At 40.1% G+C, this 144179-nt stretch overlaps 1 protein-coding gene and 1 long non-coding RNA gene across 33 annotated transcripts; one reads left to right on the forward strand and one right to left on the reverse strand.

The window, feature by feature from the left end:
- Positions 1-15782: 15782 nt before the first annotated feature.
- Positions 15783-106827, reverse strand: Tle1 (transducin-like enhancer of split 1). 32 transcript variants are annotated; one of them, XM_017320107.2, is made up of 21 exons: positions 105820-106827; positions 105135-105235; positions 103756-103819; positions 103611-103655; positions 76546-76608; positions 74960-75034; positions 64051-64255; positions 63301-63317; positions 51148-51258; positions 47665-47718; positions 46999-47151; positions 45527-45671; positions 44800-44901; positions 44330-44526; positions 42920-42996; positions 32026-32275; positions 30610-30857; positions 28182-28329; positions 25978-26128; positions 24329-24405; positions 22436-24229 (listed from the first exon to the last, which is right to left on the reverse strand). In XM_017320107.2, exons 1-21 carry the CDS (start codon positions 105841-105843, stop codon positions 24122-24124), a joined length of 2415 nt encoding a protein of 804 aa, XP_017175596.1. In that variant the 5' UTR covers positions 105844-106827; the 3' UTR covers positions 22436-24121. The 32 variants fall into 32 exon arrangements, with proteins under 32 accessions (NP_001272458.1, NP_035729.3, NP_001272459.1 ...); XM_011249979.3 differs by having other exon boundaries at positions 64051-64252; positions 74930-75034; positions 105135-105259; positions 105820-106784; XM_017320104.2 differs by having other exon boundaries at positions 74930-75034; positions 105135-105259; positions 105820-106784.
- Positions 106828-107081: 254 nt separating this feature from the next.
- Positions 107082-109768, forward strand: C630043F03Rik (RIKEN cDNA C630043F03 gene). Its single transcript, NR_027923.1, has one exon. It is a non-coding gene; the product is annotated as an RIKEN cDNA C630043F03 gene (long non-coding RNA).
- The last annotated feature ends 34411 nt before the right edge of the window (positions 109769-144179 follow it).

Raw genomic sequence — 144179 nt, forward strand, 5'->3', positions numbered from 1 at the left:
GCCCATTGGACTTGCAAACTTTATATGCCCCAGTACAAGGGAACGCCAGGGCCAAAAAGGGGGAGTGGGTGGGTAGGGGATTGGGGTGGTGGGTATGGGGGACCTTTGGGATAGCATTGAAAATGTAAATGAGGAAAATACCTAATAAAAAATATATATGAAAAGTTATGTAAAATTTACATAATTGGAATTAAAAAAATCAGAACAGCCATTAACCATAATAGCTTAATGTACGGCATCTGATGAGAGCTAGAAGTAAGTGAACAACCTAAAATCTCAGCAACTGTAAGGGTGAGGCAATAGTACCATGAATTTCAGGCCAGTCTGGGTTATGTGACACTGTGTCTAAAACCAAACAAAGTTAGAAATGTTAAAAACATTGATGATGTGAGTGAATTGGATGAGATGCCTCATGACTGCACAAAGACAGTGCGGGCTGAAGGACACTGAGTCCTCTGATCTTTGTGTAGAGCACAATTCCCAGGACCACAAACAACAACAACAACAAACAACAAAAATAACACATAGCAACAAAACAGCAGTTTCTAATTATTATATACAGATTGTCAGTGTTTTCTGGTAGTCACTATATCCGCAAAGGAATAATCTGACAGTGTGGTCAATCTAGGGCATAAATTAAAAAACACCACTGCCGCTAATATTAATTTACATCCTTTATACAGATGGTAGAGGATATTGATATTTTCCCAACCTGATTTACAATGCAGAGTAGATTGTCATTGTGTGGCTAAGTATGAGAAATAAGAAAGGCAAATATGACAGTGAGATCTGCATATTGTCAAAGGAGATTTGGGGGAAAAAGACAAACCACTTGGGCCATGTTCTAAAATGGGAAATTGCTTGATAATAGCTTATTAGAAGGATAGACACCTTGGCTGGGTGTATTTCATTTTATTCACTCTTCAAATAACTGAGCCTTCCCAGCCAAACAATATATCATAGGATTGTAGAAACTGGCATTTGCAGATATCAAAAAGAATGCCAGCTATTTAGAGAGATGTGGACTTGGTGTCAGTTTCTGCCTGTCCTCAGTCTTTCTCATGCTGTTTCCATGGAAACTGATGTTAGATGGGTAAGGGTAGTAGAATTAGGGGTTTTATTTCATTATTTCAGATGAAATCTTGGACCCCTTCTTCTTGGCACCCATCTGAAATTATTCTCCTTATCAGCTTAATTGGTAATGCTGGCCTCTATGCTAGGAGTTGAGAACAAGAACTCATACTTTCTTGGTCCAGAAGACAGAAACTGTAGATGTTCAATGGACATAAGAAAGACCAGGAGTGTATCGTCCCATCCCAAATATCCACATCAGAAGCAGTCTTTCCCCTTCAAATAAATGAATTAAGAAATAAAATCTGTAACAGGTGCCATTTGGTTTTTAATTAATTCCAGATGTAGTCAAACTAACAACCAAGAATAGCTTTCTTAAGTCCACATCTTGTCCACTTAACACTCAATCATATCTCCTTCTGCTATGCTTAATTTCAAAATGAAAACAATAACTAGGTTATAAAAATGTCTGACCATATTATAACTACCCCCACACAATCAGAAACATTACATTTTTTATGCAGGTCATAATTATCATGCCTAACATGATCTAGCTATCCCTTGTAAAACAACAAACACATAAATTTTGAATAGGTGGCAATGTCCTGTGAGGGACATCCTTTTGTTATGTCAAACATCAATATAATAACAACTGATAATCTCTTAGTTGATGTTATATTGCACATTACATGATAAAGTGTTAAGGCAGAAAACTCAAATATCTTTACAAACATACTCTTAACAAAAACTACAGAAAAGCTCATGCCTATTATAATTCTCATTTCTGCCACTGGCCCCATCAGTTGCTGGGTGGAGTCTCTCTGGTCTCTTTGAAGATGATTATGGCAGGCTCCAGTTGCAAAACACTCTGTAAGCAGGATAAACTGTAGGTCAAAGATTTGGTGAATGGCTTAATGTTAATCCATCCACTTGAGCCCTTACCTGGTTACAGAAGATCAATTCAGGTTCAGTGTTCCCCATTACTAGGAGTCTTTGCTAGGGTTACTTTAATAAATTCCCTCAAAATTCCAATGCACTGGGTTTCTACATTGGTGCCTAAAAGCCCCCCAAATCCAACCATTTCTCCCAGTGTTTTCTCTCCACTCCCACACCACCTGATCACAATCCCATCTGGCCCCAGTCCACCTTCAATCTATTCTATTTCCCCTTCCCAGGAAAATCCTTGCATTACCCTACTAACAGCTCCTTGTTACTTAGCTTCTCTAAGTATGTGGGTTGTAGCAAGATTATCTTAGACATTAAAGCTAAAATCCTGATATAAGTGAATATAAACCATGTTTGTCTTTTTTGGATATGGGCTACCTCAGGCAGGATAATTGCTTGCCTGTAATTTTCATGAAGTCATGGTTTTGAACAGTTGAGTTATTCTTTAGTTGAGGGACATTTAGATTGTTTCCAGTTTCTGGTTATTATAAATGAAGCTGTTAGGAACATAGTTGAGTAAGTGGTCTTGTGGTAGGATAAAGTAGCCTTTGGGTCTATGCCCAAAAGAGGTATAGCTGGGCCCTGAGGCAAATCAATTCCCAGTTTTCTGGGAAACCACCATATTGATTTCCAAATTACTGTACAAGTTTGTATTAGTACCAGCAGTGGAGAAGTGTTCCTCTTGCTTCACATCCTTGCCAGCAAGAGCTGTCCCTTAAGTTTTTGGTCTTAGCCATTCTGACATTGATGGAATTGCAGAATCATTTTGATTTGCATTTCTCTGATGACTAAGGATGCTGAACATTTCTTTAAGTATTTCTGGACCATGTGAGATTCCACTATTGAGAATTATGTTTAGGTATGTACCCTAAATTGGATTATTTAGATTATTGATATGAAATGTGTGTATGTGTATGTATATATACATATATATTAGTCCTCAGATGTGGAGTTGACAAAAACCTTTTCTCATTTTATGGGCTGCTGTTTTGTCCATTTTAGTATGTCCTTTGTCTTATAGTAGCTTTTTACCTTTATGAGGTATCAATTATTATTGATTGATCTTAGTGCCTGAGCTATTGTTGTTTTGTTGAGAAAGTTGTCTCCTGTGCCATTGTGTTCAAGACTATTCTCCATATGCTCTTCTATCAAGTTCAGTGTATCTGAATTTATGTTGAGGTCTTTGATCTGTTGGACTTGAATTTGTGCACCGTGATAGATATGAATCTATTTGCATTCTACATGCTGATACCCAGATAGACCTGCACCATTAGTTGAAGATGCTTTCTTTCTTTTTCCCCTTTTATATTTCTGGTGTCTTTATTAAAGTCAGGTGTCCATATGTGTGCAGATTTATGTCTGCATCTTTGATGTTTCCATCAGTCAATCTGTCTGTTTGCCAATGCCATGTGGTTTTTATTACTCTGTAGTACAGCTTAAAATCAGGGAGAGTGATACCTCTGGAAGTTCTTTCATTATATAGGGTTGTTTTAGCTAACCAGGGTTTTGTTTGTTTTTCATACAAAGTTGACTATTGTTCTTTCAAGGTGCATAAAGAATTGTTAGAATTTTGATGGGGATTGCATTAAATCTATATATTACTTTTGGTAGGATGGACAGTTTTACATGTTAATCCTATTGATCAATGAACATGAGAGTTCTTCCAATCTTTGGATAAATTCTTTAACTTCTTTTCTTCAAAGGCTTAAAAGTTTTTATTAAATAAAGCTTTCACTTGCTTAGAGTTACCCCAAGATATGTTACATTATTTGTGGCTACTGTGAAGGATTGTTATCCACATTTCTTTTTCAGCCTGTTTGTCATTTGTATATAGGAGGGCTACTGATTTTCTTCTAGTTAATCTTGTATCCAGCCACATTGCTGGAAGTGTTCATCAGCTGTAAAAGTTCCCTGGCATAATTTTTTTAGGTCACTTATGAATACTATCATAGTATCTGTTATTAGCAACACATTGAATTCTTCCTAATTTGTATCACCTTGATCTTCTTTAGTTCTTAGCTTTAGTTGCCCTAGCTCCACTTTGTTGAATAGATATGGAGAGGGCAGCCTTGTCTTGTTTCTGATTTCAGAGGAATTGCTTTGAGTTTCTCTCTATTTAATTTGATGTTGGCTCTAGGCATGCTTTAAACTGCCTTTATTTAGGAATATCCTTTGTATCCCCAATCTCTCTAAGACTTTTATCATGAAGGGGTACTGGATTTTGTCAAAGGGGTTTTCACCATCTAATGAAGTATTAGTTGTTTCCTTTCATGTAGTTGTTTTCTTTCAATGTATTTATATGGTGGAGAACATTGACAGTTTTTTCTCTGTTGAGCCATCCCTGCATCTCTGGGATGAAGCCATTTGATTATGGTGGATGATGTTTATGATGTGTTCTTGGATTCAGTTTGTGAATATTTTATTTTTGCATTAATGTTCATTAGTGAAATTCATCTGTATTTCTCTTTGTTGACCCTTGTGTGGTTTGGATATCAGGTGAGTTTGGGGATTAACTTTTCTTTGAAAGACTGGTAGAATTCTGCACTAAAACCATCTTGACCTTGGCGTCTTTTGGTTGGGAGAGTTTCAATGACTGTTTCTACTTCCTTCTGTGTTATAGTTATGCTTAAATTGTTTATCCAATCTTAACTTTGGTAATATATATAACAAGAAAATTGTCTACTTCTTTTAGATTTTCCAATTTTATGAAGTACAGGTTTGTATAATCTAATGATACTTCAGATTTCCTTGTTGTCTGTTGGTATGTTTCTGATTTTGTTAATTTAAATAGTCTGTCTTTTAGTTAGTTTGGATGAGGTTTTGTGTCATGGTTTGTATATTCTTGGACCAGGGAGTGGCACTGTTTGGAGGTTTGGCCTTGTTGGAATAGGTGTGACCTGGTTGGAGTAGGTGTGTCACTGTGGGTGTAGGCTTAATACTCTCACCCTAGGTGTCTGGATGTCAGTCTTCCACTAGCAGCCTTTGGATGAAGATGTAGAACGCTCAGCTCTGCCTGTGCCATGTCTGCCTGGATACTGCCATGTTCCCACCTTAATGATAATGGACTGAACCTCTGAACCTGTAATCCAGCCCCAATTAAATGTTGTTTTTTATAAGACTTGCTGTGGTCATGGTGTCTATTCACAGCAGTAAAACCCTAGCTAAGGCAGTTTGTTTATCTTATTTCCTCAAATGACCAACTTTGTGTTTCATTGATTCTTTGTTCTGTTTCTATTTTTGATTGCAGCCCCCATTTTGATTATTTTCTGCCATTTATTCCTTTTGGATATGTTTGCTTCTTTTTGTTCTAGAGCTTTCATGTGTGATGTTACTAATAAGATATCCCTCTAATTTCTTTATGAGGGCAGTTAATGCTATGAATATTTCTCTTAGCACAGCTTTGTGTTCCATAAGTTTGGGTATGTTGTGCCTTCATTTTCATTAATTTTTAGGAAGCCTTTAACTTATTCATTCTGCCTTGGCTGAGTAGTAATTAAGTAGAGAGTTGTTCGGTTTCCATGTATTTGTAGGCTTTCTGTTGTTGAATTTCAGGTTTAATTCATGGAGATCTCATAGGATACAAGGGGTCATTTCAATTTTTTTGTATCTGTTCACACCAGTTTTATTACCAAATATGTGGGCATTTTGGGAGACTGTTCCACGACATGCTGAGAAGAAGGTATACTCTTTTGTGTTTGGGTGAACCATTTTCTATATGACTATAAGGTCCACTTGATTGATAATACCTGTTAGATCCATTATGTCTCTTTTTAGTTTTTGTCTGGATGACCTGCCCATTGGTTAGTGGTGTATTGAAATCTCCCACTATTAATATGAGGTTCAATGTGTGATTTAAGCTTTAGTAGTGTTTCTTTTTATAAATGTGGGTGCCCTTGTGTTTTGGGCAAACTCTTAAGAATTTAAATGTCATCTTGGTAAATTTTTACTTTCATGAGAATGAGATAACCTTCTCCAGCTTTTAATACTTTTGACTTGAAGACTATTTTCTTATATATTAGAATTGCTACACTAGCTTTCTTCTCTTGTCCATTTGCTTAAAATATCTTTTTCAACATTTTATTCTGAAGCATTATCTTTGATTATATGTGTTTCTTTCATGCAGTGAGAGGATAGATTCTGTTTTCACATTCATTCTGTTAGCCTGTGTCTTTTTTATTGGAAAACTGAGTATTAGTATTGAGAGATATTAATGACAAAAGACTTGTGCCTTTTTATTGGAAAATTGAGTACATTGGTATTGAGAGATATTAATGACAAAAGATTATTAATTTCTGTTATTTTATATTTGTTGTTAATGTGTTTGTGTGTATGTGTGTGTTCGTGTGTATGCACGTTTACATTCTTTGGGATTTTCTGTCATTAAATTACTTATTGCCTATATTTTCAATTGATGTATTTAACCTCTCTGGGTTGGAGTTTCCCTTCTAGTACCTTCTTTAGGGCTAGATTTATGGATAGTAATGGTTTAAATTGGACTTTGTCCTGAAAGGTCTTGTTTTCTCCATCTATGGTTATTGACGGTTTTGCTGGGTATAGTAGTCTGGGTTGGTATCAAAGTTGATCAGAAAGTCATATTCTTATGAACCAGCTGTGTTGGGATATTCAGTTCTTGCTGTGGTAGGATAGCTGTGCTCCAGGGGTACAATATCACCCTGGCTGTTGTTGTGTTCTTACACTGGCATTTAGACATCTGGATTTGGGATTATCATAGTCTGGATGCTGATTTCTGAATTTGTCCTTGCTGGGTAGCTGTTTTGTTCCTTGGTTTTTGTTTCCTCTTTGGTTTTCTGGTCTTTTCAGCATGGAAACATGACTTCTGACCTCTGTCTTCTGGCAGCTATCTTGATCTTTGGGGATGGAGTCATGGACCACATAACTGTTTCTGTAGGCCTATGTGGTCTCTGGTGCAGCAGGTAGTTTTTTTGCCAGAATTTACCTGTCTGTTTTTCTGGCTTGCTTGGCCTGGACCTGTTCTTTAAACTGTTGTGGCCTCCACCAGGACAGCTGTTCTACTAACTGATGTGGCCTGCAGTTGGGTAGCACAAGACAGCTGAAGTTGGGAGTAAGAGCATGGCAGTGGGGCAGAAGGTGGGGGTACTGGAATAGGTCTTTGGGAATGGAGTCTAGGATCTAGGACGTGGGGAGTTTGCAGGCAGATGGGTCATTCACCTGTTCTTCTGACTGATGTGGCCTGCACCTGATTGCTATGGGCTGTCCTTGGTGCACTGAACCCCTCTGTGGCTCCAGGTTTGTGCAAGCAGTACCACATTGCCAGGTTTGCCTGTACTTCTGACTTCCAACATAACCTTTCTTACCACCATTATGGAGAAGCAATCCAACTTTTCCTTGGTAATCTAGATCAATCACGTCTAACACTGTTATTCCTTTGTCTGTTGGCTTAATGGCATCAGAAGCCCAAAGTGGACAGGGGGAAGTCTGAGCCTCAATTTCAGTGGAATGTTTATTATGACTCCAGGTACAAGTACTCCCAGCTCTGGAACCAAAATTTCTAGGCCAGCAACATGTAAGGTCTTGGAACAGGGAACCAAAATTTTCTTGGAGGATGACTAGGAAAAACAATAAACAATTCCCTTTTCAAACCTTTGATTTCTGGACTCCTGGAATCCAGCTACAGTAAAACTATTAAACAATAGAAGCTGAGTCAATCTAGCCCCAGCCCTCCAAGCTGCTTCTACCTAATTAGCACTGTAACTGTGTATTCAAAAAGCCATTTGGTCTACTAGGCCCTCTGTTTGAGCATGGTGGGGACATAAGACCAGTGAATTCCATGACCATAGGCCCATTGTCGCTTATCTATGACTGTGATGTGAGTTTCTAGGTTAGGAGTAGTACTGTGTGGAGGAATACCATGAGAGTGAATAAGATTTTAATTAAGTCCACTGATGGTGGTTTTGGTAGAAGCATTATATACAGGAAAGTACATCCATAGCCATAGTAAGTATCTGCTCTAATAAAGACAAAGTGTTAACCTTTCCATGAAAGGAAGTGGTCCAATATAGTCAACCTACAACCTGAGTATTGGTGTCATATCTGGAACTTGTTGTTGATCTCTGCTGTTGGCAGATCTGGCACTCAGCAGCACCTATTGCCAGGTTAGTCTTGATATTTGGTAGGATATATTGTTGAACCCATGAATGACACCATCTGTGACCTTGGCCACGTTTTTCATGGAACCATTGTTCAAAGATAGGGATGACTAGGAAAAGAGGCTGTCCACAGACAAGTCTTATGTACTTGTTTCCTGAAGTCTTCCTCAGCTGAAGTCACCTTTTGATTAGCATTTACATGGGACACAGGTATCTTAACATCCTTCACCCATCTCAAAAGATCTATCCACAAACTTCCTTCCCAGATGTCTTTCTCATCATTTATCCAACCATGCTATTTCAAAATCCCTGAACATCCAGTCAATTCATTGGTCACAGCCATGAATTAATCAACAACCCAATATCTGGCCTTTTCTCTTTCCAAACAAAACGACTATTTGTACTCCCTAAAGTTTTGTGCACTGTGAAGACTTCCTTTTGCAAGTTTCTTTCAGGGTTGTCCCAGAAAGGGTAATTCTTCAGCTTTCTACTTCTGAGTGGTGCCTACATGATGTAAAGAATGATCAGTAAACTAGGCCTAGTCTTCCCTTCTCAGTTAATCAATCATAGGACACACACCATGAAGCTGTAGGTGCATGCTTGGCAGCAGATGGTATTGTAATGGTAGTAGAAATCAGGCATTTGGGTAACTTCATGTAACTTGCTTGTGCCTTCATAATCTCTTCAGGTCCAATCATGTATATAACACTTCCATGGATAATGAATTGCTGTTGTACACATGCTCTGTGACTTGGTGGATCAGATAACATCTAGCATCTGCTAGGATGATAAGATTGCATGATAACTTTGTGGCCAATTATCAAATGTTCAATTTTGACTAAGGTCCAATAGTGGCTAGGAGCTTTGTCTCAAAGGAAGAACAGTTATCTGCAGATGATGATAGAGTCTTGCTTGAAAATCCCAAAGGTCTCTTCTGTGATGCGCCTATAGGGGCCTGCCAAAGGCTCCAAACAACATCCATCTCTGCCACTGACACCCCAAGTACCACTGGATCTGCTGGGTCATATGGTTTCAAGAGTAGCATGCATAGCAGCCTGGACTTGTTGAAGAGCCTTCTCCTGTCCAGGATTTACTCAAAACTAGGAGTTTTCCGAGTCAATTGATATATGGGCTGGAGAAACACATCCAGGTAAGGAATCTTGCTTGAATCTAAATAGACTCACTAAACAAATGTGTTTCTTCCTTGGTTGTGTGAAGGTTGGGTGTATTAACTCCTCCTTTACCTTAGAAGGAATTTCTCGGCATGCACCACATTACTGGACTCCTAAGAATTTCACTGAGATGGCCCTTGAATTTTGGTTGAGTTTATTTCCTATCTTCTGACTCTTTGCTTCTTCTGATAGTCCTTATAAACAGATAACAAGAAACCGGTATTTGCTAGATCAAAACTTCATGCTCTGTTCCAGGATATGTTAATTTGCTGAAATAAGAATACCATATCTGGTACAGCAGTTGCAATTTGTCACTTTCATTCTCCACACTCAGTCTTCTGCACTGGCCAGAAAGGAAAATTAAAGGGAGATGTGGGAGCTACCTCTCCTGCATCTTCCAAGTCCTTGATAGTGGCAATAATTACTCTAGGGATATGATACTGGTTTTGATTCACCATTTTTTCCTAGCAGAGGCAGCTCTAAAGGCTTGCCAACTATAATAACCCTCATTCTACAGATCATAGAACGATTATAAAAAATTTCCCATCTGACTGCATCTATCCCAATTTTACAGTCCAGGACTGGGGAAAAAAAAAAAACAAAAAAACAAAAAAACAAAAAACTACCGGATGAGCTTAGGGACCCAGAGGACCTTGGGTGCATTGGATTTTGGACAAAACTCCTTGAATCACCTGCCTTTCATACACCCTTACTTTAACTGGAGGGCCAATGTTTCTTGGGGTCTCATGGAGTCAGCACAATTTAGAACAAGTATCTAATAGCTCCTGAAAAGTTTGATTATTTTCTCTCTCACAATGTAGTTACCTTTGTAAAAGGCCACAGGTCCCTCTGGGCAAGAACTGAAGAAAGGCTTCATCCTTAGGACAGGAACTCAAAAAATGTCAGGAATGTGGAGGCAGGAGCTGCCAAGGACAATGGAGGACTGCTGCTCCCATATCAATTTGCAGTTAATAGTTGTCTCCTGTGAGGCTATGCCAGTGACTGACTGGCAAATACAGAAGTGGATGCTCACAGTCATCTATTGGATGGAACATAGGGCCCCCAATGGAGGAGCTAGAGAAAGTACCCAAGGAGCTGAAGGGGGTCTGCAACCCTATAGGTGGAACAATATAAACTAACCAGTACCCCCAGAGCTCGTGTCTCTAGCTGCATATGTGGCAGAAGATGGCCTAGTTGGCCATCATTGGGAAGAGAGGCCCCTTGGTCTTGCAAACTTTATATGCCCCAGTACAGGGGAACACCAAGGCCAAGAAGTGGGAGTGGGTGGGTAGGGGAGCAGGGCGGGGGGAGGGTACAGGGGACTTTTGGGATAGCATTGGAAATGTAAATGAAAAAAATATCTAATAAAAAAATTGAAAAAAAAAAGAAAGAAAAAGCTATTCATGTTTGCCTATAGCCCAATCTTAGGAGGCATTTTCTCTCTTGAAGTTCCCTCCTCTCAGATGACTCTATCCTTAGTCATTTTGACATAAATTTAGCCAGCACAAGGTATATCTACCTACCTCAAAGATCCAGATTAGAAGTTGGTCTTCCCTACACCTTTAATCCTGGCACTCAGGAGGCAAAGGCAGGCGAGTTTCTGAGCCAGGGGTCAGCATGGTATATAGAGTAAGTTCCAGAGACAACCAGGATTACAAAGAGAAACCCTGTCTTGAAAGCAAAAAATAACCACTACAATTCTCCTCCCCCAATCAAACAAAAAGAAGTAGGCCTTCCCACTTTAAATGATTTAATTAAGAAACAAAAAGTCCCTCACATGTGCACCCAGCTTCTTGGCTTTTAGTTAATTCTAGATGTAGTCAAGTTGACACTAAAGGATAGGCATCTCAGAAGGTTTTCAAAAAATACAACAAAGTTTCCTTTATTCAAGTTAAACACCCAACTAGAGAGTAAGGCCTGACAGAGACCTTAGAAACTGTGACCTGGTAACAACTGTCTCATCTCTCATACTCAGGCCACGCAGCTCTCACCATGGCTCTGACCAACCTGCTCACACACTTTTTTTCTTTGTAAATTCCTCATGTCCACTTTTCTTATATGGGAAAAGGGGGGAAACTGCAACCAAGTCTCACTGCAGCCAAGTCTCACTAGATCACGTTCGCACATGAGTCAGTGTGTCTTCACACAGACAGATTTTTTCCAAAGGACTACAGTTGGTTTTTTGTTTTTTTGTATTTTTTTAAAGGCTTTCACTGCACACTACATTAAATAGAGGACACAGTAGCATGAAAATGGCTGTCTGATTTACATGGGGAGAGGGGACTGAGAGAGCTGCTTTGAGCTAAACTGTTAAGAATGGCCTCACTTCACACTCCAGAAGTGGGGTTATGTATCAGGCTTTCACTACTGAAGAATACTGCACTTGGACCCAGTAGAATGGTGAAAGTTGAAGAGCAAGCTCTGAAAACCACAAAAGGAATCTGCTCCCCTGTGGGAAAACTCTAGGCAGTTAGCCACTTACCCACTCACCCAGAGAATAAGAGCTTTGTCTTTCTCATTAATGCTCTTTTACACAGAGTAGTACATGGACCATTTCACATACTTCCAAAAAAAAAAAAAAAAAAACTTCTGAGTGTACAGGCTCTAGCATTGTCCTTGCTTGAGTGCTTACAGTTCATATTATAGAAAAAAAATGATTTGTTCTTTCCTTCAATTCTTCCATATAAAAGATTCTTTGTGAAAGGTGTTATTCTTAAAGTGCTTGGTAAAAATAAAGCCTCATTGAGACACTTGTTTTGGTCAGAGGCAGCTGCTTTTACCTACATGCTTCACTGAAAAAAAAGTCAACCATCAAAACCAAATGTGGCTGCATGAAGACACGGTGATTTGCTCATGTAATCCTAGCAATCAGAAAGCTGGTGCAGGAGGATTGCTGTGCTCAAAGCCAACCTGGCTCAAAAATGAAAGGGAAACAGTATGGAGGCAAACCATGAGGCAAGGAGGGAGGGGTAAAAACACACTTAGACTATATTTACACTCTATGATTGAATATGCCATGTCTTGAGATCACTCCAAAGCAACAGCTCAAAGGAGGAGGAGGAAGAAAAGAAGGAATAAGGAGGAGGAAACAAAGAGGTCCTTCATGGAAATGTTTGGTACAGCATTATTATTGACTGTAAAACGTATATTACTTTAGTGATTCAACAATGGTCTTTCATCTGCCCGAGTCAGAAATAATTTGTCAACTATGAAGACATAGAAAGCATAAGAACTTGCAATCACTAATGAGCAGAATATAGAATGCTTACATATATATGTACATAAAGGCAAACTCAAGGGAAACAAAACAAAAAATATAGAAATATGAGGATGGTGATGTTTGGCTTCTACTTAATGCTTGTAGTCAGCCTCTTCCTTTAGTGACATTACAAGGTTTGAGAACAGGCTGCCAAATATTTTGCAAATGGTTTTGGATGTTGTATGCACCTAACCTAATCACACTAGTTTCATAGCATACAGTAAAGATGAATCATTTCGCTGCACAAATTTTTATCTAGACATACAACAAGGGAAAAATGACATAGCATGCCCTACTCACAGCAAGAGATATGATCATTTACAGCAAAAGTGACTGGACTTCAAGTAATAAATCTGCATTATTCAGGGTTTTCTAATGGAACAAAACTTACAAAATGAGTATCTATGTACACACACACACACACACACACACACACACAGGACTTATTAGAATTGCTTACAATCCTGCGGTCCTGATAATTCAACAACCACTGCCTATCAATGGAAGGTCCAAGAATCTAGTAGTTAATCAGTCCAAAAGGCTGGATGTCTCAGCTGGTCTTCAGTATATGCTGGAATCCTGAAGAAGTAGGTTCTAATGCCAGTGAAGGAATAGACTTACTAGCAAGAGTGAGAGCAAGCAGGCAAGAAGAGAGAGCTTCCTTCTTCCAAGTAGAAGCTGTGGTCCAGACTTAAGGTGGATCTTTCCACCTTAAAAGATCTGGAATAAAGGTATATTTTACCACTTCAAAGACCCAGTGGAAAAGTTTGTTTTCCCACCTCAAATGATTCAATTATGAAGAAAAAAAATCTTTCATTAGTGTGTACAGCCATTTGGATCTTAGTTAATTCCAGAAGTTTTCAAGTTGACAACCAAGAATAGCCATGATATCATTTAAGGGACATGGAGTCACAAGTGTGCTGGTTACATTGCATAAAAACTTCTGTTACTCTTTACATTGACTACCTAAGTCAACTGTAGGTAACTACCATTTGGTTGGGTTCAATAGTCGAACTGGGCCCAATTAGAAACATCTCAAGAAATGCATATTTATTTCTACAAAGATTTTAACTTCTTTAATCCTGCCAATAGCCCTGTAAGGGTGTCTCAGGGTTTCAGTTGAAGAAAGACCTGAGAAGAACTAAGAGGTTCCCTAGGCTACAGATCAGTGATAAATGTGTACACTTAGTCAGGACTTCATTCATTCCAAAGCATTCCTCCAAAACATGCTACCCACTGGGCAGTTCCTTGATGTTCATTACAACTGGGCTGTTTCTTGATTTCTATTTCAACTGTAGTGTTACTTATACAACTACAGAGCTGTTAAAACAGTAGCTCAGGGTAGGCTACACATCTCTGTTCTTAAGATGATTTGTTTACTATTTAAATTTCTGTAGATAATTTGGATCTGTAACATCTCATAAGAGGTCCCATGTTAAAGGCTTAGTCTTCAGCTTGTAAAGGTAGTTGTCCTTAAAGAGGATAGTGAGCCTATGGTGGCCTGAATGAAAATGGACCCCACAGACTCATAGAGTGGCACTATTAGGAGGTGTGACCTTGTTGGAGGAAGTGTGTCACTGGGTAAGCTTTGAAGTTTCAGGAGCTCAAACCAGGCCCACTGTCACTCTCTTTTGCCTGAGAATATAGATGTACAACTCTAAGTTACTTCTCCAGCACCATGCCTGCCTATGTGTAGCCATGTTTCCTGTAATAATGAGAACGGACAAAAGCCCTGAACTGTAAGCCAACCCTAATTAAATGTTTTCTTTTATAAGTGTTGCCATGTTCATGGTGTTCTTTACAGCAACAAGAAACCGCAGAGAGACTGAGTGGAGCTTCAAACTTTTACTTTTCAAATTGAGTCCATCAGGTATTTTGTTAAAGTAATGAAAAGGACATTCATACACTCAATTACTCCACTGAGGTAATCAAAGGATCATTAGCACACCTAATTTCCACAAATTATGGATTCTTAATAATACTTAGAATACAAGTCTATAGAAAATAAACAGGAGAGGGTGGGCGGGAGAGAGAGACAGGGACAGAGACAGAGACAGACTGACTGATTATAAAAGTAGCTCTGGAAGCCAAACTTAAGAATTCTTTGAAAGAATTAATGTCAAAAAATAAGAATAATTAATATTGGCTGTATACTTCTAAGTGCAAACATAGAGGAACGTATAGGTTATTTCCCAGGATGGTACTGAGTGCTGATAAAAACTCAAAGTGAACCTCAGTAAGTGCCTGATGAGGGAGTATGTTAACCTGAAAGCTCTCAAGCTTCACAAGACCACCAGTCCCCATTTTCTGCCAACAGTTCAAAGAGTCTTAGGAAGAAAGTTCTCGGGCCCTTCCCCCAAGGTAACCAGCTAGACTTCAAGGAGCTGGAACAGTGTAGGAGCTGACTTCAACTTAGAAGAACTTACCAAAAAAATGGTTCCCGGGCCCATGAGCCGAAGGGACCCTAATGGGAAGTTGCACTGCTCATGCTTCTACGACAGAAACAACGGCTGCAAACCCATAGAGGAGCAAAACAAGGAAAAGTCCAGACTTACAGGCACAGACTAAGAAAAAGGCAGTGTGGTAAAGAAGTCTGCAAGGCGGATCCTCAGCATCCTGTGCCTGGGAAGTAGGGTGGGGCCCAGGAGGTGGTGGGAGAAGGGGATGCTTGATGGTGCCCAGATTAGGGCAAACACACAGGTGGGCTCTACCCAACCAGAGAGAATCACTGACTGGGAAATCCATGACTGTTTTAGTCTACTGTTCATTTAGTTTTATATATCTTTAGATTCTAAATTTTATTAAATATATAGAAAAATACATAATGTCATACTCATTAAAATTAACTTTTTTCTTTCTTTTTGTCTTAATAACCACAGTTTTGTATTTTTAATGTTCAATTGATGCATTGTTATTTGTGTCCTTCTTGTTTTCAAATGTAACACATAGTGCTGTCTTGGCTTTTCATTCTTCTAGCTTACTTTCCCCTTACTCACACTTTATCCCTACTCAGCCCATGCTCAACTCTGCGTAAGAATATTTCATTTTCCCCAACTCTAGTATTCTAGTTTACAAAGTTTATAGGGGACAGAGGTAAAATTTGTAGCATCTTCCATGGTAGTTAATTGGGACTGCTGTAAAGCCGTCATAGTTGTGAGTGCGGTCAGCTTTATGCAAATGAAGACGTATCAAATAAAACAAACATAATGTTGCTCAAAAGACACACTGAGGCTTTATTGGGTCCACATATTTTCTGAGTCCTGACATTAAACGGTACACATCACTGCAGAGGCCTGGAGATAGGACCTCACTTTCACACTAGGTAGATGTGTCCTCCAAATCAAATTCAGCAAAGACCATCCGTGGTGGTACACACCTTTAGTTCCCAGCACTCAGGAGGTAGAGGCAGCTAGATCTCTGGGAGTTTGAGATCTACCCTACTCTACAGTGAGTTCCAGGACAGCCAAAGTTAAACAGAGAAAACCAGTCTCAAGAAAACAAAAAACCCCAAATACCCACCAAAAACAACAGTCAAAAAAAATTCAACAAAGAAACCTTAGGGTTAAGTCATACCACAGGTGAACTAAACTTACTTGGTAGAGCTACAAACATTGCACCTAACAGATAAATAATGCAGTTTCATCAGTGGCACATGACACTTTTTTGAACACATTGTAGAACACAAAGCAAAAGGAAGGATGCAAGGAAGAGGAAAGGAAAAGCAAACGATTCCTGCATCTGTCAGACCCCAGTACAATCAAACTAGAAATCAAAAACAATGATAACCTCAGAAAACATACTTGGAGACTGAACAGCACACTTTTAAACTGAAGAAACCTTGGAGGTCTTAACAAATGGAAACATAATGAAAATGAAAACAACACTTTTCAGAACCTCTGGGACATACCTAAGCAATCCTTAGAGGAAAGGTTATGGCTGAAAGTGTTCACACTAATAAATAACCTAATAATGTATCCCAAAGCTCTACAATGTAAAAAGCCAAAATAAAATTGAGCACATGGCAAAAACCAGTATAGACCAAGGCCAAAAGTGATGAAACACATACCAAAAGAATACAGAGAGTCAACCAAAACTATCAGAAGGCCAAAATTCTATAAACTGGGGATAAAAGGAAAAAAAAAAAAAGAAAGAAAGAAACCAACAAAAACCAAACCTCAACTTCCTGAATTAAAGGCATAAAAAGAAATACAGAATGCTACAGCAAATGCATAGAATATCTTCAGTAAATCCATACAAGACTATTTCCCAAACCTAAAATTATGCTCATCTAGGTACAAAACAGGCGTACAGAATACCAAATAGACAAGTCCAGAGAAGAAAGTAATTCATATTTTATGGTTCAAATATTAAGAACACAGACTAAAGAGCTCTCATAGAGCACTGAAAGCTCTATGAGAGAGATAAAGGCACATACATTAGAATAGAACATATTAAAGCCAGAAGAGCCTGCATGTATTCCAAGTCCTGAACAATCCCATGTTTCAAACAAGATTACTAGACCTAACAAAACTATGCATTAAATACAGAGGTATCTTTGTGCTTACACATATGTACTCTGGGAACCCAGAATATCAAGCACACAGGGATGTTCTTTCAGAGAAAGAATGCAAAGCCCCCTTTCTACTGAGAAGGCTGGACTGGAGGTGCTCTCTAGCCTGGTGACCTTTGTTTCAATATGTGTAGCTCACGGACATTTCTACCAATCTACAAAATTTATCTTTATGGAGAGTGTCATATATACTTTATAAAGTGTTTTGATGTAATCACACATAATCTGTATCAAAGAGATTCAGGTATGCTTTGTTTTACATGCGATTTTAAGCTAATTATCACAAGAATAATTTCTCAGGAGCCAGTGAAACATTCTCCAAAATCAACTACTTATTATGATACAAAAAAAGGTCTAAAATATGCAGCAAACTTCAAATTACACCCCATTTCCTATCTTGCCACAATGGTATAAAGCTATGTATCAATCACAGAAACCACAGACAGTTCACAAGCTTGTAGACAATAAATAAAATCTCACTGAGTGTTAACTGAATGAAGAAAGAAAGAAATTAAGAATTTTATTAATTCCTAAAACTACTGAATGAAAACATAACATCCCAAAATCTATGGGACACAATGAAGACAGTAAGTCCTAAGAAAAAATTCCATAACACTACAGCTAAAAGGAAGGAAGGAAGGAAGGAAGGAAGGAAGGAAGGAAGGAAGAAAAAGAAAGAGAAAGAGGAAGAGGGTGGGGGGAGAAAGAAGAAAGAAAGGAAGCAAGTAACCAAGCAAGCAAGCAAGCAAGCAAGGCATCTCAAATTAATAATACACACAAAGTCCTTGGGAAAAAAAAAAACAAAGTAGATGGGCAGAGACAATCAAATCAGCTCTGAAAATGAATGAAATAGAAAACAAAACAAAACAAAGAATCAATTTAATAAGGTGTTGGTTCTTTGAAAAGATTGACAAACCTTTAGACAAATCAATGAAAAGAAGGATTCAAATTAATAGTCATTATAATATACAGAAAGTTATATAAAAAGGAAATTCAGAGAATCATGACAATATTTTTAAAAATATCTATATTCTAACATAATAGAAAATCTGAAAGACATAAATTAATTTCTAGATACATATCACCTATAAAAGCTAAATCTATATCAAGATGAAATAAATAATTTAAATAGAACTATAACATCCAACGAGAAAGATCCAGTAATTAAAATCCTCCAATTCAAAACAGCATAGTACCAGATGGATGGATTCGCCACAGATTTCTAACACCTTCAAAAGAACTCATACAAATACGCCTCAAATTATTCCACAAAATAGGAAATTAAAGGACATTTCATCATTTTTACAATGCCAGTATCACCCTTATACCAAAATCAGAGAAAGACCTCCTTATACACAAAAGAGAATCATAGTTCAATCTCTTTGATAAATATGAATGAATGGAAAAACTCTCAATAAAACCCCTTAGAATAATGTTAATTTTTTTCAGGGCCTACTTTTAATGTTGGTTCTTAAACCCTTTAACTTTCTTTGTAGTCCTCCACCTCCACCCACCAGAGGTCGAGGAAAAGAAAGGATACAGAGGGTTGGATGGAGGTGGGGAGGGGGTGCACCTGTTTAGAAATGGTTCTTTGGAGCAAATCCCATCTGCATTGTCAGGAGATCAGCAGTTCAGTTCAGCTCAGCAATGGCAGCTCAATCCACTTGCAAATCCTTCATGAATATACCAACAAACCAGCTAGTTCAATAGAGTCAGAATAGCAAACTTGAATCATCAGTGGTAGCATGACCTAGCAGAGACAGCCAGGCCTCAGCCTAATCGCCACGATTCCGCAGGAAGAATCAAGGCCAAGGGGAATGCCAGAAGTTCTTGGCTGTGCCTCTCTCAGTGAAGATGTGAAGATGATTTGTACAGCTAGCTCTACTAGCAAGCAAGCCAAGCCTACCCAAGCCTCTCTCACAGCCTGTTGAGTCCTACTTACATTCCCTCCAAGTATTACATGTCCTTCATGGGTCTTGCTTGCCTCACCACATCTTGCCTGAGCATGTGAATCTGACTTAGCAAAACTTCACTTGAATCTGTATCAGCTGACATCACTTTGCCAATCAGCCTAAAGTTTTTTTTTTTGTTTTGTTTTGTTTAGTTTTTTTGATGCAATTCTATGAAGTCACAACAAACAGAGCTCAGCTGTGCAGTGTAAGTCAGATCAATATAGGCATCTCATTAGTGATGAATCCTTCACATGTCCCACATGCTTGATTTAGCAAAACATCCTTTCATCTGTGTCTGCTTCAGTAAAATACTCCTTCAAGTGTTTGCTCCAAGAAAATACCATCCAACACAACTGACTTTCCAAAAAACCCTTAAGTTTACATTTCAATTTGCAAACTGAATTCAAGAACACATCATAAAGATTACCCATTATAATGAAGTCAGTTTCACCCCAGGGATACAGAGATTGTTCAATATACATACATAAATAAATGTAATCTACCTCATACATAGAAATAAGTATAATCTACTACACAGATAGACTGAGTAATGAAAATCTAATGATTATCTCTTTAGACAGAGAAAAACCTTTGATAAAATCCAACATACTTTCATGAGAAAAGTCCCAAAGAATCTAGGAATACAGGGGACATAGCTTAACCTAAAAAAAAAGGCAATATACAGCAAGCTCACAGCCAACATCATCCCAAATGGGGAAAAAAAGAAAAATCATTTCCATGCCCACTCTCCTCCAACCTATTCAGGCTAATTAAGCAAGTGAAGGAGATAAAGGCCCTGTAAATATGAAAAGAATAGACAAAGTATCCTTATTTGTAGATGATATACATCTACCCAGAAAAGACCCTAAGGACTCAAACAGAAATTTCCTACAGCTGATAAACATACTTGACAAAGTAAGAGGACACAAAATTAACACAAAAAACTAGTAGCCTTCCTAAGTACAAGTAAGCAACACACTGAGAAAGAAATCAGGCAAACAATTCCATTCACAACAGCTTCAGAAACAAGCAAACAAACCTTGGAATAAATCTAAGGAAGTGAAAGACTTACACAATAAAAAACTTTAAGACAGTGAAAAACAAAATTGAAGAAAATATGAAAGATGTGAAAACAGAAAGTCACCCCCTACCCCCACATGTTTATTGGTTGGTAGAGTAGTGTGAAAATGGCCATCCTATCAAAAGTAATCTACCAATACAGTGCAGATTCCATCAAAACTCCAACACAATTCTTCACAGAAATTAAAAAAAAAAAATCTTAAATCCTATATGGAAATTCCAAATACCCAGGAAAACTGAAACAGTTTTGAACAACAAAATGCTAGTAGTTGTCAACACCTCAGATTTTAAGGTGTAAAAAAGCTATCACAATACAAACAACATGGCACTGGCATAAAGCAGACATATTGATCAATGTAATAGAACTAAAGTCCAGCATATAAGTTCACAATCCTTATAGCTACCAAACTTTGGACAAAGAGGCCAACAACATACTGGACAAATGACATCCTCAACAAATGCTGCTGGTCAAACTGGACAGTGATATGTAAAGGAAGCTCGCTCCTTCTATCTTCCCTTATAAAAGTCAATGGCGACAAGATCACGGATCTCAACATTAGACCTGATACCTTAAATCTGAGAAAGGAGTAAGAAGGGAAGGTGCTTGTGCTCACAGGCATCGGAGAGGTCTTTCCCAATAGGATTCTGGTAGTACCTTAACACTAATAAATAAGTACAACCTCACTAATCTAAAAGGGCTGTACAACAAAGCACACCATCACCTGAGGGAAGACAGCCTAGAGAATAAGGGGAAAAAACTCTATCAGCTATACATCTGACAGAGGTTTGTATCTAGAATACACAAAGAACCCAAAACAGTAAACATCAAGAAAACTAATGACATATATAGCACAGGCATCAACAGAATGTTCTGAAGATAGGAACTACAAATGGCTGAAACACATTTTGGTTTTTTAATGTTCAACATTCTTAGCCATCAGAGAAATGCAAATTAACATTACTTTAAGATTTCACCTTACAGTGGAGACAGATGGCTAAAATAAAAAAGAGCAAGCAACAACAAATGTTGATTTAGATATGGAGAAAGAAGAATGCTAATCACTGCTGATGGGAGTACAAACAGGTATAACCACTAGGAAAATCAGATAATTCTTAAAATACTAGAAATAGATATCCACAGGATACAGCTATTCACTCTTGGACACAGACCCAAAGGACTCTATAGGCTACTATAGAGAGACCTGCTTATCAATATTCATAGCTGCTCTTCTCACAATAGTCAGGATATGGAAACAACCTAAATATCCATCAACTGATGAATGGATATTGAAAAGGAAATATGGTTACACACTGCAATTTTATTTAGTTGTTACAAAAGAAAAAAAGACAAACTTTTGAAATGTATAGGTAAATTAACAAAAGCTAGAAATAATCATTTTGAGTAAGGTAACTCCAGACTCACAAACACTTAATGTTTTCTTTTATTTGTAGGTATTGACTTTGAATCTTCAGATGTGTATATCTGGAATACCCACAGATGTTAGGAAACTAGTGTATATGTGGTGGGGGAGGCTTTCAAGGGAGACAACATAGCACATGGTTGCATAAAGGGTTGAACTGGAATAATGAAACATGAAGGATTAAGTTTGGGTTGGGATTAGGAGGAGAGGGCAGAGGAAGGAAAACAGAAAGATTAATAACATTAAAGACCTTCCAACCAGTCACATAGAAACCTACAAACGAAAAAGCTCCTATGTGTATGTAGACACACACATACAAACACACACACAACTAATGTGGAGTTATACTATAAAGGAAAAGACAATGACTCCATTCATGCTGCATTTATGAGACACGTGTCACTATATCATGCTGAGTATCAACTTATGGTTCGCAATACCTTGAGCAATAGGCACAGGATTTTTAACATTCACATTCTACAAGTGAGAAATGATGACCTGAACAGTTTCCCAAATTCCAACTTTCCATTCTCAGCTCCTAAAGCTGCTACCCTTTAGGCTGGACTCACCTTGTTTGTTCTGGCTAACGTACTGGTGAATGAAAGGGATTTAATAGATTCTATTCACAGGTTTATCTCCCTGGACTTCCATCCTTCTCTACTTGTAGTTGGAAGTCAATCTGTAGACCTATAGCAATACTGCTGGCCTGTGCCCGAGCCTAAGGCAGGAGAGAAACAAATATTCCATCACTATGTAGCTGGTTGTCTTGCTGCAAGTCAAGGAGAAACCCACTCCACAATGTAGAGAAGGGAGAGAGAAATCAGCTTTGGCCATTAGTATTTGCTATTTGTTTAATGAAAAATATTTAATAAACCTTGAAAAAACGTTTTTGGGTGAAAACTAGTATTTTTAAACATATAAAAAGGTCTTGATGACAAATGAAAAGCATAAAGAACAACTACAAATTCACTGAATCGTAAATAAACAAGGGCACAGGAAATTCCTTAGCTACTTACTAACCATGTGTTTTCCTAATACATAGAAGTCAACAGCAAATATAAAAAGCATAAGTTGTATAGCCTTTTCAAAAGAAAACATGCTTGGTAGCTTATTAAGAGCCCAGGGTTACAGATATCACCTAATCAAATTAGTAAAAATGTGTCTATAAAAATAAGGACAAAAGATTAATTCCAGACTGCAATATCCAGAGCTGCAGGGACAGTCTTAATGAGATGAACGGGGCAAAGCTTGCTGGATTAAGCAAATCAGTATAATAGATCAAGTAAGTACTAATGAGACATAACCAGCTGACTTTCCACTTCAGTTTTCCAGGGACGTGAACTCCAGAGCTTTCTGAACAGCACACATCAGAAAACAAAACATAAATCATCAATATATTCCTTGAAATACAAGAGAAAGAATGTAGATAAGACTGGGCCTTCCTACAATAATGGTTTGGTTTGTCAGTAGGATACTAGGAAAAGGCACAACTTTAATTTGTGACCACACACTCTTAGATTTAACCGCATACATCAGATGAGGTTTCTCAGGGGTAAGGATGAGGGAGAAAGAAGACAGGAGGGATGAAAATGTGTGAAAACAGGATCATTGTTTGATACATTATCTAAGTTAAAAAACTCACAAGGGTGGCACACACTAGTACTCCAGGCTAAGACAAGAGGATAGCTACCAGCTTAAGGTGAGCATAAAATATAGTGTAAGAGCCTGTAAAAACAAAATAAAAGTCATAGTAATAGTTTTAAATCTTAATCACAAGAGCCTCAAAGAATGAGTATTAAAGGTAATTCCAATTTCGCCTATTAAAGCTGTCATGAACTGACAATTCCACTTCTGATCCTGAGTCTCTGTTGATCCCCAAGGACTTGATGGGATCAGTCCCAATACAGCAGATGTTCATAGCTGAATATATTTCTGCAAAAACAAGTGTACAAAGGACTTACCTATGTGTGTATGGACTTTAATTGCAAAACCCACATCTAGGACTCGAATGTATTGATTAAAAAGAGTCAAGGAGGAAGACCACTTACTGGTACTAAAGGTTTTACTGTAATAAACCAAATATATTTACAATTTATACAAATGTTGAAACAACAAAAAAATTACAAAAAGAAAAAAAAAATCACAAGATGCAAAACCAAGAAACAAGTTCATTGTAGACACCACTGCTCTACAAAGGACTCAAGGTGAACCGAATTGCAAGGAACAGAAATGTAAGCTCACAGTTGGCTAAGGCAGGACTGACAGGCAGCAGGTAGCTCCTCTATCCCACACCTGGCTTCTGTGTGATTGTGGTGCCCAAAGTTAGACAGGCGACTGTCTACTGATAAGACTTGTTGCCTTCTCTTTGTAGACTCAAAGCAGTTCTGTGTCAAGATTTGGAAACAGGTTTCTTCAGGTTTCTTGATGTTGTTTCTGTTTTTTTTTTTTTAAATTATAACTTCTATTTCTACAAATTCCAAACATTTGGCCCAATCCAACTGTAAATATGAAGCCGTGGTATTCTCAGTAGATGACCTCATAAACGGTAGCCTTTTTGTCCCCTGAGCCAGTGACTATGTATTTATCATCCACAGAGATGTCACAGCTAAGCACTGATGAAGATTCTTTGGACTGTAAGAAAAAACAGCAGGCAGAGAATATTTAATGTGTCCCATTGAAGAGACAGCCTCACTAGTTATTTCAAAGGCCAGGGGGTAAGCATGTCCATACCTGGAAGATGCTGGCTCCATATGGTGTCCGCCAGGCATTTAGGAGGTTGTCTTTTCCAGTACTCACAAACCATTTGCCTAGAATTAACAAAGGCACAGGTGATTTCAGCAATATTAAAATCCCCCCTGTTGGAATTAGTTAAATAGCACTGGTTTTAGTGTGTGGTGTATGTGCATGTGTGCTTGTGCCTGAGTGTAAATGCACAGGCCAGAGTGCATGTGTGAACGTGGGAGAACAGCTCTGTAAAGGTGTTCCTTTCCTGCGCCGTTGCTGAGACAAGATTTTTTTTCCAGATGTTCAAACATTTTATTTTAACTTTTTAAAATATTCTTTTATATATATATATATATATTAGTTATTTTCTTCATTTACGTTTCCAATGCTATCCCAAAAGTTCCCTATACCCTCCCCCCTTCACTCCCCTACCCACCCACTCCCACTTCTTGGCCCCGGTTCCCCTGTACTGAGACAAGATGTTTATTACTGTTTATATTGCTGACCTACAAGCTTCTGGGGCCATTCTCCTGTCTCCTGCTCTCATCACACTGTAGGAATGCTGGGTTCACAGATGTGAACTACCTCATCTAGTTCTTAACATGGGTTTCAAAGACTGAACTCATGTCACTGTGCTTGAGTAATGACAACTGTTTTTATCCAGGAAATGATCTAGCTATCCCCCAAAGAGAACATTTTTATCATACTAATGTCCATGTCCAAAGGGTTGGTCTATGATCCAGGCAAGTTTTACATCTAGGCTCCTTGGTGTGATCCTGTTCATAATCAAAGAAGGCTGGAGATTACTGAGTGGATAAACATGTACAAGCATGTCCACACATTCAGATTTCCAGCATGTGGCTTTGTGTACTTGGAATCCAAGCCTCATGGACAGTGTGGGAAGGTCAAAGAACAGGTAAGCCTTGGGCATTGTTGGCCATCTAGTGTAGCCAAAAGACAAGCTCCAAGTTTAGTGAGAAATCTTGCCTCAAAACCAAGAAACTGAGTGGCAGGAGGATAGCGGGCTTTGACACCCACCTGAGCGTGTTTGTAAGAGTGTGTGTGTGTACACAGGTGTACACATTCAGTACATGACACAGTTTCATAGCCATTTTCATTCTTATGGAAACAATGAGAGCAAAATAATTCAATATTGATCTAATCAGAAATGCTCATTTATCAGATGCATACAGAATGTGCAACTAGTATCAGTCACCCATCTATCCTCATAGCCAGAGTGAATAAATATGTGACCACACAAAGTACAACACAGTCTCCACATGGACTTTCCCTTCTCTGTTCTCATTCAGGAAAAGAGAATCTAAGTGCAGCTAACATCCTTCTGACCCTGGATTCTCGTTATAGAGTCAGCACATAGTGATTTCACTATGGTCCTATTCTAATCATCATTGCCCTCCAAACTTCAGAGCACCAACAATTACGTCCCACCCCTACCATATATTTCAGTGCCTGCTGACTTTTCTCAAATTAACAAAGCAGGCCGAGACACACATTACTCTTCTCTGAGGGGCAATGGAATTATTGCACCCAGCTGCATGGAGCAACACATTTTTTCCCCCCAGATACCATCTCTAAGCATATTTTAAAAAGTATTTCCCCATTTAGGCCCTTGAAACTCTTGTAGCTGAACTCACCACAATAAGCAAACTTTAGGGACAGCACGCAGCTCTCGTGGAGGTGCAGCTGGTACTTGTCAGGCTTGTTCACATGCAGAACTTCCACGTTGCTGCTTTCCATGCCCACAGCAAGCCACTCCCCAGTTGGGCAATATCCCAAAGAGAAGATCTGTTATAGGTAAGACAGGATCACTGATGAGTTTACTCAAGAAATTAAGGAAGTGAGACGTCAGCAAGTGGAGTAAGCATGGGGTCGAAAAGTGGGTTTAATCTGCCAAATCCAGACTGGGAAGGGGCAGGGGATGCAGCCCAGCCCAGAATCCGCTACTGAACAAATGGAAGATTAAAAGTTCCATCCATGCTGTGAAATAAGATATTATCTTTAATAATACCATTGGAAGTTGTCATTAAGAGACACTGACTGAAATACATGGACATGTAATTCAGAGTTTGGAATGAGGATGATATAACAAAACTAGCCAGGTACCAATGGCTTAGGATAGGGAATATAATTGTCTGTGTTTGATATAGGCCTGTATATGTTTGACATTTATAGACATTTGAAATTTTCTTAAGTTTAAAACTGGTGACCAAAAGTAATATTGTGCATATTCTACAGAATCAAAAGTAATATTGTGCATATTCTACAGAATCAAAAGTAATATTGTGCATATTCTACAGAATGGTAGAATAGGAAAAGTTCTGAAACTAAAATCAACAGTCACCTAAATTAGTATATGTGAGAGCTGACAAAACCTAGAGTTGTGTGGGAAGAATTTCAATGAAGAGTTACCTGGATTGGTCAGCCTGTAGGCAAGCCTGTGAAATGTTTTCTTAGTTGGGTTATTTGAAATGGGAAGACCCACCACGTTTGTGTTACCCCTTCACAGGCTAAGCCTTGGAATGAATGAAAAGAACACAGATATTGTACCAGCATGTGTGAGTACTTCCTTCCTCTTTGCCCCTTGACTATGGAGGCAATGTGATTTTCTGACAACAATGGATTGTGATCTGGAATAGCTAACTAAATAAACTATTTTTCTTCTAAGTTGCTTTCTGTCATATCTTATCAGAGGAACAGAAGGAAATTAAAACAATATATGTAGTTATTTTCCATTTTTACCCGATTTTTAAGTTTTTATTACCTTTAAAGAAAAAACCATATCATGAGCAAGTGGGGGCGGGGGGTGAGTAATACACAGAAGGACAACTTTACTGAGAGGAAGACACCAGTAAAGGGCGAGAACTGCTTCTGCCAAATAAGTCTACATTCTCCAAAAGTTGTATGGTTTTATATTATTTTAAAACTCTACTCAGTCATAGTGGTGTACACCTTTAATCCTAGTATTGTGGAGGCTGAAGTAGTAGGACTGCCTTGCGTTAGAGTCAAGCCTCAAAAGCCTTCTATAGATCTAGTTGATCATGATTATATATCTTAATCATGTCCCCTCCCCCACCTTCTTACCCAACCACCTTTATATTCTCTCTCCTGCCCTTCTATCACAAACATACAAACAAGAAAAACATCAGTAAGTCAAAAAAAAAAAAAAAACAAATCAAAACAAACCAAAAACAAAAACAAAACAAAAACCCCAAAGCAAACAAAAGAACATAAAAAAGCCCCCTATCTCCCAATGCCCCATGGAGTTTATGTTGGTCAATTATTCTGAGGTATGGGGCCTGCCCAGAGGGTAGTAGAGGTACCTAATGACCCTCCACTGGAGAAAACTGATTTTCCATTACCAGTGGGTATCAACTGCAAATAGCTTCTTGGTTAGGAGTCCACTTGCCCCCTCAGTGTTGGGACTTCAACATGGTTGTTTTTTAAGGTTAAGAAAGGAGATGGGTATCCACATGTTCTTAGACTCCTTGAAACAAATTAACATTCATTTCACTCTCCTTCTGCATTTGATGGTGATAATATACACAACACTGCATCCTGCTGAAGAAAACCTGTATATTCTCTACTGTATAAATTCCTTTCACCAAAACCACGTGTACATAAAGCATCTCAACATGGTTTGACTCACAGGATTCTTTGTAACCATCCCCTGTGTGTGTGCGTGTGTGTGTTTGTGTGTGTGTGTGTGTGTGTGTGTGTGTGTTGTATGTCTATGGTTTTAAACACATTTGCTTATCATGGTACCCTGCATGATGCTGAGGTGGGAGACCGATCCACAGACCCCTTCTGACTCCACAGCAGGCCAGAGCCAAGCACTCACCTGTGAAGTGAAGTCATGCTGCTGCAGCTGCCTCCCTTCTCTCAGGTCCCAGGACCTCACAGTGTTGTCTAAACCGCCTGTCCAGAGCTTGGTGCCATCATTAGAAATGTCAATACAGCTGGCTCCGTCTGTGTGGCCCTGGAATTGCCTGATAAAACAAACCAGACTGAATAATGATTTCCTGCCAGAGCTCAAGGTAAACACTGTTGTGTTGTTGGTTTTGGACTCACTGTGTCATGTCAGTGTTTGTTGGTGTGCAGTATCAAAGTAACCTTCCCCTGAGGAGCACAGGAAACAGCCCCTGCAGGTTCTGTTTCCTTTTTCAAGATCCAAGGCCTAAAGAAATGGACTGGCTTGCAGGATGCTGCCAGAAGCCAGGTATCCTATGGCCTCTTGATAAACAGACCCAGTGAAACTCTTCCCTGGTCTGGAAAAGAATTTAAGTACTAAGAGACAATAAAGATAAACACACAAAACCCAATTTCCTTAAGGAAAGATAAAGACCAGTCCTTCAGTGGCCAAGGCTTGAACCCACAGAAAGTCAAAGGCTTATTCCAAGAACACATTCATTTAGAAGATAATCTTCCAGTAGGGCCCTTCCTGCTAGCACAGTGTGAACTCAGCCCTTCTGAATCATCAAGGGCCTTGCATGAGAAAATGTGGACTCCCAGAGACCAAGGGTCAAGCAGGCCTCTTGACCTCAGAGGAGTTAGGTAGAGACAAAGAAAAGTACTGAGGAGGACAGACACTTGCCAGCTCCCAGCCCCAGTACAAGGCTTTCTTTACACGGGACCTTCACACCATGTTCAAAGGGCATCCCTAATCAATTGGGTGGCAAGGATTTCTGACCCCTGGAAGGGCATGAGGCAACAAAGTCAGTTCAGTGGAGAGAACATGAGCACAGTGGGGTCTGGGGTTGGCAGATGGTGTGTGTGTGTGTGTGTGTGTGTGTGTGTGTGTGTGTGTGTGTGTGATGCAGTGACTCTCAGAAACTTGACTCTACATGCTGAGCAGATGTGTGTGTGTGTGTATGTGTGTGTGTGTGATGCAGTGACTCTCAGAAACTTGACTCTACATGCTGAGCACGCTTTCGCCAGGGCAGATCAGAGAGGTAAGGACCCACCTTCAGAACCAGGAAAGACCCAGAATAGAACTGTTTAGAAACGTCAATGTCAAGAAGGTCCCCCATCCCCTATTACCACAGAGCACCAAGCTTAGAATTTGAAAGTGAAAGGGAAAAAAAAAATTACCATCGCTGCCCTGAATTCTTAGCCAAGATATGAGCCAGAAACCTTTCCCTCCCAAGCACAACCCCTACATTAGTTCCTGTCCCTACCAGTCCCCTTCTCCCGCATGGCCAGAATTCCCTGCTGATGCCCAGCAAGTGGACCTCAAGAGTGCTACCTGGCCTCTCCATGATCACCTGGAATGAAGGAGTCTTTGTTGTACCTTTCTTCCTTTTGTCTATTCAAACAACTGTTACAACTTTTATCTTTCATCCTGACTTATCACCTCCTTCAACTCAAAGAGTTATTAGTTCTTTATTCCAAACATCTCTCCCTGTGAACAATCAGCACTCCTCCAGCCTCGCCCTCCATGCATGTCCTAGTGACTGTCAAGCTGTTGACTGTTGAGAATACGCTGTGTCCTAGAAGATACAGGACTCTCACAGAGCAGCCACTGGCCACACATGGCCAGTCCAGGCTAAAACACGGCCCCCCACCCCACCCCCACACACATACACACACACATGACTCCAGAGAGCCAGCACCAGCAGAATGGCAGGCCTGACTAAAGGACTAGAGACAAGGAACTTCTCTGCCTCGGCTCTCATCTATAAAGTAGAGAGGACAGAGGTACAGACAGCCTTATCTTAAAATCCGAATTTCTACCTCCCAAAAGTTGGCTACATTTGACTTAAGTGCTTACTCTTAGAAATAGTTTCTGGAATGACTCTAGTATGTGCATTAAATGGAAGCAGACTAGCTGCTGAGGGAAGAGCAAGGATCTAGAAGCCAATCAGAGGCCCATGTGCTTCCAAGTGGAATGACCCTCTTAGTTAGCTATGAGAAATACAGATATTTTAAAGCTATTTTGTGGTTTCAATGCAATGAAAGCTTATTTTTAATGTTTTTTGTTTTCTTGTGTCAGTAGATTTCCATCTGCACAAACAAGAAATTGGCCAAGCTCAAACCATTTGGACTGGAGACTCTTGTATTATCATTTAAGTCCACATTATGTTGTCCCTCGACACAGCCGCATCTGCCATCTCAGTGTGGACGAAAGAATGGGATATAAGGTCTTGGTGACCCTCTGGCATATGCCATGTGCACTCGTCACCCACAGGTGGCCAGATAGCCTCTGTATCAACACTCAACAAACAGCAGCCCCTTAACTGAGGCTTCCCTAGGAGAGGCCCTGTACTCACCTCACCAGGGTCTGGTTGTGCAGGTCCCACACTGCGATGTTGCCGTCACTGCAGCATGAGAAGCAGACCTTGGAGTCGGGGCTGATGGCCAGAGCATAACAGGCAGGGGCTGAGGATGTCAGCTCTGCCTTTATGCGGGGAGTTGGAGCTGCCAAGTCCCAGATGGATAGAGTACTGGCTTCCCCTCCCACTATGAGAGTACAGCCATCAGGTAGCAATTTACAGGAACGGATGTAGTTATCTCTATTCTGTGGAATAGCAAAATGTAATCACTGTGGAGCATTGCCAACTGATAATACTGTGTATTCCTAAATGCTGTTCTGTTTTTTAACTTCAAGAGAGATTTTATGAACACTCTGTTCTACAGGAAAGACCAGGGTTCAACTGCCATTGTCTTCTTCCAAAGAGTAAATAAACTCACAGGGCTGCTAAGCTGAATTCCTGATTTGCAACTGTACAGGCAGACTTGAAAGCATCTAGGTGCAAGGCAGGTGTGAGTGCACTTTCCTGTGGAGAACACTGCCCGCCCCATCATTTACTGTTGGACAGTGCAGACCCACCAAATATGCTTCTGTTTTCATTTTTCCGACACTGCCAAATGAGTTCTGAGTACTTATTTAAGAATTTAATGGATTGACTTCCTCAATATTACCATAGCTATTGTCCTATGGAACTTTCTTAATCAAAAGGCTAAAAGATGACTCTCCATCTAAGGCAACCCAGATAGAGGGACAAAGGGTGCTTTCAGTCTAAGTATGCACTACCACAACAAAAGCATCACCCCAAACACACCCACACCAACCCTTCCCCCACCACCACTTGCTTGTTAGCTCTCTATCTACCCTTCTTGTTTGAGAATGACATTATTTAGATATCTAGTTAGGACAGCCCAGTTCACAGTCTGCTGAAGAACAACATTACAGGTCTGGCAATCATAAGGCTAATAAGTGCTTCTAAGTTCTTGATGGAGTAGCTTAGTGTTTTGGGAGACAATTCTTTCTGTTCCAGTCTTACTACAGCTATGGCAGAAAGGAAAAGCTACCTTCCCACCCTCTTGACAATACCAAACCAGTTTGGAAGGGTTTACATGCCATATTAGCAAATGTTGATGTTTGATATAAAGTTTACAGGGAAATTTTGAGTAGATAGCTGGGATCAAGAGTCCACATTAACTACTTTTTCTCTACTGCATAGGATACGATCTTAGAAATCGTGTGTTCAAAGTGAGCTCCAAACCACTGCAAACATCTCCAAAAATCAGCCGATCAACACCGGGATTTAACCAGTGTAGTGGCAGTAACTGAATCCTGCTCAATGAACGAATAGGGCAGAAGCTTGACCACCTAACATAGGAAACAGAGGGGCTTCTACTCTCTGCTTATGAAAATAGCTCAGGTGAACCTGATGCTTGCTCACCAGACAATCCAGCTGAGAGACGGGGCTCTTGTTGCCGGGGTGGCTGATGTCCCACACCTTAACGCAGCCCTTGCCACCTGTGTACACGTGCCTTGTGGGGTTGCTGATGGTCACTGCACACACCACCTCCCCGTGGTTGAGGGTGTTGATCTGCCGAGCATGTCGGGGAATCCCAGGTCCAATGAGGGCATCAGGGGGAAAAGGAACAGGCTGCATTTGGCCATCAGCAGTAACGTGGAAGGAGTATGCTCTAAATGGAAGAAAACCACTTATCACAAAGGGAGCTATAGCCTGGAGATGGGGAAAGATGGGGACTTTCTTGTCATGGTTTCTCCTTCTGAATTCAAAAGTCTTAACATTTAAAGTCTGTATTCAAGCTACTATTTTACAATGCTCTAAAGTATACAAAACTCTATTTTAAATGTTTTTAAATTGTTTCTTACAAATTCTGAAAAGTATTCTTTCAAATCTCACTATAAAAATGTGCTTCTAAACTGATGTAGCCTTCCACATCCCTCATACATGATTTCTTATAATTTAAAGCACTTAAGATGATGTCTTTAAGAACTCTTAATCATGGGGCTGGAGAGATGGTTCAGAGGTTAAGAGCACTGTCTACTCTTCCAGAGGTCCTGAGTTCAATTCCTGGGTGCCTCCCAACCATCTGTAATATTACCTGATGCCGCCTTCTGCCACACAGGTGTACATGCAGATAGAGTACTCATATACATAAAATAAACAAATCTTAAAAATAATGTATCTTAGAATGAAAATACAAACATATAAACATGCAAACAAAAACAGCTTCTGGAAAAGATATCAGTGGTTCTGTGCACTGGCTGCTCCTGCAGAGGACATGGGGTCTACTCACAAACATTGGTTAATCTACTTCTAGGGACTCTGAAACCTTGTTATTTCCCCCACGAACAGACACACATGGTATATTAACATATATGTATAAAATATACATATAAACATAAAATAATTTTAAAAAATTTTAAAAACTGCTTTTAAAACATATTATTTTACACTTTTGTCTCAAACTCCTTTACATAACCAAGAAAAAGAAAGAAAGAAATTCTGATATCAAATGACAGATTTCCTATTGAACAATTTCTCATATTTACCTCAAAACGACAATTTTATCTGATGGAGGCAAAGCAACCAGCTAAAAGAGCATCTTCCCAGTTCCACATTAGCCAGGGCAGCAAATGCTGTACAATGGGAAGCAGGTGGAGCTTGCAGAGAGTACTTTCAATTTAGTTCTTTACTTGAAAGGGGGCTAGGAAAGGGGAACACTTGAGTACTTTCTGTACATTTTTCTATTAACCTGAAACTTACCTAAAAATTAAAGTTTCTAACATTTCCAAAAGTAAAGCAAAGGAACTGGGGACAGCTCAGGGTTGAGCCCTACATAGGGTGTGCAAGGCCAAGGTTTGATGAAAACAATAAAGAAAGAACGAGTGATGCCTTTCCTTCCCAATGCCTAAGTAAGCAAGCTGACTGGACTCAGGAAGTCCTTCAGACTGCAAGCTGACTTTGAAGATGAGAAGTCACTTCAGAGGGTGGTAGAAGATCCTGCTGGGCTGACACCTGCCCTGGGTTGCTGACTTTCATAAGCAAGTGAAACTTTCATGTAGTCTGCCTGCAGTTCTCTTCCCTGTTCAGCACAAATGAGCCTAATCCTCGTCATGTACTTTCATCTCTGGCAACAAAATTCAGGACTTATTTTTTTTTTCTTCCACTGTATTAAATTGCTACTTGACTCCCTAGAGCTAGCACACAATGGGCATCATAAACCACACAACAAAGCCACTTTCGAGTGGAAGATGTGCAGGGCTTCTCCTCTCATCCTAGCCTGGAGAGCCCTGTTCGTCTCTAGCTCAGACATCATAGATCTAGGAGTTCTAGTCACCAAGCATAAACAAAGCCTGAAGGATTTTTCTGTTCCTGCTACCTCCTTGGGTAAGGATGAGTCCTTTCTGAAACACCATAAATACTAACAGAGCTCTTGAACTTTTTGTTCTGCTAATAACTCAAACTGTACAAAATAACTTGGCAGAAAACTGATACTCAATATCAACTCTCAATGAGGCTGTACTTAAAATGCACATTCGCTGGCCTGGAAATAAAGATTGGTTACTATTTCCCTCCATAGAAGCAACATATCAAATAAATGAAGACTTTAAATGTTCCTCCCTTCATCCACAGGAAAGATCTTAAATGTCCATTATCTCTTGGAAAACTGGCTTTAATGACCACTGGAAAGAGGCTATATGTCACCAGCTGTTAACAATGCTGTTTTATCATGACTCCCATAGTGATGGAGACAGAATAATGAAGGTTACTCTGGTGGTTTGGTTCTGGTTCTTTTCCCTTGCGTTGTGGAGGTTTGAATTCAGGGCCTTATGCATGCTAAGCAAGGTCTCTACTACAGAACTCTATCTCTAGCTCCCCTTTGTGGGGACAGAGTACTACTAAGTCATACAGGATGGCATTGAACTTTCCATCTTCCTGTTGAACCTCCCCAATTAGCTAGGATAGCTGGCTTGTGTCATCAGGCCTATCAATCAGCTAGTATAACTCAGTTTGAATAACTGAGCTATAGAACAGGAGCCACAAAGAATTTTCTGGGAGATTATATATCTCACTGCCTCAGCCCTTAATTCTTCACTCCTCTAAATCATGCACTGACTTTTTTCAATTCAGAAAGACTCTCTGTATTCTTTCCAATACCGAAATATATATGCATAATACAGATATTTGAATAGGGACTGACAATACTTATTATGGGATGTCAGTAGTTTCAATCAAATAGTACTTTGTTCCCTAGGAGACAAAACTACCAAAGCTTAGAGGTTTGAGTCTATTATTTCTGCCCTTCAAGAATTCTGGACTTCAATTAACTGGTAGGACAAAATCTACCAGCAAAGTTATGTAATGGTTCTGTTCCATTTCTGTTGCTCTGGTTAAAACAATAACAAACCTCTGACAACAAGCAACTTCGACAAAGAAGTGTTTACCTGGCTTGCAATCCCATGTGAGAGCCCCCAACTAAGGTGAAGTCAAGCAAGGAGCCTAAAGTATCAAATCCAGTCAAGAGCAGAGAGAATAAACACATGGATCCAACCTCACTTGCTCACTCTCACCTAGCTTTCTCCTCTTAGCATTGTTGAGGCTCTCTTGCCTAGGGAATGGTGCTCCTCATAACAGGCTTGGTCTTCATACATCAAGATGGGGCCCCAACAAGGAAACAAATTTGCATCAGGTGCCCTTCCAGCAATCCCAGGTTTTCAGTGGGAGGCTATTTTATCTTCAATTAGAATCCCACTGGTTACAGTGTTAAATGTTTCAGATTAACAAAGTATCTGTACCAAGTACAGATGGGAGAGCTGTCTACTAGTCTTTGAGAGATCTATCTCCCAGGTGTGCTCTTCTTCCAACAACACAGGAGCTTGTAAGCATCATATTGAGGCAATTTAAAATGGATTTACACTGCAATGAGAGCTTTAAACACCCATCTGTCCCATGGGAAGCCCATATGGATGCTAATAAATCAGTCTTGGGGACTAAGAAGAAGCTATAGAGCCTCAACAAATGAACAAACCAGAACAATACTCAGGCTGTGAGCTGTCCTCCAGGGATTCATAGAGAGAAAAACAAGAGGGGATCAGAGATGGCTGGAACTAGTTATTCACCCACAAAAATAAAAGGAACCTTCAATACATGGTATCATGTCAATGTCAATGGTAGAGACCCCAGAAGACACTACCTTCTCTATAGGCTGAGGAATTAGGAATAACAGAATGGAGAATTTGCAAACCAACTGTTAGCACAACTGCCTTTCCTTATCCTCATGGTATACATTACTGGGTCCCAGGTGGACACCTAAAACAAAAGACCACATTATAGCTAGCTTTCCAAGGTACAATCTATGGAATCTATGTAAAAATTATGCTTGTTTTATTTACAAATCAAGAAGAATAAGATAGTAATAACGAAACAGAACAAGTATCACGCATTCTAATCAAATCAATACCCTTACACTTTGAGGTCATTATTATTAAAGACACAAGCACCACAATGCACAAACTACAATGTATGAGGTTGATTGGGGTAGCACTCTTCGGGGGCAGAGGCAGGGGAACCCTGAATTTGAGGCTAGACTATGCTATATTGTGAGACTATGGGATCACGTGTATATATTTAGTGTATTCAGATAGAGCAAAGCCAATAGATAAGACAGCAACTGACTTTCCATGTGACATGAAGCAAATCTACTCCTCAGAATCCTAGAATCTCATTGTTACATACCACAATATACATACATATACACATACACATACACTTATACATATCCTCCCTCTGTCTCCCTCTCTAAACACATAAATAAAATCTGTTTATTTATGGTGTTAATACTTTCAGACTGCACTTGATCTGAAACTGTCAATCAGTGAGGACCATTCTTCTAGACCTGATTACAGATAAGGTCAGACAAAAGAATGGCCTGATTATGTTTGTACAAGCTCATAAAGAGGCAAAAAACAGTATCGGTTTTCCCTGTAGCTGAAGTGATAAGCAGACATTCTAAGAGAAAGGGTTGTATTCCTCCTCCATGTAATTGCTGTTGGAAGAGGTAGGTACTGCCAATAAAAAGCAATTGAGCAGTATACACATCCTAGATGCACTGCTCTGTACCTATATTACATCTTTTAAATGGCCCACTTATTTATTCAAAAAAAAGTATAGGGATGCTCTCCTAACCAACTCACCCACTACATTAAGTCCAAGACCAGGTTGAAAAACCTAAACTTTTATGTGAAATGGACTTGACCCGGGCACAAGCTCGATAGCTACACCAAACGTGTATGCTCTTACTGACTAGCTATTCTCCAGCCTATGATATATCTGTTCCCTGATCCACAGGGCTCAAAAAACAAACAAACAAACAAAACAAACAACAACACCTTAAAACCAAAAATAATACAATAGGAGCAGTGTTGTTAACCCACCACAGATGTAACAGCCAATGAGGCTCTGCTGAAAATACTTCCGGTGGGCAAGTGCAAGTATCCTGGGATCCAGGAAAAGAGAAACACACAGGTGGGAACAATCAGGCAAGCAAGAGATGTCTAATGAGGTAAGTGGGTCACAAGATCAAGCTCAGTGACAAGTCCATAGGTAAAGATGTGAACAAATGTCCAGAGGGAAGAGGAGAGTAGTAGCAAACTATGAGCCAGAAACCGAAGGATCTGGGACCACTCTACACTACGTCCATACCTCACCAGGAGGCCCCTGTTTCCATAGCCTTTTGGCTAAACTCCTCCTGATTCATTCACTTCTCATTCTGACATCAGGAGGTGGAACTAGAGAGGTGAAAGGAAAGCCCAGTGGACTTACCACTTTGAAAGGAAATGAGATCAGCACCTATTGAGAGCAAAGGGCTTTTCAGTTATTGGGCACATGGTATCGAGGAAGTGCTAAAAGGAAAGGGTCCTGTCCTGAGGTTCTTCCCAGAACAGTTAGCTGAATAGCAAGAATGCATTCTGAGCAAGCAGTCTGTCTGCTGTTAACAAAGCTATGCTGTGTTCTGCAACCAAAGGAAAACCGGTGTTTAAAGACTTGCCGGTGACCTGGAAATAGATCAAACCGCACTGGCAGAATCCAGTAAACAGTAATGAAGCAGAGACTCTGGAGACGAAGGGTAAGTCCCTGTTGCCCAAGGACATGGCACTGCTGATGTGAAAGTCCTTACTATATTAACAGGTACAAAAAGCCTGAACAGTTCAAAACTAGCTCTCTAGCCTCTTTACAGATTCTGAGGTCCTTCAAGATTTTAAAGAAAACTAGTCCTGTTTCATAGGACACTAACACTCTTTGCCACTTAGGAGCACAAGCCAGCCCCCAAAACATCACCTGCTGCCAATCTTCAAGGTGTCCCACATTACTTGGAACGTTCCCTTTTGCCTAGAAGAGCATCCCCTCTCTCTCAGGTACACATCACCTGGGTCCCATCCACCACTCCCTGCAGGTAGCTTGTTCCTCTGAATCTTTACTACAGCATCTATCACATAGGACATTTCTGCCTTTACTGTCCCACAGCTCTTTAAAGTCGAATGAAATGTCTCCATCAACCCATAGACGAACTAGTGCTTAACCACTGAGTCTGAACAAGTCATCTACTGTTGCCTGATCACTAGCAGAAAAAAAAAAAAACAAAAAACATAGAAGATGTTGATACAAAGGGATGTTACTCAGGAGAGTCAACATGAGATGCCCAAGAACCAACGTGGTAAACATTTCCAACAGAGCAAGGTTGCCAAATACTACAAAACCTAAGGTTTTGCCCTAAGGTTTCTGGAGGAAACATGGTATGTTAGACAATTTAAAAATACTAGCAAAAGAAACCACCTGTTATAAACAAATGTGAAGAAGAAGTACACAGGCTCTATTCCTATCTCATAAACGCAGTCATTTCTGAAAAGGGGGTTCGTGGAGGGACAACTATAACTACACATCAAAGACAAGCCCTAATTCAAGGTAACTAAAGAAACCAGACGACCCAGCAGTTGAAAACAAATTAAACTAATACCCACACAGCAAAAGCAAAGCACAGAATAGACACTATTTTTAGCAGGCAACAGCCTTCAAAAGCCAAATATCACTGTGGTGTTTAATTTTATGTGTCAATCTGCCCAGACTAGGGAATGCCCAGATGGCTGAAAACATCCTAGCTGTGTCTGGGAGGTGTTTCTAAAGACATTAGCATCTCATTGGTAGACAGAATAAAATGACCCACCCTCACCAATATAGGCAGGCAACACTGGGCATTGTCCAAAACAATGGCAAAAACAGCACATACAAAACAAAAGAGAAAATACATAACAAAACAAAAACCCCAGCCAAAACAGCAAAAAGGTTGAGAAAGGTTTATTGTTTCTTTCACTCTCTGCTTAGCCAGGTCTGCCATTGTGACACCAGTACCCTTGTCTCTCAGGCCATCAGACTTGGACTCAAACTCCAGCTGAAACTGCTCTATCTTCCCATCCATCCCACTCCCCTGCCTTCAGACTCCCATTCCCCAGGATTCTAGCTTACTGATGGCAGACCATGGGACTTCTCAGTTTTCATAATCATGTGGGTGAATTCTTCATATAAAGTTCCCTTCCCCTCTATTATATATTAGTTCTGTTTCTCTGAAGAACCCTAACACATCATCTAAGTTTGAAGACAACTAAGTTTTCAAATCTACTAAGCTAGCTATCTATGGTACCCATGTTAATCATCAGAAAAGGCAGAGGGAGATGGGATGGAAGATGAGCCCCTATTGGCTAGAAGTTACCTACTATAAAACAGTTTCTTCCTAAGAGGGAATTTCTCTCTAATGGCATGATTTTCTTTTCCCTTTAGGCTCTATACAACCAAAAGAACTTTAAAAGCCTGATTTAAGTTCTAAACAAGTAAGTAGAAGACTTCAGAATTATGTGCCTGATGTTCAAGCACAGGGTGAAAGAACTTGAACTACCTGTCTTAGTCAGGGTTTCTGTTCCTGCACAAACATCATGACCAAGAAGCAGTTGGGGAGGAAAGGGTTTATTTATTAAGCTTACACTTCCATACTGCTGTTCATTACCAAGGGAAATCGGGACTGGAACTCAAGCAGGTCAGAAAGCAGGAGCTGATGCAGAGGCCATGGAGGGATGTTCTTTACTGGCTTGCTTCCCCTGGCTTGCTCAGCCTGTTCTCTTATAGAACCAAGACTACCAGCTCAGGGATGGCACCACCCACAAGGGGCCTTGCCCCCCTTGATCACTAATTGAGAAAATGCCCCACAGCTGGATTTCATGGAGGCATTTCCCCAACTGAAGCTCCTTTCTCTGTGATAACTCCAGCCTGTGTCAAGTTGACACAAAACTAGCCAGTACACCATCTATCTTGTGAGGAATCTCAACAATACATAAAAACTTAATATAATTTATGTGTATTCTGTCAATCTGTCTCCTTAGTTTAGTCCCCATGACAGTGGTTTTCAACATGTGGCTTGCATGTTCTTTGGGGGTTCAATGACCTTTTCACAGGGGTCATCTAAGTTCATCAGAAAACATAGATATTTACATTGTAATTTGTCACAGCAGCAAAATTAGTTATAAAGTAGGAACAAAAATAATTTTATGGTTGGGGGTCACCACTGCATGAGGATCTGTATTAAGGAGTCACAGCATTAGGAAAATGAGAAACCACTGCCCCAAGACCATGTTGAGACTCTGAAAGAGTAGAGGACAAATGCTTCTTTTGCACCACATATTTCCTGGGCTGTGAGCTCCCATTCGGGTGCAGTAGGTCCCAATACAAGAGGCACAGGGAAGAAGTAACAGTGCCTGGAAACTTGATGAGCAGATGTGGTGGCCTCAAACTGTACCCTATAAGGAAAGACTAAAGCAATGGGTAAAATGCTGTGTTTTGCAACTGAGCCTACAAATATTAAGAGGATGTCCATTTGGCAGCACAGTGTGGCCTCTGGGGGTAGGGCCTGAAGATTTTCACATTTGCAAGTTGCCTGTCCTTGGGCATATCTGTTCAGAGGTATGCTGTTGCATGAAGAGGTTACCATAACCAACTTGATACAGACATAAACATTTATACCACAGATGTAAATGTCTCTCCAGCCCAGCTGAATGCAGAGGTCGTTGTCTGGAGGCACTCATCCATGTGTACACGAGTCCTTTACTCCTTTCCCTCTGAATGATCTGGCTGTCCCTTTGATGGATCCTGGCTGACATGAGCTTCAGCACTGTGTATGCTCCTTTCTAAGGGCATTTCCCATCCCAATTTTGTTCATGTGTGTGTTTACATGTCATTTACTGCTCTGCCTATACATAACTTAACACAAGTGGAATTGTAATTGATAGTTGTTCTTTTAGTGGCCACACTACCAGGCCCTCAATGTAGGAAACACAGGGAGAAGCCTCTTCCTGAAGAGTCCTTTGTTCTCAAATACAGGGTATTATTTTGAAACCATGAATACCTACCCCACCTCGAGCAGGCCTAACCAAATATTCCTTCAGCTGCTCTTTCTCACTTATTTGCATAATTGTTATTCTTTGTTCTTCCTACCCAGGACATGTTGATTTGTCTCTATTTCTCTTAAGTGCCTCCAATCAGTTCTATCAAAGGATGGTCTGTAAACACTTGCCACTGTCTGTCACAAATGAGCCCAGTCACTAACAGCTTTTAGACAGATGACAGTCACTTCAAAACTACTGACTCTTATAACAAATAGTACTTAGAATTTGTGTTTTTTCTCCAAATAATTATCCTGTTTCAGAAATATCACTCTATGTATCACTATAAGTCTCTGGGAAGCACCGAGGAAATAAATGGTAGGTATTCACTCAGGCAAACTAATCAGTTAATCGTAGCAATAAGACGCCATAACCAGAACCTAGGAATGAGGAATTTCACTGATTCCAAACTATCAATTAATTCTGTATTCTTCACATACTGCAGCTCACTTCATCTCCGCATACATGTTAGCAGTGGCAGTTCAGATCCAGATATCAATGGACACCTTAAGTTTTAACAATCTGCTACTATAGCCTTTGTCTCTAAGCACACTATAAAGTTAAATTATAGTTGTAGGGCTTTTTGTTGTTGGTGCTGTTGAAACAGCATTGTGGTGTATAGTCTAAGAATCCAAAGTTGCAATCACCCTGACTCTGCCTCCTGAGTGCAGGGCCTTCAGTATCACTAAGACTAGTGTTAGCACAGCTTCAAACACAAAGAAATACAAGATACCCACAATCCAAGGAAAGACTTAGAATATCCCCATGTTTTGCTTCAAATCATGCCTGTGTGCATGCTTAGGTGCACAGAACATCTATAACCATGTGCACACAAACACATGCATATACAAACTTTAAGAAATATGGTCTACATTACACATGTCCTGAACACCAACCATATATTCCAGTATTGTAACTCGGTATCTCTTCCTACTAGACAGCTACTTGTCCTTCATATTCCCTCAAGACACAAATAAAGGTAAAGACAATCCTTGAGTGTAAGGGGTAAGATAAAGACAAATGGAGGCCCGAGGCATACCCTTTAGAATCTCTCATTTGTAAAGTTAATACTTCATAATAACCCTTGCCACACACATAGAGATTGACTTTGCTTTTACATTTTAATTCTGATTTGTATAAAACTTGAGAAAAATCAGTAACTCTTTGAAAGAATGCTTCTAATAACTTACACTAAAAGGGAGTGATTTTTTATTTGTTTCTTTAATAAGTCAGAATAAAACAACAGAGTGTTTTCATACTCTGGATGCTTTTATATCCTTTAACTTAACGTCCCTTGTTTCCCCATAAGGAAGCTGTGCCTCTTAATAAGCGTTATGTGGCAAAGTAAAGTACCCAGCAAAACTGGGACATGGGTGTTCCACAAGACAAACCAACCAAATAACTTATTCTACCAAAACACAGAAACTGTTGCATTGTTCTGGGTAAAGAGATTAGCAGTTTAAGTCTCTATGCTTTTAAGAGTTTCTGACAATTTACCTGTGTACAATTTACATGAGCGAAAATGTAGCAGCTGTCTCTCAACCACACATCAAGATAGCAGCTTCCTGCAAAAGCATCTCCAGCTCTTTCCTCCTACCTGTCATCATCTTCTATTGCTTCTCTTCAAAAATAACTAAACGCATGAGCTCAGGAGCTCACACTCATGGAGAAGATAGAGGCATGACACCTACAAGTTACCTATTTATAGAAAAGTGGTAGCACTCCTTAGAAGTCTCCTTGGAAACATCCAAACCTATCTTCCCTTGGGGATTCCACACTGCTGACACTATCACCTCTGAAACAGACCAAAACCAAGGAATAAAGGTACTCACGGTTTCCCTCCAGGTATTCCTGCCAGGTTGGGGGGGATAGAAGGTACTCTCATGTGAGGAGGAGGATCAAAACCAACCTGGAAATGAAAGTACAGCACGGCAGACTCAGTTCATGCAAGGTGGACACTCTGTGGACATTTAGTTCATATAACAAATCCATATATCCCCTAAGCAATGTTCAGTGGGCACAGAAATAAGGGCTGGTATTTTTCCAAAGAAAAGGTACAATGTGGTAACCTCATCTAAAACACTACAAACACACTTCCTTTTTGTGATGTGGAGATGAAGTGTGATCAATTTGTACACTCCCGGTACCAGCTTTCCAGGATAAACATTTTCCATAGACATTAGCTGTCCTGCCTCACCCAGCAAGCACAGGAAGGATACTAACCAGTCTAGCACTAATACCATGGGCTATTTCATTCTTTTCTTCCTTGGGGACAGGTTAGAGAACTTTGGAATGCTGAAGTATAACAGGCTATTATCCTCAAATGACAAGAGCACCCCCTCCCCCCACCATAGTAAGCAAAACTGATGCATCATGGTCAGTATTTATAGACTCTATGCTATCCCTATTTGTGCACCATAAAAACAATTAGACACTTTAACACTTGATTACAAGGGGCAATCTACTCAAGGAGGTAAAGGGAAAAAAAAAAAACAACAAAACACCTGACCATAATATATTTCCAATGGCTTACAGGAGAGATTTGCTGTGAGTTGTATTTTACTCCTTTTCCTTGTGTAATTTTACCTTTCAAATGAAACTCTGTATCTTTTAGCTAAAAAAACTAGTCCATTTGAATGGCAAAAGATAGGGCAACATGGAAAGACTGGCCTAATGGTTTTAAAATCTGTCCAAGGCATGCAAAAATGGCTTCTTTTACCTAAGCCAGAGTAAGAGACAAATAGGCATGGAAAGAAAAGGCTAAGGCTTCTCAAATTTTTTTTAAGATGGAAAAAAAAAGGAAAACAGGTCAAAAATACATGACTATAATCACTTCAATATTTTCAGATTAAAAAAAAACATTACGTTTGGTGACCTATTCTGGAACCATCCATCCAAGGACCTCTAAACACTGCTGTTTTCATCTACACATACAATGAAACAAAAGAAATTTTCTCTAGCTATTTAATAGCCCAGTATACTGACCAAAGCTGACAAGAAGGTAGATATGAGGCTTGAACAGTGAGAATCATCTTTGATGTCGGTTTTCAAGCATGTCGTTGGGTGTATCCCATTCAAAGCAGTAAGGGTGTATATCTTAGACCCAATCACCCAGGATGCAACTCTATGCCTTTCATCCAAGTATGTATACCCAGAACCTCACTGCCTGAGTACTACACACCTTGGGCCCTGAACCCTTTGGGTTGCCTAGTCCCTGGGGCACACCCAAGCACATGACCTACCATTGGGGAGCGCCCATAGGCCACCACAGCAGCAGCAGCTGCAGCAGCTGCAGCGCTCATCTGTGGAGACATGCTGTGTAGACCTGCATAGGCAGCACCAGGGCTGGTCAGCTCTCCGTTCATGCCCGCATGGGGCACCATGCCAAAGGGGGCAGGGTATGGGCCAGGCACCGCCAGGGGCGTCCTCAGGCCAGCTGCTGCAAGGAAACATGCCATGTATGATGAGACTGACTATCATGCCAAACCTGACCAATGATTCTAGTCATTAGTTATGATGATGGGCAGGGCTTCAGGGGATAGCAATCATGATCCCCAATCTAGACACAAGGTCCATTCCTCAAGGACAGAAAGCACAACCCCCAAATTTCCTCATTGGCAAAGCAGCCGCACCAGGAAGCCAGGAGGATTAATCAACATCTTTGCACTCAATTCATAAAGGGCAAGCCAAGGTACAGAGTCTGCGTGTTTACCTGACTTAATCTCAAAAGAAGACTTTCTGGATAAAATCCAAGATTTCTCCTTGAGTCCGAACTTTCCACTCCCTGGTACCAATTCCAAATGAAAACCAAATCCTGGATTTATGCAAACCAGAGCAAGGCTTTAGGAAGGGGATTCTGGTGCCTAATTCCCCTGGACTCAGGCTGCTACTTTTTAGCTTGTCCAATGAGGAAGATCAAATTCAAAGTTATGAGTGACCTCATGGGCTAGAGTATTAGCAAAACCTCCCAACTTCCTGACTCCTGAAGATGTAGCAAAAAACAAAACAAAACAAAACAAGACAAACAAACAAAACCCAGTCATCTATAGGCGGCAAAATGTATACACTGGCTACAAAATCAGCCACTTTGGTTGGCTGGTTGGTTGGTTGGTTGGTTGACAAGGGGCTTAATATTAGCAACATCAGTCAGACATACAATGACAGACTTGTAAGATTATGTTTGGAATAATATGAGGAACTTTACTGTAACCATTGGATTTGGACTATTTTTAAATAAAAGAGAAGCTGAATGTAAACTTCTGGAGAGTAACTGGTGCAGCTGCTGGGATCCAGGACAAATGTGCTTGCTCCCATGCCTTTCCAGACAGGAGAATAGTGCCAAGTGCTTCACATTCAGGGGCAAACTGTCAGGAGATTAGCAGACAGCACATCAAGCTGGGACAGAAGAAACAAAGCACAGTAGGGGAAGGGGTGCTGACCTGCTTGGTTGACAAGGGGTTCCATGGCTGGAGGCTTGCCAAGACCTGGACGGAGGCCTGGAGTAGCGCTGGTGCCTGGGGTTGGCATGTCGCTCCGAGGCGTCGGTGTGCTGGATTTCAGAACAGGAGTGTTGGCTTTTTCATGCTGGTATCATTAAACAAATTAAATGAGTATTATTTTTAATCCAAGCCATATTACACAATTTATCACAACAGCAGCTGGGGCACTGGGCACCTTCTAGCAACACCCTAGCCAATTTTCATAAATCCACACAATGTCGACAGCATTAACTTGTGAGTGAGAAATGTTGACCTTTCATCTTCCTGCCAGATTAAAACTCGAGCCGGAGACACACAGAGCATGATCCTCCACAAATTTTATTTTACAACAAGTTTTCCATGAAGCTTGTGAACTTCGGGTCTTCGCTGGGTGAGAAAGATGACCACAGGGAGATTCTTTCCAAGTCACTGGGAAGGGCCTACCTGGCTACAATCTCCAAAGTGGAAACCTTTTCTCAGCCTCACCTTTTGGGGACTCAGACTGATGGTGACAGACAGTGGAACTACCAATTACTTTAGAAGCAAACCAGCACTTCAGAAATAAAGTTCCTGAAGTACCCTTCCCACACTGCTCTTCTCTATGGCTACCTAGCTAATGAAGACCCATCCGTGCACACAGGAGACTTATCACCTGTTGGCAACCTTTATAACTTGAGACAGTAATTCCATAAAAAGGGTATCTTCTTTTATCTCTCAACTCCTGTGTCCCTAGAACACTGCTCAAGAAGGACCAGGGTGTAGAAAACAGAGTGAGCCAAAACTCCCAGCTCTGGCTTAGGATTTGATAGAATGTTCTCAACAAGTTACTCAGGTTTTGCTTTACTCTATTTGCATAAAGCGATAACCCTGAGGTCACCAAAGTAAAGACTTGCTTTGAGGTAGTCTCACAATGTAAGACAGACTTGACCTCTATCCCAAGAGCTTCCTTCCTGCCAGATCCTCCAAAATATAGGCACTACAGGCAAGCACTACCATCCGAAGTTATAAAAGATTCAGTGGTTTAAGGACCACATGAATGGGCTATGATGAATGGGCTCTGAAGATCCCATGTCTCCTGTGTACATGCCAACGAGGATGGGATATGCACAATGGCTTAGTTTACCCCATAAACAGGAGCTTAGCAAAATCAAGATTCCTTGTGAGTTATTCACTACCACTTATTGAGTGTCACAGAGCTGAGTCATGACCATGTATAAGGAGAAAAACGATGCACACAGAAACTTCCACACCCACTCTAATTGTGCTCTGAGAGACAAATGAGATAAAGGGGAACAGTAAATAGGACAGCAAGTGTTTTAACACTTGAACACAAAAGCTTTAAGCAGCAAAATCCCCACTTCACACACTTCAGGATCCCATGTTCCACAAAGGAAATGGCAGTGTCACCCAGAAAAAAAGCAGCTCCTACCTACCAGGCTCACTTCTTTGGATTTCAGGGAAGAGGAACTTCCAGAGGAGGCTGTGGATGCCGGGCTACCTGAAGCATCTTTCTTCAGCAGACGGTTTTTGTCAATTCCGTTTTCCCGGGGTGAGTGTGTGGGGCTTGCATGTGGAGAAGAAGGGTCCTCAACACACAATAACAAGTTGACATGTTTTAGCTCAGAATGAACATACTTTTTCATACTCTCAACTAAAGGATAATACTGAAAATCTTTTAGATTTGAGGAGTGTAATGCTCACTAAATGAACAAAATGGTATTTATAAAACACCCAGAACCATATCATAAGAAAAACAATCATCTTTCTACCAATACCCAGGAACATCCTCTAGCCAGACATCAACCACAGAAATTAAAATGACTTAGGAAGCAGATTTTTCTTTCTGGGGGGCTGGGGATCAAACAGAGTTGGCGCCAATGGTAGACAAACACTCATGAACTGAGGTCCATTCCCAAACCTCATGTTTTGAAAGGGAAATTACAGCTTTAGTTAGGTTATGAGTACCCATTTTTAAGCATCCATTACATTCTTGATACATGAAGGTATAAGACTCAGCTAACGTGACTCAACTCCACTCACTTACAACTGGACTTTTCTCAACACTAGTCAAGAAAATCCTTCACGAAAAACACTGTTACCTCGTTAGACACATCCACAACTAAGTTGTCATCACTCTTGTCCCCATCACTGTCCTAGAAAAAAATTAATTTTGATTAGAAAAGGCTAAGAATACGTTTTGAACTGTTAATTTCTTTCAGTAGTTCTTGGTAGCAGATAAACTAAACACGCTTGCTTCCTTCCAGTCTATAAGCATTTACCACCACCTTCCCCCTCCTCCTATAGCCTGGGGTACACTGAGCTCCTGCTGAATGCTGCTGTAGTACAAGGCAGCTGCCTAGTCTCAATTTGCTCATAAAACATACATACATTGCAGGCTTGATGTCTCAATTGACAGTATCTTTCTTAGAATAACAATTTGTATACTTTTTTTTTATCAGAATTCAGTTCACTTGATTTCAAAGTAAAGAATAATACACCATTGCTTTTATACTTGAAGATATACATCTAGTCAGTATGGGGTTCACAGGCAATTCATAACTAAAAAAGATAAATTAACTTACACCAGCTTCCCATGAGGTCACTAATTATAGCAGAAAATAAAAGATCTATCACATGTAAAGAATGAACTTTTGGAAGCTGGTGACACAGCTCAGTTCAGAGTGTCTACTATGGACAAGCCCTGGATTTGACCCCTAGAACTGTACAAAATCAGATGTAGTGCTGCATAGTACTCAAGTGATCAAAGTTCAAGTCAAGGTCATACTTGGTTACAAAGTGAGTTGAAGCCTGCCTGTCTACTATATAAGATGTTCTGTTTCAGGAGTAGGGGAGCAGGTGGCTTAAGATTTAATGGCTAAAGTACTCGCTGGGTATGAGGACTGGAGTTCAGATCCCCAGAATTCACAGGAATGTTATACAGGCTCAGAGGGTACCTGTAACTCCAGTACTCAGGAGACAGAGACAGAGGATCTCTGGGCATTCTAGATGGACTATGGAAAATTGGCAAGACTCTTGCCTCTATAAAACAAAAAGTTGGGACCGGGCAGTGGTGGCCCACGCCTTTCATCCCAGCACTTGGGAGGCAGAAGCAGGTAGATTTCTGAGTTTGAGGCCAGCCTGGTCTACAGAGTGAGTTCCAGGTCAGCCAGGGCTATACAGAGAAACCCTGACTCGAACCCCCCCTCCAAAATAATAATGATAATGATAATAATAATAATAATTGGAGGTCTATCAAAGACACAATGTCATCTTCATGCATCCACAAGTACATTCAGGCACCATACATATGGGAGTAAAAAAAAAGATAAGGCTTTTTAGCCTAAGGTATTGAGAGATGGAAAGAAAACAGACAGAGGTAGCTGGAGGGCACTACCACTCAGCATAAGGGTCTTTACTGTCTTTTCCCTTAGATATAAAGGTGGCTAGTCACAGGAAATCCCAGGGTTACATTGCATTCAGAAAAACTGCTCAGTTAAAGTTGAGTTCACTCCCATATCAAAGTTTGAGAAATTCTATTTTCTTAGTGTGGTATAAATAAGTATCCTCTACAGGCTCAGGTGTCTGAACACTTGGCCCCTAGTTGGTGGCTATGTTTGATAAGTTTGGCTTTACTGGACAAGGTATGTCACGGGCACTGGGGCGGGGATGGGGGGTAGTCTTAGCTTTCAGAGCCAGGCAGCACTTCTAGTCCAATACGAAAGTATATGGAGTTTATCAGCAACATAGACTGACAGCCAATGATGAGGTCAGAACATCCAAATTAAAAATTTACTGAAATATTTTCATTGAAAAGAAAGTAATAAAGAAAATGTATCCTCCTAGTGTCAAAGAAAGGCACGAATGTTCCCAGCTGTCAAGAGTAGCAATGGTGAGCAACCATAAGCTAGAAGGGCTTCTCTTGTAGAAAAAGAATTATTAAAACGTTCACAGTACAAAAGGTGAAATGGATTAACTATAGCAAAGAATTTATTACCATTGCACTCCTTTTTAATTTAGAAAAAAAAAACTTCCCTTTCAATGAAAAATATGACATATACAGTATTATGATGACCCAAGTAGGATAATTAATGTTCCTACATTTTATTATTTCTGTTTGGGATCTCAAACTCCTGCCTTATACTTCTTCATAAACATGTAGCAGGATGTGGTAAACAGAATTCATCGTACTCTGCTGGAGAAAGCTCTCTTCATCCTGTTTTCAGAGTTTTGTGCTGTTTTCTAGCTTCTCATTTCCAGCACCCTCTAACCCTCCCAGGGCATTCTGAAGTGAATCATTCTTACTTTTGATAACTAAAATGAAGCTTTGTATTGGGCCTTCTGCAAATATAAACCAGCATAATACAGTATACTTCTGTCAAAAAGTTCTGGTCTTAGGTTTTGCCTCTCACATGTTCTAATATAATCTCATTATATCACCCCAATCCCATTTTTGTAAGGAGACAAGACATTAGTGCCAGAACACCATTACGCCAGGCCAAGCAAGATATTGATTCTAAGTTCCATGTTGCTAAATTAAATATCCAAGCCTTGTAGAGAACCTAATAACACAGAACCAGGCATCAGCACATGATCCACCTTCTGAACATCACAGACCTCTTGATTGCTGGCATTGAATGCTCCAAATGAAAAGGCAAACACATGCAGCTTGGAGCAACAGATAGAGGCAGAAGGATATTTAAGGGGCTTGGGTTAAACTGGAGAGCCAATGACCTTGGTTTTTGAGATGTTTCTTAAATCATGATATAAACTGTGAACTGATCTAGGACCTCTAGAAAAAGGCCAATTCTAAAAATAGTTTCAGGGCTGTAATACAGCATGGCTTTAGAATAAGGTGCTTCCAGAGTGCTACTAACCCATGACCTCTGCTGAAACACAAGCTCTGGGCAAGTTCCGTTAGCTCTGAAATGAAGATGATACCCAAGCTGGCAAGTTTTAGTAAGAACCAAATGAAATAATCTGTGTCAGAGCACAGGGTTCCTGGCACTAATCCCAGCACACAAACTGTTATTATTAGCTAAAGGCTTAGGCAAGCCAGCAAGAAACAGAAGCCTTGTGTCTAAATTTCCCAGCAGCTCCAAAGTAGATCCTTCCTTCAAGGCCAACAGGCAAGTGGCTCAAGTCAGTCTGATGTTAGTTTTGCTTGTTTTTTGTTTATTTTGTTGTATTATGTGTTTTACCATGCGGGGGATCAAATCCAAGGCCTGGCATATGTTAAAAGTACTCTACCACAGAGCTATCTCTGCAAATTCTGACTAAAGACAAGTTCTCTCTAAATAGCCCAATTTGGCTTTATTGTAATCCCCCTGTTTCAGCCTCCAGGTACAACTAACTTGATTTTCTCAAGTTCCCTTTGTGACTAACTAATTTAGAAAAACCTAAGCCCAAATGAAGTGCAATATAATAGATAGCGCTGACAGGAAACAACATCGTCCAGTGTAGAAACTTCCCTGCTTTACAATATGAAGTGAGAATTATTTCACTCTAGCATTTCACCTGGATACTTGCTCATAGGGAAAGCAGTAAGTAAATGATTATTATGGGAAAGTCCTTTATTCACTTACATAGTTATCCTTATCATCCACCTTCCTTTTTTTGATGTCACTGGAAAACTCTGGACCATTTCTGCGCTTATCTGTGCCTCTTAGGCTGTCTGGGACCAAGAGGGAATTACTCTGCAAGACAAAAAAGTACTAATAAAGGTTTCTTCCTAGGCCTCTTTGTAATGCAAGGAAAGCCAACCTGGAAAAGTGTTTTAGAGACTGGACACGCCAATAATCATGCAACCCTGTTACCTTCCGAGTCTTAAGGCCCTGTGGCAAACATTTAGACAGAGCTTCTAAAGAAACCTGACTTTACACTTACCTGTTTAAACCCTGGCAGATCCTTGAGGCCCTATTTACTCAGACTGTGCTTCTGTCTAGTGTCAGGAAAATAGGCACGTGCTGATTGGTTGTAGATGTGTCTTTACTCATTTCCCCGCGACTTTGGTGAGGAATATGAACAGCCTTTGAATAATTCCTGATAGCACTTTATGTTTAGGCACATATTATGACCAGAAAAGGCACCAAAGATGCAGGTAGGAGTAACAGTAGTTCCTAGATGGCAAATCACATTTCCCACACAACAATGAAGGATTTTTAAGTTCTTTTAATTTACTGTTGGAAATATGATTGTTAGTCAATACCACTGAAATGTAATATCCAAAGAAGAAACCTTAGCTAGTTGTGAACCTTGAACAGCAAATGCAGCTCTTACACAAAAGCAAAACCTTTGACTAAGCTATGTCACAAACCATACAGGACACTTTCATCAGCACATGCTGAGCATGAACTGTTGACCCAAAGAAAACAGGCATTTTTAGATATTTTGAGGTCACATGACATGACCTGCCCATCCCTTCAATTCCCATCTCCCCTCAGGCTAAAGCAGAACTGTTACAAAGAGCTCTTTTAAGAACTGGATTAGCATATGCAAGGAGCCAATTTGTTCAGTGATGTGTTACTGCCTTGAACAATACTGAATGAGCAGTGCAAAAACTGCCTTTCACAAAGCCCAGATAACCCCAATTTCTGCCAAGCTGCTTGAGAACTAAGGGGCAGAGGGTCAGCGATTATGCTACCTTTCCCGGCCCAAAGAGGACCACAGTACACAGTATGTACCAGAAGTAAATGCTTTATGTAATAATTTTTAAGGCTGTGGTTTCATTCCTTACCAGAAACAATCAGCAAGGTGGTTGGCTGTCCAAGCTTACAGGGATAAGCCCCATACCCCACTTAAACAATTTCACCACATACAGAAACAAAAAGAAAAAAAAAAACCTAGGGACTAGAAGGCAGTTTGAAACCTCTTGTCCCACTTTAGAGTTGATTCAAAAAGCTGAGCTTTTTTTATTCATGGTTGTTCAAACAAAACAAATGGCCAGGAGGATTAGATAAAAGGTAGAATGACCCACACAATTCAGTATGGAGCAGCTCCAAGGCCCACAGAGCCTGGGGCTGAAAGGTGAGATGACTAGATCCATGAACTGATGATTTAAAAATCACCTCCTTAAACCACACAGACTCCAACCAGGGCCCATGCTGGCAAAGGATGGGAATTAATAAAACCCCTGCAAAGCAGTTCCTAGTATATTTGAGACGTTCTGGCCCTGAGGTTATATCCAGGCTCTGAACAGAGCAAATGAATCCTGAGTAGGGTTGTATCTCACTCAACTTTACATCTGATCTTCAACAGCACCTTCCTTACAAAGGACTCAAAAGGGAGAGGAAGCGCCTAGCCTCTCAGAGACTTCAAATGCCAGGATAGGGGGATGTCCAAGGGGTCCTACCCTCTCACAAGAGAAGTGGGGGGAAGGATTGTGGGAAGGGATGACTGGGAGGGGGGAAAGTGAGCAGGATGTAAAGTGAATAAGTAAAATATATATTAAAAAAAAACAAAGAAGTTACAGAGTCCAAGTCTGAAGCAACTTTAAAGTCTCTCCTGCAAGATCAGCAGTGACTGCCCACACTACTCAGTCTAAATCCCAAAGCATTCTACACTTCTACAACATCAGTTTCTGCTGAGACACTAATATTTCTGGGGCAGACCTGTGAGGTTACCATGACCTCTGCTTCTGTAAGTTCAGTACTTACTACTCTAATTTCCATTTCTGTAGCTTATAAGAGACCTATACCTGAAAAGATTTTGAAAAGCTCTGCAAATTCCCCTAAATTGGTCTGGACTAGCAGTTAACATCCCTTTTTATCAGAAAATTGGCCCCATTCAACTAGTAGGCTACAGTTAAACAAACAAACAAAGCATCTCTTAATGCTTTTGATGCTATTAATTTAATTAAAAAAAGCAGCAAAGAAGGTGGGCAAGGGAGGCCTGGAGCATCAGTCAGAGCCAGGAAACCTGACTCATGCCACAGTCAAATATCTACTAAGCTTTAAGTCCACTCTCCAAGAAAGACACAATGTATCCTATACCTTTGCTTCCATTACCAGTTTTTCTGAGTGTAATGCTCTAGCCTACTGCACTATTCAGAAAGCAACAGCAATGTTCCTGTCCTGCCTTCCAACTACTGCCCAAGATATGTGCGCGCACATGTGTGTGTGTGTATGTGTGTGTGTGTGTGTGTGTGTGTGTGTGTGTGTGTGTGTGTGTGTGTTTGATGTATCGTCTTTGCTCTCCTGGAACTCTAAGTAACTTCTAGGTACTGCTGAATTTCTTGTGATAGTAAAAGTACTGCTGCTTGTTCCTATGGATGAAGGACAGGACAGTTATCTTGACTGTCATTATGAGTCACTGATAGATACATGTATTAAGAGCTGAAAGATAAAACTGAAATACTGACTGAATGGCCACTTTGTTCCTTCAAAATTTATGACTCTATAAAGTCTACGTCTTCTTAAAAGCATTTAAAAGAAGGCTGCAAAGCAATGTAATTGAAATGGCTTCAACTTCCTAAACCACTTGCAGTTGAGCTGGCCAAGCACTTGCCTAGCATGTAAAAGGCCTTGAGTAGAATGTATACCACTACATACTGGGAAAGAGCAATGACACATCAGACAGAAAGGATAGCAGATTCCTATGTAGACAGAGGCAAAGGCAACCTTTAAAAGATATTCCTTTTCATTTTGTATACTACTTGGACACCAAATAATGTCCAGAGAGCAGACATGACTGGCCCACGACTACAACCACTCCACTTTCAGTGGTAGGATGTGTAAGTGCTCCCTCTCCCAAGAAAGCAAATCCTAAACTCAGTTTCAGAAAATACTTGTATTCAAATATCCAAGCAATCTACTGTGACATACCAATGCCGGACATATGGTCTCTGACCCACCTTCCTTACCAGTCAGACGCGCAACCTCTTGATTTATTTGGTTTACAAACTTTCCATACCAAGTGTAAACATACAATTAAAAAAACCAAATAGTCCACTTCAAAGTGAGCAGACTTTATTGGGAAATAAAATGAGATTCCCTGTCTCTTAAATAAGATGGGGGTGAGAGACATGAGGAGCTAAGAAAGAATGTTCCGTAGCTAAGAGCATTTACTGTTCTTGCAAAGGACCTGGGTTCAGTTCTCAGTACCCAACCCACATGAGGAAGTTCACAACTTCCTGTGATTTTGTTCCATGGAATCTAACACCTTGGGCCTCCTGGGGCACCTGCACACATATTGATCTCATAAACTCAGGCAACCTACACACAGACACATAGAATAAATATAAACAAAATGCAGAACAACAAATAACAACAGAGAAAAGGGGCTGAGGGAATGACTGGTGAATAAAATGCTTACTGTGTGATCATGAAAACAGTGCATTTAGATCACTAGCACCCATGTAAAAGCAGCTGTGTCTTGCACCCCAGCACTGACAGGCAGGCCAGAGATAAGTGAATCCAAGGGCTCACTGGTCCACCAGTCTCACTAAAATGACCAGCACGAGGTTCAGTGAGAAATCTTGTCTGAAAGACTAAGTTGGTGAGTGACCTAACAACATAGCCAAAGTTGACCTCAAGCCTCTATACATTTCTGCACCAATAAGCACACCTTCACATATATACTACCATAAAGATAGACTGTCTGCATTTCCATTCATAAATCCTACTACTAATGAGCCAAGACATGTGCTTGCAAAGTCCTCAGTAAAGCCATAAGCAATACATCTATTCCTGGGTGCTGCTCCATACAGATCAGAGTTTTATAGACCTTATAGACCTGTGTGCCATGGCAAAGGGCTTGCAAGATTCTATTTTCCTGCACAGAACTCATCAAATAGATGCCTGCTGAGTCAAGACTTAAAAGAGCACCAGGTTTTCACCAACATTAGAACCAGAACCACAACAAGATTTTTATCTTGGCCAAAACACAAGGCTGTCAGTTCACCTTGCTACTGATAAATATAAACAATCTACAGGGCTTCTCAAGCCCTGTCAACACTGGGCAGGATTCTATCACAAACATCAAGGCCTGGGATTTTTCAGGCTGCATTTTAAGTTTTTGTTTTAAAAATCTGTTAAATAAACAAAATTACCTTACTTATCTTGTGTTTTCTATAAGAACTCAAACTAGGATTTACAAAGCCCACGAGAATATGACAAACATGAACAAATTAGGGTCTAAAACCAATGTTTATTAAACAAACTTAAAATCCTGTACTATACGAGCCTTATGTGCTGTACATGTTTATGCTCTAAAGGGAGAGGCTTATCTGATATATCTCAGAAAGAAAATACAGGTCACTCTCACTTGCTTAGTTTCTCCTGTTTGTATGTAGAAACTACACAGGAAATGACTGGACAAAGTGAAGAGCCCAGCATAAAGGGGCTTCTTCCCTTAGGACAACCTGCAATTATTTGAGCAGAAGAAATCTTGGAGCATCTACACCAACAGCAAACAAATAACTATTAAAGCTTCCTAGAGTCACATCTACCCATGCTACCCAGAGGACAGCTGTGGAGTTCTTCAGGGGAAAAGCTCTCAGTAAAACAACCTGGAATGCTAGCAGAGTGGTAATAGCCTGGAATTGCAACAAGCAGGAAGCTCAGGCAGGCGTTCAAGGGCAGCCTAGGCTACATGAATACCTATTTCAGAGAAAAAAAAAAAGTCTCCAAAGAAAACCACCTCTGTGCATTCCCTTGAGGTAAGAGTGAAGACACTGTTGTAACAGGTAACATCCTTCATAAAATACACCAGGGCGTTGTCTAGACTGAGCAAGACAGCAAAGTATTCAACCTAGTGGTAAGAGAGGCCAATAGTTACTTAAAATATCCAACATTAAATATCCAAATGCAATTTTACAACCATACTTTTCTGTAAGAATTTACAGGATAAGCACTGGCTAAACCTCAAGCCAGCTTGATATTAGTTTATCTTGATCTATCACTGCACTCTGGGAACCCACTAAATACAGCAGCAAAGACCCAGGTACTTTGATAAGGATAAAAGCAGTCTTTATGATCTTGTTCCAAGAACTTTATTCTTCTTTAGCAACTTATCAGTAGTGATTGCACAAATCTGACTCAGAGAATCCTGTATTTTACAAAATGCCTTGTGAACGCTATATTTCTCAAACACTCAGAAACCTCCATGCACTTGAGAAACTCCTCTGACAAGTTTAAACCTTGAAACCACCAATAGCAAACAAGAGAGCCACTTACTGACACAGCAAATGTTAGACAGGCTTTTCTCATGTCACGAGAGAGCACAATTCAAATGGATCTCCAGCTGCTATGCCGACTCCCTTGGGAACATTCTCTTCCCCACAGGACAAGTGGTTGTGTCAGAGGCACAGATTGGAGACTTGAGACACCTCATTTATCCTCAGTTACACTAAGACGGTGGGAACCTAATTTGATAGTACATTCCACACTGACAATTAACTTCTTGGGGAACATTAAAACAATTAGGTAAAGATGCACCCCATCACATCTGTCTGTTGTCTCATCTACACACGACGGCAATTAAGCCATCACCCTACACTCTACTTTTGCAGCAGTACAAATCAGTCATTCACATTTTCTACTGCCCACTTCAAAAAAGAAAATGTACTTTTACTCATAACCATAGGGATCACCACTTGTCAACATGAAAAGTAGAAAATGTATCCACAGGGCACACACAGAACCTCTCCAAACTCTGCAGCAAGCCTGAAGAGGGCTCATCTGTCTCACAGCTACATGCAGAACGTGGGTAAATTGTACCAGGACCACAGAGATCTATCCTGCCAAATGCAGGTGGGCCTTGCAGGAGATGAGACTGAGCCTGTGATATTATACTTGAATGTCTGTGTAACTCCGTCACCACCTCCCAGCCCCCTAAATTTCCCTTCCCACTCTTTTTCTAAAAGAGCAAAACAAATTCAACTCTGGAACAGAACAAATACTTAAACACAACTTAAGTGGATTTAACACAATTATGTCTCCAACTCCTAACACAGAGACAGCAAAGTCAGTGTGCCAAGCCTGCTTACTGGGGTACTCTGGTGCCTCTCCATTCTCTACAGCCCAGATATGGCTCAGTATCTCTAAGCTAAAAGGCAAAATTACAAAACTCCTAAACCTGAACTTTTTAAACAATAGCTTTAGACTTCAGAGCATTTTAATTTACAACCAGTATGTCTACAATATTCCCAAAATCTAAAACTCAGGTCTGAAACATTCTTTAGACCCAAGCACTTCTGATAAGACACTCAAACTGCATTTTCTAACGTAAGAAATGGCCCCACATTGACAAAACATTAGGTCAGGACCTGAGTCATTTGGGTTTCTGATAGCAGTTATGTCTACAGCTCACCTCAAACATACAGATGCTGTACTGGCTGGCTGCTGATATGAATTTCCAGTGGGAAAATAGCAATCATCACAAGGTCAAAAGAAAAAAGGAAAAGAACCACATGCCTGCTCTCTAAAACTGGCGATGAGGGCTGGACTGGACAGATGGCTCAGTGGTTAAGAGCACTGGCTCATCTCACAGGACTTTGGTTCATTTCCTAGCACCTACACAGCAGCTTACAAACATCTGCAATACAGGATCCATTCCCATCTAGTCTCTGAGAATACGAGGCACACATGAGATACATATACTTACATACAGGCAAAACACCCGTACACATTAAAAAAAAAACAAAAAACAAAAAACTTGATAGCAGTAAAAGACACCCGTGTTTGCAATGATGAGGACGGACCTAAATGTCTTTCCAGGTGGCACAGGCCTTAGCACTCATCTGAGGAAAGAAATTCCACCCCCACCATCACAGGTACATACAAACCCCAACCCCAACCACCTAAGATCCCTAGGTGACCTTGTCTCCTTCAGGAGTTAATTCACAGCAGGAATTTCAGGTTTTTCAGGCAGTGATAATACTGCCAAAACAGGACTGTGTAGAGAGGCAACTGCCTAGGTACAGTACCTGAAAGTTAACAATCAACAGGAGTCGTCATCGCAATTTTTGCCTGAATTTCCAAGCCATCTTTTCTCAAAATGTAATCTGTATATAGTCAGACAGAAGACTGTTTACTACCCTTATTTACCTTCAACAAAGCTGAGGTGTGCTGTACTGAGCAGGTCTGCTCGGTTGGATCAGCTCCATGGCGGACACACAGCCACCCAGGCAGATGGACCCTCACATCCATAAATGCACTGTACCACCTCTCTTTTACATTTTAAAAATATTTTTGTTTTCTGAGTATATGTATGTACCCAAAGGGGTAGGGATAGATACCAGGCACAGCAAGCATGTACAGGTTAGAAGACAATTTGCAGATGTCAATTCTCTCCTTCTACCATGTGAGCCCAAGGGATTGAGCTCAGGTCATGAAGCACCTTTCCCAGCTGAGCCATCTTGCCTGCTCTCCTAATTGCATTTTAAAGGGAAGAACCCGGGCTGGAGAGATGGCTCAGCGCTTAAGAGCACTGACTGCTCTTCCGAAGGTCCTGAGTTCAAATCCCAGCAACCACATGGTGGTTCACAACCATCTGTAATGAGATCTGGTGCCTTCTTCTGGTGTGTCTGAAGACAGCTACAGTGTACTTACATATTATAAATAAATAAATCTTTAAAAAAAAGAAGTTTGACAAATTAAAAAAAATGGAAGAACCCACACTTACTGGGATTATAGGTGTGCACTTACCACATCTAGCCTGTTTTGCCTTTTCTTTTTAAAGAAATCTAATTATTTGCTGGTCCTCTAATGCTAAGAACTTCAAGCAGATGTGTTTAAGTGACACTCCTTTTAGACAAAATTTAATGCAAGTCACCTTTAAACCAAACAGTATCTGTACATTGTTTCTTTTATTATTAATAGCTCAGCAGTGAAGAACACTCTTGCTCTTGCAGAGGATCCAGGTTAACTTCCTAGGGCCCACATGGTGTTTGTCGCAACCTAAGCCTTCTTCTGGCCTTGGCAAGCAAGAGGAGCACATGTGGTGCATATACACATAGGCAAACACTCATTCACTGAATATTGCCTTTCTTTACTATTTATTTGTTCAACAGCCATACTAACATGCAAAGGCTTATAAATTAAAAGCAAAAAAACCCAAACAAACAAACAACAAACAGACATGGTAGGCTCTTGCCTGAAATCCCAACACTCAGCAAGTGGAGACAAGAAAATTGCCACAAGTCTGAGGTCAGCCTGGACTAAGAGTATAATCCTTGTCTCTAGTAAAAGGAAGAGGTTGGCAAGTTGGCTCAGCAGACAGATTGAGTACCCACAAGTAGTCCTCAGACCTCTCCATGCGTATCATGGGAAACACCTGTTCCCAAAGATATCTGCACACAAAATAATTAAGAAACAACAACCAACTAACAGGCAGGCAGGGAATGGATTTTGAGAATTATAGGTCAAAACTAAACAAACAAGAAGGAAAGTCCAGCACAAGCCCTTTGTGGTATTCTGGCTCATCAGCCTTTACATTAAAACACACTGCCTATGTGAAGTTTCATTTGTTTTCTATGTTTTTAGGTTAGAGTAGTACTATCATTAGGAGATAAAGATGAAGCACCTCCCATACAGCCCTTCTTCTCTGGATCTGCACGTTTTTCATTTGATTTAAGCAGTATGTTTAATATAAAAGCAGCAAAAAATAGCATTAAAGAGTAAGTATTCTCATGGCTCAAGTTGTGTGATTTTGAACCAAGAACCCCCATCCCCAAATAATGACCCAGAGATTTTCACAAATCTCTTGAGACACATTTTCTTCAAGAATGACATGAAAACAACTGTATCACAGACTGAATATACCGGCTGGTCAAGACGTAGTCAAGTTTCTTTTAAGCCAGCATTAAAGATATTTGAAAATATGAAGAAGCAATTCACTCATTAAAAGCCTGTTTTAAAGAAAACATTGCTTTTTCATTACTATTAAAATGATTAACACAACTGAATAGCTCTGTATCTAAATGGTTTTTAAAGTTTTATTCTAATCTTGTAAATGTCAAAATGTATCACCAAAAGAAACAAGTCCTTAGGGGTCTTCAGTAATTTTATTTTAAAAAGAGAAACATTGAATCAGATTGGTTTGAAACTATCATTTTCATCTCTCTAGTGAAGGAAGATAGCAGCAAAGAGTTAAGTAAAATCAGATTCACAACTCCACGTGCTTTATCAAATAGTACAATATTTTAGGCACTAAGAATGTACACACTTCATTACCCACTGGTTCTCATATTCAATTTTACACCAAGTTGAGAAGCTAATTTTATGTAACTGCATTGAAACCCGCGTTAGGTAAAGAGAACAATTCAACTCCTCTACAAACTATATTAATGTTTGGCTTTTCCCATTTTCACCACTGAAGATTTAATTACTAGACAGAAAAACAGTATACACACATACACACAGACACACACTTGTCAAGATTTTCACATGTAAAAGGACACAAGCCACCATCACTTCTTTTATGTTATTGGAATCCTCCATGTTTCTATGAAGTTCAGAAATAATCTATAGCTCCCTACAATTCAGGAACTGTCATATACTCTTGAGGATGCAACTAGAGGGAGGAGACATTTGGAGGAGGGAGACCAGTAGTAACAAAGAAAAGTGAAAGACAAGGGTAAGGAGTGAGTGAATATAAGCAAACAAACTCATGTTAGTCTGAAAAGCCATAATAAGACCTTTTATTTTATATGCTAACTAAAAGACTAATTTAAAAATGAATATCCAACAGATATCTCACAATTTTAGCCAAAATTATGAGTGACCACTGGAAAGATTACATATGGGCAAGGCCTCTAGCAACTTCAGTTTGTACCCAAGGCATTTCTCAGTCCCTTGCCAGTGGAAACACTTGAGCTGTCATGTGTCTTTTAGCATTTCTGTCACTTGTCCTGTCCTTGACTGACAAAATGCCTTTGCTGTGTACCTACTCCTAACTGTAGCATCCACACATGTAAGGAGCACTCAATGAATACATTCATTTAAGGCTAAAGAGTAATAAGAGAGGCAAGAAATATTAAATTAGAAAAGCCCTCTCACAAATAAAATTAATTCAGATGAAAACATGCAACACAGTTCTTTACTACATCGTCTGCTGATTTTACAGGTCCAAAGCTGGGGTTTTAAAATGTTGTACTGTACTGAATGAACATGGAAGAAAAGATGACAGTCCATAATGAAACCAAAATAGCAAAATATAAAGGTTTCTTCAAAAAACAAAGCCAATTTACTAAAACCTATATACTCTGCCTGTTAGCTATTTTATTTTCTATTTAAAGCTTTGGTCTGTTTTCTTCCCTTCCTTCTAAAACTAACTTAAAAACCCTATACTGCAATCATTAAAAATCTAACTACTTTTCCCTTTACTTACTCATACCCCTAGATAAATCCCAATACAAGAGCATAGCAGTACTTATCTCAAAGAGAACTTTTAAAGCAGTGCCTATTCTACACAGAAAGGTGGTACGGGATCCTGAACTTGTCAAAATGCAATCTTCTTCCTAAACACCTACAACAAAACTTTAAGATGTTGGCACATACCTCTGACTCAGCACCCAGGGCTGTGCAGTGAGATCCATCTGACAGGGGTGTGTGTGTGTGTGTGTGTGTGTGTGTGTGTGTGTGTGTCTATGAAGGACACTTGCCACCAAGTCTAATAACCTGAGCTCATTTCCTGGGACCTACATTGTAGAAATAATAGAATCACTCTACACCACACACACACACACACACACACACACACACACACACACACAGAGAGAAGGGGGGAATGCGCAGAGGGAGAGGGAGGGACAGAGAGGAAGGAAGGAAGGAAGGGAGGGAGGGAGGGAGGGAGGGAGGAAGGAAGGAAGGAAGGAAGGAAGGAAGGAAGGAAGGAAGGAAGGAAGGACCGATGGACAGCACAGCACTGGGAGCTAGCTCCATGATACAGAACTTTCCTTCCAGGCAAGAGGCCCTGGGTTCAGTTCTCAAGACAGAAGGAAAGAAAAAAGACAGGGAAGAAATGATTTAAAATTCATTGTCTTATTTCTTTCTTTCTTTTTTAAAATCATGCTTTAAAGATGGCCAAAATATTACTGTGTTCAGAAATGAGGATAAATAGGAAGAATCTGGGGGCCACCCTCATTAAGCAGAGTAGATTCTCATTCTGCACCTTTAAAATGTGTATCCCCGACATTGCCAGATGCAGTGTAAGCATTCAGCACATAAAAGGGTATGCGTGACTCGGGCTTGTGAAAACATGAAGTCTATAAACACACAGCCCTGACTATGAAGCTCCGAGTCTTTAAGAATTTACTACTAGATGCAGTCTTAGGTCTAAATTAAATTTAATATTAAGGCTACACTACAATAAAATATGCAAAGAAAACATATGGAAAGCTAGAAACTAAGGTGCATTCACAAGGACAACAAACCATTTAGATTGAAATAAGAGTTGTTATGGCAAAAAATGAATATTCTTTTTAAACTATATGCAACCTAGACTCCACATATAGCACAAATGTTTAAGCAGGTCTGGGCTGTACATTGAGCAGTAAGGAATTGCAGCAGACAGCTTTACTTTCAAAGCAGGTGCCTCTCCTCAAAGGCCAGGTTTATACAACAGAAGAGAGGGCAAGTACTCACAAAAATAAAATGATTTTTAAAAAGAAAAACTGAGAAACCCAGGTCACTACACGCGGGGTGTCTGTGTGTCTGCTTGGTGCTTGTGTTCGAAGAAGGCAGCTTGGGAAAGCAAGTGGGTCTGTGTTCATGTGCAACAGGCGCTGGGGTACTTACCGTGCCAGGCTCTCTGTCTGCTCCCGAGGTTACCAAGAAATGCACAGACACGCCCGTTCAGACACAGAGGCAAGAACAGAAATAAAAAAGGGGGGAATAATTAGAACACAGGCCCCAGGCAGTTTCAAAAAATGGCTTTATTTATATAAGTCATTGCACATTCCTAATACAGTGATTTCCTGAAGATTACAGTATTTTTGTAAACATAAGATTTACAGTTTAACCATACACAAAGCCTATTTTTAATTTCTTGACAGAATAAATTACTTTTCTTCAAAAATTAGTCAAGTGCAATTTGCCCAATATTTAACGCACACTAGGATTAAAGCCTACAAAACTAGTAACAGATGCAATTGTCAAGCCTTTCATTTGAACACATTCACTTTCAAATTTAACTTCTTATTTCGCCCCATTTAACAAACATCACTTTCTTTGAAAATTACCCAATTAAGCAGTTAACAGTTCTCCATAATATGGTACAGGCCACTGGGATTAAAAAGGCAGTTACTAAGATGTCAAGATGCCTGCGGGCTAGCAAGATCGGAAAAACCCCACAGCTGCCCAAGGCAAACCTTGCAGAGTGGCAGGGTGAACTGAGTGTCAGTGGAAAGCAAGCTTTGCGACAGACAGCTCCTGTTATCTCACTGTTTGCTCTCTGTGTGGGGCTGGGGCTTTCCACAGCGAGGCACAGCTCTGCAGCACTGTCTGAGTATGGGAGCAAAGCCTAATCTGGCTTGCCCGGCCTCTCACCTCTGTGGCGCTCTGCATCATGGTGCTTCTTGTCATCTTTTATTGCCAAGTGAGACTGCCCACTCAGAGCACTAGACAGCGCGAGAAGGCTGGCACTGCCCCCAAGGGGCGGGATGCCAGGAGGCTGAAGTCCTGAAGGGTGAGGCGTGAGAGGTACTGGGGGTCCATGGCCATGGGAGAGATGCTGAGCTTGCAACTGCTGCTGCTGTTGGCAGTGGTTGGAGGAGGAGGAGGAAGAGAAGGGGTAGAGAAGTAAAAGGAAGAAGAGGAGGAGGAAAAGGAGAAACAGGAGAAAGAAGAGGAGTAAGAGGAGGAGGAGGTGGCAGTAGTGGTGATAGAGAAACCATCCAGAGGAAAAGTAGAAATAACAGAACATGTAGGAAGGAACCACAAGTTGGACACAGAGAAGGAAACAGAGACAGAGGTAGGAAAGAGGAAATGAGGTTAGTGCTTTCAACTCATCAAAAGTTTTTGTCCCTCAGTAATCACCCCGGCCAATCCCCAAATCTAACCTAGAGTTTTCACCTGCCACTTTTTGCTGCAAGCCACCTGAACAAACCTCATTATTGGGCATGCCTAGCTACTTTAAAAGATTTATGTATGTACCTCATCTAGATTTAAGTGCCTCTGAGGCGAAACTTCAATGTGTCACCGACTCTAAGCTGGACACCTGTCCTGAGCTAACTGAAGTTAACCAAGGTATATGGTAAATACCCCTCAATGAAGTAACCCCACTATTTATGGGGTAAAAACATTTCATCCAACATTAACTATCACAAAACTCAGAGAGCAAGAAATGCCAGCATCTGGATGACACCTTGTACTGTATCCCTAACTCACAGAGCCCTCTGAGACTGTAAGGAAGCAGTGACTTTCTCATTTCTCTGAAGCAACCAAGCTCCATGGCATTTGTTGAGGTTCACTAAGGTGAAGGAAGTGTCAGTGAGCCCTACAGCTGCCCCATACTACCCTAGGCAGGAGATGGGCCTAGGAAGCAGGCTGACCACTGGAAGAAACCTTCAAGTCAAGGTTTCAGTTACTCTTTTCACCCAAACTTCATTCCTGAAACCCAGCCCCACACACCTTGGCTATGTTACAGAACAAAGTGTTGAGACCGAGAGGTTGAGACCTGGAGAGGAGAAGCACTGTCTACCGTCTGCAGAGATGTAGAGGGCCCCACTCTGTTCTGCCATCTATGCTGACTCTATCACCTAATACATTGCAAAAATTACAAACCTGTCCTTAAGAAACCACACTACTGCTCTCATGCATTACACTTAAAATAAGCAAATATTTAAGAAGCGGCCCAGGACCATCTATCTAGATGTATTTCAGCAGTCCAATATAGAATTTATTTTTGATGAGACAGTATAAACAGTTAAATATTAAAACCAGTTAAATATTTCTAAGGTGTAATATTTGAAAATTCTTAAGGTTCTAATTCGTGTTCATTTCTCAGGGGTAAATGGCTTGTTTATTGCCCACTCCTGACTGGAACACACAGAATACTTCACAGCTGAGTTCAGTAGCTTCCACCCACACCAGAAATTCATTTTTAATTCCAATTCAGATAAGCTCCCTACCCTCAGGAGTAAACAAAAAAGCAACATCTTAAGCAATGAAAATCAGCGATTTTTTACAGTTAATTTTTTCACTCCCAGAACCTTTAAAAAGCTTTAGTAGTCCACCTTCATCTCAAACTTCAACTCCTAAGAGAATTAGTTTTAATTAGAGGGGTAAATGGAAAACAGGGGTGAGGCCCAAACAGACAGCATTAATAACGTTCTTGGAAAGTATTTATAAATTACTCATTCTGCACTCGAGATCACAATCAGTTTCTTTACATGTACAATCACCTTCCTGTCATCCAGAAGACACTAATTCTTGCTCTGTCACCTTTTAAGAGCTCAGCACCAGTGGGACGTAAACCTGAAGAAGCAGCAGCAGCATCCGGTCCGCTAGGCACGCTCATTAGCACTTAGTTAGGAACGAGACACCTGCCATAAGAAATGTGCTTGGAGGAGGATGAAGAGCAGGCCTGCCCTGCTAGCAATTACTATCATTACATCGCGAGCACGAGCCACGTCCAGCTTCGGAGAAGCAGTGAAGCGAACACAAGCCCGCCTCGGGTCATTAGGCACAGCTCTGATTAGAGAAGAAGAGACTGCACAGAGCAGAACAGACAAGCACAGCATGACACCCCTCTTAGCCCTCCACAAGCTTGCATGACTGAACCACTGGCTGAGCACCTCAGAGACGGGATTTTAGTTGGCAGCCAGTCTGTGCTAGGGAGCATAGGGTATCCACGCAGATAAGACTTACACCCTATCCCCCCTATTCCAAGGTAACTTCCGGAAAGAAAAAAACAAAAAACAAAAACAAAACTAGAAAGCTGATCAAAATACACTACTAAAAAGAGGGCTGAGCTTACATAGCCCTAAATAAACTTTGTCAGTTGTGAAGGATGTGTGTGTTTAAACCAAAGAGTTGGGGTAATGACTATCAATGGGAATATTCAACAGACTAACTGCCCAGAGAACTTCTACTCCTACCCTGTCCTGTTCTCCAGGCCCTGCAAAAACAGATGTCTGTCACTTAGAGGTAACTGGGATCAATCATCTTTGGCTCAGGAAACTTAAAACATTTTTATTTCCTTTAACAAAAATATTTTTATAAATTCTATAATTTTAAGAGCACAACAGCAAATATGTCATAAAAAAGTAGTAAAACTGAGGAACAAAGAGATGGGTCACAACCATCTAGATGTTCTAGGGTACTGGAAAATTGAGTGTGCGCCTCCCATTCTCCAAGGAAACACACTCATGTTTAATATCCCAGCTGAAGCCACAACTCACCTAAGGTAGGGTGCAAAGATTCAAATATGACACAGGGCTCAGAGCCTCGAGCACTAAAATCCTCTCTGCTTCCTAAAAAAAAGGTCAAGTTCACGTTCATAGCACAAGGGAGGAGGAAGTCAACCTCCTCCAAAGACAGCTTTGTTTTTCTCCCAGGGCAGCCAGGACAAATGCTGTAGAGATCACCCAACTCCGTGTACTCAGTCACAAATCCACCTTTACCATGGAGCCTAAGGGCAGTGACAAATACAAGCTTGTTCTTAGACTTCCTGAGCATAGCTTCTCTCAATGATACTTCTCAATGCTTGTTCCCATATCCCTGCTCTCTTTCAAGGAGACTTGTAAAGGAGAATCAAGTTCCCAGACACAGCATTGGCCTTCCTTCCAAAAGCAGATAATATGGGAAAAGCAGAAATCTTAAAATAAATAAAACATGTATTTTAAATAGAAGGTTCTCATCAGACTCAGTTAACTCTAGAGGGGCAGCCGACACCTCATTCCATCTGTTACTAAAGGAACACTCTCTCTCCAAGGTTCCTAAGACAGTCTGGTACATATCACTCTTTCCCAGAGTACGAAGCAGCAACACCAGTTAAAAATGTGTCTTAGGTCAAATACAATGCTGGCATTGCTAGACAGCCAGACAACAGTTCTGTCATTTAGAAAACTTTTATGCACCTGCCCTCCACAGACCCAAATGTCATCTGTCACTTGTTTTTAACATGACAGCAAGGATGGGTTAATTCACACGCCTATACAGGCATTAGAATTGTTTTTTTTTAAAATTAGGACTTCTCAGTAGTTTAACACTACATAGAGACACAAGAAAAACAGTGTGTACAGCTGTTTTTGACAAGACAGGCGGCTTCGGTTCTTATCTCGGGGTCTGGAGAACATAAAGAAAGCGGCTCCCTGAATGACCAAGTGGGAAGTTTGGCTGGCAGCATGGCCCTCAAGGCCACTACAAGAACTGTCTGAAATCTCCTATTACATGAAAGGCCTCTTTCTCCAAGAGGGGCAACAGTGACAACCAGAAAGCAGCTGCTCACTGGGACCGACAATTCTCCAGCCACTTGAAAGAAGTAAAGATAAAGTAGCCATGCACTAAAAGTGCCCAGAAAACAACTCATGGATGATCCAAGAAATAGGACAAAACGTCTGCACATTATAATTGAATTCGGCAACAGGAAATAGCAAATTAACAGACAAAATGAATTCTCAAAAAATGGGTCATATCAAGGAAATATCAAAATGCATCCATCACTGGTCATCAGCGGTCATTCAGAAACACTGAGATGCCCTTCAGGAAGATAATATCAAAGGAAACCAGACAAGTTTTAGTAAAAGGTATAGCAAAAAGTGAATCTACAGATAGTGTTTCTGGGAACCTAAACTACTAACATTATTATAGAAAACACTAGACAGCTTCTAAAAAATAAAAATAAAAAATTCAAAACAAGTGATACAGCAATCCTATTGTAGATATATACCTGAAGGAAATAAAATTGTCTCAAACAGACATCTGCACTCACATGCTCACTGCAGTATCATCCCAACAGCCAATGTATGTGCTTTGCTGCTATCACTGTTAATCCAGGCCCTTGAGTAGCTGGGGGTGGGGGTGGCATCCTCCAACTCATTATGTAGCTAAGATAACCCTGACTTTTAAAATTTGAGATATTTTCCACTATACACAATTTGTGGAAGTATTGGGGATCGAATTCAGAGCTTCATGTGTCATAGACAAGCACTCTTAATTAATCGACATCCTCAGGCCCAACCTGGGTCTGGATTCTAAGAGAAGAACAGAGTAGAATGAGAAGTCGTTACCCGGAGTTGGGAAAATAGGAGATGATGACCAAATGATTCAAAGTTTCAATTTATATAGGGTAACTTCTGGAAATCTAAGATAAGGCATGGTGGCCATGGGCTGTGTTGTGTGTATACCATGTTGTGTGTTTGACATTGCTAAGAGATCTTAAGTGCCTACACAGATATTAGACTATGGGATGATTAACATGTTCATCTGCTTGATTGTGATAATATAATCAAAACACTAAGTTATACTTCTTAAATAGAATTTCTATTTGTCTATAGTGCTCCAATAAAGCTGAAAAAGCAACAAGAAAGTGACAGAAACCCAGAAAGGGATTAGTAAGAAACAGCCACACCTCTCAATACTTGCCATCTTTACTCTTTCTGAATTTTGCTGAGGCCAACTCATTTGTCTAGCCACTACACTATCTATCCCACCTTCACTGCCTGACTTATGTCTGATCTCTAGTACTTAAAGGGTCTGAACAAGAACACACTTTAAAAAAACCATGTTACGTAGATCCATTTCAAAAACCAGAGAGGAGTTGTAAATGAAAACACAGGAAGCTACCTCTTTACGCCAGAGTGGCTAGACTCTACAAAGTAGACAAGGTAGGAAAATGTATGGGACAGAAACTGGAATCCACACACTATGGGAGATATAAAATGGTGCAGGCACTTGGAAAATAGAATGGATGTTGGGAATTAAAGATAAATCTACCTAATGACCTATAAATCCCACTCCTAGGTTTACTCCCAACAGAAGAGAAAAATCTGCATTAAAAACTTACAAATCGACCAGAGATAGTCCCCTGCTGCCAAGCCTGAAGAACTGAGTCCTATCCTGGGGACACATATGGTGAAAGGATAGAAATCAACTCCTGGAAATAATTCATAGCAGGATTATCCAAAACAGCCACCAAGTAGACACAACCTGATCATTTATTGAACTTACAAAAGGAAAAATAAAAGGGATAAATGCATGCCATGTTATTGTTCCTTAATAAAATTGACTAAAAATAATCAAGTCTAATTTACTTGGTAGAGCATTTCCCTAATGTACATTTAGCCCTGGAGCTGATGCCCAGTACTGCATAAGGGCCACAGTACAGCAGGTCTACAATCCTAGCACTCAGAAGACTATGATCAAATTCTCAGAAGTTCAAGGTCATTCTCAGCTCCACAGACCCTGTCTCAAAACATAAATGATCTGAGTACCAAAGCTTATTCTTTAATTCCAACACTCCAGAGGCATAATAAGCAGGGAAATTCCTGTGAGTTTGTAGCCAGCCTGGTCTACATAGCAATTCCCAGGCCACTTAGGGATACTTAGCTAGAAGGCAGGAACACCTTCAAGACAGTGTGCTATGAATACGAATGGCTATATATTAAATGAATTTATTTATATATTCAAGCTAGTGTTAGAAAAGAGGACATGGGACGTCAATGATAATAGACACAGGGTTTCTTTCAGTAGTGACAAATACATTTCAGAATGAGACAGTGATGGTTAAATACACTAACTAATTAACTGTATGACTTAAAGAGTCAATTTAACATGAACTGTCTCTCAATATTAAAAAAGCTCATATACCATGCTTAACCTATAAAATGTGATATCCTATATTCTATGAAGCAGTTTCTCCCTCTTAAAAACATATATGTGTTTAAGCATGAAACGCTCATACCAAGGAATCAACTAAAATTTCACATCTTAGCACCTGGAAGAGAAATTACAACATTTCCAGTTACTACAATGCACATTAACTGTGGGAAAATCAAGACATTTATGAAAATATCCTGACATCAAGTCCAAGCTCCATATCTATGTGAGATACTAGGCTGTATTCTATTTAAAAACTAACATCGAAAATCAAACTGACTTAACCAGAAGAAACAGAATATACAGAAAAACTGATTTTCTAGCTGGGTGTAGTGGTATGTACATCTATAATCGTTGTATGAGGAAAGCTCAAACAGTTGTATTTGAGTTTCAGTTCAGCCTGGGCTAGCTATACAAGTGAGACCATTTTATGAAAGAAGAAATGGGGGGGCAGAACATGTAGGACTTCCTAGACTACTGGAATTTAAGGTTTAAGTCTTTGAAACAAGATCCATGTTTACTGTACCTTCGTGGTCTCCAAGTAGCAGGATGGCCACTCTTCTAGAAAGGCATGTAAGGCTGGGTTAAAGACAGGCTTCCCTGCTATTAGCTGCATAGACCTAAGACTTCGAAGCTCATCGTCTTTAAAGTTCCAACACTACAGTCTCACCGAGAACCAACACCTATAGCTGAAGGAAAATAATCCAAGTTTGCTAACCCCTGACCCAATCATCTCAGGCAACAGTGCAGTGGTTTTTACGTCCGTAAGTGATTATCTTCGGCAATTGTAGCCCCCTCCCTGGGCAGACACACAGGTATCCCCCCCCCCCACACACATTCCACAGCTATCAAATGCACAAAAATCTAAGCTTTTCTTTGTTTGTTTGTTTCATACAAAGTCGATTTAAAGTATACAGAGGTGTGAGTTTGCCTATGAAGCAGGAATGTAGAAATCTAACCAGTAAATGAAACCATCCTTGTCTTCATAGAAGATCTATGCATGAAAAATAAGTCCTACTATGTTCTTTGTAATCAAGTAGATTACAAAGAAAAATAAGGTTCCCCAGATTCCCTTCTAATTTCTTGAGTTCCAGAGTTCACATAGTGGTATAGAAAACTGTTCAAATTTTCTTATATAGTCAACAATGAGGCCACTACCAAAAGATCTAGCATTTTGTAGACAGGAAAGATAATTTCTACTGTACCTCTTAAAATCACAAAGGCAGGGTACTAGGGTACTCTCCTACTGAGTATGAAAACCAACATCGTCTAGCCATACCTCCATCTGTCCTCCCATTGAACTTCAGAGTACGTAACCCTAAACAGAAGGCTGGAGTGCTAGCTCAGCAGTAAAATGCATGTGTAGCAGCACATCCAAGATCCTAAGTTTGCAGAAATGAAACCTATCTATGTAAACAGCAAAAGGATCAACACGCATGCGCACGCGCGGGCACACACACTCGCACACACAAAAGAAAAGAAGTGTTGTAGTTAATATTCTGCCAGTCAACCAGTTTGCTATCAAAGCTGCTTTGAGCAGGTCAACAAAAGACCAGGTGCGTTGGCCAAGTACCTTTAATCCTAGCACTCAGAGAGCAGAGGCACTCGGAGGCATCTCTGTGAGGTTGTTCAACATGGTCTACACAGCTAGTTGCAAATCAGCTAGAGCTATACAGTAAAATCCTATCTCTAAAAAAAGGAACAAAAATATTTGAGTAATTTAGTTGAAAAGGAACTACGTAAAAAAAAAAAAATCTCCCTTAAATATGAGTATGCTAGATAAAGGCTGAAGGCCAGTAGAAAAGAACTAAAATCTCATACATTGGAGAACATTAACAGGCTGGTAAGAAACTGGCATTACTCACTCAACAAGGACACAAGAAAAGAACTTTCCTACTCCCCCAGTCAGGAGCAGTCGGGCCAAGAACAGAAGCTGAGTTCACCAAGAGTTTTGCGTCCTTGACAAGTTCGGGTTACTTGCTAAAATATCTTTAGCTAAGTCCAGCAACCCATAAGAGATAGTACCTTGAAAGGAAGGGAAGGGTTTCATCCCACTTGCATGTTAAAGGGTACTCTTTCATGATCTTTCACACTTAAAATAGATGTCTAACTAAACCTTTTCTTTTCTTAGCCTGAAAGTCAATGAAGATGAAGAGCTTGGCCTCTCCCATTGTCCCTTACCCTAACCCATCCTAGAACAATCTGACAGCTGCTATCAAACAGGCTGCATTTTCTCTGCACAGCTGCTGAATGAACAGTCTCCCAGTGCTTCCTCCCCTCTGGCCAGACAGGCTGGCACACTGCATGTGCAATGAAGGGGTGCAAAGGTCCACTGAATTGTCAGTCCGATTTTATGCTACTTCGATTTTCTAGGATAGATGCAATTCTTTTCAAGCAAAAATCAAGCATATGCCATAGCATGAAAGTAAAGTGAGGGGCTATTTCTGATCAGTGCAAGCTTTCAAAGCTCCTGTCATAAATTAATATACAGACCCTACCATCTGAGTGACTAAAAACTGTATATGCTAAAATGCTGAACACACCGTGAAACATTAACTCTTGGCCCAATTCTCCAACTTGAGTTATTACTATCAAGCTAATCTTACTTTATAATCTCAACACGTTTTCCTCAACTAAAGCCATTAATAAAATTTGCAATTCATCCACCCTTCTGAAATAACCTATTTTTATTTTCTGATTCTATTTAAAATGAATATTAACTATAAATATCTGTCTGGCTAATAAATTTCCTCCTTTCGCAAAGTAGGTACAAAGACTTTCCAGGTCTGAGCAGTGTCTCTGAGAACTTACAGACCGGTATTGATTCTATTACTGAAAAATGACACATAGCTGGCCATGTGGCTCACTTGTAGAGGGTGCTTTCTTAGTATGTGTGAGGCCGAAGGTCCAATCCCCAGTACTGCCAAACAAAGACCAGAAAAATTACATGTAAAAATTTAGATCCTATCAGAAAACAAACATGTCCCACAAAGTTGAACAGGGCCCTTGAGATCTGCTTTGCATATGTTTTCTTTTAATCAAAACAGGCTTTTCCATCCTCATTCATTTGGTTAAAAAAAAAATTTCTTGCTCCAGCTCCAGCTCCAAGTATAATCGCGATTAGTCTCTTCTAATCAAACACGGTATGTGCAAAAATGCCAGTGAATATTTGATTTGATCTCTGAAATAAAGCAATTCATTACACAAGAAAAGGGTAGAGAAGGCAGCAGACAAATGCAGGCATAATTGTGTTCTTTGTTGAATGTGATTAGAGAGCCCACTAAGTAACAGTCAAAAATGTGATACAGGAGGGGAAGAAAGACAGAGCCCAGACCTGGGGGGAAGGAGGGAGAACTGTTTATGCAGAGCTAAGCTGTCAAGTGCAATAAAGCGGCTTGAATAAAATCTAAGCTGAAAATCCACTGAAGCTCCCTGGTTCACGGAGGAAAAAGCTATTAAAAGGAAATGAAGGTCACCCTCCCAGTTTATTTCACCTAATTGACTGCCAACAGCTTACCACAGGCACCCCAACTGCAGATCTGCAATTGAGAAACTGATGAAAGGAGGGTTTTCAAGCTGGGGCTCATTCTTTAATCCTCCTTGGCTCTTGTGTTTTTCCCATCTCCAGTGGGGATGTAATTTTAAACCTTGATAGATTAACTGGTTCCATTGTCTGTCACAGCACTGGACTATGGCACTCTTAATCCCTACAGCAGCATGTCTAATTATCATTACAAAGTGTCTGAGGGAACTATAAAGACCAGCAGGGCATCTTCTCACAAGCAATTAACATAAATTGATAAATGAATGATTTTGAATTCATTCGAGGAACTTGCCTATGAATAAAATAAAGGACCCCACCTCCATTTCAGCTCCTTCTTTCCTTTAATAATCTAAAGGAGCAGAGCATGTGAGAACCACCTTAGGTCCTACAGTGGGTGGAGCTAAACTCCAGCAAAGGAAGAGACAGAATGCCCAGCTCACTAGATCCCTTAATGCAGAACAAATAACTTGTGATTGACAAGAGAAACCAACTTCACCAGCAAGAAGAGATAGCTGAACTCAAGAGACATGAACCCTGAAAGGCCACAAAGCACTAGGGCAGACAATTAACACTCCTTCCCTGGTGAGGGAGTTTTTCATTGGCATGCCACTTTAAAATTCATGAAAGGGGAACAAGAAAGAAAGGAATCAAACAACCACACAGGTTTCAGTGCCTAGAAAGCACAAGGCAAGAACTACTTGGGAATAAGTCAGAGTCCTATGTTGACCTCACTGTGGTAGAACGGCACTCGACAGAAGAAAGCAAGGAAAGTGTTTAGAAAGTGATCTAAAGCTTCTACCCCACTAGCAGCAAACAAGGGTGGTTCCAAGGATCTCTGGATAAACGTCTCTACTTCTCCATTTAGGAGAGTTACTTCCATCCTCTTCTAGTGTTCTCCTCTCATCGATCTTGTGCTATTTCTTACTCTTCCCTATACATCTCCACACAACCCGAACCCCCTTTCACCCTCTGATTAATCAAATCAGTCATCTCTAAGTTACACAAACTTAGTTGTGTACTATGCCATCAAACCATAAAGAAATAAAAGCTGGTGATACACACTGTAGGAGGTAGACCTGGTAGGCCACGTACCCCGATGATGGCATTCAACTCTGCCATGGTCACCTGTTTGGCACGTTCCACAGCCTGGGCCACCTGTTGTTGATGCTTTGAAAACAAGGAGAAAAAAGTGTTAGCATCAGCTAAGCATGTCCCTGTTCACTCTGACAACAAAGACCAAAACTGGGTCATCATGCAAGAGTCACTTTGCAGAACAACAACAAGGACAATGAGCGGTGCTTCCCTTTATTTCTGAAGGGTTCCAGGCATCACTATACTCCTAGTGGGGTAGTAAATATCAGAATGGACATCAATGGTGACCTGTCTTTAGATACTAAAAAAAACAGGACATGGATGACTGTTCTAGGTTATGGTGGTGTGTTTGTGCACATGATATTTATTCAAACACCTCTCTTGAAACTTAAAAATGGAAGCAGTCAGTCTGTATTTTCTCTGATGTAAAAAAAAAAAAAAATCTAGATGCATCAGCAGTATTAAAAAAAAAAAAAAAAAAAAAAAAAAAAAAACAGAAAATTTCCCAATATTTATCTTAGCCTTTTGGTGTTACACTCCAAGGAGAAAGTTCTGTTTTCAATTTAAAGAATGAAAACTCACCTTGTCCACTCCCCAACTCTACACTTAATTAAAATATAGCCACAGTTAATTTGAGGAGACTAGTTGAGACTAGGGTCACTGAAAGCTGGCAACAAATCAGGAGGGAGCTCCGGGTGCTCTACAGCCAACTCCACACTCTAACCTCCCAAAGCTGGGCCTTCCGTGTCACCATAAGTTTATCTTTACATACTGAAAACATTATTCCTCTGTACTGAAAAGAAGATAACACTTTCAAAGCAAAACTGAAATACAATGCTGAGCTAATCTCCAATTACTCCTATGAAGGACTCCCTCTGAACATTTTAACGTAAACTCAAACCACATGGCTTATCTCTGTCTATTACTCTGTGAATCAAGATTGATATGAATACTCATTTTATCCTTTTGATGATTACCACCTACACTCTCCATGGAACGAATCTTGATTATATATTAAGTCCCTGCTTTCATGTAGATCAATCCCAATGCAGTGACTTTTCAAGTCAGCTCAAGAAAACAGAAAAGGGTACCCGAACCATATCAAGCACATATTACTCAAACACAGGCCTAGCCAGCGGTGGTGGCATCGAGAAAGGGGCAGACAGCTCTTTGTGAATTTCAGACCAGCTTATTCTACACAAGGAGTTCAGGCCATAGTCACACACACACACACACACACACACACACACACACACACACACACTTTCTCTTTCTCTCTCTCTCTCTCTCTCTCTCTCTCTCTCTCTCTCTCTCTCTCTCTCTCGCACACACACACAGAGAGAAGGGGGGGGTTCTTTATGCTTCATGGTCACTTTTCAAAAAATAATAATTTAGGGTTGAGATACTGTCATCCCTCCAGCAGCCTGCCCTTGGATGCCTTAGACAGAATGACAGGGTTGACACATTTGAGATGTAACAGATGTTCTTCACACTTGTTCCCAGTGATAAAATTAACATCTTAAAACTGGCTAATTTGCAAACAGAAGCAACATAATTGCACTTTAACAGCTGAACATTTTACTTACTTCCTGAGACAGAAATGGGATGACTTGGGCACAAATGGTGTTCAATCTCTTGGCGATTTCAGTCTACAAAGACAAAGCCACACACATGTTTAGAACACCTCCCAGTCAGATCAGAAGGTGAAACTTGAGTCTTGAAATCTCACTCCTGGAGACAGAAAATTGTTCCTTAAGCCATGTTACCAATAATTACCTGGAAATACACTGTAGATACCAGAACTCCCTACAGAATAGGCATAAGTGCAAATTTTATTGTTCCCTTAAAAGATAATGATAGAGTTAGAGAAATGGCTGCTCTCCCAGAGGACCCAGGTTCCACTCCTGGCACCCACATAATGGCTCACAAGGAGTTGCAACTCCAGCTCCCAAGCCCTCGTTTAGCCTCTGTGGGTACCAGGTATACACATGATGCACAGGCACACGTAGTGGGGAAATATCATACACAATTCTTAATTAAAAAATAAATAAAAATACAGTATTTGAGTCAGAAAAATCTACATGGTTTAGATTATACTGTCACTTTAATCTGGAGTTTGAAAGCCCTAATACCTTCTCATTGAGAACTCTCAATGTTATCACTATGGGGACATTTTACAGTTACAGCAAGTTCATTCAATGTGGTATCAAAAACCATGTCAATGCAATCTGGCTTTCAAAGACATAAAGGACAAAAGTAGAAGAAAAGGGGTACTGACACAGCCTCGCTTGTTTCTGTTCACTATAAACTGCTGGTGCAAATGTAAACTGGCGAAACCATTATAGAAGTGTAGAGATTCTGCAAAAATCTGAAAATAGAACTACTGCATAAGCCAGCGATATTACTCTTGGATAAGTCAATGCATGCACCACATCCAATTTCACCATTCACAACTGTCAGGAAGTAGAATCAGCCTAGGCGTCCATCAGCAAAGGAACAGGCAAAAAGAAAACGTGGTCCATAAACACAATACAATCTTATACAGCCATGATGATAAATGAAATCACAACATCTGCAGGAAAGTGTGTGTGTGTGTGTGTGTGTGTGTGTGTGTGTGTGTGTGTGACAAAAATACAAACAGAATCATGATCCAAAAGGAAAAGATTTTGCAGAGGGTGGAGACGCTAATGGAACCTGTGACAGTAAAGCAGAATTAGGGGCTGGCTATTTTAAGGGGAAAGAGGAGGCAGGGATGACTAAGAGTAGTTAAGGGGATGGATTTACTAAGTATAATAACACATATGCAAGAAAATGCCACACAACCCATTACTTTGTATGTTAACTTATATCCTCCACTCATCAAAGGCCTTTGATAAAATCATACATTCCTGCATAATAAAAGGCCCTAGAGTAACAAGGTATACAAGAGACATATTGAAACATGACAAAGACAAATTACACCAAGCCCTCAGCCAACATTCTAAACAGACAGAAACCCAAAGTCTACTAAAATCACAAACCAGACAAGGAAGTCCATTCTCTCCATACCTGTTCAATACAGTGTGCAAAGTCTTAGTTACAAAGACAACTAAAAGAGATCAAGGGGGTGGGGAGAAGTCCTTACTTATAGACAATAACATTTTATACATAAAAGATTCTAAAGATACCTACAGGAATTTTCTATAGTTTAAAAATATTTTCAGCAAGTAGTGGGGATACAAAATTGCTACATACAAATCAGTAACCTTATATACAAATAACAAACATACTAGGAAAGAAATCAGAGAAATAGTACCTTTCATGATAGCCTCAAAAAATATCTTGTAATACCTCTAACCAAATTAAGTAAAAGACTTATATATTAAAAAGTGTATGATACTGAAGGAGAAAACTAAAGACACTTAAGGTTCATCATAGGATTAACATTGCTTTTCTATAGATTCAATGCAATTCTCAGCAACATTCTTCACAAATATTAAAAAATAACCTTAAATCATATGGACACACAGAGAGAGACACAGACACACAAACACACAGACACACACAGAGAGAGACAGAGACAGCAACAGTGCTAAAAGAGTGCTGTTTAACAAAACTGCCAGAGATATCATTTCAGGTATAACATTGTATTGCAGACCAATAGCAATAGTAAGGAAAAAAAAAAAACCTAAAAAACAAGTTGATCAATGAAATAGAACTTAATACCTCGACCAAAGAACCCAAAAATACATACTGGAGAAAAAAAGAGTATCTTAACAAATGGTGATATTCAAATTGTGTACAGAAGAATGAAAATAGAACCAAAAAGTATCATCCTATAAAAAACTCTAAGGGGATCAAAGTTCTGAACGTAAGGCCAGACCCTCAATCTGATAAAAGAGAAAGTAGGAAGTAGGCTTGAAATTCTTGGCACAGGAAAAGACTTTCTGAACAAGATCCTGACAGTGCAAGCATTAAAAACAACAATTAATAAGACCTCATGAATCTGAAAAGCTTCTAAATAGTTAAAGATACCATTAACTGAACAAGAGACACATCGACTAAAGAATAAAATTCTTGCAAATTATACAATGGCAGAGATATCTAGTATTTACAATATACAAAGAACTCAACAAAGTGAATGTCAAGAAAACAACACAGTTTTAAAATAGGGTCTAGAACTAAACAGAGTTCTCAAACGATGAAACACAAATGGCTGAGAAACACTTATAAAACCATCAATTTCCTTATCCATCGGGAGAATGCAAATAAAACTACTTTGAGATTTCATCATACTCCAGTCTGAATGGCCAAGACTAAAAAATCCAAAATGATAGGAAATAGTAGTGAAAATTTGTAGAAAGGAGAACACTGTTCCTCAGAGTACAAACTTGTAGATCCACTATGGACATCAGTGAGGAGGTTTGTCAGAATACTGCAAACCTCTACCTCAAGATCCACCTATACTACTCTAGGGCATACACCCAAACTATATACTACTACAGAGATAGCTGTTCATGTTTATTACTGCTATATTCTTAGTATCCAGAAGCTGGAAAGAGCCTCAATGCCTATTAAGTGATGAATGGATAATAAAAATTTGCTACTTTTACACAATGGAATACAATTAAGCTCTTGAAAAAGCAGGGAAATTTGCAGGTAATTGGATGTTTCCTGTATGTTTTCTCTTGCATATGAATGTTAACCTTTAAGTTTTAGGTTTGTGAATTTCAATACCCACAGAGGTTAGCTAGAAAGGGACCAGGGAGAAACAGAGGAGGAGATCTTCGAAGGAAGGGAAATTAGAATAGTGCCATAAAGGAATAATGAGGAAACTCGAACAGGATTAAATGGAGAGAAACGGTAAGGAAGGCAGGGTAGAAGATGGAAGACAGGGGTAATAATCAACACTAAAGGCCTTTTTAAAAGGCCTCATAGAGACCTGCTACAGTAGAAGCTTCATAAAATATAGGCATGTATAGATGGAATCTAAATGAAGTTATCATATGGTGGGGGAACATTACCTATTACTAGACATCATATGTTACCAATAAAACTCCCAGTACCAAAAATGGGTTACATCTTTTTTAAGTTCACTAAAGGGGTCCCAGCAGATGTCCTCCAAACATTACACACTGCTGCCAAGACTGCTGGCTATACTACACAACCTGACAGTAATACCCTGTTGCTGAAGATATAATTTAATTATGTCATCAAACATGGAGAAGGGAAATTGATGCCCACGTAAAGCAGTCCTATTGACCAGTATAGTGTTCAAAGTACTATACACACTGGTAGGGTGAAAAGGAATTATCAATCTCATCCAGCTACAAATCTAGCAGCCTACAATAGAGACCTGCCTATAAAACAGACCCACAGGTACAAGAGTGGTGCAAATTCAACAGGAGCAACCATCTTGGATACTTTTGGGTCCACTCTGGAGGTTTGAAGTTCCAAAGTTGATACAATTTGATACCTTTATGTCAACACATTTTGGAAGAGGAAACCTCAACTGGGAAAACTGTCCCAACCAGACTACCTATGGAAAAACCTATGATACATTTTCTTGATTGATGATTGGTGTGGAAAGGCTCAGTTCATTGTGTGCAGTGTTAACCTTGGGGGCTTTTGTTCCTGAGTGCTGTAAGAAGCAGGCTGAACAAGCCACAGTAATCAAGCCAGTAAGCAGCATTTCTCTTTGCTTCAGTTCCTGCCTCCAGGTGTCTACCCAGTTTGAGTTTCTACCCTCACTTCTCTCCATTCTGTACTATGATATAGTGCTGTGAGCTGAAATAAAGCCTTTCTTCTCTAGGTTGCTTTTGGTCCTGGTGTTTTATGAACAGCAATAGAAACCCTAAGAGCATGACCAACAACTCTTGTATTATATTGTATTGTATTGCCTGTTCCTTGAGATAGAACCCAAGCCTGACACTGTTAATGAGCCAAGTACTTCATATTCCACTAAATGAACATAGGAATAACACAACTCTTAATGACATACTGCTAAATCCATGGATCAGAGCGTACGAAGCTTCATGCAGTGGATGGGAATTAACACAGGGACCCACAACTGGACAAACTGCAAAAAGTGAGAGACCTTGGAGCACTCAGCCTTACATGGTATATCTTCATTAAATCTCTCCCCTCCAGGCTGAGGGATCAATGCAGAAGAAGTGCAGAGTGGAAAAAGTCGAATAGCCAAAGTTGGAGGACCACTCCAAGGAAACAGTACCTTCTAGACAGGACAAGAATGGTGCACGTGCGAACTCTGACAACATGCACAAGACCTGAACAAGTGCAAGCCAGACAAAAACTCAGAACAAAGAGAAGCAGCAGTGAGCAAAAAAAAGTCCCAACCCTGACAAAGAAGGCCTCAAACTTCTAGACTCCCTGATATATGATCATACCCAGTCATCAAATCTAGGGGTTCAAGTATCCCTGTATCTACTAATTTTTTTTATCAACAACAACAACAAGAAGAAGAAAAGATGCTGGGGAAGGAAAATCAGTTTTCTTCAATGGAATGACACTTTATCAACTATATTCCAGGTTAGGCCCCATATTCAGAAGCAGTTGTTTAACATCAAATGGACATCATGATGGTGCTTCTTTGGTTGGTCTTGTGCTTGTTTTGTTGTTATTTTTTCTTTGAAAGAGAGACCATGAAGTTGGATGGATAGGAGAACAAGGAAGATCTGAGAGAAGCTAGGGGAGGAAAAAAAATACCAAAATAAACTGCATTTTTTAAGAAAATGAAAATTATAGATTAAAAAACCTGCTCAAAAAGTTCATTGTGTTTAAGCCAGTTACAATGGCCTAAAATATTTTTCCTGCTAAGTACAGTCTTCACAGAGAATCGATGTTTAAAATAAAATGGTTTTACTTAATTCCCCAAAGACTTTAACATTCATCATCTCAAAAATGTACATAAACCATGAAACATATTAGTAATTACAGAACTCTGTCTAGGGTGTGACAAGTCATGACATGTTGAGAAAATGCAGTGTCACCAAATGCCAAGCCCTTGCTGAAAAGACCTTGGCTAGGCTAAGCACATAGGAGCCCTGAATAGCTGTATAGTCTCTATGTAAATAAAGCAGGGAAAGTCCCTGCTTAGCTAAAGCAAACTTAAAACCTGGAAACAAAGAAAAAGAAGAGGAGAGCAAAAGTGGAAGGGAGAAAGGCAAATTAGGAGGGAAGGAGGCAATAAAGTCATCTGTAAAGAAGCCTTTATTATTTCATCGTTTTCTGTCTATGCTTAATACTTAATACTTAATGCTGCCTTTATTACTAGATTAGGTAATAGAAAGGATCTAGAGTACAAGAGATGTAGCTCAATTGAGGGAATGGATACAAGAACCTCTAAGGGTTAATGACTAGATATGACCATATATAAGGGAGTTGGAGAAATTCAAGGTCTTCTACTACATAATGATTTCAAGGCCAATCAAAGGTATTTAATACTAAGAAGAATGAAGATAGAAGTTGGGGAAAGGATCAAGAGCAGAAAATTATAAGATGAACAGGTCATGCCCATGAGAAAGCAAGAACTCCAAGAACTTTACAGTAAGGTATATGCAGGAGTTGTCTTTTGTCTTCCAACTGGATTCTGGTTCCATGAGCAGACCAGCTCTTTGGTTTCATAGGATTAAATTTATATAAACCCAATTCTCCTGACAACCAATGGAATAGCATTACAGAGCACATTATAAAGGGCATGTACAGGCAGAGGGTATGATTCGTGTAGGGAACACACTAGCAAATGCACACAGGAGTAGAGACATGCCAGGTGTAGTACTCATAACCCAACTTCCAAACATCCTAGCATCATTCTGTTCATTCTCTTTCAAATGCACTTGAAGTTTCCAGTTGTAGACATGATATACATGAGACTAAAGAGATGTTTCAGTGGTGAAAAAGCACTGGTTGCTTACAGAAGTCTGGTGTTCAGTTTCTAACATCTACATGGTGGAATTTCTTGTAACTCCTGTTCCATGGGACCCTATAGAGACTGTGAACAGGATACCAGGCGCAGATGTTCGCTGAGAATGATACCATATGCCTGTAATCCAGTACTTGTGATCCTTCTTTTTCTTTTTGTCCAGACGAGTCTGTTAAGACCAGGCTAGCCTCAAACTCAGAAAAATCTGACTACCTCTGCCTCCCAATGAATTCAGTAAGTAGGAATTTGGGACAGAGTTTTACAGGCAAATAGATGGAACTAGAAAATATTCTGAGTGAGGTAACTCAGACCCCAAAAGGACATGACATGCATGGTATGTAGTCACTTATAAGAGGACATTAGCAAAAAGAGTACAGAATACACAGGATATAATCCACAGAACTCAAGAAGGTTAACAAGCCAATTCACATTCTTCTACATAACAGCCAGTTGTGGCAGCACCATTTGTTAAAAATGCTGTCTTTTTTCCACTGGACGGTTTGAGTGCCTTTACCAAAGATCAAGTAACCATAGATGTGTGGATTCATTTCTGGGTCTTCAATTCTATTAAATTGATTTACTTGTCTAACACTGTACCAGTACCATGCAGTTTTTATCACAATTGCTCTGTAGTACAGCTTGAGGTCAGGGATGGTGATTCCACCAGATGTTCTTTTATTTTTGAGAATAATTTTTGCTAACCTAGGTTATTCAAGATGAATTTGAAAATTGCCCTTTTTAACTCCGTGAAAAACTGAGTTAGAATTTTGATGAGGATTACACTGAATCTGTAGACTCAAGGTAGCCATTTTTACTATACTAATCCTGTCAATCCATGAGTATGGGAGATCTTTCCATCTTCTGAGATCCTCTTATAAAGCTCAAGTCTAGGAGGATCAAGGAACTCCACATAAAACCAGAGACAGTGAAACTTATATAGGAGAAAGTGGGGAAGAGCCTTGAACACTTAGGCACAGGGGAAATATTCCTGAACAGAACACAAATGACTTGTGCTGTAAGATCAAGAATTAACAAATGGGACCTCATATAACTGCAAAGCTTCTGTGAGGCAAAGGACACTGTCAATAAGACAAAAAGGCAAGCAACAGATTGGAAAAAGATCTTTACCAATCCTAAATCTGATACAGGGCTAATATCCAATTTATACAAAGAACTCAAAAACTTAAAACTCCAGAAAACCAAATAACCCTATTAAAGAATGGGGTACAGAGCTAAACAAAGAATTTTCAACTGAGGAGTACTGAAGGGCTGAGAGACATCTAAAAAAATGTTCAACATCCTTAATCATCAGGGAAATGCAAATCAAAACAGCCCTGAGTTTCGATATCATACCAGTCAGAATGGCTAAAATAAAAAACTCAGGTGACAGCAGATGCTGGTAAGGATGTGGAGAAAGAGGAACACTCTTCCATTACTGGTGGGATTGCAAACTTGTACAACCACTCTGGAAATCAGTTTGGCGGTTCCTTTGAAAATTGGACATAGTACTGCCGGAAGATCCAGCAATACCACTCCTGGGCATATACTCAGAAGATGCTCCAACATGTCATAAGGACACATGCTCCACTATGTTCATAGCAGCCTTATTTATAATAGCCAGAAGCTGGAAAGAACCCAGATGTCCTTCAACAGAGGAATGGATACAGAAAATGTGGTACATTTACACAATGGAGTACTACGTTTCTATTAAAAACAATGAATTTATGAATTTCTTAGACAAATGAATAGATCTGGAGGTTATCATCCTAAGTGAGGTAATCACAAATGAACACACATGATATACACTCACTGATAAGTGGATATTAGCCCAGAAGCTCAGAGTACCCAAGATACAATTTGCAAAACAGATGAAACTCAAGAAGAAGGAAGACCAAAATTGTGGATACTTCGATCCTTCTTAGAAGGGGGAACAAAATACCTATTGAAGGAGTTACAGAGACAAAGTATGGAGCAGAAACTGAAGGAATGACCAAACAGAGACTGTCCCACCTGGGGAAACATCCCATAAACAACCACCAAACCCAGACACTATTGTGGATGCCAACAAGAGCTTGCTGACAGGAGCCTGATATAGCTGTCTTCTGAGAGCCTCTGCCAGTGTCTAACAAATACAGAAGTGGATGCTCACAGCCATCCACTGGACTGAGCACAGGGTCCCTAATGAAGGAGCTAGAGAAAGAACCCAAGGAGCTGGAGGGGTTTGCAGCCCTATAGGAGGAACAACAATATAACCTAACCAGTACCCCCAAAGCTCCCAGAGACTAAATGACCAATCAAAGAAAACACATGGTGGGACTGAAGGCTCTAGCTGCATATGTAGCAGAGAATGGCCTAGTAGGCCATCAATGGGAGGAGAGGCCCTTGGTCCTGTGAAGATTCTATGCCCCAGTATAGGGGTCTGCAGGACCAGGAAGCAGGAGTGGGTGGGTTGGTGAGCAGGGGGAGGGGAGAGAGGATAGGGGATTTTCAGAGGGGTAACTAGGAAAGGGGATATTTGAAATGTAAATAAAGAATTAAAAATGCAGAAAAAAAGAGTATGTACAGTCTTTCTTGTAGCTGGTGATAGACAAAGAAATTTGGGGAAATTTTCAAGGATTAATACTTAATCAGATGATAGTTATATAAAAATAAAGGTGAATGTATGATTGATACACACACACACACACACACACACACACACACAAACTAAACAACAAAACCACAAGCCAAAGGGTCCAAGTGAGGATGTTTCAATCCCACTTGGGAGGGAGAAGAAAGCAATCACAGTGTGGGGGAGGGTGGCAAAGGGAGAGAAGGGACAGGGATGGAAAAGGGGAACATGATCAGTATTGAGGGTAGGGAAACAGGAGTAAAGCCCTGAAGTCCAGCAGAAAGAATAGAAACAGAAAATCTGGGAGGGGGGCACATAGGAGGTCGGGGGAGCCTCTAGATGTACCAGAGACCTGGGTAGTGAGAGATGCTCAGGACTCAAAGGGAGAGACCATAGATGAAATACCCAAGAGTGAGGAGATGGAGTTCACCTCTAGTAGAAGACTGGGCATCAAGTGGAGGGATGGGGCTGCCATCCCAGTCAAAAACGCTGACCCAGAATTGTTTCTGTCTAAAAGAACTGCAGGAACAAAATTGAGAGAAAAACTGAGGAAAGGAGGTTCAGTGACCGGCCCAAATTGGGATCTAGCTCAACGGGAGGCTGCAAGGTCTGACACTATTACTTGATGTGCTTACAGATAGGAGCCTAGCATGGCTGCCCTCTGAGAGGCCCAACAAGCAGCAGAAAGAGTCAGGTGCAGATATTTACAACCAACCAATGGACAAAAGTTGGGGACCCCTGTGGTTGAATTAGGGAAAAGCTGTAAGAAGCTGAGGAGGAGTGCGACCCTATAGGAAGGTCAGCAGTCACAATTAACCTGGACCTGAGTCCTCTCAGACACTTAGCCATCAATCAGGCAGCATACACCAGCTGATATAAGGCCCTCAACACATATACAGCAGAGGACTGCCTGTGAGAGAAGATGTACCTAATCCTTGAGAGACTTGAGATCTCAGGGAGTGGAGAGGTCTGGTAGGGTGAGGGTGGGGACATCTTCTTGGAGACTGGAGCAGAGCAGGAATGGATGAGGAACAGTGAGAGAGCAGACTGAGAGGTTGTAACAACTGGACTGTAAAAAGAGATTTAACAACAACAACAGAAGAAAAGCGAGACATACTCTCCATGCACAAAGCCCTAGGTTTAATTCCTAAGTCTACCAAAATAACAATGATGTAGAGGTGCAGGCATACTTTCAAGGAGCTAAAACCAAAAGATACCTTGAAACCCAGCAATGGATGGAAACTAGAAATACTCTACAAGGCTTTTAAACTAAAGTATGTCATTAGGGAATGTGTGTGTGTGTGACAATTTCAGGATTCTATTCCCAAAAGATCAGCATTTTCTTCTCATACTCCTCACACTTTGTTCAATTACAAGGACTAAAGAGCCCACTCCCCGGGGCTCATACACTTCCCCTCTACACCCAAACTTAATGCATAATGAGTGCCATTTGAAGCTCAAAGCAGGGTAAGGACTGTGCAAGAGTAATTGCCCAAGGGTCTCAGTCTTGTAGCACTCTGCCCAGAGTCAGTTTAGGGTGGGGAAACTCCACCAGGATTAAATTACTAAGGGAAGGATCCTAAAAAGTAGTGTTTACACTAAAGGCTGACAAAGCTATTACAGGTTTTTTTTTCCTCCATTTGGTTTGATTTGGTTTTGGTTTCCCTGACCCAATCTTGAGACCTAGAGAAAAACAGTAAATGAAGTGTTTGTAAGATTTTTTTTTTTAAGTAAGGTGGTCCATTTGGAACTCGTTATAACTTAAAATTATACACATATACATGTATACAGTCATATATATATGTATATATAATAATATATGTATATAATCATATATATGTATATATAATAATATATGTATATAATCATATACATGTATATATATAAAATCATGTGTGTGTATATATATATATATATATATATATACACACACACATTATATACATATATATATATAAAATCAGCCTAAGGTCAGAACAACCTGTAGCACATTCAGAATTCTCTCCAAAGCCTTGTTATAACATATGAGCAGCCTTCTTTTTGTTTTGGTTTTTTTTTTTGTCTGTTTGTTTGTTTTGGGGTTTTTTGCTTTTTTTTTTTTTTTTTTTTTTTGAGACAGGGTTTCTCTGTGTAGCCCTGGCTGTCCTGGAACTCACTCTGTAGACCAGCCTCGCCTTGAACTTAGAAATCCGCCTGCCTCTGCCTCCCAAGTGCTGGGATTAAAGGTGTGCATCACCACTGCGTGGCATGAGCAGCCTTCTTTACAGTTCCATGAAACAAGATCAAGACAAGAACACAAACCCAAGGCCCAGGGTCACATCTGTCTCTTGTATAATGTCAGGTACTATTCAAATACTGCCCCTAACTCCCGTGGCAATATAAATGTACCTTCTTAAAACTTTTAACTAAAACCAAACCAACAGAAGCACCGAAGGCTAGAAAGCTTTGGTGGGACAGCCAAGCAGAACTCACCACAGTCACTGTGGATGACAACATTTGCGGTCCCTCTCTCCCTGTCACTTGGTAAACCTGAGCCTTTCCACTGGGCTCAGCAATCGCTTTCCCTGCTCATCTTTATACTCAGCCTCTCTAAAAACAAGGAGGGGTTCACAGAAAGGAAGAAAGGAAGGAGGAAAAAAAAAGGGAAAAAGTGTGAGGGCTGCCTGAGTGGAGATAGCAACACTAATTGCTCCCATTTTCTGGCTCTGGAGGCAGAATGCAGAAAACTCTGCCATCAATTCAGGAGCTCTCAGCAGACCAGCTCAAGTGCCCTTAATTGTTTATGTTCTTAATGCAGAGCCTCTTGAATGCATTCATTTTTAATAACAGGCTTGAGTGTGGGGCTCATCAAAGGATGACAAAGCAACTCTAGTCACTGGGTCTCCTTCCTGCAATGATGGTCTTTTGATTTATTTGCAAATGACAAGCTTGTCAGGCCCCACTTGAGGGCTGCCCTAATTTTCCCCCCAAAGAATTCTTCTAGTTGCATTTTCTAAGATGAGGTCTGAGCCTGTGATGTATTTGTGTAAGTTGCACCCCCTCCCCCCTTTCAGCTCCTTCTAATTAATGATTTAAATGTTTTGACCCAACTGTTGCCAAGCAGAACATTTGGGCTTTAATTTGTCACTTTGGTAAAGCTGCATCTTTCACAAAAGCATCACAGCTGTTTAGGCTTGTAACTGGCTCATTTCTATTATTCAGAAACCCTTGTTACAGAGTTCACAAAGGGCCTGTTCACAAGAAATCATATTGACTTGTTACAGAATGGAAATACAGACAGTTTCTGGTGCCCTCAAAGCAAAATACCTACAGAAAGATTAGTAGAAGGAAAAACCTAATCGACGACATCACCATCACCATCATCATCCCCAGATTAGAATCACAACTGCAAAACCAAAACATGACCTGCCAACTAAAATTCCACACGAGGACACAAAGTGTAACACTGGCTGAAAAACAGAAGGATCTCTTGGACAAGGTGGGGTACACTGCAATGATACAAACAACACTCCCTTTACTTCAGCTATTACTGAGACACAAGTCACTTATATTTGGTTGGTTCTAACCTCCAGACAGCTGTGGCCTCTGTTTTGTACTGTCTACTGTGACACAAGCAAAGGCTCTTTACCCCTGTGGTTTACATCTTGGCCATCAATGGAAAAACAGTTTTGCATGTGTGCTTCCTTAACACACTGAAATCTTGGATGGTGGATGCAACTGTGGGCCAGCGATTCCCTAACTTTATAAGCATGCTCTGTATAACTAAATTACCTGTACAGACATGGTAGCAGCTGCTCTTCCCAAGATGCATCTCAGGAAAAGCTGCTACTCCGACTATGACTCAAGACCCAGACCAAGGACAGTCATGGCCTAGCAGAGTGGTAGTGCATGTGACACGTATATGTTTTACTTAATTTTAGCTGGAAAAACCCACCCCTGAACTCTCTTTCCATTCCCAGGCTGAGCTCCCAGACAGGAATAGTCAGTCCCTCAGGAAGGAGGTCAGTGGTCCTGGTTTCCCAGGTAGGCAGGCTTAAATCTCTTTCCAATCACCATCAGGAAACAGGCAAAGCTCCAGAGTGTCCAGAAGAGAGAACTGTAGGGAGGGAGGGAGCAGGGGACTTATCTCCATGCTGGCATCAGGGTCTACGGACTAGTACCAGCTATACTCAGCCAGTACAAAGGCTGCAAGTTAGAAGCCAATTTGAACAGACAACTGTCCAAGATAAAAAACTCTCCAAAGCATTTTAGAACAAATTTTAAACACTACAAATTTTCAAGGCATAACCCCCAGAATAGCTTCTCTACTTAGAAGACAGTCCGCACAATGGTGTGGGTATATACAGACCTACTGGATACTGATGCAACTTTTCTTAAGGCAAGCAATCGAGAATTATACTTTAACTACAAATTAAATCAGTGTTTTATGCGAGCAGGAGTTACAACACTGAAATATAACCTATAGAGAAAACCAATCTTTAAAAAGCAATTATCAGTCTTCCAAGGTAACAACACCCCACCTGCACTCTTAAGAAAAACTAGATGTTGTATAGAAGAAATGAGATATTTGGCTACACAGATTAACCAAAATATACGTAAGAATAATTATGCCAAAGAAAACAGTCCCCAAATGCACAGTCAGGTCCATTTGTAATTATGAAACATGGTATTATATTTTCACCCTAGGGTTCATAGAAGTACAACAGGAATAACAGCAAGTCAGGTGACAGAAATGAGAGAAATTTACAACAGGGCCAGACCCAAGTCACAAGTTACTTTAAAAGCAGACAAATCAATGCTTGTGGGTGTTTTCAGAAAACATCCCAGATACTCTCTCACTAACCGTGTGGGTTCCAGGACATGCCAGCTCTCATTTCCCAGAGCATCAGAAACCAAATTTAACCCACGTATTCTGTTACACGGGTCTGCACTTGTGTGTTCCCACAGGGCCAGGCTGACTCAATAATGCTGCACTCATTCTACAGAACTGAATAGACTTCCTGTCATTTGGACTGTGAAACACAGTAATCCACCAGGGAATAAAGGTCAATATTGCACTTTGGTCATTACTGAATCATTTGAGATGATCTGTGGTTAGGATGAGAGGAAAATCGAAGGCTGTGAGAATGTGGCAAATGGCTCAACCTCAGACCAGTTTTCATCTCCATCTACCTAACAGGCATGTGGGTGTCCCCTTGCCACCTTGCTTCTGGGCATTTCGCTGGTTTCAAATCCAAGGCACAACCAGGAACCAGTTAAACAATGTAATAATAAGGGGAATAACATCTAGACCTCCAGCCAGTCCTTGCTCCGGTTTTAAGTCATCAGCTCAAGTTTGGAACAGTTCTCCAGTCTGCAAGTGACACCACAAAGTAGGAAACTTAGCAAATACAAATATGTACCTTTAGCACAGTATATGCCAAAATTTCAGTTGTGCATACAGACATATGCATGCTCACACCTCCACCCTCACTGAGAGGCAACCACAGGATTTCTACTGCATTTGCAAACACACATGAGCAGAACAGCCCTGAAACTCATGTGGCTGCTAAAATCAATCTTTTCTTAAAATGTCCAACTAAAGCTACTTTATCTTTAAGGCATTTAAATCCTTAAGTATAAAACATCTTAGGAACCTAAGGCCAATTATCCTTTAAGTCACAGAATAAATGTTCATGCCCCTTGGTTTTATATCAATGTTTTCCTTCCCTGGTTTAGCTAGCTATTTTTTAAAGATAATGTATCAAATATAAGTTTAGGCCCCCACAGTATATCAATGTCAAACAACATCGTGTCAAGCTAAGATTCAATTCAGGTAAGTGCTACTGCCAAATTTTCTTGTTCCCAGACGGGCTTTAAGATTATTTTATTGCTTAAAATTTAATTTGTTCCAACTCATGTCTCCATGACAACGTTGGCTAACCCTGCAAATCATTTGAGTAATTGGATATCTTATCTTTCTATTGCTCTCAAATCGAATGATTCTGCTAGAATTGTAACAGCCAATCAAATTTACAGTCCTCCTGAGTAATAGACTTGGAAAAGGAGCCACATTCATCTCCCCTGTGCAGCCATATTAACTAGTAGGGGACGAACAGCAGAATCTGGTCTTCCAACTGTACTCCAGATTATAAACAGTGTCAATACTAATATTCTCACAATGCAAAGTCTACTCAGAAAGCTCTTCACTGACACTGCCTGAGTCTGAGAAGCAATAATGGCACTCATTCCATAAAAACCAATGAGCAATGTCAATCTCAGCACAAGAAAACTGACAAGAGCAATCCCAGAAGCTGATGAGAAAAACTTACTTTAAATCACTTTTACAGGTTGAGCCCATGATACATATGGCCAAAACAATAGCTAAAAGTATTGTTTAAAAACACTGCCAGGGAACTCAGGGCTTTTAAGGGAACTGAGTCAAGTTCTTTGTAAATCAGTCAACAAATACAAATGAATACAACTGTAACAACCAGCAGGAAAACTCTAGGTGCCCTTAGAGAAAGCAATAGTCAAATTATCCTTCATGTACTTCAACAGTACCCCACACCCAAGGTTGTCTGCCAATAAGGAACAGGTTTCTTACCAGATTCTTACTAGTTAGCATTTCCCCTCTTGAATCTAGCAGTATGATTTTGGCGTTTGGCAAGCTAAAATGTATGGGAAGTGGATAAACTTCAGTGTGGCAATTCCAGTCTTTACAGTTGTGTAGACACTGGCTCCAAGGAAGCTCATGGTCCCAAAACATAAGAGAGTAAGCCTGTTTACAAGTGGAAAGGCTCTGAAACCCCAGCCAACTGGCAGGTCAAAGCAGCTGTCAACAACCAGTTCTTCCTATACAGACAGCTGGGCTACTTACTCTTTAGTCCTTGAGAACAGTCCTATGCTATGCCCTTGTCTCAAAGGTAACACTTTTCTTGTTTTTGCTTCTCCCAGTATTAACAACATTTAGGCCACAGCTCTCAAGTCAACCAACATCTCCAGGCCTGTACTAGATACAGAAAAGCAATTATACAAGTCTTCTACACAGCAACTTACAGATGCCATAGAAAAAACAAAACCACATGCAGACAGTACCCCCTACACAAACACACAATGCCCACACATCCCTGTTTCAAGGTTTGAAACTTTCTCTAACCACACAACTTACTCTAGTAACTATGTAAACAAACCTCTTTATCTTCAGGAGGACAGTTTTTTTCAATTTCAGTTTTGTTACATTAAAACCAATCTAAAACACACTTACACACCTGTTTTACCATTTATCCTGCTGAATCTCACTTCTATAAAAATGAACCAAGTCTTATTTATTGTTTATCCATCTTCATAAATGGGAAGCAAAACAAAACAAAACAAAACAAAAACCTAACCCACTTTATTTCCCCTGGTAGATATACTAAATACTTGAGAGCCACACTGCTGACTGGCCTATATTTGTCAGTTTAATGATTTTATATTTTTTAAAGAGTGGAGGCAGTCAACAATGGCTGTATTTTGGTTTTTAATGCTTATGATCTAAAGAGGAAATCAATAAGACTTTACAATTACAATGAAAAAAAAAATGAAGTGAAATCAGACAGAGAGAAAAGAATGCCAGGATTGAAAAACAGAAACAAGATGGAAATATAAATGGAGCAAGATGTGCAAGGCCAAGAGTGTGAATGGAGTTTATAAGGACTGCTAACAATTTTGATAACATCCCTCCCCCTGCAAATAACTACCTGTGGGGAGCTGCTTTGGTCACCACTAATTTTACTTGTCCGTATTCTTACTTATTGAATTCATAATTGGAAGTGATGCAATTAATAACCACCCACAAAGAAGAGGGAACTGATAGGAAATTTTTGCAAAGTAATTCCCAAGAATCTACCTGGCTAAAAGACTCAACATATACCCTAATGCCAATAAAGCCTACTCCAAGTATTAAGTAATGAAATAAGAACCTTTGATAACCAAAATATTAAGAACAACTATCTGAACTCGGCACAATGGCTTACTCCAGTAAACTGCCTGGGGAGGACGAAGCGATCTCCAGTTAGCTCAGTTACAATGGTACAGCTCATCTCAGAAAAATCATTAAAAATAAATAGATAGTAGATAGATAAGATAAATAGGTAGATAGATAGAAAAGAAAAGAAGAGAAGAAAGAAATAGTTGTGAATGATGCCACATCCCTACAATCCCAATCTTTTAAGGTGGAAACAGGGGATCAGGAGTTAAACTCCAGCCTTCATAGTAAACTGGGGGTACTAGGGCGCCATGTGCCAAACAACAGCAACAACCACAAAAACACCACCACCACCACCACCCTGAGTGGAGCAAGCACCTTAATTGTAGGCTATATGTGGACAGAATACCTTCCATCCATCCCTTTCCATTCTGTACTAAGATGCTTATTAGTGCTAAGACACCCTTTCCTAACCCCTAAAGCAACCTTTTTATTTTCACTCATGAATCTACAGAAGCCTTTCAAATGGCATAAAGGCAGCTACATTTTTGTTCTCCAAATCAATTTCCTCCCCAGACATCACGTAGATGTTCCTGCACAGAGAAAGAACAGCCCTTCCCTTCTAATTCGAAAATCCATACTGCCATTGCCCTCGCAAACTGCTAAACAAGCAGTATCGGCAAGTCACTTGCGTGCTGTAATATATTTACTGAAAATCCCAATGGTTTACCTCCCTGATGCAGTTTCTTCTATAATCGAGCGTGTCAAGACGCCACTGGACACCACACTTCTAAGTAGTCTGACTCAGTATTTGCTCAAAGCATAGGAGGGTGCTGGAATAAACAAAAGCTTGGCTCCTGAAGAGCCAATCTGCTGTCTGGGAACCTAGCCTTGGGGAGACCACTGTGCTCCCCCATACAGGGAGTCTCCTTAGCATTTTATGCTCCTTTCATCCTCTAGAACTGAAATTCTTGACTAGGGCACTTTCCACATACATACAAATTTCAAAATTAGCTTCATTTTGCAAAAGTATGACAGAACACACTTTTACTGACAATTAATAATAAAACAATGTCTCCCTAGCAAACACTGTAGGCAGATTTCCAAGGTTCCTTAAAGAGTCATTAAGGGGCCAAAAGCAGGGGGCTGGAGGTCTAAGATGGCATAGTCTGGCATTTCCTTTGTGTAGGGGTTTGGAGGTGGGGGGTGAAGAAGATGCCCTTTATGCATGTGGGATGGGGAAAGCAGGTTGATGTTGAGTGTTTTCATCAGTCATTCTTCATTTTTTCTTTTTTTTGGATATAAAGTCTTGCACTGAACCCAGAACTCACTGACTAGGCTAAAAAGCTCCCTCCCCGGTTCTCCACCCACACCCTACTAATTGCCTACAGCTTGCCCCACTCCACACACCATTAAGGCTACAGAGGCACAGCATAGAACAGTGGTTACTGCTGGAGATCCAAAATCAGGTTTCTCATGCACTGGACCATCTTCCCAAATGGGCCTTTCTATTTAAGCATCAGTCTATGCTTTGGGGAAGAAAAGTGCCTTAACACTATGTAAGTCAGTAATTTCAACATGCTGAAGCACAAAGATAATTTTAGTTGAAAAAAGGAAGGATCCTTTAAGATAGAACTCCTAATATATAAATGAAGACCCCTTCTTCACATCAAACCTGACTAACATAGGCGGAAAAACAAAGTCCCCGTCATTTACCAAGCCCATACCTATATTCCAGATCCACTCTTTCTTCAATCGGGTAAGCCAAGCTCTTAAGAGATGAAGCAAGTAGGTCAGGAGTTCAAAGACATCCTTGGCAAAATAAGGCCAGCCTTGGGTAGGTAAGACCATTCCACCCCTAACCCCCTGATAGACACCAAAACCAACAACAGACAAGGATCATAAAATGTTTTAATTTACAGACTTCAGACACCATACATATGAGTGACTGTTAATGAGTTTTCACTGTGCGTTTCTCTCTCCTTTTCTCTGCATAGCTGTGAACCTGTCCTTTAACTGCTAAGCCATCTTTCCAAGGCCTTCCTCCCTTTCTGAATATTTACTTTTACATGATAAAGGGTGTAACAATGTATAAACTTGAAAGTTAAAAAATAAAAATAAAACAGTGGCAATAATCATGAAGACTGATTGACCTTAATCACCATTTCTACTAGCAGCTCGCCTGTCCATAAGTGACAATCAATATCCACTCAGTTCACTCTGAATTCCAGGCTTCAGCAACAACAAGATAGTTTGTCCTTTTTAAAATCCAAATGTAAATATATTATTGTGACAAGTCTTCTTACTAAGAAACCCGAGTGGAAAACCAGGAATGATGGCATATACCTATAAATAATTTCAGCAATCAAGGTGGAGGCAAGTACATGGTGAGTTTGTCTCTAGCCTAGGATCCATGAGTCCCTGTCTAAAGAACACAGGGTAGGGGTGAGAGGTAGAGAGATACTCAGCAGCTAAATGTTCTTGAAAGTACTTGACTTCATCAACAATACACACATAAATATAAATAAAAATAAGACACATTTTTTAAAAAGGTTCTATGTAATAGGTCAGACAGCTGTGTGCTCCTGAAGTTTGGAAGCCTTGGGGATTTTCAAACCATAAATTACTTGTGAGAAGAAATGGAGCCAGGCATAACAACGTGTCTTTAATCAAGAAGCAGAGGCCAGAGGATCTGAGTTTGAAGCCAGTCTGGTATGCACAGCAAGTTCTAGGCCAAACAGAGCTAGTCTCGAATTAGAGTTTTAGAAAATAAACATAACATTGTAAGTGCTCAATGTGAACAGATTTCATTTTAAATTTTAGCAAGAGGATGATTGTTGCTACTCTTAAGTCAGGATTTTAACCTGGGTCCCATCGACTTACTGATGGCTCTGCCTTGTTGGGTAGGGCTACTTATTGTATCTGTACATTAAAATGGGCAGAACTGGCTGGCTTTCTTTTGGTGTTCTTGGTAAAGGACTTCTCACCAAATCTCAAAGAATGGCACTCCAAAATATTTTCAACCACCACAGCCACCACAGAATATCGGAGTATACTAACCACATCAAGTTTGTGATGTATAACTCAAGTCCTGGGAATATAGATCAATGAGCTGCCTGCCAGCAGACTGAAGACAAGAGCTGGAATAATAAACAAGGCCTAAGACAAAGCTCAGATTTGAAGTAATACTTGGTGTGACAACCTGCTGTGAGCTAAGTCTCAGAAAGCCCTGAGGTAGAAGGAACTGGAAGGAAGCTGAGGGAGTCATGTTAAGTTTGAGGAAGATGAGTGTTTTGGTTAAGGTTTTAGATTCTATTTCAAAAGGCAAGCAAATTTTACTTTAAACTACTATTTGGGAAGTCAAAAGTGATAAATAAAAAGTAATCTTTTTCATAATGTTAAAAAAAAAGTTTGAGGAAAAGTCCAAAACTATTTATTAACATAAAGCGATCCATTTGTCTGGATTAAGAGAGCTGCAGGACAGAAAACAAAGGCAGAACAGAAAGTAACAATAATTGGGAAAATACTCAGAGCAGCTATAGAAGGAGACGACTGACAGGCAGAATGGCAATTAAACCTTAAAGGAGCCTGAAGCTCCTGAAGCATTCCCTATGTGAAAGGTCTGACATTTCCAAGTGTACTGACAGACCTAGAAATCAGTTCTCTGACAGAGCTAAGGTGTGTTTAACCAGCGATACACTGGGAAAGCCAAAAAGAGAGACTGATATATTAGCACGTATAACTTCATCCCTATATGCAAAATGTCCAGCTCACTCAAGAGGTATACAATACCATAACACAGCAGTATAACACAGGGACTGCAAGTAGGTAGAAAATGACTCCAGTGATTTGTGCTCAAACTTCCTAGTGACCAGGATGCACAAGGCATCGTGTAAATACCCTGGCTGGATCCATATGCTGCTAAAGCGAACCCAGTCAAATACTGCATGCGCTCCCACGAGCTAACAGAATAGCATGGCTGTGTACACATTAGCACGAGCTGCTCTTACCTCCTCTAAAGGATAATCAAACATAGCATCCTCCGATAAGTTATACTGTTCCTGGGTGGGGCTGTTTCCGCAGTTCTTAACAAAGTTTCATTAATAAAAAATTAGGAATTTTCTATATTTTTTCCTATATCAAAAAGGATCAGTACCCAATCTTTGTCAAAAATGCCAAAGTACCACTGACCCTAACCTAAGAAAACCACTATGAAAATATACATGGGAAAGAAGTCAACGCTAATGATCCTGTGGTTGCTTCAAAGTAGGTCAAATTAATAAAACAACTCATATTTTAAACGTTAAAATTTGAAATAATTGTGCTAAAACACAGGTTACTAGGTAATTGTAGCATCATTTTAAAAAGACATCAAAAGTGCATAAGCTGAGAAATTATGAAACTATCACTCTTTGTAGTTTTTTTCTGTTATTACATACAAAACACAATGAAAAGTTCTATAAACAATATTTGAAAATCCTATCAAACCCTGCCCCAGAAAAAACAGAAAACCTTTCTCCTACTTATGCACCCACCTACCCTTAGCCTCCTAACACACATACCCCAGCAATCTTTAAAATAACGAGTTGGGCTGGGTATGTAAAATACTTGCCTAAGAATGTGTGAGGCCTTGGGTTCCATCCCAAGTACTACAAAGTTTCAAGGCATGGATGTGGGGTTGCGGGGAGTGGTTTTCCACAGAAGTATTGTACTATACACTAATAGAGAATTCCTTAACACTATTATAATGGCTACTCTAAAGGTATAAACATTCAATTTTGTCACAGTTCAAGGCCAGCTGGGCTCCAGCTGTAGTACCCTCCCAAACAATATCCACAAGCAATGGAGATGGACGGGTTGGCTGAGTCAAAGTCTCCTGGGCTGCTGCTTCTGTTTCTTCTTATTTAATTCACTTCTAGAAACCACAGTAGGAAAAGAACAAAAACCCAACTGTACAGAAATGTAAAGTGGTCATAACCCAGTAACTAAAGCTATCTTTCAAAACCACTCGAGGTGATTTATTTACTGAAGAAAGGTGTTTCTGTTTGTGGTTCTTGATAAACACTATTTGGTAGAACATCTTAAGTGCTCCAGTAAAGAGCTCCCCTCCGTCTGTACACAGAGTGCTGGATCTGTAAACAAGTGCTGGTGTGGCTCATGCACTGGGTAACAGACTTAAATTCATTCGCACTTTCAGTTTATAAAGACATAAGCTGAGGGCCAGGGAACCTTAGTCCTGAGATGCCCAGCCCCTAAGTATCCGAAGCAAATCCATAGATCTCAAGGTCTGTCTCAGGCAGTATAGTCAGGTGGGAGAGGCGACTATGGCACTGAGAGCTTCCCAGGTCCAATTCTTTGTCTGAGGCCAGCTTGGATATACAGAGCAGAGATCCCATCTACACAACAGCAGCAGCGCTTGCAGAAGACTCTTCCCAGTCCCCTGCACCCATACAGGATGGACCACAAACCCCTGCAACTCCAGCTCCAGGGGTTCCAACTCCTTTTTCTCACCTCCTCATGAACCTGCCACATAACTTGCTGTGCTGTAGAAACCCTCAACATACACATAACTGAATATAAATCTGTTTTTAAAGATAGTAATTATAATAACTTGTTTTCTGATGCCTCCTTAATTTTCAAGCCAGATTCTGCACGTCCCTTGCCTGGGTACATGGGCCCCTAGACGATAGACAAGGGCTGGGAAAAAACTGTTAGGTAGTAGGAAATCAAGCCTGTTTGCTTTAAAAAAAAACAAAAAAACAAAAAAAACCCTGTTAGCTAATCTTGTACTCCAGACTCCAAGCTTTAAATACACCAGCTTTATCTCATTGAACTTATGCTTGCAAAGGACAAGCCTGGCTCATGAAAACCAAGTTAAGGGACACTCCAATCTTGATGACAGCTACCCTCTTTGTACTACAAGGTGATTAAAACCTGGTAGAGCTTAAATCTAAGTGCTGCCCTCTGGCTAGTCACTCCTGGGCCTGTTATTGGGAGGGGAGGGGAGTCTCTCAGAGATGTAGGGTTTTAATAGCTCAGTAGTAGATGAGATATCTGACATGGGTGGTGGTCTTGGGTTCCATCCTTGAAAACATCTTGGAGCCAATTAAGATGCAAATGCACATGGTGTGCACACACAACATATACATATATACACAGGCAAAATAAATAAAATATGATAGATATTTTAAGATTCTCAAAACAAGAAACTGAAAACAAACAACTCACACAGCTAAAAAAGTAGAACCTGGGGGCACTGGGCAGCAGAGGCTCATGAGGAATAAAAGCCATTCCTCAGCAGCAGAATGGAAGGAACAAGGGAAGTTTTATAGGAAAATAGGGAACGCCTCACCTAAGGAATGCATCCCTACCAGTTATTTACAAGCATGCACACACCAAAGAAAAATCTGTTTTCTAGGCAAAGTTTAAAAGCATGTATCTAAATTGTGAATTGTACCTTCACTCCAAAATTCATTCAATGTAAAATACTGTGTTTGTACTGAAATATCATGTGACTTCTTCACCCACCAAAGTCAGACCTGGGAAAAATGATCATCTTTCCTTCCTTGTGTCAGGCTGAAGTCCCAAGAACTCATCCTACCCACTCTAACAGAAAGCAGTTATAAACCTTGACTGCTTGGCTGCCAGTCTCCAACATATTCCTGCCATGTTTATTTTGCTCTTGAATACAATTTAGGATGACAACAGTCCTGCTCGATGGGACACAGCGTTCTACCTTCCACTGGCTGGATCCCCACAAATAGCAAATAAATGAAAACCAGCACTGGTCACTTTCCTAACTTGCAGAACATTCATCTGGCCACCTGCTTTTAATTATAAAATTTAATGTGATCAACACAGAGCGAGTGACCTGGAAAGACACACAGCAGGAGATATAGGTCAGGACACAAGTCCAAAAGTGATTCTGCAACTGGCTTCATATTCCCAAGGCAGCCTGAATGAGATGGGATGCAGCTCTGGTAACTCCTGAATCAAGCAATCTCAGGTCAAGTTTCCATGATGCTGAGCACTCATCTCCAGGTGCTCTGTCAAGGTAGAATAAGGTACCCAGAGACTCTCAATGTGTGAGATAGGAGGCAGACTACCACTAAAAATGATACAGTCAAAGTTGAGGACAACCATTTACAGCTACATCTATCTTTTCTTTGAGGGGTGGTCTCAACCCTGGCTGATCCTCAGATTCGAAATCCTCCTGCTTTACTGCCACACTGGTACAGGTACTTGCTACCGCACAACGCTTATTATATCCTTGGCTCTATCATCATGTAGAAAAGATATAGAGGTGACACAATGCATCTTCTTTCCCAAACTATTATGGGACTTAGGACACAACAAAAAAATTACAGTACATACACTGGGGATCAGCTCTTGAACCCAGACTCACACCAGCTTGTTATTTTCAATGTAATTTTCAACAGTTCAGTGTTCTTAGAATTGCCTTGCTTTCTCACAAATAGGTCCCACCTCTCTGCTGATCAGAAAAAAAAATTTACCACCCACACGGGAAAGAGAAAGGCATCAAAAACCTATTAAAAATCACTAAGGGAAAAAAAAAATGTCTCAATAAACTGCCTTTTCTGTAACCAGCCGCAGAATGGAGGAGAAACAGTCATGGGAAGATTAGATCAGGAAGTGTTGACACAACATAAGCATGGACTGTGGGCACCGCACCAAGGAAGGAAACCACAATTATACCACTCTTGATTTGGATGTACTTCCACTTTAAAACTCCCAGACAGAAAAGTCAGTGGTGAGATCTTGACAAAGCTGTTGAGAGCTAGGAAGGAAAAGCAGGAACTGTACTAGAGACAAATCTTAACAGCATTCAAGTGCTCTCCCTGAAAAATTCCCCATTGCTACCCTTTTCTCAGTGCTACCCTTTCTTCAGTAACAAAGATGTTGTCAGAAATGACAATTTTTTGTGTCCCCTGATGATGCCTTGCTAGCATTTGGTTATAAGCCATAAAGCAGGAATAATTTCAGCCTGTCAGGAGTCTTGCTAATGCCCAGTTTCCCCCTAGAGAGAATTCCTGTCAAATCTAATGAGAGCTCCAAAGGCCCTCTCTACAATATAATGAGCACTTAGACCATGCTGGTGATCAGGCGGCAAAAAGCATCAATTTGAGCCTGGCTACACCCTGGGGGCCAGGCGTCACTAGTTTTAATAAGAATTATGATCACCAACCGCACCAAATGCCTCCTCAAAACTTACTATTAACATGTGACATTCAGAAGGATGTTTTTCAAACGTAAGATCACTTTAAACTAAATTACAGCACGACTTTGCACAGCATTCTAGTGAAGGATCTGTCAGCATTTTCAGTAAGACATTAATTTCAGGGGGCTTAATACTCTTACTATGAAGAATATGGTCTCTCTCAGCTTCCCACTTGTTTCAAATTACTGGCCAAATTACACACAGTGTATTATTAATGTATATTGCCATACAAAGAGACAGTATATAACCATATATGCCCAACACAGAACAGTACAGAAGCCAAGAGAAAACTGTTCACCCCAGAGTTCACCCTCCCCTTCTGGCTCCTTACTCCTTCTCTCTACATAGCAAAAAAGCCACCAGAACCCAGAACTACACACCTTCCTGCTTCCCCATTAAGACCAACCATATCACAGGACTGAGAGTTGCTTGCAGTTCCATTGTAGAGAGGAGTCATTCAATCCTTAAGAAAAAGCTAAGTGCTCAGAATACTTAACAGAAAAAACAAAGTACCCAACAGAGTAACTTAAAAGATACAAATTAAACACCTACACCAAGTTTATTTACATACTTAATTTAAATGCCCAAAGATATTCTAGCTCACTACCATTGACTTAAAACCTCAGCATAGTACTAGCCACAAAAACACAGAAAAACAACCTCCCCATAAAGAATTTGCAAATCAGTAAAACAAACAGTTTTCAAAAGGATCATTACATTACTAAGGAAAGGCTCTGAACTTTGTGCTCTGAAAACATTTATCTGAGAATAAATCTAACATAGAAGACTATGAAATCTACGACGAATTAAAAAAAAAATCAAAGAGTACAGAGTTACAAAAGCAGAATTCAACTCTGAAACAAACTTGCTTAATGAAAATCTTTGAATATAAGGAAGATCTGAAGGCCGAACTAATCAATTTCTCCACCATGCCCCAGCCAGCCAGCCATGCTCTTTAATTTAATGAAACAAGAGTCTGAGATGAAATAGCACATATACATCAAGTAAGAAATGTATTGTTGCACTTTGAAACGTGTCCAACTGTGCAACTTCATCTGATGATAATTTTTTAAGAGTCAATCGATTTCTAAGAGACTTATTGTACCAGCATTTTGATAAAGTGAATGTCAGCATATCTCCAGAACACTTGCACCCTGCCATTAATGCTTTCTTTGGCAGACAATGACTACTCAATTGAGGGTCCTCTGGGCTAAGCAATCATTTAGCTTTTCTTCTCTTACGAGGTCCTTAGTGTCTTGTTCCAGCTCAATACTCTTTTTATACACCATTATAGTAACCATAAGTGTGAATTTTATGGGAACTTGCAAACGCAAGTCATTGCTAAAGCTTTCCAGTCACTAATCTTTTCATGCTTTTAAAACCACTAAGGCTGAAGCACCTTCCAACACGTTCATTGGCAGTAAAAGGACATTTTTTTTTCCACCTCCAAATCTGCATCAACTGAGAAATTTTTCAAAAACATGTTTGCTAATAAGCCACTAATCCTGAGTGTCACTTTATGGAACCCCAAAGCCTAAGAGCACTCTCAAGTCATATGCTTTATTAAATCCAATTAAAGAAACTTCCAAGTACTTTCCACATTTTATACGCAAACATATGAAAACATTAGCTGTTCTAAACTGCAGGAACCACAAGATATCTGAGATCTTTACAGGAGGAATCCATCCATGTGGAAAAGTAAACGGAGCTCAGTTCCTGTCTACCCATAAGCACGTCCAAAGCATCCCCCCTACCTAGTCCTGTAGCCATGAAGAAGCAATCCTTACTGCAGAGCACTGACACCAACTCAAAGAGGGGCAGAAAAATAGCCCACAAGCGCCCACCCCCGTAACATGCAGTGCCCGAGGACAAAGTCGGTATTGTAAAATCCTATAAACTGATCTCACGGCTTAAGACTTAGCTCCAGCTTACCTGTTTGTGCATTTCAATGTTTAATCCATATGACATTTCATAATACTGCAAAGAGAAGAACCAAGCATGTCGTTAACTCCCGTCTGTAGCCAGGGCACACACTATCACACACAGAGAGAGACGTCTCCCTGGCTTTGATACCTACCATCACGTAGTGCCTCTGCATTTCTGTCTTTTCACTTGCCAGTTTCTCACACTCCAATTTAAGACTAGGAAAACAAAACAGGCAGCTTAAGGTAAACATTATGTCACTTGTTTTAACATCTGCCTCACAGATTTGCACTTCAAGCAAAAACAATTTGGAAAAGTTGTAAGCTGGGAAAACATCCTAAAAGCTGTCTTTGTATTCAATGCTGGCAAAGGTGGTGAACAATGGGGACTATCCAGCAACTACTGTTCTTTTTGTTCCTTGGGGCACACCTGTGAGAGGAAAAACCTATCAAAACAGATTCCTCAGCTATCCTCACCAATCTTCTCTTGCCTGCACCAAAATCCATCCTTCCCACAAGCCCCACTCTCCAGCACAGGCAGTCTTCAGGTTTGAAAACTTTCCTGGTAAAGTCACTCCGTACAGTGACTAGTGCCTTTCAAAACCGTTTGAATCGCTGCCAAGCTATGACAAGCAGCTACAGCAATGAAGTGGGTTGAAGTTCTCCTGTCCCTGTTCAGTAAACAGTGTGTCCAAGTATGCCCCAAGTTCTCGAGATATGATATAAAAGTAGATAAAAGGTCAAAAATCAGAAAGCCTCTGACTAACTTAAGAAAACTCAGACCCAAGCCACCAAGCTTTTCTTTGGTCTTTTTCCTCAGGCTTGACAAAAGTAAAAATCGCCTTCGAAGTTATTGCTTAGCAACAATGAGTCAAAACCTCATCGTAGGAAAATAGTTAGCTTTTCTATTATCTATAGATGGGGGCTTTAGCTAGAATTTCCACTAAACGATCCATAGAAGGTATCCTTACATAAGAACCCAGAACAGAGGTGAACGTGACTCTAGTCTCCTGGTCTACTCAAACACGCACATTATCTACACCTTACCACCTAAATAACCCTTGATGGCCCCAGCTAACGGCATCTAGCATCCCCTAATGGACTTTGTCTCAGACAACCCAATTTTCTTGTATGGCAAACAGCTATTGCAACATGGCTTTGCTTTCCTGAACACACACTCCGGGACCGAGCCATTGATTGAACCCATGTTTCAGTTCAGCCTGTTGCAAAATAAATAAACGAAGCGCAAATATTGACGGTTCTCATGCAACTCCAAAATACACGAAAAGGGACTCCCTGGAACAGCCACAAATGCGCAAAGGGGAAACAATGGGAGGAGGAGGAGACAACAGAAGGGACGGCCCAGGAAGAGCGACGAAAGGGGGGTAACGTGAATGACAGGGCTTAACGGTGACTCCACACGCCACCGCCTGGACACAAGCCCTAAGTACAGCAGCCCTAGCAGCCTGGCAGTGTGTGAGAAGGGACACCCCCCGCCCCAGGTGACCACCACCCTGAGTAGGTCGACACGCACCTGTGATACTGCGCCTGCAGGAACTGGAATTCCTCTTTAATCCGGTCCAGAGACTCCGGGATAGTGAACTTAAAGGGCTGGCCTGCAGCTTGGTGCGGCGTCTGCAGGTGACCAGCATGAGGGACCAAGGGAGGAGATATGAGGATGAGGGCATAAAGCAGAAAAGTAAGAGGGAGAAGCGGATGGGACATAAACAAAAAAAATAAATAAATACATAAAGTTAGAAGTGGTGGAAAACAGAGGCCCAAACTAGAACCCTCGGTTCACTTTAGAGAGGGAGAAAGCGGATCTTCCTGGGGCCCTAATTTCTCAGGAGGCTCAGGAATAAGTCTGCCTCCAGTGTGGACAGCGCGTGCCCGGAGCTCTGGGGTCACCCGGCCCGGAGGAGGCTGAAAAGGCCCAAATCAGAGTTTCGATGTCCAGGCCGCCCCTCCCCAACTGGTTCGAGAATGACCCGGGACCTGGAGATGAAATGCCAACTCCCTCTCGGCCCCCAGTCCGGGCCGCACTGACTACGCGTAAACAGGCGAGAAGAGGGCTCACTTCGGCCTCGGGATAAGCGGGCCGTGACTGCGCGACGCCCGTCCGCCCGTCTAGACATCCAGTGGGAGGGGGCCGGGCAAGGGGAAATGGGGCTTCGTGGGCTCCCGCGCGGGGCAAGGTCCCACCCACGCCGGCGACTCACTGGGTGCCGGCTCTGCGGGAACATCGCTCTGGCGGCAGCCGCGGCTCTGTTCCGGGATAGCTCTATCCTCCGCGCCACTTCCAACTTGAATCCCGCCGAGGAACGTGAAGCAGCGCAGCAGGCCGGCGCACGGGGCACTCGGGATGCAAGGCCAGGGCGCGACGGGTGCGGCCCCCGCCCTCAGGGCCACATTGCGGGCGGCTCGGCCGGCCCCGCGCTTGCGAGTCTGCGCAGCGGGGGCGCCCGGACCTCCGGTGGCCCTCCACCCGGTGCCCCCGGCGCGCTCCCTTCTGCGGCTCACAAATGCAGGAAGGCTGTGTGTCTCCTCCCTGCGTCGGCGGTCGTGCAGGTGGCGCCTTGGCTAAAACCCACGTAGACAGCCAGCGGCGAGAGCCGCGTCTCGGGTCGGGAGGTCACCCGCTCCCACGACGGTAAGCTCCGGGTCACCGGCGGCTCTCCACCGGCGTTGCCGAGTCTCCGGCGGGGCGTGGAGCTTCGAAGCCTAGCGGGGTCCTGGCAGGGTCACGCCAGTATGCGTCCTCCCTCCAGTCGATGGCTAGTGATCCCGGTGCAGCTCTTTGGCCGCCCGCCGCGCCTCTACCCCGGGCATCAGGCCGCCGGTCGCTCTCCGCGGCTCGGGCGCTCCCTGCGCCTGCCTTCCCCTCCTCGGCTCTTAGCAAAGGGCTGACCAGCTCCTGCCACCGCAAAGTTCTCACGACCCGGAGGCAAACGTCCACGCGACTGAGAGCGCGCTGCCGCTCTGTCTCCCTCCGCGGCGGGCCACGTCGAAGGCGAGTCCCGGCTTCTGCCCCGGGACGCGGGGTCCCCGCCGCTGCTCCTGCCGCCGCCCGCGCCTCTTGCGCCGCTTACATTAACACGCGGTTTCACACTCGCTAGCAAACCAGCACCCCGCCCGAGCCGTGTGGCGGGGGCTGCAAGCACCCAGGCGGCCACGGACGTGGGCGGAGCCGCAGCCGCTCAGCCAACCGCGTGCGCCGCACCAACGTGGGGCACTGACGCAGGCCGGCCGCAGCCTGTGTTGGCCTTCGCTCCGCCCACCTCGCGCGGCCTCTGTGCCGCGTCTCCCCGCCCACTCGCCTGGGCCCCTCCTCCGCCAGCGCGTCCTGTGCGCTCTGAGTGCCGCGGTGCCCGAGGAGCCGCGGGGCGCCCACGCCAGCCAATGGGGAGCGGCTAGACGCCGAGATTGGCAAGCGGCTTCGGAAGGTCGGTGGGAAGGAGAGCGGCGGGCCGAGCTGTCAATCAAAGTAACGTGGGGCGAGTAAGGGAGCGCGCGAGTGCGCGCGAGCCCGAGCGACCTGCGCGCGGCAGGCAAGTAAAAAGCAGGGGGTTGAAGTTTGCAGAAGCCTGTGGCTCGCTCCGCTTTTCCTTGAAGGAAATCTCAGTGAAAGTAGCAGAGACTAACCACGGGGTTTCTTGTTGGGGGAGGGATGCGTCTTGGTAACAAGAACAGAACTCGGCTTTTCGGTATTGGTTCCCTTTGTGCTACTCTGAAGGTGAGATTTCATTCACAACTTTATCGGAGGCTTATTTTTCCGCGAGCTGCCGTTCCACGGACGCACGAGAAAGAAGTTAACTGTGCCTTTGATGGGAAGTGCGTGAGTATCGCAGCAGCTGGCGTGCACACACATCGTGGCAAGACTGGAACCGCTGCACCGGCTTCGTAGGATTTTGCGCCACTTCTTGAAAGGTCGACCTGTCTCCATTTTAGCATGAAAGATCCCTAAGGTGCCGGTGCCGGCAGTCTTTGATACACGTGTTTCAGGCACAGAGGAGATGCGCCCCGTGAGAAATAATGAGTTCCGGTTTTGGAATGCTTTCACATTTGGATAGGAGGGAAATGGCCAAGCGTTTTTTGGAGACTGCCTGGAAAGCACTAGTCAGTTTCAAATGTCTGGAAATGAAAGGCAATGGGATAAATCAACGTTGAGACCTGAAACCTCCCCCTCCCCCTCCCAAGTTGCTTTGGTTGTCCTCCTGGCAGAAGCGTGGAACTACTGAGAATTGGTAAATGAAGCAGCTTGAGGATCTTGTTTGATGAGGATTGACTTAAGAGGAATTTCGAAGTTTTAAATAAAGGAGACATTCTACTAAGCTAATGCTGACCCGCCGGATTTGTTTATTTGTTTCTGTTTTTTTCTGTTTCTCTAACAGAAAATCTGTAGTATCTTTACCTGTGTGCCTTCTTTAAAGAGCAGTTCATGGAGCTGTTTTTTTATTTGAACCACGAGTGAATGATGCAGTTTTAGCTTCTTGGTGGTAACTTCTCTGGTAAGAAAGGCACTGCTTTGGCAAGCATTTATCTTTTGTTGAAACTTAGTTAACAAGTTTGGGGCGTCAATACATCCGTCCCCATTGTTTTACTTTATAGAGACTTTCTGAAAGGAGCTTTCTGAAATAGATATAAATTTGCTCCTAACAGGTTTTTTTTTTCTTTGAAATACTCGAAAAAATGGGTATTACATTACGGTGTTTGAAATGATCTTTTTAAACATGTATACTACTTACGTGTCTGAAAGTGCATCAATTATAAATGAAAAACAGAAGAAAAGCATCAACCAATCTGTAGACCTCAATGAATGCTTAAACTGATTCAGTGTAATTTGAGGTTGTTGCTCTTTCTTGGAATTGGGAAGAGGTTTATGTTACTAGTTTTCATAGAATGCAAAATGAAAAAGAAGAAAACCAGGGCTCTCTTTCCTTGGTTAGATTTGGTGGTGTGTGGGTTGGCCAAAGGAACAATTCAGCGCTTTTTGAACTCCTGTGATCCTGATGTTCTTGAGAAAGCATCCTCTCTCTAGGGATTTGATCACTTTCTCCAGTCCATGGCCAGTCCATTTGATCAGCTCCCAGGCTAGGTTGGAAACACTTGGGATGCTGCAAGTCTATGCTTGTGCCTACCGTGAAGTTTTCTCCCCGGGGTCCTATCCAAAAGTTTTATCTATCAAGTGTTACTTCACTTACTGGAACACACTGATAATTAAGTTTAAAAGTACTAAGTTTAGGGTCAGAAGCAAAGTGTTATAACTTGCCCACTCCCCAAATCAGTTCTAACTTGCTGTCTTTACTCTCCACTACCTGTTCACAGAACTCAATAGAGTTCCCAATTTGTTGTGAATAAAAACTAAAATGACTCTATTAACTAATGCTTTCTTAGGAACAGCCTTTGAGAACCAACTCTTTGGATTTTTTTTAATGCAGTATTTTAAAATTGGAAGCCTTCTGATTGCATATAAAAGATGTCTAGATTTTGAAGGCATCTTTCCCTTTAGGTTATCTTCCTTGAGAATAGGAGGCATCTGTGTCTTTTTTCATTCTCAAGATCATATTTGTTCTGATTGGCGTGCTATAATAATTATATTGCAAAACTCATCAAACTGTTACGGATGATGGTGTTTAGGACAATCAAGTTGCTTTAATCCTGTGCTTGAAATGAATAATATATGTGCAGTTACTTCCTGCTTGTTTAAAATAATATAGTCTTGCTCATAGATCTATAATTTTGATATTTCACACTTTTGTATATTCCTTTGTTTTTTGAGACAGCAGTCTCAATCTGCATTGCAGCTAACTTAGAACTCACTGTGTATATAGTCTACACTGGCCTCAAACTTGAATATGTAGCTGTCCTCGTCCCACTGCTTCTCAAGTGCTGAGATTTGGTGCAGACATGTACCATCAAGTCTGGCTTTAGTCTTTTGTTTTAAAATCTGTCAATAATGTTAAATATACCACCTCCAAAGGTGTCTTGGAAAAAATAATACCCATTTCATCCTCTGGAGGAGCTTGTTATTGGTTCATTTTATCTTGATGCACATATAGATGTATTTTCATTCATTTCTTTCTAATTACAGTTTTTCAACACAGTATAAATAATCATTTAAAATAAATAAACATGGCTATTTTGTCATCTTTTGTTTTGAGACAGGGTTTCATGTAGTCCCAGCTGGCCTCAAACTGATTCTCCTGCTTCTAGGATTATGAGAGTGCCACCACACAGGGTTTGTGCAGGCAAGGAAAGGATTCCACCAGCTTAGCTACATCCCCAGCCTTTGTTTTGTAATGTTTTTATTTGAGACGGGTATTGCTTATAAACTTAGCTAGCCTGGAGCTGACTATGTAAAACCCAGCTAGCCCAGTCCCCCTGTCTCTGCCTCTAAACTAATAGGATTATAAGCAAGAATCAACATGCTCTGGCTGGGTTGATTTGGGTTTGGTTTGGTTTGGTTTGGTTTGGTTTGAAGTGTTTTCTTAAACCTAGGAGTAGAGTACACAAGAAATTTTTCTCAGTGGTGCTTGTAACATTTCGTTCAAATCCCATTCCCAAAGAGAGGAAGTTGGGGGGAGTAGGCAGAGAAGAAAAAAAAAAAATCAGTAGCAGACCCATGCAGCAGTAAAACCGCAAATAAAAACACATCCAAAGAATCTCTCGTGGTTTCACACAATATGGTAAAATTAGAGATTGCAGGAAACCAACCAAATTAAACTGGGAGCATTTGAAGAGAAACCAGCAGACGTTATGAAAATTACACATTGACTGACCAGTATGCTTTTTATCAACAATTTCTTTGTTAAGATGAAGATCAAAGGGACCTGCATATGTTTTCATTTTGTTCTAACTAGAAAATTACATCCAGATGTTTAATAGTCATTTGGTTGGTTTTCAGCATTGATTAGATACGTTGGTTTTGTTTGCTTACAAGTGTGGCCGGATCATTAGCTAATGCAAAGAAATGTTTGCTGTGAGTTGCTAATTAGGGCTTTTGGAAACTCTCCATGCTCAAGAACAATTTGTACAGTGGCCAGAAGAACTTGAGGGACTTAGGGAAGTTGTTTTTCCTCATCTGGCAGGGTGGGCAAAGGCAGACAGCCCCATTCCCTAATCTCCCTGCCTAGGGGGATTGTGATGGATCCCCTAGGACAGGAGAACAAATAAATTAGGAAGAGACCACACAGGCGATCCTTAATACACAGATGAATGTGCTGTTTCTGAAACCACCACCAAGTTGTAAGGAGGAGGGAAATGGCAACAACATCTAAAAACGCTAAACATTAACATGTGGAAGATGCTTGGTGCTAATGTTATCAAATACACAGCATTTCTAAGTATGCTTTAGAGACAGATGGGAAAGCCCTTTATGATAAATGAGTGTACTTGAATTCATTACTGTAGTACTTATAATTAAAAAGGTCTCTTTTGCAATTTCAATACTTTCGCAGGATAGGAAATCAAACTTGGGAAAGCAGGCGAGTGAAAGGAGAGCAAAGGAATTCTGGAAACCAGGATGAGGGTGGGAGGAAATGCAGTGATTACTTTTGCAGTCCAGCCATTTGTTTACCTTAGTAAAGTCCCCAAACTTATAAGAGACTAGCTATTCACTCAGCACTCAAGTAAACTGTTTGAGAACTCGAGGTGCTCCACTATGAAGCTGGAAGCCAGTCAATCAGGCCATTAGAGTCTTGTGTCTGTGCCCCTAGAACATCACAGTCAGCCAGAGACAAACTTGTTTATTTAAGCCTGTATTCCAAGAGAAGTATCAACCCCAAACGACATGTGTTTATAAGCAGTCATTACAGAGCTGTGGTAGAAATACCCTTATACTACGTGATCTTTCACATGTAGGATTCCTTCTAATCCTGTTTACTTCTAATGTGCTGGGATGGCCCATTCCTTCTAGTTCATGTAGCCCGATTCATTTGGGCAAGGGGGAACACATAGCTTAGTTGATAAGACACTTGGCTAGTTTGCAAGAGGCATTGTGTTAAATGCCCAGTAATACATCAACTGGCATGGTGACAGATGCCTATAATCCTCGCCCTTGGAGACAAGAGGATCAGAAAGTTCAAGGTCACCCTCTAGTCCAGGCTAGTCTAAGATTCCTGTCTGGGAGAGAAAAAAAAAAAAAAAGTGAAGGGTTTTTCACACCAGTAAAACAGATTCAAGGTTGGAGCGTTTGAAGGAGTTGAAGAAGAGGTTCCTGTTAGAGCTTTTCCCTGTACACCCAGCAAGGTGCTTTGGGGAAAGGAGAGGTAGTATTTGGGAACCTGATCAAATTTTGCCTGGAAGTCCTGTCAAAGGATCTCAGTGAACTCAACTTTACCGTTATTTTAATCCACAGTAAAGTTGATCAAAGTTGGACTGTAGCTGAAGGACATTTGATGGTAAAAAGACAGAACTCTTTGATGCTGCTTCCTAAAAATTTGCATAATAGGCAATGTGACCCCTTTAATGACTATAAACCAAGGAATTGCCAGGAAATCAACAGATTGAAACAGACATGTTCCAGATCTTGAAAGCTTTTGTTCTGACAATATTATTTAAATAAAATATCTTTCTGAAATGAACCAGGTCTTTGAAGAGCTTAAGGCTTAACTCAACTAATAGGATATCTCTGGTCGTCTTGTGTGTGTATGTGTGTGTGTTGTTTGTTTTGTTTTGTTGTTTTGGTTTTGGTTTTTTGAAACAGGGTTTCTCTGTGTAGCCTTGGCTATCCTGGAACTTATACTGGGCTGACCTCAGACTCACAGACATCAGCGTGCCTCTACCTCCAGAGTGCTGGCTGGAATTAAAGATATGCACCACCACTGCCTTTAGTAACACTTACACTCTGGTCTTCTTAAGGATAGACAACTTCAGTGGACCACAACCCACAAACAGGCCAGAGCATATTCAAGGTGCCACCATGTTTCTATAATGTAACGTCAAGTCTAGAAGTCAAATGCCATAAACTGTATGTTGCGATATTCCACAAAACAACTACCCTTGGGCTGTTTTGAAAACCGACTGAACCAAGTGGGCACCGTGGGCCACACCTGTTATCATGCCACCTGTTAGGAAGTAGAGACAGGACAATCAAGGCATTCAACACCAGTCTAGGCTACTTACTGAGTCCAAGGCCAGCCAGGGTTATTACAAGATTTAAATAAGTCAGATTCTGCTATGGGATGTATACTAAGTGCTTCATTTGCTTCTCAATATAAAAATGTAAAAGTCAATGTTAAGAGACAGATGGAAACAAAGTAAAAGGAGGATTATTTCCTAAAAACAGCCATCTCCGGAAAATGGGCAGGCAGGAGGGTTCAATGGTAATTGCACTTGGTGAGCAAACCTGGCAGCCTGAATTTGTTTGCTAGAACCCGCATAAAAATGGAAGGTGTAAAATGGCTACAGAAAATTATTCTCTGCCTTGGTGTCTGTGCCCCCCACACACTTCATATGCATATACACAGTAATAAAGATACAGAAACAAGGGGTTTTATTTTTTAATTTAGTATTTAATTTTATGTTATGTGTATGTGTATGGCTCTTTGGTCTGCATGTATATGCTTGTCCTACTTGTGAGTACAGAGAGTTCTGGGTGCCCAAGGTAGACGGAAGAGGGCGTAGGATGACCTGCAAATGGAGTTACAGATGTGCTTGCTTATGAGCCACCATGTGGGTTTTAGGAACAGATCCTAGCTTCTCTGAAAGAACAGTAAGTGGGCTGAGCTGTTTCTTTGGCTCCCAAATAAATTTGTTCTTAAAGTCAATTAAAAGTCAAAGAAAGAAAAGGAAACAAAATACAGACTTGTTATGTAATCTTGCCCAGCATGTTCAAGGCCCTTGATTCGATCTCCAGCACCTAAAGGTAAAACAAAACAAAAATCTAGGGCTGGAGAGATGGCTCAGTGGGTAAGAGAACTGACTGCTCTTCCGAAGGTCCTGAGTTCAAATCCCAGCAACCACATGGTGGCTCACAACCATCCGTGATGAGATCTGATGCCCTTTTCTGGTGTGTCTGAAGACAACTACAGTGTACTTACATATAATAAATAAATAAATCTTTGAAAAAAAAAAAACCAAAAATCTAGATGTCTGCCAGGTGGCTGATGCTATGTAAGATTTTGCCCAGTGTGGCCCACAGGCCACTGATGCCAGTACTCAGGAGGCTGAAACAAGAGAATGACAAAAGGAAGAAGCTAGCAAGATCTTTGGGCTGGTGGAGGGTGGGTGGGTCAGGGATGCTATATGCAAATCCTATTAGCTCCTGGATTGAAAACCTGGAACAGGTTATGGGTAGTTTTAATATGGGCTAGATACTGGGTAATATAGAATTTGAATTCTTTTGTTAATGAAAATGATGTGATTATATCAATAGGTTGTTATTGTATAAAATTAAAGAATACAAAGGCAATGTCTCCAGCTACAAATAGTGTGTCCAGAGAGAAAAGAAAACAAATTTGGCAACAGTCTTACTGTTATAGAATTTATGGGATGAGTCTATAGCTATTCATGTCATTACCAATTTATCCTTTATATGTCTAAATTTTTTCATGATGAAAAGCCTATAAAGAGGCTTTTTAGATGATCCAGAAAGTAAAGGCACTTGGAGCCAAGCCTACCGCCTGGGTGTAACCTCAGGCATTCTCTTGAGGAGAGGTCACACCTCCTGCAGCATGTTTTCTGACCTCTAAAGGAGAACAAGTCACACACACACACAAATACAAAAAACACAAAACAATTTCAATACCTTTTTAAAAATTATTTTTATAAGTCTAAGAAAACAAGTTCATCATCACTCAGACCTATTTTTCTTTCTTTTAAAAAAGTTTTTATTTATTTTTATTCTATGTGTATAATAGGTGTTTCCCCTGCAAGTATTTATGTGAAACAAGCATGCCCAGTGTCCGAAGGGGACAGAAAGGGTTTCAGATCCTCTGAAGTTACAGGTGGTTGTGAGCCACCCTGTAGGTGATGTGAATTGAGCCCAGATCCTCAGGAAAAACTGCTGAGTAGAGTCTCCAGCCCCTTCACCTATTTTTCTTATGGGGAGTGCCATTTGCTTCAGTTAAAAAATTTATATAGTGTCTCTGGGAAAAGAGTATAAGATTTTTTTTTGTTGTTGTTCTAGTCATGGAAAACCTGCCATAAGTAATAAATTATTGCCCAATGGTTTTGTTCTGGATCCTCGGAGGTTTTAAGTTAACTTTGTTACTCCGTTTAAATTTGTTTGCTTTTGTCTGGTGTGATGGCGCACGCCTTTAATCCCAGCAATCGGGAGGCAGAGGCAGGCAGATTTCTGAGTTCAAGGCCAGCCTGTTCTACAAAGTGAGTTCCAGGACAGCCAGGGCTATACAGAGAAACCCTGTCTCGAAAAACAACAAACAAAACAAAAATTGTTTACCTTTTCTGAAATCTCTACTAGTTATCAACTAGTGTAAAATGGATATTTTTAGTATCATTGCCTTCATAATATTCTAAAGTATCTTTTGTGAGCTTTAACATGTATAACCACTTAGAAAAATTGATAACATGAAGAACAAAACTATTTCCGTTAACTACCCAATTGCATTTTAACTTTGAGGAATAAAGACTCAGACAGATTCTCGGCAGACAAACAGACAATGAAAAGAGGCCCTAGGAAGAGTCCTGTCTCTCTCTAAGACTAAGACTCTTCCCACACACCCTACCACAGAATGTTCAAATCTCTTACCTTGTAGGGTTCTGTGGTGGGAAGGGTCTCTCTATTATCTGGAATATTTAGTCCCCTGAAATAGCTCCCTATACTAGCCAACTCTTGAGGGCAAAGGGGAATTCATCCCAACTTCAAACAAAAAGCCTACACTGTTGGAGGTGTGTGTGTGTGTGTGTGTGTGTGTGTGTGTGTGTGTGTAGGCATTCACGGGAGTGCTTTTGCTTTTAATAAATCATGGCTGATTGATGATACTTGCTTTTCCTGCATTTTATTCTTTAAATCATCCTAGAAAAACTATCCTGCTATCAGCTGCTTTCATGAATAGTTGATCTGTTAGCCTTTTATCACTTGAGCACAGCCATGAACCATGAAACTTAACTATTTTTAGGTAGAATTTTAAATATTCCTTTACAACTCTCTCTCTCTCTCTCTCTCTCTCTCTCTCTCTCTCTCTCTCTCTCTCTCTCTCTCTCTCTCTGAGTGTGTGTGTGTGTGTGTGTGTGTGTGTGTGTGCGCGTATGTGAGGTGTGTGTGTGGGGGGGGCACATGTCTGTTGCCCTCGAAGCCGGAAGGAGTCAGTTGTACAGGAGCTAGAGTCGCAGGTGGTTGTGAGCCTCCTGACATAGGTTCTGGAAACTGTTAAAACAAGCAAACAAACAAACAAAACCCCTGTAGTAGCAGCAAGCTCTCTTAATTGCTGGACCATCTCTCCAGCCCCTCAGTTTTCTTTTTCTTTTCCTTCCTTTCTTTTTTCTTTCCTTCATCGTGCATTTTGATTTGTATGTCTGTACATGTTCCTGTGAGTATGCCAGTATGTGTGTACAAAGGTTGATGTACCAGGTATTTCTCTCCATTTCTCTCCATCTTTATTGTTTTAATTAATTAATTTTATTTTATGTGCATTTGGTGTTCTGCCTGCACATAGGTCTTTGTGAGGATGTCAGATCCCCTGAAACTGGAATTATACACAGTTGTGAGCTTCCTTGTGGGTGTTGGGAATTGAACTGGGGTCGTTTTGGAAGAACAACTCTCAACCTCTCAGCCATTTCTCTAGTCCTCTCCATCTTTACTTTTATTTAATATTTCATTTATTTATTTTGAATTTTAGTTTGTTTTTCTAGACATGGTCTCTCTGTGTAGCTCTGGCTGCCCTGGAATTCATTCTGTAGACTAGGCTGTCCTTGAACTCAGAGATCCATCTCCCTCTGCCTCTCCCCAGTGTTGGGAATAAAGACACAAGTTTATTCCATCACTTAAGGCAGAGGCAGACAGGTATACAAAATGAGTTTGAGGCCAGCTTAGTTTACAAAATGAGTCTATTAAATATTTTAATTTGCATTTATTTATTTATTTACTTATTTAGTGTGTGTGTGAGCATACAAGTGTGCTACATCATATGAGCTCAATTTTTTCTATGTTTTGAAGTCTCATGCTGATGTCCATTATTATACTATATTCCCACCACTCGATATTAATATGAAATGAAAAGGAACACTAAATCTAACAGTTGCCATTGTCCTCACGAAGAACCACAGAGTCCCACTGTCTCCTTTTAGCACCTGAGAGGATTGGTTTTAGGCCTCCATGAATATCTGTTAATGCTCAGGTTCTCTAGATATGGCCACATCCTCCTGTATACTTAAGTCATCTCTTGATTATTCACACCATATAATGAGATGTGAATGTTGTGAAATCATTCTGTGTCATTAAATAGATAATGGCATGGTAGAGTCTGGAATGTTCTGTACATATACAGTTTTCCCCTTCACTATCTTCACTTAGCAATGTTTGAATCTGCGAGAGCAGATAGGATTCCAAATAGGAATGAAGATCCCACTGTGTTTATAACATATTAATGAAGTTTTCCAGAAGTGCCTTGAAAAGTGATAAGGTGTACCTGAGAGGAGACAGCTAGTATACCCCATGTATCTGTTGCTTTCTTTATGGTAGGAATATGACTCAGTTGGAAGCATCATACTTGGCATGTACAAAGCCCAGAGTCTGGCTTCCAGCAGTGAACAAACCAAGCTGTGTACACACTTAGAATCCCAGCACTGAAGGTAGAGGTTGGGGAGTTCAAGGTAGAGCTGAATTCATCCTTAGTTACATAGGGATATGAGGCTACCCTGGGCTACATAAGATTCTGCCTCAAAAGAAAATACTTTTTCTTCAGTTTTGTTTTTTTTCTATCTGCATTATATTTATTAGAGGGAAAATTTTGTTAAACATTAACGGATTATGGTTTGTGTGTAAATAGATTCATTGTCTACTTTGTGTTTGTTTGTTTGTGAGTATTTGAGTGTTTTGCCCAGGTTTGTCTGTATCCACAGAGGTCAGAGGAGGGATCTCCTGGAACACAATTTACAAACGACTGTGACACAACACATGGGTGCTAAAAATCCTACCAAGGTCTTCTGGAAGAACAGCACGTGCCCTAAACCATTCAGTCACTTACTCACCCTATCAGTCTACAGTTTATAATAAATCTCACTTGCCTTAAAGGACAATAAATATGAAAATACAGGGAAACCACCACTTTCTACACACAATAACTGATCAGTTCATCCAGTATTTCTAACTACCATCTGTATACTAATGACTACATAAAATGAAACAGAGGATCAAAGCTGTTTTACTATAGCAGTACCAACCCCAAGGGACTGCTTTTCCATTCTGATTTCCTCCTTTTGCAGCCTCCGCACTTGAGGAGAACTGGCAAGCTACAATTGGCACTTGAGAGTGTGTTATAAAACACTGACAAGTATTAGAGAAATGTTGGTTAATGTAAACAGGCTGTCTCCAAGAATAATGCCTGTCTTAAGAAAAGTGCCTTCCAATTAGCAGTTCTAGAAAGATACTATCTTCAAATGTCAGGGAGTGTTTCAGTAAAAGTTATTTCCCTCTGATGGATAAAAGGGGAGTGTCCTCTTATTTACATTTTGAATTCCTGAAAATTTTTAGAAATAAATTTGCTAAAAGAAAGAAAGAAAGAAAGAAAGAAAGAGAGAAAGAGAAAAGGAAAAAAAGAAAAATTCAGATAAAAAAAAGAGAGAAACAAAGAAAAGGAAAGAAATTATGACAGGTATACCATGTGGTTCAACTATGAGATTGTTGTTTTATTAATAGAAATTAGGAGGAGTCACACTATAGTTGTCACATGTTACCATGGAAATCAGGCTACCCATTTCAGAATCATAAAAGAATTTAAGAATGGAACAATGGTGCTAGAGAAATGACTCAGAAATTAAGCACTTGCTAATATTCCAGAAGACCCAGGTCAGTGCCCAATACTAACATAGCAGGCAGCTAACAATCAAATATAATTTCATTTCCATGAAATTTTGGCTTCTGAGGGCAACTCATGAATCTTGTGCACAGACATACAGTTGTGACAGAAGAAACACTCACTACACAAGTGCCTGTGTGAAGCAAAGAAGGGGGCACCTTTCCTGAAGAAGCCAGCAGTGATGAAGATCCAACTGTGACATATGATTGTCCTGTCCAAGGCAAAGGAGGAGGCACCTTTCATGAAGAAGCCAGCAGTGATGAAGACCCAACTGTGAGATATGATTGTCCTGCTTGATATAGTGCACAACATGGTGGACATGTGTAACAGCAAGGCCTTCAACAAGATGGAAATCAAGCCAGAGGTAATAAACCACTACCTAGGCAAGTTCTCTATCACCTACAAGTCCATGATGAATGAATGGCTTGCTCAATTCTCTCACTTCATTCCCCCTACCCCCAAGTAGCTATAGCTAAGAAAGACTCATGTCTAATCCTTGGGTTAATTGATTAACTAACTGAAGACCCCGGGGCAAGCAATTTTTAAATCCTGGCAGCTGCCCAGAAGAGTAAGATGGAGAAGAAGAGAATTCATACCATTTGAGTTAGGCCAGAATGGGGGAGAGCCATATGGCAGAGAAAAACCCACATGATAGGAAAGCTTTAGAGAAGAGTGAAGCCCCAAATGTTAGAGAAAGTATGCTTAGAAGAGAGAAAAAGAAGAAAAGATAAATGATAGCTTCTGAATAATTTAGAAAAGCAAGCAGACTTATATAGCTGTCTGACTGAAGCTCTGTAAGCAATTGCACTAGGCAGAGCAGGAAGTCTGGGAAGAAAAGATACACTGTCGTATTAAAGGGATAATTATTCCTTAAATCTCTTAGCCTAGCTTAGGGTAGACCTGCATTTCTGAGTGGTGGTCTCTTGACTGAGTGTGATTGATCTGCCCAATTAGAAAAACCCTTCTTTCAAAATTCTTTCAGAATTTTATACAATATATTTTGATTATATTCACCCTCCTCCAACTCTTCTCAGATTCATCATTTCCTGTTCCCCCTACCCATCCAATATAAGAAAACAAACAAACAAACAAACAAAAAAAACCCCTCCAAAACCAATTTGTGCTGCTCAAATATTCATGAATTAGATGTGTGATCTTCTACTGACGCATGATCTCTTTACCAAGACTATATTCTTAATGAAAACTGTCTCTTTCTTTCCTACCAGCTAACAACTGCCAGTAGCTGCATGGCTAGTGGTGAGACTGTATGCTCAACTCTCCTCCCCAGAGAGGACTAGGTTATGCTTGCCCAGGTGTAGACGTCTGACTCGCCAGCAAGGAAGATGCCACAACAGGATTCTTCTGCACACGTTTATTGGGAGAGCTTGATAGAGAAGGCGCAAAGAACCTGAGCCCCAAAACTGGCATTACTTATATAGGCCTAGGAGTGGCGTGTCCGTACCTGATTGGTTGTGCTTTCAGTGCCTCATTTACATTCCCCAGGATGGGCTGTGACTTAGTGTGAAACCCTTATGCACATGTGCACATTGGTTATTTACCCAAATTTACAGGTGGTGGCCAGCGGTAGCCGGCGCCATCTTGTCATGGCGTATGTGGCTTCCCACACCCAGGTCTTATAGATACTGCCTTAATAGTGGCAAGTGTATATGGGAAGCTTCCCTACCATGTCCACAATGTTTCCATGTAGTGACTCACCATCTCTGGCTCTTACACTCTCTCAACCCCTCCTTCCATATGATCCCCAAACCTTTGAAACTGGGGGAGTATACTGGTATATATGTTCTGTTATATAGAAAAGGCTGAGCATTCTGCAGTCTCTTAATTTACCAGTATGGGCCTCTGTGTTAATCATCTACTACAAATAGAAACTTCTTTTTATGTTTTTATTACTATTCTTTAATCATTTTTTACAGCCCAGTAGTTATCCCCCTCCTGCTCTGCCCTCTGACTGTTCCTCAGCCTATACCTCTTCCCTTGAGAATAGAAACTTCTTGTGATGGGAGTTGAGAGGTACATTAATCTATGTGTGTAATGCTGACCAGTCATTAGGAGTCAGATTAATACTACATCTATTTGGCAGAATAATAGTAGTAGGTTCTTTCAAGAGCCTGTGTCCTGACTAGCCAGAGGTTCTTTGCTACATAATGGCTTCAGATAAGGGTTTTATCTTGTGCAGTGGCCTTTAAAACTAATAAGAAAATGTTTGTTTGATCCCCTGATGTTTGTGCCACTATTGCACTACTATGTTTCTTAGAGGCAGCAAAGAGATGGATGCTATTTTTCTGATCCATCCTATTAATCATTTTATTGAGAAGTTAAGACCATGATTATTAAGAATTATTGAACAATGTATATTTCTGTCAGGCTGTTTTGCAGCATTTTTTCAGACCTCTTTTATTCATTTATATATTTATTCTTACTGACTGACTGACTGACTGACTTACTTACTGTTTAAGACATGGTCTCTCTATGTAATCCTAGCTGTCTGTACTCCTCCAACCCTGAACTCACTGTGTAGACTTGGCTGGCCTTTACTATCAGAAATCTATATGTTACCACCTCCAGAGTGCTGTGATTAAAGATGTACAACATCATTTCTCCTTCAATTATGAATGATAGTTTTTCTGGGTATATGATAGTCTGGCATCTGTGATCTTACGTAACTTATAGAACATTAGTCCAATCTCTTGTGGTTCTCATGGTCTTCTTTGCTGCTTTTGTTCTCATGGGCCTCCCTTTATATGAGTTGATAGTTTTCTCTTGTGGCTTTCAATATCCTTTCTTTGTTGTATACATTTAGAGTTTTGACTATTATATGGTATGAGTTTCTTTACAAATCTTGGATTTTGATAAGCATCTCTTTCCTTGTATTAAAGTTTACTTTTATGATTTTGTTGAGAATATTTTCTGTATCTTTAACCTGGAACTCTATTCCTTCTTCAATCTCTATTATTCATAAGTTTGATCTTTTACAGTATCTCAAGTGTTCCTGTATATTCTATTCTTGTAATCTTTTGGATTTGATATTTTCTTTGATTGAGTGATACAATTCTCCTACCTTGGTTTCAAGACCCAATGTTCTGTCTACCACTTGTTTCATTCAATCTGTGAGTATGGCTTTCCTCTGAATTCCATTTTTTTGCTTTTTTCAAAGATTCTACCTCTTTATGAAATTCTGTTTTCATCATTTGAAATCTTTGTCTTTATCTAAGTCATCCTTTTATGACATTTTATGTCATCCTTTTATTGGAGGACATTACTATGGGAGTACTAACTTTTGGTGGAGACTTCTTGTTTTGGCTATTCGTGTTTGTATATTTGTGATGGAGCCTCTAGGTACCTGGAGGTAGGTCATTGGAGTTGTTTCCTGTTAAGGAAATTTTGTCTCTGATTCCTTCAATGGCTGTTTGAAGTTCTGTTTCCTATTACTGTTACTTATCCAGTTGTTGCACAAGTATACAGAATTTAAGATTCAGTCTTTGGGCAATTCAGTGTTGATGTTCAAATGGTATTTCAGAAGTTGTCTTGGCTCAGCTTGAGCTAAATGAGTTTCTAAGCCCCAAAACAGAACTTTTTATAGAGTTAGTGGGTTCTTACAATCAATCATCAGAAGTCTAGGGAAGTTTTATTCAGGTAACAGGTACTAGTAGAATTGGCAATGAGAGTCTGGGATCCCTACACGAGGGAGAAGGGTCAGAATATAAGTGTTAAACACGTGACTGATCCTTAGGCAGGCCACAAAGGTAGGAAGAGTAGCAAGAATGGGTCTAGTGTACCTCCCTAGAGAGAAGTCCTCAGGATGTTTGGGGTTGGCAACAAAAGTCAAGTGTCTGTTTAGAGAGGGGCCTAAGTATGCACAGCAGAGATGGGTGGAGTGGGCAGAATGAGTGGAGTTGGTAGCTGAACTCGAGACTTTGTGTATAGGGATAGCAAGTAAGAGAGATCACTGAGACTGGATGCGGTTAGTAAAATGAGCTGGGCCTCCATGCCTGAGAACCATGTGAGGAAAGGTGTACAAAACAAAACATCAACAAAAATAAGAACTAGCTTTATGTTTCTAAGGTAAGTTGCAGGGTTAGATAGGGTTTGAATGGTGTCTGTGATGTTAGAATAAAATGCCCCCCATAGGCTAATATAGTTGAATAGTTGATCCCCAGTTTGTAGAAGTGTTTGAAAAGGATAGGGAGGTATGGCCTTGTTTGACAAGGTGTATCCCTGGGACACAAGCTTTGAGGTTTCAAAAGCCCATGTGATCCCAATACCTATCTCTCTGTCTGTGGCTTTTGTCTCAGTATGTGAGCTCTCAGCAAACTGCTCCAGCACCATGCCTGCCTGAGGCCTGCCATGCTCCTAGCCATGATGGTCAGGTATTCAAGAACAGTTTTGGCTACATATGAAGTTTGAGTCTAGTCTAGACTACAGGACATCCTATCTCAAAAGAAGAGGCAGGGAGAAGATGGGGATCAGGGAGAGGAAAGAAAGAAAGGGTGGAGGGAGAGTGATTGAGATGTAGGTTATGTGAATTTTATTTTTTTAGCTGCTGGGGATTGAACATAAGGCATCCTACTACTGAGTTACACTCCTAGCTCACCACTGATAGTCTAAGTATTTTCCATGTCTGTATCATCTTTTCCTCCTTACATAGGATTACATTAAATATTATTGAAATGGTGGTTATGATAAGCAGGCTCCTTGAGTGCTACAGAGGCTGTCTAACTTCTTGTGATTTTAACTCAGGAGTTAGGGTGATAGAAGCTCATGGTTATGTGAAATTTCTAATGACTCAGCTGTTTTACATTCTTGTCTCATGAATTGGAAGAGTAGATTTTGCAGGCCACAAACATGGTCAGGTTTTAGGAAGAAGTTTATTATAGGCTCATAGTTGGAAGCTAAAAAGAAAGCAAGCAGAGATGGAGTGCCATTCAGCTGCTAATTTAGGGATGTTTTATAGAACATATAGGAGAAGATATTTGTGCCTCTCCTCAAGTGTGTACTAGAGTTCCATTCACACCCTCACAAAAGGCTTCCAGGCAGTCATGTAAAAGGAGAAGCAAAATCAGGCAGGAAATCCTCTAAACACTTCTAGGACAAAACCAAGAACAATTCTAGTTCTGGGCTATAGATAAGAATTTTGATCCTTGTCCATCAAACTGCCTGACTGATTTCTATCTCCTCTTTTATTTCTATTGTCCTTATTTCACTGGCAAGGAGTTTGAAGCTCAGAGTCCCCAGTGGAAGAGCTGTGCCTCTAATCATAGTACTCCACAGAGCTCACTGGCCATGGCTAGTACAATAATTGCTCTTCTATTGACTTTCTCCATAGATCTACTGATAGAAAAATGTGGGTATACAATACATGAACAGGTACATGTATTCACATGGAATTTTGCCCACAAGCTTGGCAAAATTTCACTTGATATTTTCAAGGTGAAAGTAACACTTGAAAAATTTGAAAACAGAACAAGCAGATATCTTTGGGCTCTGAAGTTATGTCTGTCAATGGAAAAATATCTCCACCATGAGTTGCATGCTTTCTGACAGCATTCAGTTCATATCTTAAGCTGTAGTTCAGTCAGTATTAGAAACCACATGGAGATGATGAATTCAAGAGACTTCAAGATAGAATATTTACAACAGCAACAACAACAAAACAGTGAAGCAACTATCCTGAGATTTACAACTTTATGAATACTTCAGTTAAAAGGAATGTAGACAAAATTGTCTGGGAACATAGAACACATTTAAAAATTATTACCATAAAATATGAAAAACTACATTAAACATTACTTTGAAGCTAGGTGTATAGCACACACTTTTAATCCCAACACTTAAGAGGCAGAAGTAGGTGGATATCTCTGAGTTCAAGGCCAGCCTGGTCTACGCAGTAAGTCCCAGGTTAGACAGCTACATAGTGAGACCCAGTGTAAAAAGAATTGTAAGACTCATAACCATGACTACCTAAACACAAGCTTGAAAGGACAGTATAGACATGCTGACAAAGACAAGGGATATGTCCTGGAGCTTACAGTTTCATAAATCTGCTTGTCCAGAAAAGTAGTCGATGGGTCTGGTGAAGCCATTTTCCCTTTCCCTACTCTCCACAATAAAAACTGTTCTCAGACTCTGCATAGCATATTCTCCTGTATCTGCCAGTTGCTTTTCTGCCATGTCTCAGGAGATAATAACTCTTATACCAATCAAAGTTAGGTCTCAACAACAGATACAACAACATCAAAGTCCATGAGGTCTCAACTCTACAAAAACAATAACAGACAACCAAGGAATGCTGGGAACACATCAGTTGTTCATCCAATACCCAGGGAATTGTGCATGCTGTGCCCATAGTCTACCATTGAGTTCTACGTATCCCGCTTGGAATTATACTCTGTGTTGGACATTCTGTTGTAAAATCAGAAAACAGGAAAGTGTAGGTTTTACATGTATTGAATTATTACATTATACCACAATGGTATGTACAATTACTATATTTACACTTAAAAAACTTAAAATAGCTAGGTGTTGGCAGCACATCTTTATAATCCCATTACTTGAGTAGTTTTTGTCAACATGGCACAAACCGAGACATTCCTGGGAATAAGAAATACAAATTAAGGAATGCCACCATCAGATTGACCTGATATGGGTATTCTCAGGAGTATTGTCTTAATAAATGACTGATGTGGGAGAGCTAAGTCCTCTGTAGGTGATGCCACTTCTGAGCAGATAGGCTTGGGATTAGAATAAGAAAAGTAGCTGAGCAAGCCTGGGGACTTTTATGGTCTCTACTTCAATTCCCACCTAGACTTCTCTTCACAATGGACTAAATTGTAAGATGAGCTGTACTCTTCTCTCCCTAGATTGTTTTTGGTAAGTGTTTTATCACATCATCAGGAAAGTGAACTGGACAGGAGACTAAGATAGACAGATCAAAAGTTCAAAGTCATTGTTACTTGTGTAATTGTGTGAATTCCTGAGGATACATGAAAAAACATCTCCAGTCAGATTAGATCACCGATGATAAACTAAACAAATGAAATCAGGGGATAGCAAGATTGTTCCGTGGGTAAAGGCACTTGCCATCAAGCCTGATAGGTTTATTTCCCACGCCAACAAGGTAGGGTGACGACAGATCCAATTTCTGCATGTTGTTCTCTTATCTCCACATTCATGCTTACACATAGGCATATAGACTTAGATAAATGTATTAAAACTTATAAAGTTGAGACTTTCTTCCTCTCTTACCCTCTAACTCTCATATCCTCTCTGTCCCTTCTCCCCCCATTCCCCTCCCCACCTCTGCCTTTCTCTGTCTCTACTCCCTCCCCATCCACTAAATAAACTCTATTTCGTACTAAAACATATGTAAAGTTGAAAGTGCAAATTGAATTAAGAAATAATTCTATCCAAGTCTGGCTTAGTGAGCATACTGAGCACTCAATGGAGTATGGATAAGGGGTTACTTACTGGAACATAGATGACTCTAAGAGACCCGCAACAGCAATAACTCATTGTGGCATGAGTGCTGTTCCCAGGAGCTCCCTGCAGGACTTTCTGTCAAATCCCAACTGGTTTAATAGTTTCTCAGTTAGGGATGAGGATTCAGGAGCCCCTTAACAAAAATAATCCTAGTGCATTCAACCCTGGAACCTATGAGTTCCCCAGCCATGGATTCTTGACCAGACTTATAATACCAAGGATGTATTTCTTCCTGTGGACTGGTTGTTAAGTTCAACCAGAAGGCAATTAGTTAACTTTATAACATTTGTGCCACAATTGCATCTATGGGCATATCTTGTTTGTTGTTGTTGTTTTGTTTGTTTTTCGAGACAGGGTTTCTCTGTATAGCCCTGGCTGTCCTGGAACTCACTTTGTAGACCAGGTTGGCCTCGAACTCAGAAATCTGCCTGCCTCTGCCTCCCGAGTGCTGGGATTAAAGGCGAGCGCCACCACGCCCGGCTAGGGCGTACCTTGATAAGTAATTATTCTAGCTCAAAGGATTTGCCCCTGAGTAAGCCCACGCCCCAGCAGTCTGCCTGCCTCCTGAATGGCTGGTATGAATGATGGGTAGCTGGGAGAAAGCCTCCCAGGCATACTAACTTGACTTCTCAATGTCTTGTGGCTAGAGTGTGTGGTGCCTTTAGCAATAAGGTCTCACTATCTCATTGTGGTGAGCCATCGATAGCAATGGCAATAGCATATATTGATACCTCTGACCATCAACTGAAGGAGAGCCTGCACATATCTGGTGCTGTATTTTTTACTTGGCAACATATAGAACTACTTTCTGTGTGGGTTAATTCCAGTTAAACTCCTTTAAATAAATATATGTATATGAACATATACATTCATAGGTATATGTAAAGCTTATGAAATAGTATACTTCCATATTAATTTTTAAAAAAACCTGTGTGTTGTTCCTCTTTGGAGCTCATTTTCCACAATACCTTCCCATCCTGCTCTCTGTTTAACCTCTCTCCTCATTATTCTCCTGTCCTTCTTCATAACAACTGTATTTTATTATGTCCTATCACCTAAAAACTTTCTTCCTCCTTCCCAACAATGGCTCCTTTCTAGTTACTGGAGTTTGAATGTACTTCCAAGTTAAACTCACAAGATTGAAGAGTCAACACTAAAACCCATGTATTAGTGAAAACATGTAACATTTTATTTCAGGGTCTGGGCTGCCTCACTTGGTATGTTTGCCAATTCTATTCATTGGCCCAGAAATTTTATTTTTCTTTATCTATCTACAATGAGAATACATTTACATTGGGTATAGATGTCATAGTATATAAATCATTAACCAGTCATCAGTTAAAGTGCATCTAGAATGTTTCCATGCCCTCCATATTGTGAATGGAGGAGCTATAAACACGGATAAACCGTGGATAAACATGGGTGAGCGTGTGTCTCTGTAGCTGGAAAAACAGTTCTTTGGATGTATGTTCAGGAAATATATAGCTGAAACATATGGTAGGTCTATTTCTAGTTTTGTAAGGAACCACTACACTGATTTCCATAGTGCCTGTACCAGTTTACATTCCTGCCAAATGTGTATGAGGGCTCCTATTCCCCTCACCCTCACCCACATTTGTTGTTTTCCTTTCTTAATCTTAGTCATTCTGACTGAGGTAACATAAAACTCAAAGTAGTTTTAAACTTACATTTCCCTGCTGGCTAAGGATGGTGAACACTTGAAATATACTTCTTATCCATTTTTATTTCTTCTGTTGAGAACTCTCTATTCTGTTCACAGCTAGCTTTTTAATTGGGTTGCTTTCGTTGTCTTTACTATCTTTAGTTCTTTGTATATTAAACGCACCCGTCCTCTGTCAAGTGCATAACTACTAAAGTTTTTTTTTTCTTTCTCATTCTGCAGGTTGTCTTTTCAGTTGAATGAGAGATTGCTTTGCAGTACATCATGAACTCCTACTACTCCTTTTTAAATTTTATTTATTTTACATCCCAATTACAGCTTCCTTTCCCTCCTCTCCTCCCAATCCCTTCCTCCCCCTTTTCTTCCACTAACCCTGTCTCCCTTTTTCCTCAGAAAAGGGAAGTCCTCCTATAGACATCAACCTACCCTGGTATATCAAGTTGCAGTAGAGCTAGATACTTCTCCTATCGTGCCTAGGGGTTTAAAGGTAGGAAACGGAGCCAGAGACAGCCTGTGCTCCAGGGGTCCTACGCAAAAACAAGGCTGCACATCTGTTACATATGTCAAGGGGATCTAGGTCTGTCCCATGCATGCTTTTGGTTGGTGGTTCAGACCCTCTGAGCCACTGTGGGTCCAGGTTAGTTGATTCTATAGGTTTTCTTGTGATGTCTTTACCCCCACCCCCCATGGTTCTTGCAATCTTTAGATTCCCTGGACTCTGTCATCTGTATCTGTTTCCATCAGCTGCTGGGTAAAGTCTCTCAGAGGACAGTTATGCAGAGGTGGGTTTTTCTCTCTCATTGGTTGGGTCTCAAGTTGGGTCAGTCATTGGTTCCTACATTGATTCCTACAATTTCTGCTCCATTTTCATTCTTGCACATTTGCTATACAAATTGTGGGGTGAAGGTTTTGTGGCTAGGTTGGTATGCCCATCTCTCTCCATTGGAAGTTTTCCATGGTTACTGGAGGTGGTAGGTTCAGGTTCCATATCCCATATTGCTAGTAGTTTTGGCTAGGGTCACCCTTATAGGGTTCTGGGAGTTTCCCTTGTCTTAGGTTTCTAGTTTGTCCCAAAGATGTTCTTCATACAAATCTCAGTTCTTTCTCCCAGTTTTCTCATCGTTTGTCTTCCCTGCACTTGGTCCCTCCTGTTACCCTCCACACTCCCTATCCTACTCAGTTCCCTAAATACATCCAACCCCTAGGTCTAGTTTATTTCTCCTTCTCAGTGAGATTCAAGCATCCTCCTCTAGATCATCCTTGTTACTTAGCTTCTCTGGTCTGTGCATTGTAAGATAGTTATCCTGCACTTTATGACTAATATCCACTTATAAGTGTCTTTCTGGGTCTGGGTTACCTCACTCAGGATATTTTCTAGTTCTATTCACTTGCCTGCAAATTTCATGATGTCCTTGTTTTTAATAGCTGCCCAATATTCCACTGTAAAACTGTAGCACATTTTCTGTTTCCATTCCTCAGTTGAAGTACATCTAGGATGTGCCTAGTTTCTGGCTATTGTAAATAAAGCTATTATAAATGTAGCTGAGCAAATGTCCTTGTGGTATGGTGGAACATCTTTGAGTATATATCCAGAAGCACTATAGCTAGGTGTTGAGGCAGCACTATTCCAAGTTTTCTTAGAAACTACCAAATTGATTTCCAAAGTACTTGTACAAGTTTGCACTCCCACCAGAAACGGAGTAGTGTTCCTCTCCCCAGTGCCAGCATGAGCTATACATTGATTTTTTTTCCTTCATTCTGACTGATGTAAGATATAATCTCAGATTTGTTTTGATTTGCACTTCCCTGATGACTAAAGATGTCAAACATTTCTTTAAGTGCTTCTTGGCCATTAGAGATTCATCTGTTGAGAATTCTCTGTTATCTCTGTACCCCATTTTAAAATTTTGGTTATTTGGGTGTATAATTTATTGAGTTTTTATATGTATTTTGTTTATCAGCCCCCTGTCAGTTATAGGGTTGGTGAAGATCTTTTCCTATTCTGTAGGTTGCTGGTTTGTCCTATTGATGGTGTCCCTTGCCTTATAGAAACTTTCCTGTTTCATTGTATCACATTTATTAATTATTGATCATAGTGCTTGAGCTACTGGTGTTCTGTTTGTGAGTTGTCTCCTGTGCCAATGTGTTAAAGGCTATTCCCCCACTTTCTTTTGTATAAGATTTAGGGTATCTGGTTTTATGTTAAGGTCTTTGATCGTCTTGGGTTTGAGTTTTATGCATGGTGATAAGTATGGATCTATTTGGATTCTTTGACATGCAGACATTGAGTTAGACCAGCACTATTTGTTGAATACTCATTCTTTTTCCTATTGTATTGTTTTTGCTTCTTCATCAAAAATTAACTGCGTGTATATGTATGGGTTTATTTCTGGGTCTTTGATTCAATTCTGGGTCTTTGATCAACCTGTCTGTTTCATGCCAATACCATATGGTTCTTTTTTTACTACAGCTACATAGTACAGTTTGAGATCATGGATGGTAATGCCTCCAGAAGTTCTCTTATTATACAAGATAGCTTTAGCTACCCTGTGGTGTTTATTATTATTTTTGTTGTTGTTATTTTTGTTTTTTGTTTTTGTTGTTGTTATTGTTTTTCCACATAAAGTTAAGTATTGTTGTTTCAAGATCTGTAAAAAATTGTTTAGGAATATTAATGGGAATTGCATTGAATCTGATTGCTTTTGGTAAAAAGGTCATTTTAACATGATAATCTTATCATTCATGAGCTTGAGAGATTTTTCTACCTTTTGATGTCTTCTTCAATTTCTTTCTTCAAAGACTTGAAACTCTTGTCATATAGGTCTTTTCCTTGCTTGGTTAGAGTTACAGAAAGATATTTTATATTTCTAGTGCCTATTGTGAAGGGTGTTACTTTCCTTATTTCTTTCTCAGCCCATTTATCATTTGTATAAAGAATGATTATGGATTTCTTTGAGTTGATTTTTTATCTAGCTACTTTGCTTAAGGGGTTTATCAGCTGTATGAGTTTTCCAGTAGAGTTTTTGGGGGTCTAGTGCATATATTATCTTATCATCTTCAAAGAGTGATACTTTGACGTCTTTGTTTCCAACTTGAATCCCCATGATCTTCTTTAGTTGTTTTATCGCTTCAGTTAGAACTTCAAGTACTATATTAAAGAGATAGGGAAAGAGTGGACAGCCTTATCTTGTCCCTGACATTAGTGGAATTGCTTTAAGTTTCTCTCCATTTAATTTGATGTTGGCTATTGGCTTGTTCTATATTGCTTTTATTATGTTTAGGTATAGGCCTTGTACCCCTGATCTCACCAAGACTCTCATTATGAAGGGCTGTTGGATTTTGTCAAAGGCTTTTTCAGCATCTATTGAAATGATCATGTGGGTTTTTTTCTTTCAGTTTATTTTTGTAGTAGATTGCATTGACAGATTGTTTCATGTTGAACCATCCCTGGGACGAAGGCAGCTTGATCATAGTGGATGATGTCTTTGGTGTGTTCTTGGATTCAGTTTGCAAGTATTTTTGCATCAATGTTCATAAAATTGCTCTGACATTGTTTTTCTTTGTTGAGCCTTTCTGTGGTTTATGTATCAGGGTGACTGTGGCCTCATAGAGTGAGTTTGGCAATGTTTCTTCTGTGTCTATTTTGTGGAATCATTTGAGTAGTATTGGTGTTAGCTTTTCTTTGAACATCAGGTAGAATTCTGCACTAAAATCATCTGGACCTGGTTGTTTTTTTTTTGTTTTGTTTTTGTTTTTGTTTGTTTGTTTGTTTGTTTTTGGTTAAGAGAGTTTACTGACTGCTTCTATTTCTTTAGGGATTATAGGTCACTTTAAACTGTTTACTTCATTTTGATTTAACTTTGGTAAGTAGTATCTATCAAGAAAATCATCCAATTTTTTTTATATTTTCCAATTTTATGGAGTACAAGTTTTTGAAGTATGACCTAATGATTCTTTGGATTTCCTCAGTGTCTGTTGTTATGTCTCCTTTTTCATTTCTGATTTTAATTTGGATATTCTTTCTGACTTTCAGTTAGTTTGACTAAGGGCTTGTCTATCTTGTTGATTTTCTGAAAGAATCAGCTCTTGATTTTGTTATTCTTTGCATTATCCTTCTCATTTCTTACTTATTGATTTTACTCCTGAGTTTGATTATTTCCTGCCATCTATTCCTTTTGGGTGTGTTTTCATCTTTTTGTTTTAGAGCTTTCAGTTATTCTGTGAGGTTGCTCATACAAGAGCTCTCCAATTTCCTTATGAAGGCACTTCCTGCTATGAAGTTTTCTCTTAGTACTGATTTAATTGTGTCTCATAAGTTTGGGTATATTATGCCTTCATTTTAAATGAATTCTAGAAAGTCCTTAATTTCTTTTTTTCCATGACCCAGTGGCCATTGAGTAGTGAGATGTTCATTTTCCATGAATTCATAGGCTTCTTGTGGTTTCTGCTGTTGATGATGTCCATGTTGGTCAGATAAGCTATAAGAGATTATTTTAATTTCCAATTGTTGTGGCTTGCTTTGTTACTTTGGAGAAGGTTCAATGAGGAACTAAGAAGAAGGGATATTCTTTTGTGTTTGGGTGAAATGTTCTGTAGATATCAGTTAGCTTCATTTGAGTCAAAACCTCTGTACATACATTTCATGTGGTATGCGAATTTTTTTTTTCTGGTCCAATCTATTTGGTGTTTTGTAAGTTCCTGTACATTTATAGACATCTCTTTCTTTAAGTTGCAGAAAGTTTCTTCTATGATTTTGTTGAGAATATATTCTTGGCCTTGGATCTGGGTATCTTTTCCTTCTATTGTATTATTCTAACGTTTGGTCTATCCATGGTGTCCCAGATTTCCTGGATGTTTTATGTTAAGAACTTTTTAGATTTAATATGTTCTTTGACCAACATATTGATTCCTTCTACTGTATCTTCTATGTCTGAGATTCTCTCTTCCACCTCTTGTAGTCTGTTGGTGTTGCCTGTGTCTGTAGTTCCTGTTCTCTTCCCTAGGTTTTCCATCTCCAGGATTCCTTCAGATTATGTTACTTTATTGCTTCTATTTCCATCTTCAGGTCTTGAACAGTTTTATTCATTTTCTTCATCTGCTTGATTGTATTTTCTTGTATTTCTTTAATTGATTTATTCATTTCTTATTTAAGACTTTATAAGATTGGATTTAAGGTCATTTTCTTGTGCTTCAGCCTCCTTAGGCTCTTCAGGGCTTTTTGTAGTAGGATAGCTGGGTTTTCTGGTGGTGCTATATTGCTCTGGCCCTTGTTGATGGTGTTGTTATGCTGGCCTTTAGCTATCTGGTTGTCTCAAGTACCCACAAGCCACTGGAATAGAGTCTGGGTTATGGACCAGAAAATGGAGCACAGAGGAAGGAGGTGGGTGGAGTTTATTGCTGTTGGGTGTGCTTTAGGGGTATTTATCAAGCAGAGCATTGGGGAGGAGGGGTTTTACTGGATGCAGCCCTTGTGTCTTAGCTTGTGTTACTATGGTTATGATGATGCTTTGGGACCAAGAGCAAATTGGGAAAGAAAAGGCTTATTTGGCTTATGCTAATTGAATGATGAATAGTTCAGTAGACAGATGGAAAGTCTGCCCTTGAGTAAGTGGTGATTGGAGTGGTTTGGAGTTTGCCAATGAGTAAAATACTGATGCAGCTATGGATCTACGCAGATTAGATGCTGATACAACATGGATAATAGGGTTAACTCAATTTTGCCAAATATTTTCAGGTACTTTCTAGATCCTACCCTAAAAACACAACAGATACATTTTTCAAAGATATTCTTAACATTCAATTTCTCTGCACAGCCATATTAACAAAACCATTAGTTACTAAGGCCTAGCTAGGTTAACCTATCTGATATCTCCCTCCTTGTACCAATCCCTGAAACTGGCCTGGGTCCCACCTCCAGTGCCCAGGCTTAGACTTAATACCCTTCTCTGCACCAACCACAATCTCTAGGATTCTTCTAAGACCCTACATACATACCCAGAGATGTACCTCAAACTGCAGTTCATCCAATTTCATAAAAAGTGTACAACTAGAATTAAAGACACAGGTTAACTTCAGCCCATTACAAAAAACCAAACAGAGAGAAATATCAGAATTAAAAATTATCATATAACAAAAAACACTTTGCAGATATCTACAGAATATTTTACCAAACACCAAAGAACACATGATCTACTCAGCAGCACATGGAAGCATCACTAAAATAAGCCACAACCTGAGAAACAAAGCAAATCTTAACAAGTTAAGGAAGATTGGATAACTCTATATATTCTATATGACATCAATACAATAAAACCTAAAGCTAACAGCAAATGAATCTGTAGTAAGTACATAAACTCATTACTGAATGATAAATGGGTCAAAGAAGAAACCAAGAAAAATTTTTTAAAAAAATTTCTGGAATGAAATTAAAATGAAAATACAACCAAACAAACCCTATGTAGTACATAGTAAGTAGCCTTATTGAGGGAAATTTATACACTAAGCCCCTACATTCAACAACCAGAAAGAGCATAAGTAAATAAATACCTTAATGACACACTCAAATATTTGGAAAAACAGGAACAATCTAAACCCAAACCTAATTTGCATCAAGAAATACTAAAACTCAGAGCAGAAATCCATGAAATGAAACAAAGGGGAAAACTACCGAGAATCAATGAATCTCAGGGCTGCTTCTATGGGAAGATAAACACATGAGGTTCAACTAACCAAAGAAAGAAAGGGAGGACCCAAATTAACAGAATCAGAAAGAAACACGGAAACATTAGAATAGACACCGAAGTTTAGAATATTCAAAGGAACTACTTAAAAAACCAAACCAAACAGTATTCCATTTAGTCAAGAATAAACATGGAAACATTACAAAACACACCAAAGAAATTCATAATATTTAAAGAGCATACTTTAAAAAAACAAACAGTATACCATTTTTTCAGCCAAATCACCAACTTTAAACCATGAAGAGATCAACAAGCCAAACAAATTCATAACAAATGAGATTGAAACACTAGTAAACCTTCCAACTAACAATAGCCCAGGGCTGGAGAGATGGCCTAGTGGTTAAGAGCACTAAATGTTATTCCAGAAATCCTGAGTTCAATTCCCAGCAACCACATGGTGGCTCACAACCATCTGTAATGGGATCCAATGCCCTCTTCTGGTGTGTCTGAAGAGAGCTACAGTTTACTCATAATAAATAAATAAATAAATAAATAAATAAATAAATAAATCTTAAAACAAACAAACAAACAAACAAACAAACAAACAGCAATCGTCCAAGCCCAGATGGACTCACAACAGAATTCTACCAGACTTCCCTGGAAGATCTACAGCCCAGGTATGGGGGTAGAGGTAACACTCTCAACCCCTTTTATATCATATTCAAAGCACTAGCTGGATAAATGAGACAAAAAGAGAAATCAGAGAGGAATAAATAGGAAAAGTACAAATCAAACTGTTCCTATTTTTAGATGGCATGATATTATACATAAGAGATCCCAAAATATCAACCAGAAACCAATATAAGTGGTCAATAATTCTAGTAATTCTGCTAGAAACTCAACTTGAAAAAAATCCATAGCTTTTCTATGTACTGACAAAAAACTTACAGAGAAAGAGATCATGGAAACACCCCCATTCACAATAACATGAAAGAAAAGCAAATATTTAGAAATAAACCTAACTGAAGAGATGAAAGACTTGTACATTGAAAACTTTAAATTGCTGTAGAAAGAAAGACACTAGAAATTTGAAAGGCATTGCATACTCATGAATTTGTAGTGTTAATATTTCTCAGTCACCATTCTACCAAAGACCATTACTGAACAGATTCAATGCAATCCTAATGAAGTTCCCATCTCATCCTTCACAAAATTATAAAACAACAACAACAAGAACAACAACAAACTATCTTAAACTATCCTAACTGCATATGAAACCAGAAAAGACTGCATAGCCAAAAGAATCCTGAGCAAAAAGAGTAACATAGGAGGGATGCCGTCCCAGATCTCAAGATATAGAGCCATAGTAGTAAAAACAAAATAGTATTGGCACAAAACAGAAATATAGCCCAATGGAACAAAATCAAATACGAGAGTGTTGGTACATGTAATTTTTTCCATCTAGTATTTGAAAAAGATGCTTAAAAACATAAGCTAGAGAAGGGAAAGTTTCTTCAACAAATGGTGTTAGGAAACTGGATGTCCATATATAGAAGCATGAACGTAGACACCTATTTATCACCTTACATAAGAACTAACTACAAAAGGATCCGTGACACAAACATGGAAGCTTAAAGACTGAAAGTGGGCTGGAGAGATGGCTCAGCGGTTAAGAGAACTGACTGCTCTTCTGAAGGTCCTGAGTTCAAATCCCAGCACCACATGGTGGCTCACAAACATCTGTAATGGGATCTGATGCCCTCTTCTGGAGTGTCTGAAGACAGCTATATGTACTTACATATAATAAATAAATCTTAAAAAAAAAAAAAAGACTGAAAGTGCTGGAAGAAAATAGCTAGTGCTGTACCTGAAAGGACTTTCTGAATAGAAATCCATTTGCTCAGGAATTGAGACCTGAAAGTGACAAGTTGGATCTTATCAAACTATAAAGCTTCTGCATAGCTGAAGAAACAATGAATTCAGTGCTAAGGAAGTCTACAGAAGAGAGAATCTGTCAGTTATACATCTGAAAGAGGATTAATGCCCAGAAAATATAGAGAACTCAAAAACAAAGAATCATAAAAACCAATGACTGATCCAAAAAAGTAGACCTGGGACCTGAACAGAGGGTTTTTAAAAGAATAAGTAAACATGACTAAGAAATATTGTAAAAAAAAAAAAAAGTTCATTATCTCCAGGAATTAGAAAAATGCAAACCAAAAGAACTTTGAAATTTCATCTTTCCCCAATCAGCATGACCAAACCCAACAAAACAACTGACAACAAATGCTGGAGAAGATGTGAGGGAAGTGGAACTCTTATTCACTCTTGATGAGATTACAAACTAGTCTAGACACTTTGGAAAGCAGTGTGGAGATACCTCAAAAGGCTAAACATAAGTGCACCAAAGGACCTAGCTCTTACCACTACTTCCTGAAGGACTCATCAACTTGGTCTACAGATACTTGCTCAACCATGATGGCTGTTGCTCAATTCACAATAGCTAGGAAATGGAAACAACCTACAAGTCCTTCAACTGATGAATAGATAATGAAAATGTGCTACATAAACACTATGCAATACTGTTTAGCCACAAAGAAAATAAAAACATGAACTTTGCAGGTGAATGGATGCAACTAGAAATGATCATATTAAATGAAGTAATTCAGAAACAGAAATAAAAGAAAAATTGCCTGGTTTTTTTTTTATTTTTTGTTTTGTTTTGTTTTTTTTGTTTTTTTTTTTTTTCTCATCTGAGGTTCTGAACTCCAAATTTTCAGATTTGAGTATGTAATCTGGAATAACTGCAGAAACCAGGAAAGTAAACAGAGACTGTTGCTTGGGGGAGGAAAATGGGGATAGGAGAAATAAAGAGGGGAGAGCAGGGTACATGTGATCTTAAGAGGCAAGTAGGGAAAACAGGGGACTCTAAATAGGAACAGAGAAATAAATACAGAATGAAGGAGGAGGGTAAAGTAACAGTACGGATATCTGAAAAAGATGATGAGGAATCACATTGTTATCTATCTACCTAAAATTACATATGGTACATGTAAGTTCATATATGTATGTGTGTGTGTGTGTGTGTGTGTGTGTGTGTGTGTGTGTGTGTATGACATACATGTATTCTAAAGAAGTATAATCTCGGGGCTGGAGAGATGGCTCAGTTGTTAAGAGCACTGACTGTTCTGTTCTTCCAGAGGTCCTGAGTTGGATTCTCAGCAACTACATGGTGGCTCACAACCATCTGTAACGGGATCCAGTGCCCTCTTCTGGTGTGTCTGAAGACAGCTACGTGTACTCATATAAATGAAATAAATGAATCTTAAAAAAAAAAAAGAAGTATAATCTCCAAAGTATATGCTGAACAAGTAAGAAATATTTGTTTAGACGTGGCCAGATTTAACTTTCAAATGAGCCAATGTTTTTCTACCAAAATGTATATTGCTACATAGAGCTAGAGGAATGAGGACATCATCTCTGGCAGAAATATCTTTGGTATGAATTCTTTGAGCACTCTTACTTTTTCAAAGCCATTCTGCTCCATGGACCTTGATTTCTTTTTTACCTTTGGTGCTGAGAATACCAACCCCTGGGCTTTGCATGTGCTTAGACATGCACTCCAGAACACCATGGTTTCTCTACACTCTTAAAACACTTGGCAGCAACTTTTGCTTATCTCTACTGCCATGGAGCTCTGGAAGTGTTGAGTCAGTGAGTTTCCTCATTTTTAACTTTAGAATAAAATTGTTTCATCACTATAAATGTATCTAAACCACAGACAACTGTGTCAGCACATGACATCAATTCCAGCTCCAGCAGTGGTATTGTTGAAATAGTTCCAGTCTTATCAGCTTCATCTCAGTTGCTGGAAGTTCCTTGTAAAGATCGTATGAGAAAGTTACTGTTCACACAGGCCTACCAGCAGTCGTAACTGTTGAGTCTACCATTTCTCCATAGCGTAATAACCACCAATTGCTGAATACCACTTTGAAAGTTAGGGCAACAAATCTTAGGATGCAAACACAATTAGAAACTTAAATTCACAGACTCACGGGCAGAAAGCAGACTGAAACCTGAGTTCACATGCTTATAAGAGTGAATGGGTGAGAAAACAATGTATAGGATTGTACATCAGAGAGTTAAGCATAGGGTGTTTTTTGTAATGAAGTGTGGGGGTTATTGTTATTATTATCTTTATCCCTATTATTATCAGACAGGGTCTAACTGTATAGCTCTGGCTGGCCTGGAATTTACAATGTAGATCAATCTGCCCTTGAGCTCAAAAGATTAGTTTACTTCTATCTCCTGAATTCTAGTCTTTAAAGGCAAGTGCCCATCATATTCTGATGGGAGTAGGGGTGGGGAGGATAAGAATAAATTTTTTTCAAAAATATGTATACAGCCCAGTGGTGATGGTGACACATACCTTGAAACTCAGCACACAAGAGGTAGAGACAGGTGGATCTCTGTGAGTTTGAGGCTAGACTGGTCTAAAGATCAAGTAAATTCCAAGGCTACACAGAGAAACTGTAACTTGAAAACAATAAAATAAAATATGTATACAAGTATCAGATTTCCTTGTGGCACTTTCATATATATTCATATATTTTCTTGACCTCCCTCCCCATTTTATTGTACCCTGTCTCCACTGTAACCTTCCTCCCACAGAATTTCTCTTCCATTGACATACCATATTCTATTTCTCTTCCCTGATGGACTCTTTCTTCTCTCATAGGCCCACTTCTCGTTTCCTGGCTTCTATGTGCACATAGTTTTTTCATTTATATATATAAATTAGAATCTGAGTTCCACATATGAGAGAAAATACGACTAAAATTCGCCATAGCTAGAACTCTTTATCATAGCCTGCACTTGGTAGTCAGAGAAAAACTTGAAGGACTCAGATTTTTCCTTCTCTCTGTGCATCATGGGAATTGAAATATGTTTAGGTTTAATTACAAATGCCTTTACTTGCTGAAACATCTCAGTGGCCTTTTTTTTTTTTTAAAGTTTTCTTTTCTTGAGAGCCATTCTAACTGAGGTAAGACAGGATCTCAAAGTCGTTTTAACTTGCATTTCCCTGATGGTGAAGGTGGTTGAACAGAAAAGTAGTATCTAATGAGAGCTCACAGTTGGCTCAGGCAGCAGCTGACAGCCAGCCTTTCTGTATAGCACTCCAGATAGAAAGGCCCATTGTTTTCTGCATCTGAAGTTAACACTCTTCCCTTTATTCTTTCTTCCAGGCCTTTTAGTGTTTGCTTAATCAGAATATTTTAATCTCTAATGTGGTGACTAGATGTAATTTATCACATTAAGCCTCTCCTATTTTCTTCTGCTTACATGACTAACGTTATTGTGTTTTTATTGCGCTTATACAAACAAGCCTTTCCTTTGTTCCATTGTTTCAGCAATAGGTCAAAAATCAACAAATAAAGCTTTATCTTTCCAATCCTGGACTCACCCACTTGTCATTCAGTTTGTGTAGGCTGCATGAAGAGCAGGTTTCTTTGAAAACAACAAAAGGATTGATTTCTATGGCCTAAAACCAAACAGTTGCCTCTCTGGAAAAGGTCTTGGCTACGCCTTTGTTAGAGGTGACTGGCAAAGACTCATCTCAGAAAGGAAAAAAAAAAACAAAAACAAAAAAAACCCAGTATCTGCTTCCTTGTAGGCTGAAAGCTGGACTGTGTGCCTGGTACCTAAATTATACTTCTTTCAAAGCACAGGACATATTTTAGATGCAGAGACTCTGAGTACTGGAAGGTCAGCTTCCAAATTTTGACCTCCTACATGACCAAACTCAAATCTCACCTAATTTACCTTATTCTTTCAGAAAAGTCCCTTTCTAAAAATACAACATAATACATGATTTACTCTTCATTCTATTACCATTTCCTTCCCTTTCCCTTTCAACCTTTTCTTTTCTTTTCTTTTCTTTTCTTTTCTTTTCTTTTCTTTTCCTTTCTTTTCTTATTTTCAGTGCTGGCACATACTAGGCAAGAACTGGACTACTGAACAGCTACTTTGGAAATTAATCTGCTCCCATCCTCAAGTGTTTCCTGTTTGTTTGTAGAGATACACCCTCACTTGGTGCCCAGGTTGGCCTCTAACACACCATCTTTCTTCCTCAGTTTCCTCAGTGGTGGCATTATAAGAATGTACCATCATATAAAACTATCAAGAACCATTAAATGAAAAATACCTTTCTATAAGGCAATATTACTCAAACATTGTTAATATGCATCAGATACTCCTGGTAAGCTTAGTGAAATAGAAACATGCTAGACTCTTCTTTGAGAGTTTCAAGTTCTTGATGTCAAGCTAAAAAGAAGTGTTAGAAAAATTGATTCAGTTGAAAGTTCCCAGATGATGGAGATAGTAGACAAGGGAGAACCAGTGTGAGAAATGCTGATGTAAAACCTTAGCATTAGCAACTTTAAATGCCAGAAATATTAGGATTTTTAAGGGACAGAACTAAGTTGTTAAATTAATTAACACCATTTTGAGGTCCTTTTGAATCTTCTAGGGAGAACGCTTGCCATATGGCAACTGACTTTGTGTTTTGGTGTTCTTCTGTCGAACAAAATTAGAGTATTATTGTAAAATAAAGAAACATAGTAAGTTTGGAAGTAGAGCAGAGAAATCTTAAAGGCATTGGGAATCTGACTTGCCAGGGGTTTCAGGGAATGTTTAAATATCTTTTGTCTCGGGCTTGCTATTTTTCCTGCTACAACTTTTGCAGAAGAGACCTGTCAGCTCTAGGATGGAACATGGCTTGACTTTGTACAGTAATGTGTGTTTTAACTCAACACACCCATAATCTAGCAAATTTGTAAGACAGGCCTTATCAATTTGGAGGCTCTTTTGAGCAAATTTGCTGTGTTGCATGATTATGAAGCACTGACTATGTGTCAGGAACGTTTAGGGGATTCTCCTATGCCTTTGGGTTCTATGGAACTCTTTGGAATAGAGAAACAAGAGTGGTAAAGTTACCTAGAGTTAAAAAACTTCCCTAGTAGACAGACAGATAGGGAGAAGGGGCCATGACTAGGTAATAAAATGGGCAAACTTCCAAGAGTATTGACATCTTCCTCACCCTCCTGATCTAAGGCAATAGCATGGCATCTTAAAGCAAAGTCCACAAAGGACAACACAAAACAGAGTCTGCTCTGTGTTGACTGATTACTTTTTATTTTGTCATTTTGTTGTTTGCTTTGCTTTTCATTTTGTTTATTTACACACAAATAGAGAGACAGAGATGAAATTGGGTGGGAAAGGAGTTGGGTAGGATCTGGGAGAAGTTGGGGTGGGGAGAGACAAAGAAAAAAGAAACCAGAGGCCTGGAGGGCCATTCTGCCCACAGTAAGATGTCCTGCTGAAGATCTGACCTGAGAAGTTCAGTGTTCATAAGGACATGTTTACAGAAGGGTTGTGGGCTAATGAGCCACTAACCTTAAATTAGGATAGGAAGACTTTCAAAGACTTGAAAAACAAACTCTGGAGAAACTCTGGATGACAAATTGAATTTTCAGGCTCTAGAATCCCCACTCTGCTTTGTAGTGATGTGTGTGTGTGTGTGTGTGTGTGTGTGTGTGTGTGTGTGTGTGTAGAATCCCCACTCTGCTTTGTAGTGATGTGTGTGTGTGTGTGTGTGTGTGTGTGTGTGTGTGTGCCTGTAAGCATGCATCATGCATCTCTTATTTCTTCAAAGCCTTTCTTTACCAGCTGATTCTATCTTCTGGGCTGAGAATTTCTCTTCTGCTACTTGTAGTGCTCCAGACTTTCCTGCCCTTTAATTCTTCACTGGCAGAGAAAATGAACCTGATCAAATCTTTAGATGACAACATTGAGATCTGTTGTGCTTTATATAACGATGAAAATCTTTACTAGTCTGCTCTCCTATGGCAGTTGACCAGTCTTTTATACACTTAGTATGATTTGTAAGATTTGTAAGACAGTAATGGGACCAAAATCAAGCTCTGCTCCAGGAACTCCTGAAGAGAAAATACTGATCACTTCTGTTTTGTATTTATCTTGGAACTCATTGTGCAACAATAAACATGATTGGCGTGCATTTTAAAATGTTTGAGTGTTTGTGTATGAGGGTCTTCAGGGCTTCAGGGTCATTTTCGACTACATAAGAATAGTTGCTTCTGTGTTTGCTTTTCTAAAGATAAAATCCAAGGGTTTCGGAAATTTAAATTTAGTAACAAAAAAACCCCTAGTTTCCAGGTTTTACTGCCTTCTGGCTTATCCAAACATAATTACAATGTAAATTTTAAACATACCTCTTAAAATGATTTGAGTGTGATGCTTTCAAATGCTAATTATTAAGGAAATTCTGACTTGAAGGAAAATCTGATTACAGAATTTAGTCCAGATAACCTAAAGATAGCTAAGCCCACCATTTTATTAAGTGAAAAAAAAAAAACTGAACTGATTTAGATGACAAAATGTCAAATGATATTAGTTTTAGGATTTACCTGTATAAACAGATATTTTTGAGGTGTTTCACCTAACACATACATGTGTTGAGGATGTTGAGACAGGCTAGACTTTGTTTGAAGTAGTTAATAAGAGACATTATATTTTGATAAGACATATATATTAGTATCAAATTAAAATATAAAATATTTCATTAATGTTTTTCCCCCTTGTTCTTAGTCTCCTTGATGGGGGAATTTGAAACAGGTGTCAGAAGGATTCTTAAGGACCATCTAATATGAAAAGGGGTATGTGTGTTGCTTAATTAAAACCAATCTGTTACTGGTGCCTGTAGGCTACTACAGGTAGCCTCTATTACAACAAAACAAATTGGAAGAGAATAATTGGTAGAGGAGATAATTTTATTTGAACCTCAGTGTGGAAAAATGAAGCAGACGCCAGATGCATTTTCCAAGGGGGAAGTGATCTCAGGCATTTTTATTGGAAAAATAGATGGGAAAAACGATCCCATGAGCAGACACGATCTTTGTTCTCCGGTGAATATTTTGTTGAAAAGTAGAGATTTCCTCTGACTTTTCTGCTTTTCTCCTCGTTTTCCCCAGAAGTAGCAAAGTCTTGCATTCCTATGAACACACTAAAGAAAGGATGTATGAAAAAGTTAGAGCATCAGGTGAAGAAATTTTAGACTACAAGCCAATAGTGGACAGCGAAGGGTGAAGGAGTCAATGCGCCAGCCTGGCAGGGGCTTGTCTACTTGACATAGCAGTGTCTGGCTAAGGAAAGATACTTGCTGCTGGCTAAGACTTCTTTATAAATTTTAGTCAGCTCTGTTCCAATAAAAACAATACTATATAGGAGGCTAATGCTAGATTTAGAGTCTGTGATCACTGGATTATTGAAAGCTTGCTTATTATTTCTTGCCTTTTTAAAAAAAGACCGTGAGATTTCTTCTCCTTTGCCTGAGCAGTGCATCAGTTTTTTCTGATTTGTTCAAAGAGTAAATTTATTTTTTTGGACTATTGAGAGCTGTCTTTTGAAAAACTTGATATTAGACTATGCTTAATGCTAAGTATTTTTTTTGTGTTTGAAATTTTAATGCTATTGTCTTCCTTCTGCAGTGACTCTGTACTTGTTATGTTCCAAGCTACAAGTAAACTATTACTAACAAAAGTTTAGTTAGTTAATTGTAGTCATCATATAAAATGTGGCCCCACTACTTAAGGTTTCAGAAAGCTACATGTAAAAAAACAATAGAAATCAAAAACTCACAGGCAGGCACTCAGTGCTATTTTCTT

This window comes from Mus musculus, chromosome 4 (assembly GCF_000001635.26).
Source record: "Mus musculus strain C57BL/6J chromosome 4, GRCm38.p6 C57BL/6J".
Lineage (NCBI taxonomy): Eukaryota > Metazoa > Chordata > Mammalia > Rodentia > Muridae > Mus > Mus musculus.

What these genes read in the sequence shown, in the direction of transcription:
- Tle1 (XM_017320104.2), bottom strand. Translation starts at nt 105,843, where the DNA reads ATGTTCCCGCAGAGCCGGCACCCA. An exon ending in TCCCGCAGAGCCGGCACCCA is followed by an intron (nt 105,260 to 105,819) that starts GTGAGTCGCCGG and finishes TCTCCTCCCTTG; the next exon opens with GTCCCTCATGCTGGTCACCT. An exon ending in CTGCAGGCGCAGTATCACAG is followed by an intron (nt 103,820 to 105,134) that starts GTGCGTGTCGAC and finishes TTGTTTTCCTAG; the next exon opens with TCTTAAATTGGAGTGTGAGA.